This window comes from Pteronotus mesoamericanus, unplaced genomic scaffold (genome assembly GCF_021234165.1).
Source record: "Pteronotus mesoamericanus isolate MK-2021 breed Mesoamerican mustached bat unplaced genomic scaffold, CSHL_Meso_final contig_78, whole genome shotgun sequence".
Taxonomy (NCBI): domain Eukaryota; kingdom Metazoa; phylum Chordata; class Mammalia; order Chiroptera; family Mormoopidae; genus Pteronotus; species Pteronotus mesoamericanus.
Window position 1 is genome coordinate 30,755,157 of NW_026555258.1, and position 117,179 is coordinate 30,872,335.

At 47.2% G+C, this 117,179-nt stretch overlaps 7 protein-coding genes across 10 annotated transcripts; 5 read left to right on the forward strand and 2 right to left on the reverse strand.

The window, feature by feature from the left end:
* The first annotated feature begins 21,954 nt into the window (after nt 1-21,954).
* LOC129079699 (olfactory receptor 13J1) lies at nt 21,955-22,893 on the forward strand. Its single transcript, XM_054584992.1, has one exon. It carries the CDS (start codon nt 21,955-21,957, stop codon nt 22,891-22,893), a length of 939 nt encoding a protein of 312 aa, XP_054440967.1.
* Nucleotides 22,894-29,607: 6,714 nt separating this feature from the next.
* LOC129079132 (olfactory receptor 13C7-like) lies at nt 29,608-30,789 on the forward strand. The gene has a single exon (XM_054584091.1). It carries the CDS (start codon nt 29,608-29,610, stop codon nt 30,787-30,789), a length of 1,182 nt encoding a protein of 393 aa, XP_054440066.1.
* Nucleotides 30,790-34,451: 3,662 nt separating this feature from the next.
* On the reverse strand, nt 34,452-62,026 carry TMEM8B (transmembrane protein 8B). 2 transcript variants are annotated; one of them, XM_054584665.1, is made up of 13 exons: nt 61,486-62,026; nt 56,935-57,124; nt 56,354-56,561; nt 49,710-49,843; nt 49,096-49,364; nt 48,144-48,469; nt 44,786-44,879; nt 44,490-44,613; nt 44,271-44,413; nt 43,879-44,057; nt 37,331-37,477; nt 37,097-37,213; nt 34,452-36,844 (listed from the first exon to the last, which is right to left on the reverse strand). In XM_054584665.1, exons 1-13 carry the CDS (start codon nt 62,024-62,026, stop codon nt 36,479-36,481), a joined length of 2,838 nt encoding a protein of 945 aa, XP_054440640.1. In that variant the 3' UTR covers nt 34,452-36,478. The 2 variants fall into 2 exon arrangements, with proteins under 2 accessions (XP_054440640.1, XP_054440641.1); XM_054584666.1 differs by having other exon boundaries at nt 34,452-36,848.
* Nucleotides 62,027-64,023: 1,997 nt separating this feature from the next.
* On the forward strand, nt 64,024-71,333 carry FAM221B (family with sequence similarity 221 member B). The gene is made up of 8 exons (XM_054584092.1): nt 64,024-64,092; nt 64,576-64,827; nt 65,092-65,527; nt 65,675-65,818; nt 70,196-70,306; nt 70,490-70,687; nt 70,879-70,998; nt 71,152-71,333. Exons 1-8 carry the CDS (start codon nt 64,024-64,026, stop codon nt 71,331-71,333), a joined length of 1,512 nt encoding a protein of 503 aa, XP_054440067.1.
* Nucleotides 71,334-75,653: 4,320 nt separating this feature from the next.
* On the forward strand, nt 75,654-77,793 carry HINT2 (histidine triad nucleotide binding protein 2). Its single transcript, XM_054584993.1, has 5 exons — nt 75,654-75,786; nt 76,974-77,114; nt 77,212-77,316; nt 77,422-77,494; nt 77,609-77,793. Exons 1-5 carry the CDS (start codon nt 75,706-75,708, stop codon nt 77,698-77,700), a joined length of 492 nt encoding a protein of 163 aa, XP_054440968.1. The 5' UTR covers nt 75,654-75,705; the 3' UTR covers nt 77,701-77,793.
* Nucleotides 77,794-78,129: 336 nt separating this feature from the next.
* On the forward strand, nt 78,130-80,883 carry SPAG8 (sperm associated antigen 8). The gene is given in 8 exon segments (XM_054584670.1): nt 78,130-78,544; nt 78,546-78,656; nt 78,765-79,659; nt 79,782-79,956; nt 80,162-80,207; nt 80,292-80,406; nt 80,530-80,592; nt 80,695-80,883. Coding segments are annotated over 8 exon segments (1,695 nt in total). The 5' UTR covers nt 78,130-78,443.
* On the reverse strand, nt 80,432-98,560 carry NPR2 (natriuretic peptide receptor 2). Of its 3 annotated transcripts, XM_054584667.1 has the most exons (22): nt 97,150-98,560; nt 96,121-96,326; nt 90,259-90,372; nt 89,824-89,959; nt 89,487-89,581; nt 89,125-89,257; nt 88,813-88,897; nt 88,196-88,316; nt 87,959-88,033; nt 87,670-87,747; nt 87,339-87,443; nt 87,146-87,217; nt 85,250-85,409; nt 84,907-85,062; nt 84,660-84,828; nt 84,338-84,484; nt 83,786-83,909; nt 83,530-83,598; nt 82,082-82,256; nt 81,912-82,010; nt 81,558-81,649; nt 80,432-81,425 (listed from the first exon to the last, which is right to left on the reverse strand). In XM_054584667.1, the coding sequence occupies exons 1-22, from the start codon at nt 97,814-97,816 to the stop codon at nt 81,360-81,362; spliced, it is 3,144 nt and encodes a 1,047-aa protein (XP_054440642.1). In that variant the 5' UTR covers nt 97,817-98,560; the 3' UTR covers nt 80,432-81,359. The 3 variants fall into 3 exon arrangements, with proteins under 3 accessions (XP_054440642.1, XP_054440644.1, XP_054440643.1); XM_054584669.1 differs by lacking the exon at nt 87,959-88,033; XM_054584668.1 differs by lacking the exon at nt 83,530-83,598.
* Between the last annotated feature and the right edge of the window lie 18,619 nt (nt 98,561-117,179).

Genomic DNA, 117,179 nt, shown 5'->3' on the forward strand with positions numbered 1-117,179 from the left:
AATGCCACTTTATTGGTCTTGCTCTCCACATCAGGTTATGTCAAACAAATTGTCTCCTACTTCAGGAACTCTGTGAGGCACCATGGGCAGATTATTCTCATCCAGGGAGGCCAAACAACTGTCTCTCGGTCCTTGGTCCTGCTGGGTCCTTGGTCCTGCTGGGAACCAAGAGGATTGGGGCATTAGCCCATGACTGCAGGAGGCAGGAAGGAGGCTGCTGAGCTCAGAGAGGCCAGGCGCCCGGGCCCGGGCTCCTGGTTTCCAGTTCAACAGCCTTGACTTGCCATAAACGGCAGGCTCCTTGCTCCCCGTCTCACCCTCCCTGCCCAGCGGCCTGGACATGCTATTCCTGCTTGTGGAGAATTTACAGCGCAGGCAGGGCCTGAGCCATTGCAGACTCCACTCCCCCTGCTAGTCCCAGCTCCCCTCTGTTCATTCATTGGACTCACACACTCCAGGGATGGGCGCCCGCTGTCTCTCTGGTCAGTCCTTTCTGCAGTGGGCTTGTCGGGCTGTTCTCAAAGCTCTTCTTCACACAGGGCCTCCCCAAAGCTGCCCATCTGTCCCCAGCAGCCCTCCCTCCTGCCCTGTCCACTCTGCCCCTTCCTGAATGTGTGCCCATCTCCTTGCCACCTAGAAGAATGTTCCAGCAGCTGGCAAGGCTGCCTCTATGTGGCCTTGGGCCAGCCCCTTCCCTGACCCAGCCTATTTCCTCCTCTGGAGAAGTGTCAAGGCAAGAGGTGACCTCCAGGGACCTTTCCTCTCTGCCCTCGATGGGAGAGTTCTCACAGGGAGGCCTCAAACCTTAATGAACACTTTCTCTGGATGAAAATGCCAAACATTCCTTCAACCAAATTGGGCTCAGGGGACAGAGGGTCTAATGAATCCTGGGGCTTTCGGCTCCCCAGGGGAAGCCACTTGAACTTTTAATAATACTGGAGTGAAAACTTCCTCCTGCCCTTCTTGGGGCCCTGGGAGCCCAACTGCCTTCCCTGAGGGCCTATTAAGAAGGGAAGTCTGCTAGGAGGAGGGGGAGGAACTTTCTCCTTCTTTTCAGTTTCTCCAAGACAACTCCACGCCACACCAGCCACTTGCAGGGCTTCAGTGAGGCCCAACAGTATCACCCGGGCCCCGCCCTCACTGGCTGTTGGAGAAACTGAGGACTTTTCTAAGGTCCCTCAGCTTTGGGGACCACACTATCTGGCAGGCAATCAGGACAGCACTGTTCCTGGAGGGAGAGGGTATCCAGAGCGAGAGTCTGAGATCATCAGCTGGGGACCTTCCACAGAGCTAAGAGGGAAGAGGATGTGTGGATGTGGATGACTTTGGGGAGCAAGGATTAGGGGGGAGCCCCCACTGTTCTCTCTCTCGCTCTCTCTCTCTCTCTCTCTCTCTCTCTCTCTCACACACACACACACACACACACACACACACACAACATTTATTATCTTAGGTGCACGGTCACTCCCCACCTGGACAGAAGATAGGATGCCAGGGTGAATATTTTATTAGATGCTTCAGGCACTCTGGGAAGGGTGCGGAGACTTCAGAAGTGACTGAGACCTGCGTGGAGGCCTGACTGGATGCAGGGCTTGCAGGACTGATGACTTTAGAGGAACCATGGCTGGGGTCCATGGATCCCTTTCCTCGGAAAAGCTGCCCTGGGGTGTCGTTGCTTCTCCCGTAGGGTTGGGTCTAATACACATTCCACAAGCAATCTTCCTAGCTGTAAGGGCCAGAGTTCCAGACCACATGGCTGACGGGTCAGCCTTTTGTAGTTCATATCATTTAGTTTCACGCCCATACTTTTCAGGGTGCACAGACTTATACATATTCTTGCATGTGTGTGTGCACTTGTAAACCAACATTACTCTGTGGGCAAACTCATGCATCATGAAATATGTGCGCACACATTCATGCACACATCACAAGTGCATACAAGCTTCACACAATCTCACAAATTTGCTGCAAGTGGTTCGTGGTTGTTCAGTGTTAACAAGCATTGTTTTTTCTAATTGGTGGCGCCACCTAGTGGTCACACTGTAAATAAATTAGTTTAATATTCTGACCTGTCAAAAGATACAGTACCCTGATTTTTGTTTATACATCATAATTTGAACCCACCCAGTTAACTCCTCTCTGTTCCAAATCCTGGTCCATACTTAAGGAATTTATACAAGATCTAGTGCAGAGGAAACCAGATTGATGGATGTATAGCTCTCCCTTCCCTAAGCATGGCCAACTGGATCTCCCAATCTAGAATACTCAACCATTAACAGCAGGGTTAGTGTTTTTTCTTACTCCATTGCCTGGTGCCAACATGCTTGAAAATTACCTGCATAATCTTTTATAGATCAGTTTCAAATTCCAAACCCAACCAAATATAAATCTAGGTACTTCTCTAAAGTAAGTAAATAGAAAACATTTCTCGACATATGAAAAAGACATGATATTATATCCTTATTACTAGGGTTACTAGAATCTAAAAAACTGAGAATAGCAAATCCCCAATTTTATATTCTAAATAATAATCATATGTGAATTTATTTATACATGAATTTGGGGGAATAAGCACAACAGGACATTTACTTTAGCTTAAAAACTAAATCAGGAAAGACTGCTTTGAGAACCCTCCCCACAACTCTGAAAAAAATAATGAAGAGATTGAGAAAGAGAGAGGAAAGGCTCAGGAAAATAAATATACTTGTATAATAGACATTCCAGAAGTACCGAGCCCAGGGAGAAACAGTCGTTAAGTACATACAGGAACCTTGCTGACCTGAAGAATTAAGTCTTCAGATCAAAGGTGCACTGAGCAGTAGGCAAACCATCTGAAGAGGTTAAGCCAGAGTATTTAGGTATATCAAGGTGAAATTTTAACGTTGAAAAATGTTATATAAAAATAAGTGCTTTCCTTTATACTTTTAATTCATAATTGCCAAAACTTGGAAGCAACCAAAATGTCCTTTGGTAGCTTAATGAATAAATTAAAAAATAAAGTAGATTCAGACAATGGAATATTATTCAGCACTGAAAAGAAATGAGCTACCAAGCCATGAAAAGACACAGAGGAATCTTAAATTCACATTACTAAGTGAAAGAAGCCAATCTGTGAATCCGAAACTGCTCTAAAAATAGAGTTTATTAAAAAAGAAAAAAGATAAAGAAAATAATCTTGCGAATAACAGGAACTGTTTAAACTGTTTCAAAGAATAGAGAAAACTTTATTTTAAAATTTATACAATTTACTTCATAAAATGAGCATAACCCTGATACCAAAGCTGACTGCAATAGCACAAAAACACTAAGTAACAAAACTATAAAATTTCTAGAAATAAATCTAACAAGATTCCTAATAGGGGAAAAAAAAAAAAGACAGCATTTTGCTGAGGTCCGTGCAGGAAGACCTGAATAATTGAAATGACACACCGTGGCTGAATGAGAAGAGCCCATATTGTAAGTCCACACTAAATCTCAGTGAATGTTGATTACATGATTGCCATTCACAGGCACCTATTGAATGAGATATTACGTGTGATAGGAGTAATATTTTGAAAATATTAATGTGCTTCTTCATTTGCCCTTCCAAATACATGAGCTTCTTCCTTGCTGGTCCAGGGCATCAATGGAAGAGAAATTTGAGTATTACAGGAAAAATACAAACAGAGAGAAAAAGTTAATATGCAACCTTTGACATTCAAAAAAATTAATATGCAACCTTTTGCTTGCAAGTCAAGTCATTTTCCTGAGGCGGTTTTCTAAGTTTTTAAGAATTGACTTGAGAGAGAGAGAGAGAGAGAGAGAGAGAAAACATCAGTTTGTTGTTCCACTTACTTATGCATTCTCTGGTTGGTTCTTGTATGTGCCCCGACCAAAGCTGGAACCCGCACTGGGACAACGCTCTAACCAACTGAACTCCTCGGCCAGGGGTTCTCCCCTTTCAACAGACGAAGTCAAGCACCAACCTGAGGACACACCCATGGTGTTCTGCCAGAGTAGAGAAAGCTACCCCATTCCTCATGTGGCTGCCAAGCAGCATAGGTTTGAAGCTCTAAGATGGATGGAGGCCGTGCTATCCAGGGCCAGGGAAAGCCAAAGGGATGATGGAAAGGAGAAGAAAGAGGAACGAAGTGTGAAGCACGTGCAGCAGCCCCTGGGGAACTCCAGAAATAAACGGAGAGGCTGCCGGAGGATGGGGGCAAAGACAAGTAAACTGAGACACTGACGTTATTTGGATGCAAAGTATAGTCTACAAATTCTGGGTATTCATGAAAATGTGACCTCATCTGTGCACACAGGGCCATTAGTGTTGGGAATGTTTGTGTTCCAACCGTGAGCTTATGCACAGACAATAGTCTGGAGAGCTACATGATATAATGTTAACTGTGCTTCTCTCTGAGGGGTTACAAGTGACTGATTTTAATTTGAGAATCCATATTTTTTAAAATTTCATGTTACTTGTATAATAATAATAGAAGCAACAGAAGTTATAGCAGCTTTAGAAAAATATTCAGAGACCATTTTCCAATAGAATAATCCGAATCCTAGCCACGCAGTCCACCTCATTCGCCAAGGATGAGAGCAGCCAGACTCCAGAACGGGAAATTCGATTGGTGTCAGCTTCAAGATGCCAGAAAGTGGCAGAAGTGTGCCAAGTTGGCTGTCCTCAGGGATGTGTGGGAGCTGATTAACCCCAGGTATGACTGTTTTTGCATACCTCCCCTGGACGGCATGCCCGTGGGCTTTTAGACATGCACATGGAGGTAAACACAGTAAACTTTCTTGAGCCTCAGTTTCCCCTGGTGCACAATGAGGGAAAAACTGGAGAAAGATGAAATCAGTGCAGTCTAAGGTTCTTTCCCCTCTGAATTTTCAAGTCTCTGTAATTTTCTGGAACCATCATCTGAAGGTAATTGTGACACTTAGAATTATATTAATTTATTTAACTAACATCTGTTTAACCAGGCCCTGCGGTTAGTGCTGAAGCTGGGGGGGAAAGACACAGTCCTGGCCCTCCAGGCATTTTCACCTAGAACAAGGGCCAGAAATATAAATGATTATAATGTATCAGGTAAATTCTGGGACATGTGTTCACAAGGCGCCAGGAAATTGCAAAGGAAATTGTCATTCATAAGCAATAAACTCCTCTCCCTTTCTTCCCCAGCGTGCTCTTTTAATGCTTGCTGCAATACTCTTTACAAACTTATCTGATTTAAACCTCACAACAACTCTATTATATTTAGAGTACATATGAAGCTTAGAGAGTTGAAGCACTTGCTGTGGGTCACACAGGTCGGAAGCGGCAGAGCTGGAATCAAGCCCAGAGCTGCCTGACCCCAAAGCCTAACCGTAACCCATGGAGACACTGGCTAGACTGAGCGGTGCACTGCACAAGGCCTCACGCCTCCCTTGGAAAGTGGCAGAGAGAAGCCATGTGTCTGAGAATCCACACGTGAGGAGAAGGAGGACATGAGGGGATAATGGAGGGAAAAAAGACAAGAGTCTTTTAAGGACGTTTGCCTTAAAAATTTGAAAACCTCCTGATGAGGCTTTTGTAGAATAATGCCCAAAGAGATAATAGTTTTCTGAGTGGCTTTCCAAACTATCCTCTACCAAGAAAACAAAAAAGTCTTCTTAAAAATAGGCAATAATAATTTTTTTGTAAGAAAAGTCAGTATATTTATGGTTTGGGCAATAATAATTTTTTAAAAAGATAGTTGGATAGGTAAATTGATATGTGTTAATGCAAATCTTTAACAATGGTAGAAACTAGGTTTTACATAGATGGCTATTCATGCTACCATTCTTTTTCAATCTTTCTATGTGTTTGAAAATTCTCACACACACAAACAAAAATGTTGGGGAGTGGGAAGTAAGCAATATTTGCAGGGGGAGTAGGGGAGTAGAGTTTTTAAGTGCGGTCCACGTGGCTGCCGAGCACAGGGAGCGCGGCTAGTCTGAGTGGAGCGGTTCTGTAGATGTGATACAGACTCCAGATTTCAAAACCTTAGCACACAAAAGAATGTAAAGTGCTTCATTAATAATTTTTATTTTATTTATGTTAAAATCATAGTTTTTAAAATATATTTGGTTAAATAAAATATAGAGTTGAGATTAATTTCACCTGTTTCTTTTACCTTTTTCAGTGTGACTATCAGAAAATTTTAAATTACATTCTTGACTTGCCCTGTAGCTCTTCTGGATAGCGCGCTCTGAGGCATCCAGGCCGCCACTGTCTCTGCTCCTTTGCTCAGTCACACCTGCCCTGGACCTAGTCCTGTGCTGAGGAAAGCAGCGATGAGTCAAACAGAGTCACGGCCTCAGAGAGCTGAAGGTCAAGGTCCTGGGGCCAAGCCAAGACAGAGCTGAAAAGATCAGGTGATTTCAGCATCTTGGAAATCTCAGTGACTTTCTTGCTGTGAGTGTTCACTCGGTGCCTTTGCATTAGACTCTAGGATCAGACCTTCCTAGGGAACACTTGGAAATATAAGGGGGTACTTGAGGTTGTCAGGATGAGTGGGGAAGTGGAGTCAGCATTGCACATGCAGAAACCAAGGATGATAAACGTCCCATAGTGCGCAGGATGATCCCACATGAAGAAACACGGCCAAAACACCACAAGTGTGCGTGTTGAGGGACCAAGAAGAAGAAGAAGAAGAAGAAGAAGAAGAAGAAGAAGAATGACACACCTGTTCCTCCCTCTGGGTAAGGACTCTAAGGCTTGTTCTCCAACCCACACGGGGGCAGCACCATTATGTCTCTGGAGGCAAAAACGAGGAGCCTCCAGGGGTACTGAGTCACATAATCCAATTCAGTATCTCCACAAGGGTAGAGGAAATACCCTGGGACAGCAGGGGACACCTGAGGGCTTGGCTCCCAGCAGAAAACCTGCCTGATCATGTGTGAAGACTGCCAATGGTGGTGTCCGGGGAGCCCGGCCGAATTAGCCCACCGGGAGGGAGCCTGTCTTTAGGGCCCAGGGTGCCCGCCTGCAGCCTCAGGCCCTACAAGGAACAGAAACCTGGGGGTGGAGCCCAATAAAAATGAGTCTAGTCCCAGAGGATGGAGCCATGGCAGATGGGGAGTGTGAGTGGGTGTCCCACATGATTCTGGTTCAAGGGCTGGAGGTCCCAAACTCTACAGATCCCAGAAGGCCTTGGTTGAGGGACAGGTGAAGGTATGAAGATTCACAGGGAAGCAAGGGACTTGAATAAACGTTTCTCAGAAAAGCTCTATGAAAAGCCAGTAAGCACATGCAAATACGCTCAATAGCACTAATCACTAGGAAAATGCAAATCAAAACCACAGTGAGATGCCATTTCATACCCATTAGGATGGCTACTATTAAAAAAAAAAAAAAGGCCCAGAAACTAACGTGTTAACAAGAAGATAGAGAAACTGGAACACTTGTGCACTGTTGATAGGAATGCAAAATGGTACAGCTGCTGTGGAAAACAGTATGGAGGTTCCCCAAAAATTAAAAGTAGAATTACTATATGATCTAGTAATTCCATGTGCGAGTATACACCTCCAAAAATTGAAAGCAGAGTCTCAAAGAGGTATTTGCTCACCCATGTTCATGGCAGCATTACTCAAAATAGCTGAAATGTGTCCATCAGCTAATGAACAGATAAGCAACATGTGGAATATACTTACAACAGAACATTATTCAACCTCTAGAAAGAAGGAAATTCTGCAATATGCTACCATATGGATGAAACACAAGGACATTATACTAAGTGAAATAAGCTAGTCATGAAAAGACAAATACTGTATGATTCCACTTATATGAGGTACTTAGTGTAATGAAAATCATAAAGGCAAAAATTGTAACGGTCATTGCGAGGGGCCAGGAGAGAGGTATAGATTTTCAGTTTTACAAGATGAAAAGAGTTATGGGGATGGATGATGGGGATGGTTGCACAACAATATGAAGGTATTTAATACCATGAACTGTATATTAAAAATGTACAATTAATATGGTAAATTTTGTTATATATATTTCACCACAATAACAATACATATTTATAACAAAACAAAGTAAATGGATCAATATACTATGTTTATAGACTGGAAGACTCAATATCAGTTATCTCTAAATTGATCTACAGCTCTAACACAATTCTTATAAAAATTCTGAAGTTTGTTTTGTAGAACTTGTCAAGCTGATTCCAAAATATATATGAAATCACGAAGGCACTCATGTAGGAGAATAACAGGGCAGGAGTGCTCATCTTACCAGACATCAGCAATGTTTCAAATGCATTGTTTTTAAGACAGTGCAATATAGCGGCAGTGATAGGCAAATAGACCTTAATAAAAGACTAAAAAAAGACTCACACATATGAGGAAATCTGATTTATGATAGAGCTGCCATTACAAATCGTTGGGGAAGGGATAGTATTTTCAACCAATCTACTAGCAAAATTATTTATGCATATAGAAAAATTACACTGGGAAAGGAAAGTTTTTTCTGATGTGACTTTTGAGCTGAGATCTGAATGAAGAGTGAGCATGTCAATATCTGGAGTTGGAGGTGGGGGTGCAGGAGTTTCCATATAGAAGAAGCCAAAAGCTCAAATAAGAATGAGTGCGGCTTGCTTGCGGAAGAAGGACTACGTGGTCGGAGGAAGAGAGCGGAGGACGAGTAAGCCAGGAGGGAGGAGGGGGATGATCGCCGCCACTCAGGTGGTCTGGGATATGATATTGGATGGGACCAGCTGGTCGTGGCAAAAGGGGAGAAAAGCAGGCAGATTCAGCATATGATTTGCTAGTGAAGTCAGAGAGACTTGCCAAAGGGGTGACAAGGTTGGTAATGGAAAGAAAAATATGATTACTAGGATTTTAGCTGAAAAAGTAAACGGAGATGTAGGAAAGTTGGAGGGTTAGAGGAGTACATATAGCTTCATTTCAGCCAAGCTACCTTTCAGTGCCTAAAGATATCCAAGTGGGTATAAGATAGGAAGTCTGAAGTTAATATAATTTTTATCCTTGATAGGAAATTTGTTTTTTCTCTCTGGAGGACTTTAGAAATTTTCTTCATTGGAGCTCTGAAATAGACTAGGTGTGGATGGTTTTTGTGTATATTTGTATTCCTTCAATCTGTTTGGTGGGCCCTTTCAATCTGTACAGTAGCAAGTTACTTCAGCCCTGATAAATTTTCTTCTGCCAGTATAGCTAGATGATGCTAGATAGATAGACAATGAATAATTTCCTCCCCTATCTCTCATTCTTCCCATCGGATCCAACTCAAATTCCTATTATTTGAGATGGAAATGATAAAACTATCACTTGATATTTCTTTCCATATATTTACCTTTTAAAAAGATTTCATTTATTTTTAGAGAGAGGAGGATGGAGGGAGAAAGAGAAGGAAAGAAACATCAATATGACAGAGAAACATCGATCAGTTGCCTCTCCCACGTGCTCTCCAGGGACCGAACCCACAATCCAGGCACGTGCTTTGACCGGGAATAGAATCAGCAACCTCTCGTTTTGTGGGATGACACCCAACCAGCCACATGGGTCAGAGCTCTTTCCACATATTTATCTTTTTGCAGTGTCACTGGAAGTATTTCTTAACTTCTCCCTCTGGCTCAATAATCTGCTCTTCAAACGTGTCCATTCATACTCAGCTAATCCACAGAGGCTTTGTGGGTTTTCTGTTTGTTTTTATATCAATAATCGACACAATCTCTAATTGGTTTTTATTTTCATATTAGCCTACTATTTTTCCATGGATGAAAACCTATTTTGTCCCTGTGATGGTATTAAATATCACACTTTTCTCAAAGTCTTCTGCTTACTTTACTGTTTCCTTCAATGTTATCCTCTTTGTTGGGTTTCGTTTCTCTCTTCTCTGGTGCTGTTTGTCCTAATTGGTGGGCGCCTCTTCTGATTGAAGATTCCCTATTGGCCTGTGGATTCCGCTTCCATTTCCTGTCTCTGGGAACGATAATGGAGGGACTAGGGGGGTTACTGGGATGATATCATCTGGGCTTGGCGGCTCCCCGTTCCTCCGGGGGCTTCTCTGAATCTCTGGTTCAAGCGCTGACAATGACAGACTCAGCCCGAGGGCAAGTATCTCTCAGGCTCGCTACCTGAACCTGCCCGCTTGCTGCAGATTCAAGCCCCCTGACCGCTCGTCGGACGGCTGCCTTCTGAACCTTCCTCACGGTCTGTGTAACTGCTGCCTCTGAACTGAGAACACCCCCAAACCATTCCCCTGTTGCAGTCATTCCTTTCTTATTTTGTTTGGTCCTGGTTTCCTCCAACAACCCAATCTCATCTGCTTAACGACTTTTCAAGAATACCTTGTTCAGGGTGGCAACTTCTCTGGTTTTCAGTGCTGTTAAGAATGTATTTTCATTTAAACTTGTATAATACAAGGTCTATCTTCTACAATTTTTCAGGAAGATCTCCAAACAACGGTTGAACTCCCCAGCTCTGCTGGCAGCAAGAATTCCAGACCTTATTTTCTGGACCCAAGTTGGGACATAATTTTCTGATTTTAAGTTTATTGATATGAAAATCCATCCACATTCATTAAAGCGAAAGTGTATTTGAGGGTTTACCCTCACTGAAAATGACAAGAAGATAATTACACAGCTTAGAGAAAAGAACATATCAGTAAATAGAATGCTAGATTCTGAGAGAGTAAGATTCTTTTAACACAGATGTGGTCTCTTTTCTCAAAGTCCCCTAGCAGTGAGAAACTAGTAGAGTCCAAGGTGGCAGGATAGACAGTCACATAACTGGGGCACACAAATGTTGTGTCTACCAAATTCTTCCATCTATCATTCTGCTGCCATAGTGATGTGTCTGGGCCTGAGCCCTAGAGTTCAGGCTTCACGGCTGTTCCAACCCTCCACCCCCATCCCCAAAGGCCGCGAAGGAATGTCCTGACGCCCACCAGGTGGAGCCCAGGAGCTGGAGCCCATCAGCGGGCCCCCGATCAATCCTGCACCTCTGACCAGAATAAAACATCACGAGGAAGAAGTGTCTATCCCAGAAATGCAAGGAAAAGTTCAACATTAGGAAAAAGTATATACTGATGAAAGTCCCTTCGTTAACATATTAGGAAAAAAGAGCTATATGATCAGGATATAGTAAAAGACTTGGATTAATGGAGAGACGAATAATGTTTCGGGATGAGAAAACTTGATTTTATAAAGATGTCAGTTATGCTCCCAAATTTATCCATAAATTAAAGGCAAAATCCCAGGAGAATTTTTATGAAATTTGACAAGCTGATTGCAAACTTTATCTAAAAAAGAAAATGTACAAGGATAGCCAAAAACTTATTGGAAAAAGCTAGTAAGAAGGAATTTGCCCTAGCAGATATCAAGCACTATAAATCTACAGTAATTAAAAAAGCATGGTATGAGAACAGTAAGTGATAATAAAATTTCTTTAGAACATAGCAGTGGGTCTAAATATATGACTCAAAAATATATGAGGAATTAGTATATGATAAAGATAACATTTTCAAATTAGTGAGTGAAGAATTCCTTTACAATAAATTCTGTTGAGGCAAGTAAATAAACTTACCCTACCTCACTCATTCAATAAATAAATAAATTCAGATAAAATAAGAGTAAAATTTTAAAACAAAATTCAATGTATTAGAAGAAAACAAAGAAAGGAAAATGTACTTAAAACCTTGGGAATAGGAAAGAAGGAAGGAAAGAAAGGAGAAACAAAGAAAGAAATTTGACTACCCAAAATAATTAAACTGCTATGTAACAAAAGACACCATAAACAAACAAAAAAGACAAGTGACAAAATGTTTGCCACTATATAATGTGTTCCCACTATATAATAGACAGTATATAAAGAACTCTTAGAAATCAATATTTTTCAAAAGTAGAAAAATGGGCACAAAACATGGAGAGACAATTTAAAAAGGAAATTTGAAATAGCAAAACTGACATATGAAATTTTGTTTTACATTTCTAGTCATCAGAGAAATGCAAAATAAAACAAGATGTTCTCTTTTAAATAAATCATAATGTCAAATTTAAAAGGCTGATAATATCCAGCATCAGACATAATATGGAAAAATGGGTACTATTGTATATTTGGTGGAGATTTTAATTAAGATAAAATTGTCCCCCCTTTTTCTGGGGACAATTTAGTTGCATATTCAAAAATGTAAATCATCATAATTTTGATCCAATAATTTCCTATCTAGATATATGTCCTAGAGAAATATCTGTATGTGTGCCAAAGAGTTGTATAAAACGATATTCTTTGCATGGAAAAAGAAAAACACTGGCTATAATCCAATGTCTATCAGCAGGAAATGGTCAGATTACCTATAGTATATTCATATAATAGTACATTACGTACCACGTTAAGAGAAAAGATAATTATATGGAAATGTCTATAAGACATATTGTAATTTGTTAAAAATAAACCTTACATATTAAGGAAAGACAATGAGGAGTTTTTAAAAACCCAAATTGAGCTTTGAAGGATGAAAAATATGATTTCCGAGATAAAAAATACATTGGATGTTTAAATGCAGCAGGATATCTTGGATTGGCTCCACGAACAGGAAAAGGATATTTGTGAAAAAACTGGTAAAATTTGAATGAAACCTGTAGTTTACTTAATAGCATTGTAACAATGCTAATTTCTTAGTTTTAATAAATGTACTATGTTTATATATGTTCACATTAGGGAAAGCTTATCAAAAGATATTCGGGAAATCTATGTACTACTATCTTAGAACTCTCCTGTCAATATAAAATTATTTCAAAAAATATTTTAAAATATATTGGATAGGATTAATAAAAGATAAGAAACTTCAGAAGAAAATACAGGGTTGGGCAAAAGTAGATTTATAGTAGTGAGTAGGTGAAAGTTTATTCTTGTATTATTATTTATTAACTATTGTTTTATTTTCCATATGAACAATTGTAAATCTACTTTTACTCCAACCTGTATTAGTAAACCTGATGACATATCAATAGGAACTATACAAAATGACAAGTAGCAAAAAAAATGGGAAAAAAAGAAAAGAACATAAATGAGCTCTGGGACAACTTCAAGTGACTACACACACACACACACACACACACACACACACACACACACACCCCTGGAACCTCAGGAAAAGGTGTGGTGGGTAGAAAAATATGTAAAAAAATTATTTAAAATTTTCCAAATTTGATGAAAACTATAAATCCACAGATTCAAGAATCTCAAGAAACCCCAAGCAGAAGAAACATGAAAACAACTAAACCAAAGCACATCATAATCAAATTGCTTAAAACCAATAATAAAAACATATATTAAAAGCAACCAGAGAAAAAGACACATTATGCACATAGGAACAAACTTGGAAATGGAAGCACACTTCTTGTCAGAAATAATGGAAGCCAGAAGACAGCGGTGTGACATCTTTAAAATACAAAAGAAAAAAAAAGACCTGTCAGAATTCTGTATCTGGCAAAACTACCTCTCAAAAGTGAAGGCAAAATAAAAATGTTTTAGAAATGTGGAAGCTGACAGACTTTATCATCAACAGATCAGATCTACAAAAATGTTAAAAGAATTCCTTTGGGTAGAAGATCAATGGTAACAGAAGGAAATCTAGCTATATACAAAGCAATTAAGAGCTCTGGAAATGTTAAATATGTGAATAAATATAAAAGACTTTCTCCTTTCATTTTTAAACTTCTCTTTAAAATAGTTCACTATTTGAAGCAAAAGTAATAATGTATTACAGGATGCACAGGGTGGAGCCAAAGTAGGTTTACAGTTGTTTATATGGAAAATAATGCAACAATTAATAAATAATATTGCATTTTGTATTATTATTAATACTAAACAAGAATAAACTCTGTTTTGCATACTCACAACTTACTTTTGCCCCACCCTGTGTAACATATGTGAAATGAAAATGTATGACAATAGTTTAAAGCCCAGAAGAGGGGAAATGGAGGCACCCTGTTAAAAGGTATATACACTGTAGGTGAAGTGGCATACTATTAATTAAATGCAAAATAAGTTATAGTTACAACAACCACTAAAAATAAAAGGTAACTAGTATGACAATAAAGGAGATAAAATAAAATCATAAAAAATACTCAATCCAAAAATATATAGAAGAAAATTTAAAAGGATAATAGAAAACAAACAACATGGCAGAAGATTTAAGCCCAAACATAACCATAATCATTTTAAATGTAAATGATCTAAACATCCTAATTAAAAGGCAGAGATTGTCAGAGGTAATTTTAAAGACCCAACTCTCTATTAATAGCATATGAAATAGACGTTAGAGAAAAAATATAAACAGATTTAAAGAGGATCACTTGAAAATGACAAAAGGGTCAATTCATCAAGAAAACTTAACAATCCCAAAACCTTATGTATCTAATAACAGAGCATTAAAATACTTGAAGCAAAAACTGACAGGACAGAAAGGAGGAATACACAAATCTGTCACTGTAACCAAAGATTTCATCATCCCTCCCTCAATAATTGAAAAACAAGTAGACAGAAAATGAGAAAGAATATAGAAGATGTCTACTATACTCCCAACTAACTTGACACAATTAACATTGATAGAAAAATTGAGGAGATTCAAGATGGCAGAGGAGTGAGTGGAAGTCACACTGACCTCCTCCCAGGACCAACCTGGAATTACAACTAAATTGTGGAGAAATCACCTGGAACAAACAACTGAACAATAGCGGAGGAGGAGCCTTATAACCTCAGACAGGTGGAAGAATCAGCTTTAGCACAACCTAAATGGTAAGGAGTGCGGTAGAGACTTGAGAAGGTGGGCAGGGCACCCATGGGCCACAGCACCAGAAGGATATTGAAATGGCCATTGGATCCTCCTGAGAAGAGCGGGGTCTAAACCATAAGCAGAGCTCTCCAGTCTACAGCACCAGAGCCCGAAAAGGACACAGAAAGCAACCAGTTGCGAAAAGCAGCAGGGTTGCCCTCTGCCAGAGACGGGGCTAGAGACACAAAGAGCTGTTTAAAGAGCCAACGGATGAATTTTTATTTGCAGCCACTTACCCTGGTCTCTGGCAAAGGCTGGGGCAGAGTGGGCTAGATATGCCTGAGAGACTGCGGAAGGAGGCCTTGGGGAGAGAACTGAAAGAGTAGCTGGCAGGATCCTAGTGCTGACTCCTCCCCCATATGGCAGCAGCCTTCTGGCTCAAGCAGACCACTCCCCTGAGCAGCAGCAGTACAAGAGAACCTAATAACCCTGCCCCTAGGAGGCACTCTGCTCCACCCTGTCATGTCTAAGCCGGCCCTGTTGAGTGTAGAGTGACTATATTAACAGCTGAAGGAGACAGCCACAGGTAGTAGATTCCTGAAGTCTCGAACAGACTGCCTAAGGTCAGACAGGGTCAACATCTGACGTCATCAGAGGCAGATCCAGAAAGAAAAAACAGCGCTCTCCTACCATAGAAGTTCACACCACAAAGTCAGGAAATCAAGATAGATCAATTTAAGAAGCATAAGCAAAAAAGAAGAGTCTCACAAATAATGGGAAGACAAAGAACAGCCCCCAATCAAAAGGGAAAGAGGAATCACTACAAAGAGAACTAAATGAAATAGAGGCAAGTAAACTATAAGATATTGAGTTCCAAGCAATGATTCTAAGGAAGCTCAATGAGCTCAGTGAGCTCAGAGAGAACTACAAAAACTACAGGGAAACTATGAGGAACTTACTGCAAACTATATCAGCATGAAAAAGGACATAGAAACTATCAGCAAGAGGCAAGAGGAAATGAAGAATACAATTTCTGAGTTGAAGAACACAGTAGAAGGAATCGAAAGCAGGCTCGATGAAGCTGAGAACCGAATCAGCGAGCTGGAGGACAAGGTAGAAAAAAGCTCCTAGAAAGAGCAAGAAAATGAAAAAAGACTCAAAAAGAATGAAGAGGCATTTAGGGAAATGCAGGAAAATGTGAAACATAATAACATCCGTATAATAGAGATACCAGAAGGAGAAGAAGAGGAGCAAGGGATAGAGAACTTGTTTGAAAAAATAATGATGGAAAACTTCCCTAATTGGATGAGAGAAAAAGTCACACAACTCCAGGAAGCACAGTGGGTTCCATTCAAGAGGTACCCAATGAGGCCCACTCCAAGACACTCATTAAAATGTCAAATATCAAAGACAAACAGAGAATCCTAAAGCAAGCAAGAGAGAAAGAGGTAGTAACATAAAAGGAAGCCCTGATATGGCTAGCAGCTGACTTCTCAACAGAAACACTGCAAGCCAGAAGGGAATGGCAAGAAATATTCCAAGTAATGAAAAGCAAAGGCCTGCAACCAAAACTGCTCTACCCAGCAAGGCTCTCAGTTAAAATGGAAGGCGAAATAAGGAGTTTCTCATACAAAAGAAGGCTAAAAGAATACATCTCCACCAAACCAGCATTGCAAGATATGCTAAAGGGACTGCTTTAAGAAGATGTAGAAAAAGAGTCTATGAATACCTAGTTCCTTTCACAGTCACCAATACTTGATATTACCAATATTTTTAATACTTATTAATCTGATTGTGACAATGATGTGTTATTTTAATTGTGGCTTTATTATTTGTTGAAACTAAACCTGTTTTTGTAGATTTCTTGCCTATTTCTATTATTTTAAAAAAGCTTTAAATGACTTTTTGGTATTCTTTATCCATTTTTTTTATTAAATGTTTGTAGAATTTTTCCCTAAAAAACAAAACAAAACAAAAAAACCAGACTATTAACCCTGTCTTAGATGTGTTGCAAATACTTTCCTATTCTATTACTTGTCCTTTAACTTTTTATATGTGCATTACTATATAGTCTTAAATGTTTAATATAGTCATATTGTCAATATTTTACTTCATAGCTTCTGGGTTCGAATATTTTACTTCTGGGTATGAAAAATATTATTTTGTATTTCTTCCTAAAACTCCTTAGATTTTACATATTGATTTTTAACTCACCTAAATATTTTTTGTATAATGTGTGGAATAGGGTTCTATATTTGTTTTATTTCAATAGTGGTCCATGAACCTTATTTGTTGAATAAGCCTTATTTTCCCCATTGATTTTAAATATCAATTTAATCATGTATTACATTGTTAGACAGATATATACATTTGTTTCTGCAATGCTCATTTTGTTTCATTGATCCACTTGATTATTTCTGTGCCAGTGTCATGTTTTAATTGCTGAGACCTTATCACGGATTTAAATTTTTTAATATTTTATAATGGATTTTGACATTCAAAAAATAAATAAAATCAATCTGCATTTTAAAATAATCCACCCAATAATAACAGGATACACAACTTTTTTTCAAAGCACAGAGAACATTTACCGAGCAGCAGGGAAGCCTACCAGAGTTTCTCATCCCCTCTACCTCTGAGCAGCAGAGACTAAATGCATGGTCAGTGCAGCAGAGAGATTGGGGGCTCCCTCCCTCCTTCCAGTCCCCTCTCGCAGGGTGGAGGCTCTACCCCAGGCGTAGCATTCAGAGAATACTTGGGCCCCGATCTCATTCACCCTGCTTGTAGGGCACTGGAAGAGGCAAGTTGCATAAATAGCTAAATAAAATCCAACAACAGTAACAAAACCCAAAATAAAATGACCCTATTTGAATAGAAGGCCTGTAAGCCCACAGACTCATGGACTCTGAGAACCAGAAGGAACCCCAGGAGGAACCACACAGGTGACTTTTGAGAGCAGTAAGGAGGAGCCATTTGGAGGTGACAGGCACCCAGTCATCAACTGACCTGAGCACTGACAGAGGGACATATGATTCAAGGGCAGATAAATCCGTGTCCTAGAGTGAAGCCAAGGCCATGCTCTGCCTCACTAAGAGATGCTGAGCCTACTCCGTCACCTCTCAAAGGCAGCTTTCCTGTCCGTACAATGAGGACTGGTCAAGATTGTCTATAGGATTTTCCAATATATTGTCTCTCTTCTTCCAGTTCACTCCTCCATTACACTTTTTTTCCAGATTTCTCATTTTTTGAAGGTCTTTGTGACAGTTGAGCAAAGACTTCTAACTCTCCTGGAAAGCAACTCTGACAATCATTTGTTCACTCACTCACTCATTTATTTTTAAATTTATTCATTGAGAGTTGCTTATGCATTCATTTAATTGTTCATCTATCCATTCATTTATTCATTTGTAAACATTCCGGGGCCAGCACAGTGTGGGGACTGACCTGTGAGGGCAGAACCCTGGCTCTGAGCCACTTCCTCCAACTTTTTCACACCAATTAAGATTTCTAACTAGGCTCTGTATAATTGGGTCTTTGGGACATCATCCCTGAAGCACCCCAAAGTTTCTAAGTCGGGCACATTTCCCCTCTCCCTCTAAATCACCGTGGGGATTGCGCAGTCCCTAGGCATACAAGAAGCTTTGAAAGGTGCCTCTGTCATTTGGCCTGCTCCCTGGGAGGCCGTCATCCGGGATGAAGATGGGAGCTGCCCAGGTCGGGGAGTCCCTGGCTGCCCACGGTAAACTACTGGGGACCCCATTCAGCTTCGAGCCCAATAGAATTCCCTGATTCTACCAAACCTGACACACTTCAGAGAACCCCACTGAAGTCTAAGCACTTTGGCTAATCCCATCAAAGTGTAGAAGTTCCACTTAATTCTACCAAGTTGCAAACAGTTCTCTGAATTCTACAAAAGTCTAGGCACGTTTTCTCAGTTTGGAAAGCTAGGGCAGCATGAAACCCCATGTCCCCCCACCAGGGTTTGGGCCTACTTTTGACTTGTGTTCCCCCAGCTCCAGCCTCAGAAAGTCCCTGGTCTCACACCCTCTGAAACATCTCCCAGGGAGCCAAGGATATGCATCTGGAAGAGCCTGAAGGTAAGTGAAAAAATGGGGATGGGGGAAAGGGTAAGGGCCTAGGCTGGGAGTCAGGGCCCAGGGAATTTCCGGAGCCTTGGCTTCCCCCTCGCACTCACTGTGTCATGCTGGGCAAGCCCCTTCCCCTCTCTGGGCCTCCATTTCCCCGCAGTTAACAAGTGGGTGGCCTTGCTGATCTGTAAGACCCCTCCCAGCTCTGTGGTCTACCGAGGCTAGGAACAGCTCATATTTGGTGGCCTGCTCACTCCCAACTTGTCTTAGCCCCAGGAAGTCATAACAAGACAGGAAGAAGTTGGCTGCGGCTGGGCCGGGAGCTTCAACTTGACCTTCAGAGCCTGGGAGAGGAGAAGAGGACAGTGGCATCCCCCCCGGCTGGCAGGGATGGGCAGCAGGCAGGAAGTCAGAGGGAAGGGGAACAACATCCTAGAGGGGCAAACACAGGGCCATGGGGCTCAAAGGAGAGAGCACTCGCGGTGGCCTGGGATAAAGACAGGCTCCCCCGGGGCAGTGGCACTTGAACTGGTTTTTCAGTGGCCAGGAGAGGAGTGAAGGCAAAATGGACGTTGCGGGCCCTGCAGACAAAGCTTGCTGCCCTGCACAGCCACAGCCTCTCTGCTCCCCTCTTCCTGCAGGCCCCACCCCACCGCTGAAGGAGGGAAGGTAGAGCAAGGAGGCCCAGATCCTGCGCACTCACCCTGGGAAGCAGACAAAACTTTCAGCTGGTTTGGTGACCTGGTCCCTGTCCTGCGGTTCCTTTGTCCTTATGGTTCACCTCAGACAGAGTTTGTTCCCCGCCCTCAGGCTGCTCTAGTGACACTTCCACACCCCTGCCTGGTCTCCGCCTAGGTAAAACTAGTCCTACCAGTCCTCTCATACCCTGGCCACCGGTCCAAGGGTCTGCACGACTGGTTTTTGGGGGATGTGTGTGTTTGAGTGAGTGTATGTGTGTGTGTGCAAGTGAGTGTATGTGTGTGTGTGCATGTAATGCAAATAAGAGAGAGTAAGAATGAGAGTGCCTGCTACATATGCACATACACTCATGTGAATGATTGTGTACACACATGAACAAAGAGTGCATGTATACTCACAGGCACGTGTGTGTACCTGGGTGTCCAACAGGTGCCTATGTGTACACATGGAGGTGGGTGCATATGTGAGGACCCTATGTGGATGTGTTTTCCAACAGATAGCCCACGGCTGCAGATGTTTGCTAGTAACATTAGGGGGTACATTATAATATGTGGACCCATGTAAAGAGGAGGCTGTGGCCTGATCTAGTCACAGGGGCTGCAGGAAAGCACGATACCACCTCTGTACCTCCCCCAAGCCCCCCACAGTGCCTGCTGCTATTGACACTCTGCTAACTGAGGTGCCTCTCCAGGAACCCAGCCTCAGCATTTCCCAGGTGAATCTTGGAGGGAGCTCAAAACCCCTACTCCGCTGACCCTGCAATGTCTCTGTACAAAATCAAGCTGAGTCAAGGCCTTCTCTGTGAAGTCCCAGAGCTAGGTCAGAACTCTCCTTACAGCGGAAGTGGCCCGTTATTGCATGAAGTAAGGCCCAGAGCTCTGGACCTTGCATAAAAGTATGTCTCTGGGAGCCACAAGCTTCCTGTCACTAGAGGCATGCAAACAGAAGCAGGATGAGGTGAGGCATGGAAATTGGAGAGTGTTTCTGTCTGTGAATGTTTTGGATTCAGTGATGTCTGGCATGTGGTAGGAACTCAAACTCAATCACTTCTTGATTCTAGTAAGAATCAACACAGGAGAACTAAAGGAAATAAATTGTCTCATGCAAAGGAATCATTGACAAGAATTGTTGTTCAACCCAAACACAGGCTTGGACAGTGTATCCTTGGCATGGGTTTATTGACACCATGCCTGGTACCCGAAACACTAAGGAAGGATTGAAGCATGCTCCTTAGCTAGTGGGAAGATTGCAGGAAGGACATCAGAGAAATGCATCCATCTAATGCAATAAAGGAACCACCAACATTTGGGGCTTGACAGAAGCAAACATGTGCTCTGTGCATGGGGTAGGTGCCACAGTGTTGGGAGGACCAGGTGCTAGATTCACTTTGCTAGGGACCCACTTTGTGACCTTAGTTTTCCAACCTGCACAATGGGAGATCCAATGAGTTGACCTCTCAGGATACTTATCATGCTGATGCCCTAGGAATTTATGAGGTCAAAGCAGCTCAGGATCAGACCCAGAGAAAATAAGTTTGGGGCTGCACTACAAGGTCCATCAAATTTTAGCTCAAAAGGGCATGATGAAAGCAGGTTCTGAAACAGACCCTGTGGAGGGACAGGTGGACAAGCTCACTGATAGGCTCAGAGGAGAGCAGCCCCTCCAATGCAAGGCGCGAGGCATGCTTCATGCAGGGAGACCAGAACTAACTTGAAGAGACAAGTCAGATTTCTGCAGGCTGAGGGATAAAGAAGGGGGACATTCCTGTAGCCGGAACAGTGTCAAGCAATGGCTCAGAGGCTTCCTTAAATCAGGAGGACCCTTAGAGAACAACTAGCCCAATGGTTTTCAAAGTGTGGTACCTTGTCCAGCAGCCACAGCAGCAGCATCACCCAGACCTACTGAGTCAGAAATGCTGGGAAAAGGGCCCAGTAATGTGTTTTAACAAACTTTCCAGATCATTTTGGTACATATGAGAATCTCTGATCCAGCCCAGTGAATATTTATCAATAGTAGGTTAATGGGGACTCTGTAAAAGGAAGATCCAGGGCCAATTAAGTTTGGGAATTACATGTCCTCCACCGCTTTGGGAAACACTGGCATATTAAAGGCTCTGAGAAGGTCTCCAGTAAAGAGCTTTGTTTACTTTTGATTAATCCAGTGCTGTCTCAGTTGGATTTTTCCATTTGCCTACTAACATTTCCATTAACAGTCTCAGGGAAATGCTGATTTAAGTCATTTTTCAAATTGAGAAATTGCAGCCTAGAGGTACGGGGATTGCCCGAACTCACAGAGAGACGGTGTGGCAGGGCTGGAAAAGGCCCTTGCAGGAGGCCTCACCCCAAAACTGGCTCTGTGGGCTCTAGACATCCCCCATCCTCTTTTCCGCCTTCACATCTATGTGTTTCTCCAGAGCCCTGCAGAATGGAGCTGGTTAATAGGACAGAGGCCTCTGAGTTCGTTCTGGAAGGATTCTCTGGCTACCCAGCCCTAGCGCGCCTGCTCTTCCCTCTGTGCTTGGCCATGTACCTGGTGACTCTGCTGGGGAACACAGCCATCATCGCGGTGAGCGTGTTGGACCCCCGCCTGCACACGCCAATGTACTTCTTCTTGGGCAATCTCTCCATCCTGGACATCTGCTACACGTCCACCTTTGTGCCTCTGATGCTGGTCCACCTCCTGTCAGCCTGGAGAACCATCTCTTTTATTGGCTGTGCAATCCAGATGTGCCTGAGCCTGGCCACAGGCTCCACAGAATGTCTGCTGCTCGCCATCATGGCCTACGACCGCTACCTGGCCATTTGCCGGCCTCTCAGGTACCCGGTGCTCATGAGCCACCGGCTGTGCTTGTTGCTGGCAGGAGCCGCCTGGGTCCTCTGTCTCTTCAAGTCAGTGACTGAGACAGTCATCGCCATGAGGCTGCCCTTCTGTGGCCACCACGTGGTCAGTCACTTCACCTGTGAGATCCTGGCAGTGCTGAAGCTGGCATGCGGTGACACATCCATCAGTGAGGACTTCCTGCTGGTGGGCGCCATCTTGCTGCTGCCTGTGCCCCTGACGTTCATCTGCCTGTCTTACACGCTTATCCTGGCCACCATCCTGAGGGTGCCCTCGGCTGCCGCGCGCCGCAAGGCCTTCTCCACCTGCTCGGCACACCTGGCGGTGGTGCTGCTTTTCTATGGCACTATCATCTTCATGTACATGACACCCAAGAGCAAGGAGGCCCGCGTCTCTGATGAGGTCTTCACAGTCCTCTACGCCGTGGTCACACCCATGCTGAACCCTGTCATCTACAGCCTGAGGAACAAGGAGGTGAAGGAGGCTGCTAGGAAGGTGTGGGGCAGGAGAAGGGCCTCCAAGTGAGTCCTGCAAGTTATGTGCTGGGTGGGCACTGCTTTTGGGGAAGAACCAAGAAGAGCACAGCCTCTCACAGCATCTCCACTCCCTGCCTCCCTCGGGCCTCAGAGACACCGTCTGTATGGTGGGAGCGCGGGTCTTGGCCTCCACGCCGGGAAGCACAGCCCTCCCTTGAGTCCTCAGTTCCTCTCCAGCGCTCTTTCTGCTCCTGTTGGTCAGAAAAGAGGCACAGAGAAGAGAAGTGCCCTGCTGCCCGCACCTCAACCCTCTCAACCGAGCCAGAGTGAAGGCTGCCAGCCAAAACGTTCTGCGGGCCTTTCAGGCCACTACAGGAGATCGGACTTCATCCTGTGGGCACTGGGGGTTTTGAATCACATTTACTTTTAGAAAGGCCACTGATTGTATATCATTCTTCACCCATAAAATTGGCACAGAAATTTTTAAATGTCTATTGTTAATGAAGGTGCTTTGACGTAGGTAATGTCATATACTACTGGTGAGAATATGAATAAATTAATATGAACTTCCTGCAAAGTAAGTTGGAATATGAATCAAGAGACTTAAGAACTTCCAGAACTTGGGCCCAACACCTTCTAAGCCTAAGAAGATAATTAGAGGCACAAAGATTTATGCGCAAGGATATTAATCATGGCATTATTTACAGCAACAAAAAATTGTAAGAATTTCAATGTCCAACCATGAAAGAATGTTTAAATAAATCCTGGTGGAGTCCAATGATAGAATGTAATGAAGCCATTAAAAATCTTATTTTTTGAAGGATATTTAATGATAGGAAATGTTCACAGTGTTAATTGCAAGAGGGTGCTGTTCTAAGAGCAGTGAGAAAATAAGTGGCCATGTGGTTTGTCTTTCTCTGGCTGGTTTATTTCAATTAGCACAATACTCTCCAGATCCATCCACGCTGTCACAAAAGGTAAGATTTTTTTCTTTTTTATGGCTGACTAGTATTCTATTACGTAAATGTACCACAGCTGTTTTTTACCCACTCGTCCACTGATGGGCACTTAGGTTATTTCCAAACCCTGGCTATTGTAAATTATGCTGCTATGAACATAATGATGCATATATTCTTTCAAATTAGTGTTTTGGGTTTGTTTGGATATATTCTCAGAAGTGGAATTACTGGGTCATAAGGCAGTTCCATTTTTAATTTTTTGAGGAAACTCCATATTGTTTTTCCATAGTGGCCGCACCAGTCTGCATTCCTACCAACAATGTGGAATCTAATGAACAAAGTAAACAAACAAAATAGAAACAGACTCATAGATACAGAAAACTGACAGCTGTCAGAGGGGAAAGGGTTGTGAGGCTTGGTGAAAAAGGTGAAGGAATTAAGCAAAAAAACCCCAAAACCAAAAAAACCCCTCGTGGACACAGACAATAGTGTGGTGATTACCAGAGGGAAGTGGGGTAGGGGAGGTAGAGGAGAGTAAAGAGGGGAGAAACCGTGATGGAAGAAGACTTGACTTGAGGTGGTAAACACACAATACAATATAAAGATAATATATTATAGAATTGCACACCTGAAACCTATATGATTTTATTAACTGTTACCCCAATGACTTCAATACAATTTTAAAAAATAAATTGAAAAAAGAAAGAAAGAAAAAGAATGGACACAATCTTGACCTGTGTTCTTGATAAAAATTCCAAAAGCCAAAAGTACAATGGAAAATTTTGCAGCAGCTGCTGCTTTATTTATGGCTCTTTTTTTAGTCCCTAAACTGTGTCAAGTTGGTTTTTTTTTTTTTTTTTTTTTTTTTTGGTAGGGAGAAAATAGAAAAGGAGAGAGAAGGGAAAAGGAAAAGGAACTATAGAAACTCATGCACCTCACTAAATTCCAGACTTAATGGTCCCTCACAAGTGCTTGGGGTCTCAAATCCTATACAATAACTTGCTTTTCTTAAACTTCCATGAATCCAGGTCCTTACAACAATCCTGGAAGGAGACAGCCCATTTACAAACCTATACACCAGGTCTAGGGGAGTCATAGTCCCCAAGCCTCAGAGCCAAGGGGCAGGACTGCAATGAGACCCAGCCTCCGGATTCCTTGTCCAGTGTCTCTGTAGCGCCAGCCCCACCCTAGCCAGGTCCTCTTGGGACGGCACAAGGAACCCGGGGTCTCCAAAGCCCCACAGCTACCAAACTTGCAAATGTGTGTATTTGCAGAGTTTGAACTTTAAATTGGGCAGGGACTGCAAAGTCCCTGAAGGCAGGAGCAGACAAGTTGTCTATGCAGCAGGGTGCCAGGAGGCTGGTCCTCCTGGGCACAGCCCTGGCCCATCCCAGTGCCGTGTGTCACTAATAATAAACTCAGTACTTCCCAGCTCTGCTCTCGGGTCAGCTCACCTGGCAGCCTTCTCCTGCTGCCAGCATGCGCTAGTGCCACTAGGCCAATAGGTAGGAGGGGAGGAGAATCCATAGCATGTTGATTATTCTCATTAAATCTTTTTTAAATATATAGAAACCAGAATTTCTGCTTGGGGAAGAGGACATCATACTAATAATGTCGGCCACCACTTATTGATTCCTTACCATGGGCCAGGCTCTGTGCTAAGAGTTTTGTATCATCTCACTGGACCCTCAAAATAACCCCACAAGGAAGTACTATTCTTATCTCCACATAACAGGTAAGGAAGGTGAGGCTGAAGAAACTGTTATCAAGCGGCAGGTCTGGGGCGTGGGCCCTGGTCAGTCTGACTGCAAAGCCCACAATCACATGCTCTGCTAGACAGCAAGGAGGGAACGAAGCAGGAATCCCAGATCCATGCATGTCAGGGAAGTTGGAACGGAAGCTTTCATCTTGTTGGGTCACTCAGCTTCCTTTTAAAATAATGTGTGAAGCCTAAAATAAGCATTAAATGGTTTATATTAGATTTATCAGCCTATGAAATTGATATGATAGGTACCTTGTAAAGTAATCCTGGGTCTGTTAGACTTCAGGGTTAGAAATTGCTAGAAGGATGAGAGAAAATGTTTTGGAAGCTATAGAGTACCAGAGACCACCGAATAGAATGGTCCCATTTCACAAAAGGAGAAATTTGGCCAAGGTCATAGAGCAGAATGAGAAGAAAGGCAAGAATCAACCCCAGTTCTCTGACTCCCAGTCTCAGTTCATGACATCACCCTGCCTCTCAGAAGGTATAAAACTGGGGAGCGAAATTAGACAGTTATCCTCAGATCCTCCTGTCTCCCTCTGTGAACCCTGGACATGACCGAGTGTGAGACGTTGGCAGATAGATGCAGTGGTTTTCTGGGAGTTTTGTGAAAGCTATCACATCCACATACTCAGCAATATTTCTGGTTCTCCTCCTTCTGGAAACGTAGTGGGCTTACTCAGGCAGGGTTGTGTGTGGAACATGTCGCTTCTGGCTCAGAGCATTTAACCGCTGGTGTGAGGTGCTCTCGTGTGTTCTTCGCAAGCTGTAACAACTGGGGATGTCCCAGATGGTGGAGCCAGGGTCTCTGAGGAGGACCACATGGAGCGGAGCCTCCTGAAAACCTACAATGGAGATGTAGCATGAGAAAGCATGTAGCATGAGAAAGAAAGATGTAGCGTGGTATGTCACGGTAAGTCACTAAAATTATGAGGTTGTATGTTACTGCAGCAAAGCCCAGCCCATCTTAACAGAATCACCAAGGAAACAGCAGCTGCATCCTGGTGTCTCATTCTGTGCTCATGTTGCAGAGTCAAAGCTGTCAGGAACCTGGCAGCATGATGTTCTCTGGACACCGACTTACTTCTTTGGGACCATTAGCCTGTGGCCCCATGGGCTAGTTCTAATTTCCATGTGTGTTATGATCAGACAAATTGTGAGGAAACCCACTGTTCTCCTGATTTCACTCTTCAGAAAGAGCAGCTGTGACTATAGGTAGGAGAGTGGCACCCCCGAAGTTCTTCTGCCAGCAGGCTCAAGGGCTCATCATTCTGCTGGTGAGTATGTATTAGGAGGGGGGAGGTGGTCTCAAGGTAAGACACCTGGGATCAGGATTTTTGGCAGAACAGCGGATCTCAAATGGCGATCACCCACACCTCCTGAGCGGCAGTGATGAACGCCTGTGTTAGTGGCACCCTGTCGTGCACATCAGCCGTCTGGATGGTAAACGCTGTGGAGGCATCCGAGAAGGCTGCACAGAGGGGGTGTGTGTGAGCTGAGCCTTAAAGGATAAGTGGAGGAGAAAGGCCACTCCAGCCTGAAGAGAGAGTACGAGAAGGGTGAGACAGGATTGTGCGGGGTTCGTCCATTGATGAGGGTGTCTGCGGAGGCCAGAACAGGTACTGCAAGAAGGGACGTGGTAGAGGGAGGTGAGGCAGGAGGGCAGGTCAGAGCCTGATCACAAAAGCTCCCAAATGCCTCCTCCATTCCCACTTGGCCTTTCTGTTAGAGACAAAGGTGAGGAAGAGAGATACAGGGTCACATTGCACCTGCTTGAAAACACCTCCACATCCACGCTCAGGGTCCTAATTCGAGGTTCACATAAGTTTTTTTGTAGCGACACACTCAGTGAAAACCAAGTCCTTATCTTTGAATCTGAAATACCGTGGGCACAATCCAAACCACATGAAGTGATAATCTAAGCAAAAAAATATGCTTTCTTTTAACTTCTCTCCAGATTTCAAATTTTAGTTTGTCTTTATATCTCAGACTAGAAAAGAACCTCAGATTTCTAAAGCCCAGAAAGAGGAAGGGATGTGTCCAAGGTCACCGAGAGAGAAGGAGACACAGAGAGAGAACAAGTGTGAACTCTGTTAGTACAGAAGTCTGTCTTTCCTTTATCCCCAGCACCTCGCACTGGGCGTAGGGCATAGTAGGTGCTCAACAAATATCTGTTGAATGAGTGAACAAATGAGCCACCACACTCAGGCAATTCTTTTATCTTTTCACCAAATCTTAGCAAGAGAAACCCTACCTTTAAATGTTTACATGGACAAGATTTAAGGTCAGTTGCTGACGTAGATTAATCACCTGCCCCTATGATCCAGAAACCTCCTCAACGGTCTCCCCGATTCGGGCTAGAGGAGGGGAAACAACTGCAGGCTCTGGGGAGAGAGACGGTCATGACTCACCCTGGAGCTCTTGCTCCAGGGGTGTCAAGCACAGCCAAGCAGGTGCCTTGTGGCTGAGACAAAGCCTTTGATCGGGAGCCTTGGTAATAAAAACTTAGTGCCAGCGGCACACCAGCACCTTCGCATGTATGTTTCATCTAAGCTACACAGCATCCCCATTTTTCAAAAGGAAACTGAGTCTCAGGGAGGTTGAGTGACTTGGTCAATATCACACAGCTAGTTAGTGCTGAGGCTGGATGCGAAGCTAGGTTTTTTGAATGGTGCATTGATTACCTGTAGGACGTCCTGAAAGGAAGGAGGCAGAGCCCTGCTCTCAAGTGTAGGAGAGGAGACAAGTACAGCACACACCACACAAGAAAACAGGGGGATGGCCAAGGGCTAAGGAAACATCAGAAGGGGGCGGGGAACTGCAGGGGGCAGGAGGGAGAAGAAAGGAGAGGTTGGGCGGGGCTCTGAGGAAGGAGAGGGAATGCTCCCCACCCCTAGAAGAAGGGAGGGAGGACATGCCTACAAAAGGGAAATTCTTAGGCAAAGATCTAGTACTGGGAAAAGACAAGGTTTATTCAGGAGGGGGTGGGCCCTTCCATCCCTTCAAATGATAGATGCAGTTAAGGAGGAAGAATGAGGGGGGAAACCCGTCCCTGAAGGATAGACAGGACTCCTGATGCTGTGTCACAGGACTGGCCTCAGAGTCAGCCCAAGGGCGAAGGGGCTGCGGGGAGGGGTGGTTATGTCTTCTGAATGATAAAAGTCACACTCAGCCCCTACTTCTCCTTTAGACCAGAGGTCACCTGGGCCATAAGACAGCTTTCCTGTCTAACAAGATGCTGTGCCTTGGGGACAGTTCAGCTTCCTCCTGCGAATACCTGACACTGGCCTTTCCCAAGGAGGCAGTGAGGCCGGCTCAGAACAGCAATGAAAGCCGCCGGAGAGAAAACTGCAGCCTCTCCCGGCCCCTCCCTGTGTAAAGTTAGTCAATGACTGACAGCACCTCTGCCAGGTTAGGGCCTGGTCTTCCCTCCTTGTGCGACATCAGTACCAATATCATTTATCCTAAAAATCAATACGGAGGTTAAGAAGGAGTCACTTGACTTTCATGACTAGGATTAAATCTTGTAACCAGCAGCTCTACTGGGATATGTATGTTCTTTTAAAAATCAATGGATGGTCTATGATTCCTTAAGGAGCGGTGACCAGAAATCCAGCTTATACATCCTGCGGAGTGGAAATGTTCAACCTTTATGGCCCAAAGGAACACTAGGCGAGCACCATCCATCCCTCTCCTGCCTTGCAGAGCTCATCTCACCCAAGCCAGGGAAGAGGGGGGCCCTGGGGGAGGGTGTGGCATCTTTCTGTCCACTTATTTGTCTTACTGCTGTAACCCCCACACCTAAACTGTACCTAGGGCAGAACAGGCATTCAAAAAATATGCAGCAATGAATGACTCTGAGATGGACATAATTCAGCCATTGGAGTCATAACCTGGAAAAGATGGTTCCTTTCAACAATCAAGAACTCTAAATTTCAAGGGAGTGTGCCAACCATGAACCTACTTTATTGTCTCCTGGGCGCCCCCAGAGGTAACAGCAAAGAACCTAAAGAACTAAAATGTGCCTCATCTGCCCTAAGTTATGTCAGAACTGCAGAGCCGAGAGGGCCAGCTTGCAGGCCGTAAGTCTCAGTCTCTCCTGACACGGATGACGGGACTAAATTCCAGAGCTGGGGCAGCCCGGCCTCAGGGCACACGTTCAGGCGGCTTGGCTCCCAGGCCAGCGGAGCTCTCTCCACCCCCTGTATGGTCCAGAGGGGAAAGGAGGGAGCATGAGCTGGGTGGGGCCAACCAGTCGGCTGTGACAGAGTATGTCCTGCTGGGGCTACAAGGCCACTATAACCTAGAGATGGTCCTGTTTGTGCTTTGCCTGGGCATCTACTCCGTGAATATGCTGGGCAACGGCCTCCTTCTAGGGCTGAACATGCTGGACCCCCGCCTGCAGAGCCCCATGTACTTCTTTCTCAGCAACCTCTCTCTCATGGACATCTGCGGCACGTCCTCCTTCGTGCCTCTCATGCTCGTCAACTTCCTGAAAGCCCAAAGGGTCATCTCCTTCCCTGGCTGTGCCCTGCAGATGTACCTGACCCTGGCGCTAGGCTCCACAGAGTGTCTGCTCTTGCTGGCAATGGCTTATGACCGTTACGTGGCTATCTGCCAGCCGCTTAGGTACCCAGAGCTCATGAGTGGGCAGGTGTGCATGCAGATGGCAGTGCTGAGCTGGGGGACAGGCTTTGCCAACGCACTGCTGCATTCCATTGTCACCTGGAGCCTCCCCTTCTGCGGCCACAATGTCATTAACCACTTCTTCTGTGAGATCTTGGCGGTGCTGAAACTAGCCTGTGGGGACACCTCTCTCAATGCGCTGCTTTTAATCGTGGCCACAGCGGTCCTGTCGCTGGCCCCGTTCCTGCTCATCTGTCTGTCCTACATCTTCATCCTTGCTGCCATCTTCAGGGTGCCCTCTGCTGCCGGCCGGCGCAAAGCCTTCTCCACCTGCTCTGCCCACCTCACAGTAGTAGTGGTTTTCTACGGGACTATCGCCTTCATGTACTTCAAGCCCAAGGCCAAGGACCCTGACTTGGATAAGATTATGGCATTGTTCTATGGGCTTGTGACCCCCTCGCTGAACCCCGTCATCTACAGCCTGAGAAATGCAGAGGTAAAAGCTGCCACCATAGCTCTGTTCGGCGGGGATCTGCTCTCCAGGAAAATGTCCTGCTTTTCCTGCTGCTCTCTAACTGTATCCGGCAGGATAGGCTAGTTTACAGTGTGGTAGTAACTCCAAAATGTCAGTGGCTTAAAACCACAAAGGTTTACTTCTCACCATTGCTACAGGCCCGTCACAGGCTGGCTGGGGGGTCTGCTCCATATCATTGTCCTCGCCCCTCTGGGACTTAGGATAATAGAGCAACTACTGGAACACTGCTGGTCACCATGACAAAAGGAAGAGAGAAGATGACAAGACCTGCACTGACTCTCCAAGCTTCCACTTAGGAGTGGCAGGTTACTTCTACTTACATTTTATTGGCCAATAGGAGGCATATGGCCACAGCGAACGTGGGGGAGGGGAGCAGAGAGTCACACCTACCATGTGCCTAGAAGGAGGGGGAGGACTGAGAAAGTTGTAAATATAACCTAATGATTGTCACACCATCCTACAGAGAGTTGCCTTCCTTTTCTCTGACCATCCATCCTTCCCTGGCTGATGCCAGGTTAATCATCCTGGGAAAGTTCTCATTAGCTCACTTGTGGTGGCTTTGCCCTGGTTCAAACTAGGCGGAACTGTGCCGCTCAGAATGTCCTTCCCCATTTGGCTCTGGGTTAGGGTGGACCACAAGAAAAATCTGCATGAGATTCAGAAAGCAAAACTGAAGCAGCAGCAGACGCCACAGGAGCGCTCACACGCTGTCCCTCTCCTACCCGCCAAGTCCCACCAGGTCCCCTCCTTCAACTGTTCTGCGTCTTGTGCCAAGTGCAGCCCCTTGGCAAAGGGTGCCAGCTTCTCGTGCAGGTCACCAGCGTCACTGAGACTGAAGGCAGTGAGAGCCAGACACGGGCTCCAGCTCGCCCTCCTGGGTGCCAGTGTGTCCTTACCCTGCCCCACCTCATCCTACCGGCCCAGGTACTCACAGCGACCGCAGGTCCAGCACTAGCTGCAGAGGTAACAGCTTTGCATAAACTTCTCTAACTGCTCCCACAATTGCACAGGTCCCTTCGATGGGGGTCTCAAATGTCGGGAAAATTTTAGTTTTAGGTAATAGCTAATAAGCTTAGTGATCAAGGAAGGTAAAAAGCCATTGTTTCAGGGACTGAAGGTATGACCCACGCTGACTCCAGGAGACTGTAAGCAGGTTCATAAGCAGTTGTGCCTCAGAAGGACTGCCAGCCATCAAGGTGGTAGCTGAGCCATTGTACTAAAGGCCATGGCGCAGGACACAGATGAGAGAATGGTGCAGCTCTTATCTGATTAACTTTCCCCTGCGTTCCAGACCCCTTACCTACACTTTTCTTCTCCTTATAAATAGGGTCGGTTTCAAATGGAATTGAAGAGGGTCTGTTAGCGTACCACCCTGCTGTCATCTCAGATCACCAACCATCTGAATAGAGCGCCCATAAAGAGTCAATCCCTGTCTCCGCTTATTGGGTCTGGTAGGTGACAGATAGCACGAATGCCGGCTTTTCCGTTTCGCCTTCTCCATAACAAATCCCTGTATCACTCAGAGTCAAACCCCGATTCATCATTCTTCTCATCAAGAAGCCCCGATGGCTCCCCATTACCACAGCGGTGAGTCCAAATCCTCCAGCTGCGTCCTCGGGCCCTCCAGGACCCAGACCACCCCCTACCACCACCGCGTCTGCAGCCTGATGTTCCTCTAACCCCTTCCCCTGGCCGCCCCTCACTACGTCATATGCACCGCCCACACTGCCATCTCCTGTTCTCTGGTAAGACCAGGACCGTCTCATTCACATACCCTTTCCTGGTGCACTTTGAAAGTGCTCTCTTTCCTTTTGATCCTATAGCACTTTGTTGGAAGCTTTTGCTCGGTGCCTGCCCTGTTCTGCTTTGTATTCATGGTATTTTACCCACTGTGAGCTCTCTGAGGGCAAGATTCAGCCAGATCCGGCTTGTCTCTGTAGCTCGCACAGAGCTTTCCCTATAAAAGATTTAGCGAACTGAATCGTCACTCAGAAGCCCTCACAATGCTGCCATCTGAGGACTGAGCCTTGTGCTGCTGAGCCTTGTGTAGAGAGACACAAGCCAAGGAGACATAGCATCTTTGGCCAAAGCCCTCAGTTCCCAGGAGGCTGCAGTTGTTAGCCTCTTGGGCTCCCCACCTATGGAGACAAGTCAGGAGATAACTATTTGGGGACCAGGAGACCAGGGCTCCAGACCAGGTTCAGCTGCTCCGCCCAGCATGGTCATCTTGCTGGTCCTTCCTCACAGGAACCCCATAGGCACCTCAAACTCAAACTATTCAAAACTGAACTCAGCATTCTGCCCCTCAAAGTTGTGTCACCAGCTCAGGGAAAGGCACCATCACCCACAAGTCACCACACCAAAAACATGGAAGTCATAGACTTTCTCTCATCCCTCACTGCTCCATACATCCAATCAGTCACGAAGTCCTATAGAGTCCATCTCATAACAGCTCTTAAAACAGTCCACCCCTGTCATGGCTGGTGTGGCTCAGTGGACTGAGCATCAGCTTGTGAACCAGGGGGTTGCTGGTTTGATCCCCAGTCAGGACAAATGCCTTGCTTGCAGGCCAGGTCCCCAGATACAGGCGTAGGAGAGGCAACCGCACATCGCTGTTTCTCTCCCTCTCTTTCTCTCTCTCTGCCCCTCTCTCTAAAAATAAATATATAAAATCAAAAAACAAAACAAGAAAAACCACAAATAAACAAAACCAGTCCACTCCTTCCCGTGGATACTACCGTAAACCTTCCCCATCCATCTCTCAAATATTGCAACACTGGTGTCGCTGCAAACTCTCCAAAACCCATCTTTGCACTAGCCGTCGACACCCCAATCCATAAAGACAAGACACCCGTCTGTTCATGCTACTCCTCTGCTTAAATCTCTCCAGTGGCTCCTTTCCCACGGGCTAAAAACCAGACCCCACCTATCCATCCAGCCTCACTACCGGCTGCTTGCCTGCAGCCCTGCTCCACCCACACACTCCCGCAGCCCCGCACACAGAATCACTCCCAGTCCCCCGTAACCGTCTGTCTTTCCTTCCTCTCTGTCTCCCTCTTGCAGTTCCCTCTCATGTCCAAATACTTTTTTTTTTTTTTTTTTTTGAGAGAGAGAGAGTAAAGTTTTTATTCACTCTCCAAGAAAGGAGGGGGGCATGGTGTGGAGAGATATGCCAGCACTGAGGGGTAGGAGCTCTGAGCTTTTATTGGATTATAATTGGATTAAAAGAGGGTGGGGCCTCGGTTGCTGCTGTGTGGCCCCTGGGCTGTTGGGGGTGTTGCAACACGAGGCTGCAGTTTGTTCCAATGTTATCTTCTGCCTGCGGCTGTAGGGAGCGGTTAGTCCTGTTCTGTTCTTGCTTTCTAGTAATTCCCAGTCAAGTTGTTCCAGGGAAAGAAAACAAGTTTTCTTCTATCAGTTGCTGGCTGTGAAGGTGGGCTGTGAGGAGGAGGCTGTCCGCAGAGTCCAGAAATGCAGAGAAGGATTAGAATCCTCTCTCCAAACCTCACAGAGACAGGGTTAGGGGGTTGGCCTGGGTCAAGCTTCTGCTGCCCACTGCTCCCCTATTCGCAAGTCTCAGGAGGCTGGAGGCCAGGGAGAAATAGAGAACGTCCCCATATGAGCCACCAAAATGTTAGTGTGGTCGGTGACGCGGGCTATGAAAGAATTCACAAAGAGAAGAAAGTGTAGAGAGTAAAGTTTTTATTCACTCTCCAAGAAAGGAGAGGGGCATGGTGCGGAGACAGACCAGCCCCAAACACTTCTTGACCGTTAGCTAATATACTGGACACATTGCGTCCCGGGCTGGGCACCGCACTGTGTCCTAGTGCTTTCGTGACTGGAGACCGGGTGGAATGACGGAAATCTCAGGGGAGGGGTGCAACACAGACACTGGTGACCAGAGTGGACACTCTCCCAACATCTCAGCATATGAAAACCCATTCAATCCTCAACACATACTCCCCTTCCAGAAAGCCCCTTCTGACCCCACCCCCCCCAGCTGGGGGGCAGTCTGTCCCAGCCCTGTCTCCTCTTTCAGTGCCATCTGTATTCTGTTGACTCTGCCCTGAATGCCAGCTATTTGGGTTCATGTGTCCTGGTGACCTGACTCTACATCTTTATGCGATGGAATGACATTTCTGATACAGGAACAGATACTTAGCTCACACCTCTCACTCCTTCTCACCACTCACGTGGCCGTACCGCTCTCTGCTCAGTGCCCCCCGGAGGCACCGTGATGGCAGAAACCAGCGGGCAAAAGGATGTCTTCTTGGCTTTTGACCTTCAAATGCCGAGGCCCGAAAGGGAGCATTAAGGCATAGACAAAAGATTTGGGAGAAAACAAAGTAAAAGTAAGGCTTCCCCACCTCCAGATTAACAAAATATTCGCTAAACTAGGGAGCAGGAAAAGAAATGAGGAGGGGACGTAGTGGGAACATTGGCCCAGAGGGGCCCGCAATGAGAGGGGCCCTGATCCCCACTCCCCAGGCCAAGCTCCTGAAGAGGTTTGCAGGATTTAAAAGCGGGAGCAACTCATGCCTTGTTGGTCCAGTAAAACCCAGAGCAGGACCCCAGAGTAAAATGGCTCCAAGGTATGTCTGGGGAGCCAAGGTGTCACAGGTCTTTGCATGTGGCACGGAAGTGGCAGCGAGCCTCGGGACTAAAAGGGGTTATACAGCCAGGACCAAGAAGCCTCCCTGGTCCGGCCTACCCGCACCCCCAGCTGCGGGCCAGGTGGGATGATGGAAATCTCGGGGGGTGGGTGCCACATGGGCTGTGGAGACCAGGAAAAACACACTCCCAAAATCTGTGCATTCCATAAGACCCTTGGAACTTAGCTGTGACTAGTGTGGAAACAGAAGAAATTCCAGATTGATGAAGGATTATATTTCTGGCAGTCAGGCAAAATGGGGCTGAAAATAGAAGCTACGTTCTTGTGATATTTCTTGCGCATCTGACATCTGTACCTGCTAGTCCCATTTCCTGGGACCTCAGCTTCCTTCCCTGTTGGGTGTGAGTTCCATAAGGGAGATCTGTCTCACTGATTTAAATCATCTCAGCGCCTCTCTCTCTCAGCTCCCTATTCCCAGCTGCTACTGCCTGACATGATGGGATCAAAGCCTCAGACAGAGATAGTGGCTCCAGCAGCTCGTTCCAGCTGAGGTCCCCTCACCCTGCTGACCTCCTCGAGGTCCCTCTCTCCCTCCCCTCCCCCACACCCTTGGCAGCAGGAAAAAAAGGCAGCACAGAACCAGCAAATACTTCATCGGAAACACATCAGACTCCACCTGCATCCACTCAAGATTCCAGCCGCCGTCCCAGCCCCATTGCTCTCTCACTCCCCTCCCAGCACAGCCCAGCCAAGGCGCTGCCTCGGGACGTGGGCCTGAGGCCAGAGTTGCTGAGCTGCTGGGAGGATTTGGAAACTCAGTTTCTCCAGGATGCACTCCACTCCCCCGGGAATGATGCCATATCCTCAGGAGGGCTCCATATCTCTGGGAGGGGCTCCCGCCCCGAGGAGGGACTGCCTGGCCCTGAGGGGGCTCTGCTGCCCCGCACGGGCTACAGTCCTGAAGGAACCCACAGATGCAGGCTGACTCCAGGCCCTCAGGAAGGACGCCAGGTCCCTGGAGGAGTTCCCTGTCAAGAAAGACTCCACGTCCTCAGGAAAATACAACTTGTCTCTCATCCCTGGAAAGGCTCCACGCTGCCTGGAAAAACCCAGGAAGGGCTCTCTGCCCCTAGGAAGGGTTCACGCTCCCCAAGGGCCAGGCCCAAAGCTGCTCTCAGCTGGTGCAGATACTGCTGACAGGGGTCCCTCCTGGGCCCACAAGGCCCAGCTCCTCCTGCTCGTTGATGCACAGCTGGTAACCGCAGCCCCGGGCCCGGGCTCCAGAGGGGACCCTGCGGTCAGTCTTGGCACGAGGGGGCAGCAAGAACCCCACACTGCCGGCGATGAGCATATGCCAAATGCTGTGGATGTAGAAGTAGTTGTCTCGGGTCTCCACAAAAGCATAGAGTAGGATGGCACTGCCTGCAATAAGGCTGCCCGGGCACAGGTAGAAGAGCCAGCGGCGCCATGTGGGTGGGTAGCAGTGCCGGCGGCGGACGCTGCGTACTGTCTGGGGGAGGCAGAGAAGTGGGGCTCAGGAATGCGAGGCCTGGGAACCCAAGCCAGAGCCGGTCACTCTCAGGTTTCCCCTGAGAGTGGCTGTGACCTGAAGGAACTTCCTAAGACTAGAATGGGGACCACGGGCAAAACAGTAATGATGACAGGGGCTGAGCCCACCTTAAATTGGGGACTGGGTACCCAGGGCCCTGCACCCAAGTCCTGCTGGGACACCCCACCCACAGTTCTCCACACCCTTACCCAGGCAGTGGCCAAGATTCCCAGGGCGAAGAGGCTGGGTCCAAGCAGGTTCCAGAGTCCATGCCGGTCAAGCTGCAGAGCCATGGACAGCAGCATAGCCCCCAGCAAATACAGCACCTAGAGAGGGGGACCACAAGGGCTGGGCCAGGAGGGAGCGCCCTCGGGGAGAGGCTGGGAATGGGTTTCAAGGAGACTTCAGCTACAGTTGTCCCCCAGGGCCCATTCTGGACTGACCTGCTTGACCATAGGCTGTAAACGAGCCATGGCGATGACAGTGACCCACACGGACATTAAGGAGCCCAGGAAATCACAAAACTGTAGCACATCGTAGTCCATGATGCAGAAAACCACAATGCCTGGCTGGTCGCAGGCATGGTAGAACTGGACAAAGAAAAGACAGGCACTGAGAGAACTGCGGGCAGACGTGCAGAGCTACAAAACGGAAGAAAGAGGCCGCAGGGGTAGCGGTCTGCTGCCACCAGGGAAGCAGAGGTCAGAGGTCAGAGGCTGCAGAGATTTGGGAAATGCCCCACTCTCCACTCCTGAGAAAAACACGGCAGGGAGGCCTGGTCTGCCTCATCAGCTGTTCAGGGACGTGTCTGGCAGCCCTGACCCTCACCCGCACCTTCCTAGTCTTCCTGCTTCTGGAATGTGCTGTGGAGAACACCAGGCCAGGGAGGTCCAGGTCCCTCCAGCGAGGCCAGTCCTTCCCCCTCTCCTCATGTTTGCTGTGGGTCCCATCTATAATCCTCGTTCTTGACCCAGGCTCTGGGGCTGGACTCCGGCCTCTTGGCCGACCCAGACCGCGAGCCTCCCCAGCTTGTCCCAGCCTCTCCTGATAGCTCAGCCTCTGAGTTGGGCTTCACCATCAGGCCCTGCACTAGCTGGTCCTCTTCTTCGCTTCCCACCCAATGTAGACACAGTAGTGAAACCGGCAGTCCCTATGGCCACGGGGAAGAGAGTGGCCCTTCACGCCGTGGGGAAAAACACAGGGATGAGAGCGTCCGCCTCTCCTACACTGCGGGGAACAGAGGAAAGCGTATTGAGGAGACTCCAAGAGGGGTGCAGGGAACACGAGGGGAATTGTATCAAGGTATTCCAGGCTCCTCAATTAAAGAATCAAGGCCTGGTCCCAATCCCTGTGCCTCTGGGGACAATGCATGGCCTCCGACATCCTACGTTCCTGGATTTGTGAAGAGGTTACCCAGGAGTTCCCAGAGTTCTCTTGGCCTTAGAACATTTGCTGGCACTTTTCTCTGAAGTCCTTGTAGAATTTTTATGATTTGAGTATTCACTGATGCCAAACACTAAGAACATGTATGGATGTAAGAATAGCTTTGGTGCAAAGACAACGGGAACAAATATCTCACTGTGGATTTATGAGCCCACCTAAAGGACACATACTGGACAGACCTCTGAGGAAAAACAAACACCACAGCAGGACGCTCACTCCTCCCATCTCTTGACATCATCCCTGCCCCGTGTCAGGCAGAATAGGTTGTTATGGTGACAGAAGCAGGGTTAAGAAGAAAACCAAGAAGCTACAATGGTAGCGAAAAGGTTTTGACCTATATAAAGTTTATCAAAATCTACTCATTAGAGCTGAGCTTGAGGCATGCCAGCAGATTTTAGAGGATCAAAAAGTTAAGATTTCTGTGAATCGGTCTGTTTGATCTCTGGCCCCTGCATGTTACCCCAAGTCCCTTGGAAGCCATGGCTATTGAGAACATCTCTTGATAGGAGAAACAAGTTGGTGTAGTTTCCAGGGTGGGACTGAAATACATCAGGATGAACTGAAGCTGGGGCAGGAAGGCTAAGCGCAATGGCATCCAAAGATGGCTTTTGAAGTGTCTTGATCATTGACACGTTAGGCACTATTTTCAGCCTGGGTCAGTTTCTTCATTATTCTATTAAAAGGCAGCCCTAATCACAACTGAGTTCCAAGGAGCGGTAGCCTCGCCGACCAGAGGGAGACAGGCCTCCGGGCCCTCCAGAGACAAGGCTCTGAGTGTTGGAAAAGGGCAGAGGTATCCAGTCCACAGCTGAGGAAAGAGAGCTGAGCAACATCACAAGTTCTTCACTCACTGGCAGCAATAGGGTCTTTAACTACTGGCAAGAATGGAAATGGGAGAACCTGGTCTCCTGTTTGAATGAGTTAGAGTTGAAAACAAGAGGGTGGGGATGAGGTCAGGAAGAAGAATTCTGGGGGGAAAAGTGTCATATCCGAAACTCATATTACAAACCATGACACCCCAGCCTTAATCAAACAGCATGCCCTTAGGAAAAAGCACGTGGGAAATTGAAGCAGGTTTGTTGTGAAAACTGACCAAATCCAGCCCCATGCAGAGTTGCCCCCAACAAAATGGGGAAACGGATTTGAAAGTTTAGTCTCTAGAGACAAAGGATGAGAAATAAATTGTTAATGTTTCTTTTGAGCCTGTTGAAGAGTTCATCCAGTCATTCAAGTTATAAAATCATCAACTTCAACAGACAAAAGGGAAAGAAAGGGTAAATAATATAAGGGCAGGAAGAAGCTAGGAAGAGTTTCTAAAAAGAAAAAAAAAAAAAAAGGAAAAAGAACACTAAGGGATATTAGTTGGCACTGGGAAATCCTGGGTTTGATTCCTTCAAATGTTAAGCTATGAGACTGAAACTTGTGTACCTATCTTATCTCTTTTCCTTTACATTGGAGGTAAAGAATAGTGACCCTTCAGGAAGAGACTGCCTTGGAATGATCATGTTTTAAGTGAATTTTCTCAGACTTTTGAAAGAACTTATAAGTTTGGGGGCATGGTTCCCTCTTAATAAGTCATTAAATTGAGATAATGAGTTCTTACTAGGTAACTTTTCCTGAGGGCCCACATAGCATTAGAATTAATGTTTGAATATGCCTAAAAGATTTGTTTATTTTTCAATTCTTTTTCTTATATGTGCTGATTAATTGAGAGTTAATTTGGTTCCTAAACAAATCTTTTGGTCTTTTCTTCTCTTTTAGCTATAGGACATTAATTATTTTCTATCTCCAAAACCAGATATAAGTACTACAGGCCACTAAATTATCCCATGATGTTTTATGATTTGGTTTTATTTGAAAGCACTAATTTTACATTTCAGGCTTAACCAAGCACTTACTCCATATGCCTGACTTTCAAGCATAGAGAAGGAAATGCCCGAACATTTCTGGAAGAGGGCCTTGTAATAAATTCTTCAATCTCAGATAAGAGAGGATATATGTCAGCAGAAAAAAAGCAAAACTGGATTGTCTAATACTGAAGACACATCTAAAAGAATAATTTACTGAAGGCTGATCTCAAACTTCTCTTGCCTGAAAAAAGAACGGCAAATAATGGAGAGACTGTCTCTGGAGAGAAAGGGCTTTGGGGAGAAATCATCTCACTAATATTCTAATCACAGAATAATAATGACTTATTATTCTCCAAGTATACCAAAAAGTCAAAGAGATTGAGGCTGTGGAAAATCCACAGGGATAGAGTTAAATTAAAATTGCAGTGCGAGGAAGTTATTATTCCACTAAGAAGTGTGGGCTAATTTTTAGATTAGTATTCCTTTTGTCAATGACAATAAAAGTGGTAAAAATGACACAGAAAAAAATGAAGAATTTAAAAAAGAAATTTAGAGTACAGGCTGGTTTCTATTAATATAATTCTAATCTAATTTGGTAGTTTCCTCAGCTTTGGACACTACTTATGAGGTAATTTTAGAAAATTATCCAGGATTATTTTTCTGTAAAATTTTATAGTTTTACAACATAAGTATATAGGTCATCTAATGCCCCAAAATGGAGTATCCAAGCACTACAGAATGGAAATGCAAATGTATTTAATCCATGCAAAAATTATATTTGTACTCAGGATATAACGGAATTTACTGCTGCTCTCTTAATTTTGTGCTTCCATTTTCTCTTGGAAACAGTCATGGGACTTTGCCAAGGGCCACTGAGAATTACTTGTGATGGCTCGAAGAAGAGAAAAGTAATGAGAAGGCAGGCTTGCCGCCAAGATGTCAGCAATCGGCAAGGGAGGCTGTAAGGCCTCCAGGATATCGGCTCTGTCTGGTCTTTTGGGCTCTGGTTGTGAGGGCCGTGCAGCACAGGGAAGGACAGGTGGCTTGAACTGTATGGGTTAGAGTTGCACACCTTCAAATTTGATTTATTTTCCCTCACAATTTCTTATATTTGGTTTGGTTACATTTTCTGATCTTTTGATTGACTCTCCTTATCTGTTAAGAATTTGATAACTCATCAACTGAGGCCCCGAGTCTCTCTGTGGATGCCAGGACTTCTGAGAAACTGAAGTCAGGCCAGAAACTTATCAGTGAGCACTCACTGCCCTCGCGCAAGGGGAGCAACAGACCTCAGCGATTACAGGGGAGGATCTGGAGTCAGGCTGAGTGAAAATGTTGGTTCTGCCACTCACCTATACCTTAGACAAAGTATTTAAACTTCTCTCATTTGCAAAAAGAGATGATAATAACAGAAGTCCCTGTCTACTATTATAGCGCTATTGCGAGAATCTGATTAGCAGTGTCTGACACACAGCACACATTCAGATGTTCTGTGCTGTTATTATATGAACTGTGTGACTATATACAAAATCAAGTGCTGTGTTTGTGGCTTTTTTGTTTGGTTGTTGTTGTTGTTGTTTTGACATCTTGTATACCTTATATATTTTACATTTTAAATATTTAACGTATTTACATTTTAAACTCCCGAAGAACAAACCTAACGTCTGCTCCTATGTCCTGGTCAACAACTCATGCACTAGTGCCAAGTATAGACTGTCCTGTATTTGAAGACTATAACCTACTATCCGCTACCATGACCTGCAACATGGTCAATCGGTCCTTAAACAAAGACTGCGTAGAAATAGAATAAGTCTAAACTAAGTAAAGAATGGGAAGAGAGGGACAACACGGAAAACCGGAAGACCAGAAGCTCTACATTTTGGCCCATGTGGAAAAGAACAGGAGTTAGAGCGGGACTTCAGGCAACAGCTCAGAACCAGTATCTTTTCCTTAATCTCTTATCACCTTATTTAAGAAAGTGGAAGCTCTGTATGTGGTGCCAGGCACTTTAGGCTCCCACAGTGTACCTACTGGGTGGAAAGTGTTTTATTCTCAGGTTGATTTCCCATTGTATCCAGAAAATGAGGAGTCATCCAGGACTGAACATTCTGGAGCCAATGCCCAGGATGCGTGTGTGAAGTGTGGAACAGACACGCTCTCCCCACATGCCCCAGGTACCAATTATGAATCGCATTAGATCTGCATGCAGCCAAGAGCGGGCTGGTGGAGCAGCTGTTGCTAGAGGATTTGGTGAGCAACAGTATAAGGGCATCTGGCAATAAAGAGGAGAAACAGTGTCTAATATAAAAATAGAATGAGGCACTGTCGGAGCAGGTCTAAAAAGGGGGCCAGTAAAGCAAACCTGGAATGTGCTCCTCTCATCCAGCTTACGGGGCCAAGGTCTGTCTCCCTGGCAAGGACACAGATAAGGCTACTCCTCATCTGTGGATGAACGTCCAGGAGGAACTTACATATGACAGGACCCTTAGTTTCAGGACAGTTGCCCCCACTTCTAAGTGATAAGTAGGATTTTTTAAAATTTGGACATATATTTGCTCTATTAACGTTGAACAAGAGGGGCTATCGGGTTTTTGTGATATCTTTGTTGCTAAGACACGAGGAAAGTCTGAATCCATCTAAGATGTTTGCAGTGCTCATGGGCAGGCACTGTATGTCACAAGACGCCAAGAGCCCAGAGCTGAGATGAAAAGATCTCCAGATGCAGAATCCTGGGTCGGGGTAGGGGGTAGGGGAAGGAGGGGGCCGTCTACATGAAGGCTAAGTCACAAGAGCAGACTCATTCCTCTACCTTTCCTTAGAATATCTGTGACACATGCTTGTAACATGAATTTTTAGGATGATAGAAGAGTGGGAAGACACAGAGATTGTGGAGATTCTGTAATGGGAGGGAAAGGGTTTAAAACTATATTAATCTTCAACAAAATAAGCTCCTTTGGGCTGGGATTTTATATCACATTGCCACTTCCCATGATGCTTCAGAACATAGTTGAATCTGTAAAGTTTCTTAGGATTTTAAGAGCCAGACTGTTCCATAAATTACCCAATTATAGAGATCCTCTCTGCCTTCCAGAAGTTCCCACGATAGTCCAAGGAGGCCATGGCTCCTAAGTGGGGAGATACCTTTTTATGCCATAAGAAAGAACATGCTCACATTGTAGAAATCCCCAGTACGATGAGGAACGCCAGCACAGTACAGCTAGCCCTCGCATCATGAAAGAATGTGTTGAAACTGACAACTGTCCATGCAGCCACACAGGTGAAAGGGTGGATCTCCTGCCCCGTGCAGACCTCTCGCAGTGAAGGCGCAATTCTCTACTGCAGAACAGAGTTACTCGTCCGGTTGAATTGAGGCAAAATTCCCTTCGGCCCTCAGGGTGGACAGGCAGGGTGTGACACAGCGAGAGACCACACATTGTCTGCAGTGGCTGTTGGTATTTTAAGTGACAAACAGGCTTGTTCATTGACCCAAATGTGCCTTACAAAAATGACCACACTGCACGCATGCCATGATATGAAAAGGTGGGGAAGCACGGCTATAGGAGACGCGGTGACCTGGAGACACCTTCCTATTGTAAAGATACAGACATCCCCAAACCAGTGGAGAACAGGGGGGAAATGTAGAACGTCACCCACCGCAGGGAGAGGGACTCAAAGAAGGCACTGACATCACCTCATACCGTGGAAAAGAACATGGTGAATGTGTAGACGGCAGCTTCCAGAACATATCGGCTCCGAATGGCCAGGACCACAGGTGGCAAAAACATGAGGTTGCTCAGGCAGAGCAGGAGAGTAGACAGCAGCTGGAATCCGTAGGTGAGCGCATCCGCACTGTCGGTGCAGCCCCAGCCCCGCCACCCTGTGGGTGGGGAGGGTACAGGGTGGAAGGGTACATACAGAAAGCAGCCAGGGGTTCAGCAGCCGCTTCTGCTGGAAGCCTCCGGAGGCCTCGAGCTAAGCCAGTGCCACTGACAGGAGAGGGTGGTCTCACCCTAGTGCCGCCCTCCCAATCTCTCCTGGCCGCCCCCTCCCGAGAGCCCCTGGAGCTCCCTTGCCAGCCCAGAGCGCTCACCGGCCTTGCACTCGCAGGCCGCGTACAGGTAGTTGTGCGTGCGCAGCAGCTTGCACTGGCCGTAGGGCCCGCAGTCGTCCACACACGGGGACAGGAAGGTGCGCAGCCGCACCTCTGCAGTGGCGTTCCGGCACCGCACAAACCTGTGCACACACTGGCGGTCACCTGGGGCTCGGCCGCTCCCTCCCGCCACGCGTCACACAGCCGCAAGCCACTCACCGAGGCCCCGCGCCGCACAGGGAGCGGAGCGTCAGAAACCAGGTCCCGGTCTGTGGGAATGGGATTCGCAACCTGGCCACTCTGGAGGTGGCACTGACTGAGAGGAGGAAGCCAGCCAGGGACTCTGAGGAGGTAAGTGAGGGGTCAGTGAGAGGAAGGAGGGGTCGGCGTGGGGCCAGGATCTAAAGAACCCCCACCCACCTGCCCCCACCCCAGACTCTAGCCCATTCACCCTCCATAGCATTTCCCATCCATCCCAGCCAGCTTTCTCTCCTCCCTGCATTCCTCATCCTCACCTTTGGAACAGGTCACTGCTGCATCCCCAAGACTCAAGGGCACCTCGTGAGTCAGGCATCCAAACACGGTCACATTTTCCTTGTGCAGGGAGCTCTAGGGAGGGCAGGTATGAAGATGAAGCTGTCCCATCCTCAAGGTCCTACCAACCTTCCCCACTCCAGACTCCTACACCAGTTAACCCCCCGCCCCCCCCCCCCCCGGCCGCCCATAAACTCCTCCAGGCCCTCACGGGACACCACACTCCTGCAGGAGCACGCAACAACACCCATCTCTCCTCCAGTTTTGAAACACAAAATCTCCCACCTCAGGGATCTTTCAAAGTCTGATAAAAACGCAAGGCCCAATTCTGAATCCTTTCCTTGGGCAGAATGTTTACACTGTTCAGGCTAAAGAGAACATCCTCTTTTCCAATCCTATCTAGCTCGTAGCGGGGCGGGGGCGGGCGGGGGCGGGGGGTGCTGTTGCTGGATGTAGAAACCAGTTGTGCATAAAGGTAACTGGAAGGTTTTGATCATCTTCACCCCTTCACCTGAGTCTGAAGACAGGAGGCGTGAAAAGAAATGTACTCTTCCTCAGGTGAAATGATGAGGTACTGAAGAGTGGTAACAGAATGCCTGAGGGATTAAATGTAGCAACTTGGCTGGGATGGAGAGAAATCGGATATCCACAGGACTAAACACGCAGGCTTGTCTACGGGAATAAATGTTAACAGGTTGCCATAAGCTCACCTCATTCAAGAAGGATTTGAGGCAGCTTATTAAATGCATATAACAGGAGAAAATAAATGCAAGAGGGAAACTGAAAAATCAGGATAGGAAAAATAAAGATTGCCCCTATATGTGGGCCATGTATTTGATGCTGACTTCCAAGCAAGCAAAGCAGAGACGGAAACTTGATGAGTGACCAGATTTGTGAGCTCATAAGATAAAAGTTAATCAGAGTCACAGAAGTATAGCATCCAAAGGTGTGGTTCTAAGGTAAGTCCCCTTCAAAGCAGCACTGTGTGCTGTTGTGCATCCTGTCCTCAATGACAAGAGTGAATTTCATACGACTTGCTCATAATTTTCCTCAATGCAAGCGCAGGGCAATATGCCAATGTATTACTCAGTAGAAGTCATTCTGTGGGAGAGCCAAAGATAAGAAATGTTCTCCAGATATACAGTTCTCTAATTCAAATGACCAATTCTTGATCCAAGGGGAAAAAAATCAAAATACTTGGAAAGATGAGAGTAGATGTGCTACCCCGGCCAGTGTGGCTCAGTTGGTTGGAGTGTCGTCTCATAAACCAGGTTTGATTCCTGGTTGGGGCACATGCCTAGGTTGCAGGTTCGGTGTGGTCGGGGTGCCTATGAGAGGCAACCGATCGATGTTTTTCTCTCACATTGATGTTTCTCTCCACCTCTCCCTCCCTTCCTCTCTCCCTAAAATCAATAAGCATGTCCTTGTGTGAGGATAAAAAAAAAGAGTAAATGTGCCAATATACCTTTCGGAATTAATATAACAACTGTCTGAGCTGTGTAGCAAGGGTCACAGCACGCAGATGAGTGGAATGTAAGCAGGTACCCATTAGAGTAAATAGACAAGAATGCAGAGAGGAACAGGGCAAGGAGCTGCAAAGGACTGGGCCTCCCCTCAGATACTGAGGGAGAACAAGTATGAATACAGCTGGTCTCTGATATGGGCTCTGAGGTTTCAGGGTCAAATCAAGACTTCACTGGCATTGCCCAAAGGCATGGCAATAAGCAAACACAAAATACATACAGTATTAATCAGAACAGAGTCAGACAGAATTTGAGTAAGAAAATAAGGAAAATCTTCAGGCTGAAGAATCAGCTCTGTCCTTACCAGCGGGACCACTTGAAAGTTCTGAGCCATGTCCCCTAACAGATCACATCAAGCCACAGACAAAGTCCCAGGTCAGCTCGTAGGAAAATGGTCCTTGCCTCCAGAGCTGGCGGGCAGCAGAATCAAAAGGACCCATGGCTGGGGAATCCTTACTGGGTCAATGCCAACCTGAGACAGTCGCTGATGGCCTGACAGCGGGCTCTGCCCTCAGCTCGGTCTAACTCAACGCTGAGAATAATGGCTAAGAGGACAGAAGGCTGGCTTTTCAAATGCGTAATTACACAAAGTGGCGAAAGCCCAAGACCCAAACCAGTATAATTTGCCAACGCCTCAAAGATTAACATAAATTCTTCCATTTAGATTAAAAGAGTTCACTGCAAAAATATGAGATGGGAGTTGGCAGCAGGTCATACGGACCAGGCTCGGGGCACAAAAATATGTATGCCCACTGGTTTCAATGAGATTAATATAATAGTTAATGGAGAAAAGGACCAAAAGTTTAAGCAGTTGTGTTATGAGAATGGCTTCCTCTATTTTTGTAAAGCTTTTACATGTGATTCTACTGTTTTTATAATTAAAATGTAAATGAATACAATTGTTTTAAAGAAAACAAAAAAGAGGGAAAGGAAAAAGACCCAGAGATCTTAATTCACCCCAGGCCCCAGGTGATCAGTGTGACGCAGCGGCAGAAAGAGGAAACCTCATCTCCGGCTGTGCACACGCCGCCGCCTGACGCCCTGCTCGTACCACCTCAGCTCACTTAGTTCAGAGAGCAGAGGACCAGAAGTTTGACCAGAGGAGAGAGCGGAGGATGTGGAGAGGTCTAAGATATTAATCAGCTTTGAGAAGGCCGAGGGGCATCTGATGGGCTGCCAAAATAGGCTAAGGATGTAAGAAATGCACCGCACCGATACAAGATGTGAATAATAGGGGAAGCTGTGCAGGGAAGAGGGGGAATATGGAAACTCTGTACTTTCCGCTCCGTTTTTCTATAAGCCTAAAACTGCTCTGATAAATCAAGTCTATTAACTTTTGTTTTTTGAAGGACTAAGACAAATTTACCAAAATATAGCTTCTGGGGCAAAACAAAGATCAGTGAGTGGGTAAAAATCCACTCGCAGGTTTTCATGGAATGGCAGGCCTGCCTTTAGTCATCGGAGCTGGCTACACATGGCCTGCGTGGCCTCAGGCGGGGGCGGCTGCCCATCACAGGAGATGTGCAGGAAAAGTGAAACACCTGCCATGGAGAGTGGCCCTTAGCAATAGGAGCTTAGGCTACAAAACTTGGAAAATCTGGACCACTCTGAATTGTCCTGGCTGACCCAGCCTATTTGTAGTAGAGTCAAAACTCAGCTTGTTTTTGACCAGAACTGGGCTGAGGCATGGTCTCTAATCATAAACTTAGGTGAAAGCAACCTGCATAGGCTTCCAGGAGGGGTAAGGACCCCCACACCCATCACCTTCTTTTCAAGTTCCCCCATGGGGGTAACCTCCTTGCTCTCCATAAAGTACCGCATTGAGGTGAAGCTCCAGGCTAAGGACGCCTCCGCTGTCGAGCACTGGCAGCAGCCTCAGGCCAAACACGGCGGGGCGCTCCGGGGGCAGGGCCACGCTGGGGCCAAAGAAGATGTAGAAGTGGACGGAGAAGGTGTCCAGCTCATTGCGCAGAGTTGGACGCACTGGCCAGCAGTGCTCAGGTGGAGATGGGGCCCCGGTCCCCTCCACAGGGGCCCCAAGCGATGGTGGCTCTAGCGGCAGCGGTTGGTTGCCCAGTGACTGGGGCATGTTCATGGCAGCTCCAGGGACCAGGGCACGGGACAGGCTCGGCTTTGGACACTCTGTGAGGCAAAGGCAATCAGAGCTGAGGCCTGCCACCTTCGCTGCCCTGCAGCCCCACCACAAACCAGGTCTGAGCGAGGCAGGATTTAGCAAAGGGTGGGGAGGGGTGACAACTAGAATCAAATGTCCTGGGAGTATGGGGCAGCCAGGTCACAGGATAGGGCCCAGGAACCAGGAACCAGGGCCCAGTTTCCTGTCCTAGTGGTCACAGCTGATAGACTGCCATGTTAGAGGGAATCAAGGTCAAGGTCATCTCCCCTTCCCCAAGGACACTGTTGAAATAAATGACTGACCCTCTCACTGAGTGGCAGGGGCTTTTGCAAGACCAGGGTCCCAGAGGTCCTAGCTGTCCCTGCCCACCCCAGGAAACTGAAAGAGAGATTAAATTAAGGAGAGTGATCAGGTCACTCAGTCAGCCCTGAATGGTGGAAGATGATCTGAAGGCCTTCCGATGACTTGAAAGTCCAAGTGGGGGGCTTCAGGGAGTGTGAAGGAGCCTGGGTAGGGTCAGGGAGAGTCTAGGGACATGGCACAGGGGCACTGGACACAGCCACCATGCCTGCCTCTTCCCAGTCACAGATGTCAGCACAGGCTGGGTGGCTGGAGCAGATGTGGGGCTTCTGACCTTGCAGCCGCACACACAGCTGGAAGCGGATGGTCCTGCCAGGGCCCCGCGATGGTGTCTCCACACGCACGTAGACCCAGCGCCCCCAAGGGGGCAGTGCTAGCTCCAGCTGGCAGACAGAGGCACCTCCACAGGCCACAGAGCTTGAGTTGTGCAGGGGAGGGGCCTTGGGACGTAGGCGCAGTGTCAGGGGGCAGGCGGATGCCCCGCGGCCCCCCACACACACCAGCTGTGCTGAAACCCTGTAAGTGAAGCTGGGCACAAAGACCCTGGGCAGAGGGGAGGTTGGGGGTAAGAAAACACAGGGTATGGAAAGGTGAGAGGGACACCAGAATGAGGGAAATGCCAGGACGAAGGGGTGGGGAGGAGCAACGGGCAAAGGAGAACAGGAGGCCTGTTCAAGTCCTCCCCTCTGTGCTGGGAGAGAGGGAGGCAGGGGTGCACCCCATGCTGGCGCTCTGGGTGGCCCAGCAGTCCGGGTTGACCAGAGGGGGAGCAGGAACAGGCAGGGAGGCTAAGAGGCCAAGAGAATCCTGTTCCCTGTTTGAGGCTGAGGAAGGAAAAGGGAAGGGGCCAGGTTTGGGGCGGGGTGTGGAGGAGGGGGTTCCACTTACTTGTATAGGGCTGAGCGGTTGTGGGAGGTGAGGGTTTGCTCTGAGGGACGGCCAGGCACCAGCACAGCAACGTCCAGTAAACGCCTGACAATGAGCTGTGGCTGAAGGAGGTACTGACACTCATCCTGGAGACCCTGAGACGGAAGCAGGCGTGGTGGGAGGGCAGAGACAGCAGGGGCGCTACTAAAGCAAGGCGAGCGGAGGCAGCTGATGGTGGGGGACAAATCTCCTCTGGCTTCCTGCTCTCAAGGCAGTGACTGAGGTCTCTCTAAGTTCTGGGCCCTTCCTGCCTCATTACCTCTGTCCTCCCTAGGCCTGCAGGACCTGCTGTGATCCCCAGCATTGGCTGAGGTTTGGGATTCAAACCCAGGCCCTTCTGACAACCCTGCCTTGCCCCTCCTCCAATCTAACCCCTCCTCCTAAGCATTCAAACCACCCTGACCCCCTACCAATCCCACAGGAACTTAAACACTGGCTCTCTTTGGGCGTTGGAAATTCCACAGAGGCCCCCAGTCCAAACCTCCTCCCGCTCCTACAATGTGAATCTTTAACTTCCTTAACTCCCCACCTGCTCATCCCAAGTACTTGTCCAGCCTCTGCTTTAAAACCCCCAGGGAAGGGCCACTTATTACCTCCAGACTGTAAACAACTTGAGAACAGGAGTCTGACCTTATTTCATTTTTGTTTCCCCAGACACAGAGCCTAGTGTAAAGTATACACCTCACAGATGAGTTTGCTGAATCAATGAATGAAGAAATGAATCACCCTGACTGGTGTGGCTCAGTGGATTGGGCATCGTCCTGCAAACCGAAAGGTTGTTGGTTCAATTCCCAGTCAGGGCACGTGCCTGGGTTGCAGGCCAGGCCACCAGTTGGGGGCCTGCAAGAGGCAACCGATCAATGGTTTTCTCCCTCTCCTTCTCTGCCCCTTCCCCTCTCTCCAAAAATAAATAAATAAAATATTTTTTTTAAAATGAATCAACCCAGCTGGGGAAGCACTTATCTTTATGAAGCCAAAGCCTGTCTTCTCTCTCTCCTCCCACTGCTCTGTCTCAAGGGACCCACAGATACGTCTGCTCCTTCTGACTAGAGAACAGGCTAGAGAACGGCCACATCTCCCTGAGCTGCTCTCCTGGATCGGATCCCTCACCCTTCTCAGCGGACGCCACCCCAGCCCACGCGGCCTCAGCACTCTTCAGCGAGCACAGACCCACTTATCCCCATTCCGCTTCTGCTGCGTTCGCAGCTATCTAAGCCCTGCGGCTGCAGCAGCTCAGGGAGGAGGGGCAGCTTGATTAGCTTTTTCTATCTTCTGGACAAATGACCTTGTGCTATCCCAATAAGCTAGAGGCCACTTTTCACTTCCGTGAGTCTCTAAACCTTGTTCCATGCTCACACACCCCACTGAGCTCCATGCAATGGAACAAGCCAGCCAAGGCACAGACTTCCAGCAAAGCTCCCCAAGGCTGGAAGGAGGCCGTGACAGATGCCCAGCCAGAAAATCCCATTACCCTCTGCCTGGAATTTTTCTGTGATTTTTTGCATCACTGCATCCCTAATGCCTAGTGCACCATCTGGCAAACACTAGGTGCTAAAAAATATCTGGTGAACTAAAGAATGGATATAAAAAATGTACCTTCAGAGAGCTCCTGAACCCACCTCATTGCTCAGAGACCTCGGTCTCTGATATCCAAAGCAGATGTCCCTCATCTTTGGTGTCAAACTCTAAGGACCAGAATTACTATCACAAGTAATTTCATCAACCTTGCTTCCTATGACAGGAATCACCCACAGTAATCTTGTTGTGAATGATCCCCAAGGGTGGGGGCCCATGCGCAGGCAGTGGCCTGTTTCCTTGTTGACAGTCTGGGGGAAGAAAAACTTTGCTCCACATTTTGCTTGCTAATGGCTTCAATGAAGGATCGGTGGACATGACCTCAATGGTTAAGGTGTGCTCCTTCCTTAAACTGTACAAGATGCACATCAGTACTCCTCCCTCACTGCAGATGGGAGCGTTCATTCAATCAGTGGAGACCAGGGAAGGTGCAGAGATGAAGCAACCTTCGTCCTGCGATGGGGCTAGAGAGGTGACACCGGAACCCAAGTCCTCGGGAAACTGCCAAGGCAGAAGCCAAGTGAGAGTGCAAGGGAGTCAGCATCAGCAGCCATGGGAGGAACAGGGTCCAAGCCAGGAAACTGGAGAAACCACAAGGGCCAAAAGTGAGATGTGGTATGTGAAACAGTCTGAAAGAAGCTGGAACAGAAGGCCTTAGACTGATTCCTAGACTGTCCTAGTACAGGTGGGCTGGGGTTCTTTAGAAAGGCCTGAGCAGAGTAGCCAGTCCCAGGCTCTGGATGGGGCTTGCAGACTGAAGACGCCCGAAAGCACTTGGCCTTCTCCACCAGAATATCCCCATACCCACTACAGCCCCTGGCCCACCATCAATCAGAAGCAGTCAACATGGGAGCAGATGAATGTCAGACAGACTACAGGGGGCAAAAGTGGAAGCAGGGAAACCACTTAAAAGGTTAGTGTAGTGGCCCAGGAGAAAGCAGAGGGTAGGTGTGCTAAGAGTGGAAATAGAGAGAAGTAGATGCATTCGGGGCATGCTTTGGAAGTAGAGTCAACAGGACTTTTCTTTATGAATTGGTTGTAGAGAAATAAGGGGGAAGGGAGAATCAAGTATAACACCCTACATTTGTTACTTGAGCAATTGGTGAACAGCGGTACCATTTACTGAGAAGATGATGACTAGAGGACAAAAAGACTTGGACTGGAAGAAGTGAAATGGGAATGAAGAGATTTTTACATTTGGCTGTGTTTTGATTTGTACAAGCTAAGTTTGAGACATTTCTTAGACATCTAATTGCTGATGTCAAGTAAGCAGTTGATTATAAAGTCTGAGACTCAAAGAAATTAGGACTCACTGAATACACTTGGAAGGCATTACCTTGCAAGTGGTACTTAAAACTACTGTGCTGGAGACACCTAGCAAGAAAATGGAGAATTAAGAAAGGTGTCGTCCCAGGACCAAGCACTGGGGCCCTGCAACATGTTTGATCAAGACAAAGGAGATGCCAGGAAAGGAGGCAGAGGAAGAGTGGGTGGTGGGCAGGAGGAAAACCAGGACAGTTCTGTAGAGTTGCAAGGGCCAAGAGGAGAGTCTTTCAAGAAGAGAGGAGTAATATAAGGGATTTATTAACAGCTAGTTACTAGTTAACTCTGGAGAGGGGAAGTGGGGACTGGAAAGAGGCAAAGGGAAGAGGAAGACTTACTTTTCACTGCCTTTTGTACCTTTTGAATGTTGTTACCAGATGCATATATTACCTAATCAGAACACAAATAAAATAATTTAGGAGGAGGAGGAAGAACAGAATGAGCACCGTTAGCAGATTTTAACCTCTTCAGTTGAGATACTGAGTCACACTTCGTCCTAGTTGGTGGACTCAACCAAATCCTTTCTTCTATACAATCTGCTTCTTTGATTTTGTTATGGTTGTTGTTATTATCTTACCTGCTTTCATTTACTTCGAAATCTTGGATTGGGGAAAGGAAACATTCAAAGAGAACTGTGTCCCAGACATTTGCAGAACTTTCCCCTGATGAGCCACTTCCCCTGTGGGTACCAGGCATTACCCACAGCCCAAAGGCCACCCCTCAGAGCAGACTGGCAGCTGGGCACCGCCAGATGAACCCATGTTCCAACACAGGAAAGCACGGAGATGGAAGGCATGGGTCAAGATGGAAGAGGTTAATAGGAAGAAGAAGGGAAAAGGAAAGGAGGAGAAGTAAGGTCAGTCCTGGACAATATGAGTTTGAGAAGATGGCAGAAGAGCAACAAAAACTCACCAGGCCCCCACTCTGTGCCAGGCTCTGTGCTGGATGCTGGGAATACAGAGGTGAACAACACAGACACCGGGGCCAGCAGAAGTGTGGGACACGAGCTCCGGACAGAGGCCTGGGCCAAATAAGTCACTTCCCTTTTACATCCTCTTAAGTCTCCCTATCACTCTCAGGATAATGTTCCAACTTCTAGACCCTTTGTGATCTGGCCTCTGCTCACCTCTCCACCTCCCTTTCCCCTCCCAACAACTGCTCCACACGGAACCACTCCAGTTCTCTGGCTTTAGCGCATGTTACCCCACCACCTAGAATGCCTTTCCTTGCCTTCTCCACGTCAGGCGCCACTTTCTAACAGTTTCCTAAGACCCCTTCCACCACACTACCAAGCTGAAATGGCCATGTCTCTTTTGTCCTCTTAAAACATCTCCTAACATATATCTTATTTATCTGTGTCTCAAGCACCCAACCCAAGACCTGGGACAAAGCTGGTGCTCAAGGACTAAGGTCTAAAGGGAGGTCTGAACTTACCCCCAAAGCTAAGGAGGGCCCTAGAAACAGCACGGCCTGCTTATTGCCAGGACTCTTCAGTTCCCACCCAAGGGTATCCTTGAATGCACATTACTTCCCGTGTTGGCCAAGCCTCACAGGAAGTCAAGACCTGGACTAAGGAGGAAACAACTTGAGAAGATGGAGCCCTGGAGGAATGTTCTAGACAATCACTCACAGGCTTCAGTCTAAGGAATTAACCAGAGAACTTCAGAATCCTTAGAGGCCCATTTAAGATTCCTAAAGGTAATCAAATTCTCAGAGGGACCACAAAGATGATCTTTCCTTCCCTATCCCCACCTCACCCCATTCCCAGCCTCTGAGCTTCTGGAACAGGCCTGACTGAAAAGCTACATCTCTCATGGTGTCCAGGTCCACTGCCATTCATGTGCAAGGTGTAACTGTGCCCTCTACTCTCTAATCTCGCCACACCCCAGGGAGCGCTGCTGACTAGGACTCCCGCTTGCAGTACCAAGTCTCCCAGGCCCCACTTGTTACAGGTGCAAATAGATATGTCAGCCAAACCTGGTTCTGACTTCTCCTAACCAGGCTTCAGCTCCCATAATACCAGTCGGGCGTAGGCCCCCCAGTTCCTCCTGATCACCCAGAAAAATTTTGGGGTAACTGCGAGAGGACTTCAGAAGGATTTTCCCTGTCAGTCCTCACAAAGACAGTCCAGGATCAGCGTTAGCATCAGGAACAGGCTCTTTGGAATTTGGCCAAAGACCTAAGACATTCCTCCAAACAGAATAATCCAGCGCTGGCTGGTGTGACTCAGTGGATTGAGTGCTGGCCTGTGAACCAAAGGTTTGCTGGTTCGATTCTCAGTCAGGGCACATGCCTGGGTCGCAGGCCGGGTCCTCTAGTTGGGGGCGCACGAGGAGGCAACCACATATTGATGTTTCTCTCCCTTTCTCCCTCCTTTCCCCTCTCCCTAAAAATAAATACATAAACTCTGCTTTTAAAAAAACAATCCTTACTTAGTTCTAAAGGAATCAAGACCTGCCTAGAACTCAGAGCCATTTCCAGGTGAGCTCCCAACATGCCCTCAACCAGAGGACTCCCAGACCTTGACAGAAAGTTCCCTTATGCATCACTCTCAGGAAAAGAGGCCTCTCACTGAGGCCTCCAGACACTACCTCAGCCCTATTTCCCATTCTGGAACCAGCAGTGCCAGTACACTGGTCCCTGTAGGCTTCTCGGCTCCTTCAGCTCCAGTAGGAGGAAGAGAGGTGAGTCTCACACAGTCACAGAGCCTCTGCCCTCAAGGAACTCAGCCTGGAGCCATATGGCCAAATCAAATCTTCCCCTGATTGGGAATTCCTTTCCCCCTCAATTCTCAATGGCCAAACCCTGAGAACTTTCGTGTTCTTCAGCCTCCTGGTCTTTCAATCCTTGCTCTGCTCATGCTCAGTCCTTACCACTGGCCCCCACACACTTGGCCATCTCGCTCTTGACAATGACCAGCTTATTTCCCCCTCCCTTCCCACCAACAGACAGGAGTAAGAAAATTATAGATCCTCTCACTACAAGTAGGAAGTCTGCTCAACACGCGGGAGTGGCAGCAAAACTTTGTGGCGTTCCCTTCCCCTCCTGACCAGAATGAAAAAGCAGTATGACATTTGAACCTACACTTCAGATTTTAACAACCTCTGCTCTATGAAATCAGTGCAGATATTTGGAGGAAAGGGAGGCAACAGTCAGGATGGACACGAGCTACCCAAAGCCTCCTTTTAACAGGAAAGAGTTACCTTGCCCCAGAGTGTTCTCGTATGGTCTTCAGCGGGGTGCAGGGAGCCAAAATCATGCCAGCAGAGGGACGCGTTCTCCCAGATGGACTAACAACTGGGCTGGAGCTTACAAGAGTCTGCAGGGCTATCCTGGGTCTGTGCAGCAGCACATGGCTTGTCCCTAGCTGGCTTCTGATCACCTCGGTCAACCCTTGCACTTTCCATCAGGAAGGGACACTACTCTGCGATGCTGGGGCCTCTGGCCAGCTGCAGACTCTGGGCTTTCCCTTTAGCTTATGTGGACCCACCACGTCCTCCTAAGGCTCCCGGATTGTCTCATACAGATCTCGGGCTATGGCCCACCATGTGACCTGCTGGCTTCTGGCTACGTTCCACCCCAGCCACCCTCATGCTGTTGCCCATCCTGGTACAAGGCTGGTGTTCCAGGTAACCCGTCGGGGAGGGGATTCAGCAGAGATGGGGAAGCAGCTCTGGCCCCTCGTGCCCTAGACAGTATCAACCCACCTTGACGGAGATGTGGCCGTGGGCCTGGGGAAGGTGGGCAGCCAAGAACCAGTCCCCAGGTAAGGGGCTGCTGACGTTAAAGATGCCTGAGGTGCGGTTGGGCAGTGTCCAGCTGAGGGTCAGTGAGAAAACCCCAGGCACAGCCGTGTCCCCTGGGAAGTGTGTGTGCAGGGGATTGATGACAGGGGGTGCCCCGGACCGGAAATACCTGGGGACCAGAATGAGGAGAGGAGGAAAGCAGGCAATGAGGTGGGAGATGGGAAATGGGGAAAAGGAAGGAGAACTGTCACTCACCACCAGCAAGCAAGTAGATTCCCTATACTGACACATACAGCACAGTGGTTCCAGATCCGGGGTCAGCACAGAGCGGGTAAGAGGTCAGCTCAGATACTCACACAAACAGGAGTAAGGAAGTGATCAGGGATCAGAGGTCTTGGCCCTCACTCAGTCATACTTCAATCTCAACAAGGGTCAGGGGTCAGGGTCAGGAGGTCAGTTTAGATACTCAAAAAGTCATACTTTGGTTTGGAAAGTGGTCCGGGGTTAGAAGTGGGGGTCCAGAGGTTAACTCGTACACTCACACAGTCACACTTTGGTCGGGGCAGTGGTCCCCAAAGGATCCCCCCTGCTCCTTGAAGATGATGAGGTTCCACACAGCCAGGAATGTGTCTTCAGGCACGTGGAAGTGGAAGAGTTCGGTGCTGGCAAAGGAGCGGAAAGGACTCAGCTTGCGGGGCGAGCAGGTGGAGTAATCGGTCAGGAAGAGGCCTCCTGGGGAGCAGGTGAAAAGAAAGGAGCAGGAGGGACAGAGGGCACGTCCGTTAAGCAGCAGGCACACCAGTCTTCCTCACCAACAGCACCAACTCAACGAATGCTCTCCTCTGAGCCAGGAACTGGGCCTCCTGCTGCCCTAGCCGTCATCTGCTTTAATCCTTACTATGACCTTGAAAAAAATGACCTGTTTTTATAGATAAGGAAACTGAGGCTTAAAATTAGATCTGCATAAATCCAAGACCTGGACCCTTTAAATGACCCACAGCTACCCCTCACTTAGGAGTCATTGTTCTCCTCTTACCAAGCCTAACGCAACAGAGGCGCGGACAGCCAGCGTTGGAGTGTGTGGGCTGGCGCCCCGGCCACTGCGCAGCCTGGAACTCCACCTGTGGGGCTTGGGAGTCAGCATGGAACTGTGTAACCTCCTTGTTTGTTTTCTTCCCCTTTCTGTTCCCCTGTGGTCAGGAGAAGTTAAAAACCCTCAGAAGCTTCACAAAAGGTGTCTGTACACTGGCTCAGGGCAGGAGTGGGGAGGGGAAAGTGTGGTGAGTCTGCAAGGGGCCTTCTTGGGTGGCAGAGGCAAGGACAGGAGCTGGCAGGCCACCACAAAGGCCCCTGGGCAAGGAGGAAAGGAGAGTCACCAGGCCCTCTAGGATGCAGAATGAGCAGCCAGAGGGCGCTTCCCAGAGGGAGGCCCAGGGAGGGAGTCAACTGGGGACTCGGTGGAATCTCAAACCACTTGGGAATATTCACATTCAGAGCAGGGGGGAGGGAGAGGGTTCATCTCCAAGTGAAATGCCAAGGTACCTGATCATGGCTATTAGGAGCAGAGCCAAGGTGAACAGGAAAGTCCGATGTCAGCAGCTGGCCAGGCAAACCCAAGGGGGCTAGGACTGCTGTAAGAGCAAAAACAACCCAGTAGCTCGGCTGGATAGAAGAGAGTCCCAAATGGCAGGCAACGTTCTGGGGAAGCTGACTGCTCTGGAGACTTAAGACCAGTCCCAGAGAACCCAGAAGCTACCCTCAGGACAGGTGAGAAGGTTAGGAAATCAGCAGCTTGGGGGGTGGAGGTATGGATAGGGAAGACTATGAAACAGAGTTTTCAGCCAAGTTGGAAAGACCCACAGGGCTTAACTAGTCTTACAATCTCCCTCTCTGGAAATGGGAGATACAACTCCAAAAATGAGGTATTTGAAATAACAGAGAAAGAGGCATCTGGGAAAGGGAGGCTGCTGAGGGAGGCAACTCGCGTTAGGGCCGGCCCCACTGAACTGAAGCAACCTCAAGAGTCGCCCTGCAGAGAGGTGGGGGCCGCTGGCCCCAGGTTGGCCTGAGTTCATCTTCAAAGGCCATGGTTACACCCAAGGGCTAGTCTGTGTCCAGTGCAGACCACATGATCAGTCTCAACTGTCAGCAAGGAAGACCTGCCACCTTGCAAGCTGAGCACTGCCCAGGAACCAGAGGCTCACAGAGCAGCATTCAGAGAGCAAGTGGCAATGTATCCAAGAGGAATGAAGGGAAATGAACCAACGGGTGGGGAAGACAGGTTTCCTAGGAGCCCTGGCTATGACAACAGAAGACAGAAAGCCAAGAGCTGAATAGCATAGATACCACTGGTATGAAAAAGCAGAGCTCTGGAGCTGGGGTTGGGGTGTGGGGTGCTTCTCCTCCCCAAAGCCAGTACCAGGATGTGTCATGGAATGAGCCAGTGCTACTGTTAGGAAGAAATCTCGGCCAGGCCCCCAGAGCAGACTCTCAGAGAGCTGCTCGCGTGAAACAATGGACAGACAAGCACACAGAGCCCAGTAACTCAAAGGAACAAGGCACGGCCGGCCGGAGAATGGGAAACTAGTTGAGCCACTCCAGAAGTGGCCAGAGGCTACAGAGGTCCCGGGGCAGGCTGGGAGGAAAAGGGAATGAGCAGCAACTGGTGGGTGGAGGAACCTAGAAGTTCTGCAGACAAACACTTGAGAAAGCATCCGCAGCCTCATTCACGCCAAGCTTTGGTTTGGGGTATCACCAGGGCCAACAGAGCCATGTCCTAGAGGAAGCATGAGCAAGGCCCTGTGCAAGCGCAGGTGAACCTATCCTGGATGCTCCAGTACTTCCTTCCAGATGAAGCTTGGGTGATTTTCCACCACCACCTAAAAATCATACACATACATATACACACACCCACAGAGGCTAAGGCTGACCCTGCTAATGACAGCACTAGGTAGAACAAAAGGTCACTTTGGAATGGCAGGCATGACTGGGTTATGCAAATGCAGTCAGCTGAGCCCAAGGAAAAGACCCAAGGACTGAGGTAGGACCAGGAGACCCAGGAGATACCTTCCATTCCTGAAAAAAGACTGAAGCCAACGGTAAGCATTTATTGAGACCAACTGTGATCCTCTCCTCAGTAAAAAATCTCTCAGCCCCCGCCGGCCACAGAGCACTCCTGCAGGCCAGGCCACAGTTACCGACGCAGTGACTCTTAGCAGCGCTAAGGGTAGCCCTGCATGCAGAAGGGCCTATTCAGCACTCTGTTCTAACTTCATTACAGTTCTCCCCAAACCACCTAAACCTGCTTCTGGCCAGTCGTGTTTTAATCCACATCTTTCAGCTTCCTACAGCTCTGTGGCTGTCAGTTACCTTCCTCCCCTAGCCAGCTCATGCCTGCTCAATGCGCTCATAAACAAAGAAGCCATTACGGCAAAAATGGGAGCCATGAATTGGGCCCAACAGTATAGACACCCTCTGACTCAAAGTGAAAAAATGACCTGCTACTACATCTGCTAAGTGCCCAATTTCCCAGAAGCAGTAATCAACACTGAGTCCTTCTATGGCTCCTTCCTTCAAGGAGTCAGGCTGGGGGGCAAATAGATTACTTATACATGTTATGAGAGGCATCCAACACTGCCTCCAAATAAGGAACTATGCACTGGGAAGGTAACAGTTCAGTGCTCTGTCTCCAGGAGCAGGAAGTGCTGAAGAGAACATGTGTGGGCCACAACATGTACCCTCCCCCTTGTACAATATATAGGTTACTCAGAGAACACATAGGCTCACGCGCACCCCACACAACATACATGCGCCTACACTCACCAACGCACATCCATGTACATGCTGAATATGCCCAGCATTGCCACAGATCCCCCAGGTATACATTCAGACATGTAAGCGTCCAGGTACCAGTGAGACTGGACATCTCTGCAGGAGTGGTGACCTTTGACATGCATTGATCTCCTCAAGCTTGTATACTGAACCAAGTCCCCAGGGCTCCCTGAAACCCAGCCCCCATCCCCAGCTACTTTGCTGTTATTTCCAAAGACTTCCCTCAGGCACATCTCTATCCTATCTAAAGTGCCACCCACTAGAGGTGGCTGAGGGTTGGGGCCATGCAAGACCGCAGTCATCTCCTTAGGATGGGGCCGTCTTTATGGTACATCTATGGGAAGGACCCCCTCTCCTCCTCCCACATTCCTCCCATTAAGAAGTTGGACCTCTCCCCCTCCTGTCCAAGTCACTTCCTTGCTGGACCGTGGCCCTGGGCTGACAGGTGGTAAATGAGGAACAGTCTGTGGATGAAGCCCCCTTGTGGGCAGACCAGGGAGAGGACAGGTTGTGCTTTGGACCTTTTCCCACTTGGGTTTATTTTCCTATTTAGTAGGCACATATTGCAGTGAAAAAGCCATTAGTGTGGGATAGAAATTAGGAAACTTTTTTATAGCTCCAGTACTGCCATTTATAAGCTGCATGACCTTGAGCAAATTGCTCCCCTGCTCAGCCTCAGTTTCCCCATCTGTAAAATGGCCTCTTGAGTTTCAACCCTGCTCTAAAAGTGTCAGGCATAATTCCTAGGCAAATCAAGCTTATTTGGAACAAAACTCATTACAAGAAGAAAACTCATTATAATGGCCCATGTCCATCTGTTTGCTACATGTTCTTTTCAAAACTGCTTTCATAAACCCATTTTAATGCATGTCCAGTATCTCAAAAGTTTAGGCTAGCTCTTTCCAGACCCAGAGGCTGTCAGGTGGGGGACTATGTCTCTCCCATCAAACTATACGAGCAGGCGCAAAGACTTCCTTGAAAAAGCAAGAGTCAAAATGAGGTCAGAATGGACACCAGGAAAGAACACCTTGGAGTCTCTCCCCTAGGTGCTACTAGCCACCTGCTGCCCTCAAGCCCACAGTTACCTCTCTCCTGGCCCTCCCAATTCCTCCCAGATGTGTAAGAACTCTTTCCTCCCGACTTTTCCCTACTTCCTCCCCCATGATTTGGTTACCAAGGTCCCACCTCTACCCAATCCCTCCAGCCCACCCCTCCCTACCAGAACCCCATCCCTGCCTCAGCTTTGCTGCTTCTACACTCACCAGCCCCTGGGCCAAGGACAGAAAACAGCAGCAGCAGCAACAGGGCTGGCGGCAGCCGAAGCCCAGACCTGAGTCGAGGCTGGGAGAGGGGCAGGGTGTGAGAGAGAGGGGTGGGTAGTGGGAGAGACTTGGGTAAACACGGAGATGAGGGCAAAGGCTGAGATAACGGGTGGGGCTGGGCTGGGCACAGGGGTTTCAACGAGGACAGGGGATGGGATGCAAGGAGAGGCTGTGATGGGGGCTGGTGCAAAGGCAGGGTTTGGGTCGGGGGGTTAAGCAAACACTGGGGTTGGTCTCGGGACTGGAGCTGAGCTGGGATTTGTGACAGGGGGTGTAACCAGGGCAGAGGCGGGGGTGGAGGCCAGGACAGGGTCTGGGTTCGGGGATGGACGGGGGGCCTGGGCTGGGACCTGGATGTGGGCATTCGCTGGTACTCAGGCCGGGACTGGGACCGATTTGGAAAGCAGGGTGAGGGAAGGGCCGGGGGCCAAGGCCCGGATCGGGATAATAGGACGAGGGGCCGGGACAAGGGCTGGGCCATGGCCCGGGGCGGGGGCGGGGGCGGGGCCGGACAGGCCAGCGCGGGGCGCTCGCAGAGCTGACCCGCGGCTCCGCTCCCCACCCCCGGGGGGTGGCCTCCGGCGTCCTCGCGGGCCCCGGGCCGGGGTCGGGCCGGCTGAGGCCTAGCGAGGGACCTGGGTAGGAGTTCAGGCCTGGGCGACTCCGGGCTGCGCTGAGCCGGCGATAACCAGGCCCCGCGGCGGCGGTGGCCTGGGCCTGACGTCACATGGCGCCCCGCCCCTCGGTCGGCCCGATTGGTCCCTGCTGGGCTCGGACAGGCTCCGCCCAGCCCCAGATACCTGAACCCCAGCCTTTCCCATCCCAACGACCGAGTCCCGAAGTCCCCCTCAAGTCCTCACAGGCCCCAGTGGCAGTCCCACAGACATTTTATGGGAACCCTACAGACACCCTCACAAACCCAGACACCCACGGACGTCCCCACAGATTTCGGCAAAGCCTACCTAGAGACTCTCAAAGAGATCCCGCAAACCCCTTTAAAAGTGAACCTTTCAGGTTCGTCCGCTCCAGGTCCTATGCAGCCCCCTCAGGAGACCTCACCCACCCGGGAGGTGACCGGACTGATGTTGACACTGAGACTGCTAGGCGTTCCGGTTGCCCTGGTGACGGATCCTTTCTCTTCCGGCCAGAGTTCCAGAGACTTCAGTCAAGTCCCTGCATCGGCCTGGACCCCCTCGTCCCTCCCCCTCCCACCCTCCCCTAAATCTGGCTAGAGCTCCTTTGCGAATTTCCGCAGGTGACCCAGTCTCCTCGCCAAGTCTTAGGCTTGCCGGCAAGGCCTGTCACCACAAAGCGCCCTGCACCCGGGTTTCACTCGCAACCAAGAGCCTTCCCTCTCTCGGGGCTAACACTTCCCAGTCTCAGCTTCAGACAAGATTCTGACTTAAGAACTTGTAAAACCAAGCCAAAGCCCAGAGGTATGTGGTCTCCGATGGCCCCTCCTCCAAGCCTGCATCCCATTTCCCTACTAACACCTTCAGCCTCTTCCCCCAGTCCAAAGCCCCGCCCCCCATACTCTAGTTTTCATCGGTACCCTCCCGTTCTTCCCCCCCCTCCTCTCCTCCTCTCCTCTAATCCTCCACTCTCCACTCCATCCCTTTTTTCTCTTGCCAAAGATCTTCCTCCCCATTATCCTACCTCTCCCCCTACTTCCTGTCCCAAACTAACCCTTTGGAAAGGTTCTGATGAGTTGAAGCGATGTATTTAGTATCTCTGGAGCATGGCGGAGGCAAGAAGGGTGTAGGGAAAGTTAAGGCTGGAATCCTTAGCCACTGTTGCAAATGATGACAGGTCTTGAATATCAGGGCCAAAAAAAAAAAAAAAATGACCTTAATCCTTAGACTGAGTCGAAGAGTATTTTTAAGCAAGGGAATGCCATTGTTAGATTTGCATTTTAGAAAGATTATGATTGGGTCATTAAGGAGGACTCACTTCTTCTGGACATACTTTCAAGATAAATTAGGTAGACCCCACTCTCTACAGCATCCTGGACTTACCCCATCCAGCGTATCTGCGCTGTCATGTTGGTTAACCTGTCTCTTTCCCAGATCCTTTCAGCTGAGTCTAGTGCTTAGCACAGTGTCTCAGTAAAGGTGTAAGATTAGGCCCTTTATAAAAGTGTAAATTACATAAATCAATGAAAGAATAGGTGAGTGGATTAATATGCTGGAGAAGGCAGCAGAGGGACAAGTTATTATACATAATCCAGGTAGAAAATGGTGGGAACTTGAACAAAATTGGAGGGAAAGGAGAGAAGCAATTGGATTTAGGCGATATTTAGAAATAGGAAACACAGTCCTTGGTCCCTATTTGAAGATAAGGGCTGAGGGAAAAAAGAAAACTAGGATAACTCCCAGTGTCCGTGCTGATACCCAGTAGGACATCCATTTAGCCACCTTCAGCAGGCGGGTGGGTATGAGTAGTGAAGTACAGAGGTTTAAAGAAGTCTGAGATGGAATTATGGATTTAGGGGTCATCAGCACCCAGCTGGAAGGAGCTGAAGCCTTGAACATGAATGACATCATCAAGGTGTATGTGGTCCCTAGACAAAACTAGACTGTGATCAGGGCAATGCCATCATGGCACCCTTCTGCACTCTTGGGAACAAATCCCCCACTTTGGCTCGGTATTCCCAGTCACTAGAATTCCTCAGCTTGACCCCCATGGTTCTAAGATATGCCTAGGACCCTGCTCTTGGACTGGCCAAGTTGCTATGTTTAGGCTCCCTCCTGGGGCATGGTCCTCTGCTACCATCTACTGATGGGATTCTGACTGCTTCAGCCTTTCATTCTTTAAGTTCCAGCTTCCTCACAACCCATAGCAGGATGCCACATGAAGTCTAGGCACATCCATGAACCTCCTGGCACCATACCCTATCACAGAACTCAGCTTGTTTCCCCCTTATGTCTCAGGTGCACTGGGGACCTTATCCTAATTCCCCACCTGCCTGTGAAACCTGATTTATAGACCCTCCTATCCCAACCTAAAGCCTGTACCGTATTCTACCACTAGGTGGAAGCAGACGAGGTTACAGAAGAGTCTCATATCACCATGGATGCAGAGGAACACCCTTCTTCAAAGGACTCCTCCCGGGAGGACTCACAGGAGCCCCCTATCCCTGAAGCCCCCTTGAAGCCTTCCATCTCTGAGACCCCTTTAGAATCACTTACCCTTGAAACTCCTTTGGAGCCATCCACTTCCCAGAACCCTTCAGAGACCCATGCCTATGAAACCCCCTTGGAGTCTTCCACCTCTGAGACTCCTGTAGGGCCCCACAGCCCTGACTCTCATGTGATGCCATCCACTTCCCAGAACCCTTTAGAGACCCATGCCTATGAAACCCCCTTAGAGCCTTCCACCTCTGAGACTCCTGTAGGGCCCCACAGCCCTGACGCTCATGTGATGCCATCCACTTCCCAGAACCCTTTAGAGACCCATGCCTATGAAACCCCCTTGGAGCCTTCCACCTCTGAGACTCCTGTAGGGCCCCACAGCCCTGACGCTCATGTGATGCCATCCACTTCCCAGAACCCTTTAGAGCCCCATGCCTATGAAACCCCCTTGGAGCCCTCCATCTCCAAGGCCTCTTTAGAACACTCTATCCCTGACAGCCCGTTGGAGATCCACATCTCTAAGGTCCCAGAGAAACACCTTACTTCTCATATTTCCTCACCAGGCCATGCCTCTAGGTCTTCCTCTGGTGCTCTGAAGGAAGGCCTCCTCTCTGAGTCTTCCTCCAGAGAGGCCTCCTGGACAAGAAAATCCATTCAGATCCCCGAATCTGAGTGCCTTCAAAAGCACTCCCTTTTGGACCCATCAGCCCAGGTCCCGCTGGGCACATCTGCAAATGAAAGGGAAGAAGAAGGAGAGGACAAGGATGAGGTGGATGCCACTGACAGCGCCATTCACACAGCTCAGCCTGGACACCATCTGGGCAAGAAGAAGGAGAAGAAAGGAGTTGGCCGTAAATGCTCCTGCCCCTTCCCCCGTTCTCATCACTGTCTCTCACCTGCCCCAGGAGGAGGGGACTGGGTTACTCTTTGACCTGTCTCTTCTCTTCGCTTTAGGGCCTCTTCACTTCTCCTTGATTACTCAGCCCCTCTCTCCCCAGGTTGCACAGTCAGCCCAGTGGTCCCTGCTCAGCAGGCAGAGCTGGTGAAAGTGCCTAATGCGGTGCTCAGAGAGAAGTTTGGTGCACAGGTGAATAATCTGTTCCAGTGGGAGAAGAATGCAGCCCTGAGTGCCATCCAGACAGGTGAGCCCAGGAAGCCTTTCAGGGGCTTCTGACAGGGCCATCCTCTAATCCATCAGTTTCTGGGTACTTGTCCATTCAACGGAGAGCCCCTTGTGGAAAAGGCAATGCCACCTGCTAAAATCTGGGAGGGAAGCAGGCAGGCCGCCCAAGGTGGATGGCATAGTTGCAGATGAAAAGTGGGGATATTCGTATAAAGCCCAGCTAGGGACTGGTGACTGAACTGAAGTTGTTAAAAAAACACAGGCCAGCCCCACATCTAGGGCTCAGATTGCCTGCACCAAACAGTCCCTAAGGCAGAGGACCTGGACAGTCTCCACGTGACTTGTTGCTCTTACATGGCCAAAGGCCTTGGGCCCCTTGGTGGAACTCCATTAAGAGGCAGTCACCCCTGAATATGAGACACATGATCACTTGGGTGCCCAAAAGCTGTGAGTCTCCACCGAAGAGCAGAGTCGTGTCTTCTAGCCCTCTTGGTTCCAACTCTCAGCCCAAAATTAGTACCAGATTTGTGTTTTTGTAAGATCACTCTGGCAGTAGGACGGTCTTGAGAAAGACAAAAACTGGAGACAGGAAGACTACATTGTAGGGCACTGGTAATAGTCCTGGCAGTCCTATTGGTGGCTTACCCATACCTGTATATAAAGGGTTAGCAGGTGTACTGTATAAACACGTGCCATCGTATGTGTGAACATGTGTACCTATTTAACTGAACTTTATATCTATAGGTGTTACTTCAGTAAGAGGGCCGCCTTGGCCTGCCATGAGGATTCTGGGGTTTCTAGGCTGAATTCAATATATGGCACTGTATTTATTTTGGTTTTTCATACTTCCTCCTTATAATGGGAGAAGAGTTATGTCAAAACTAGATGGGCCTAAGATGTAAAGTCAACCAAGTAATTCTGTGTCCTTATCCCCCTGCATGGCACTCACTTTCCTCACTCCCATGCAGGGACCTTGCCTCTACTCTTCTGGACAAGAAAGTCACAATGATTTCGTTTGTTTCTCAGTCTTATTTCAGTCATTGAAATTGCTTCATTTGGTTATTTTAACATCTTAAGTGACTTTTATTCTTCCTGCCAATGTAGGGTCTGCTCAGTACCCTCATTCTCCTTCTTAGAACCTCTTGTCCCCTCCCCACTCTTCAATGCCACTATATTTCTTGAGATTGGACTTCTTCATTGTCCTGTTTAAACAGGCATTTTTATACTAAAATTTAAGTGTCATTTAAGCCTGAACAAAGATATTTGGGGTTATCTTCTAAAACTGGGGCTCTTCCGTCCCTGGAGAGTCAATAAAGGTGCTCTGTAGAGAAATATCAAATGTAAGCTTTTCTCTTATTCATTCAACATTTGCTGAGCACCAACGATATGCCAGGCTCAGTGCTAGGGATGGAGGTGGTGGTACTGATGGGGTTTCCAAGAAAAAAAAAAACCTCAAATAATTTACACTTTAATAAGAGACACCAATAGTAAAAGTAAAAGAAAAATAATAACTCATTCTAATAATTGTTATAATTGAGCTGAGCCCCGAGTGCTGCATATACAGAGAAAAGGGGCCGGCACTCAATTGTGGGAGCTGGGGGAATATGCCCTGGGAGGGATGACTTCTCAGCTGAAATCTCTAAGATGAGTAAGAAGAGGCGGCCAGGTAAAAGATGGGCTATGTTGAGTTATGGCGGAGCGAGGCACGAGTAGGAAACTGTAAGCAACACAGAATGCCTACTGTGTAGGGTATAGGGCAGAGTAGTGCAGCTCATCTCTGGAAAGGCAGAAGTGCATGGTCATTTCTGTGCCATACTCAAGAGCTGGGATTATATCCTGAGGGCAACTGAGAGTCACTAAAAGATTTTAAATGCAAAAATAACATGAACAGATTTGTGTTTTTGTAAGATCACTCTGGCAGTAGGACGGTCTTGAGAAAGACAAAAACTGGAGACAGGAAGACTACATTGTAGGGCACTGGTAATAGTCCAGGTAAGAAATGAATGAGTGGAGGTGGAAAGAAGTAGACAAACTAAGAAATGCTAAGAAGATAAAACTGACCTTTGGATCATTGGATGTATAGGATAAGGAGGGACAAGCCGGGAATGACATCTAGGTATTGGCTTAAGTAACTGATTGGATAATGGTGCCATTTATTGAGTGTCTAAAACAGAGCAGATGCTTGCTAAGCATGTGTTGGATGAACAGAGGACAAAGGATGAGGGCCAGGTTTTGAAGCAACAATTGGATATAACACATTTAAAGTGCTTGTGGAACATGCACTGGTGAGAGAGCCTAGTAGACAGCTGGCTCTATTGGTCTGAAGCTCAGGAAAGAGGTCTGGGCTGGAGATACCCATCATATAAAAACAGATGTATCTTGTATGGAGATGTTCTAAGCATAAAAAGATGTTAACATGCAATTGTGATTATGCAATCATGGAGTTGACTGTGTTGTACAGAATCAAAATGGCATCCCGGAAAATGTCTTCTCCCTGCCAGTCCTTGTCCATTCATAACAGGAAAGGATTTGGAATCAGGGCAGAGAGTAGAAGACACCATTCTGGAATACACAGCGAGATGTCAACTGTCCCACTTAAAGGGCACTGACACCTGTAACAGAGTCTGAGGTGCGATTTGCCTGTCTCCCTGTTCAAACGTCAGTCTTCTTCTGAAAGCCAGACACTGACTCCTACATCAGTGCTTGGACTTGAGTCTCCCAGGATCTCAGGCTAGACCTTGATCTCTGGACACCGACCCCTGTTCACTTCCACATCTCGCCTTTCATCCAGTTTATCCTGCTACTCTGGATGGAGTTCAGAATTCCTCCAGTAGAATGCTAGTCCCCACCCACCCCCATTGTGACTCTACCTATACTCTGCCCTTTCAACCAAGGCTCCCTGGTATAATGGGGTGTTGGCACTACAGGCTGTCAGCGTCAAGACAGAATCGGCAAAGCCAAAAGCCACATCTGGACAGACTTTAGACCTGAGAGACCATGGGTAATGCAAGAAAACCTAATCTGACAATTAGACACGGAATTGTGGATTCTGGGCACAGTAAAAAACCAGAGGATGTAACTCTTTCATATCCTCCTCAATGGAACTTCAGGGTTATGTCTGGACTACTGAAGGGATTCCCTTCCTTCCTGAAGGAATTTGCTCATTCACTTACTCAGTCAAGCAGCCTGTGTTCTCCGAGCACCTATTTTGTGCCAGGCCCTGTGCTAGGACTAGAGATAGAGAGAGAAAGACAGACCCTTCGTTGGAGGAACTCAGTCTAATAGCAATACAAGTGAACAGTTCATTAACTGTGGTAAGAGTAGCACAAGGAGCCACAGAAGGCAAGGGGAAGGGTCCCCAGACAGAGGAAGTCAGTGACACGTTTTGGTGGAGGTGACTCTTCATTGGAAAAAGAGCCCTACCACATGGGGATTCTTGACTAGAAGTTGAGGCACTCTCAGGTCTCATGAAGGATGGGAAAATCTGAGTGGCAGGTGCTCTCTGGTTCTCCTCCCACATTTACACAGCACCACCACCCTGGTCTCCTGGTGACACTGACTGTAAAGCCAGACATTTTCAGATCCCACTACTAAAAGCAGGTTCTAAAGGGGCCTCTTGCTGGTGCCTGAGTTCTGGGATACTTCTTAGCCTCGTCTTCCTTTCCATGCTTCACAAGCTTATATTTTTTTGGTCTTCACCCTTCCTGATTTCTGGCCTATTTCTTTCTCCTGACCCTTGGAGAGCCCTAGGAAACCCTTCCCAAGGTCATAGAGAGCATTAGTTCAATAATACCAGGAACACCTAAGGGAAATATGAAGGTGCTGACCTGAAGAACTGAGGGAAACCCTCCTTTTGGCTCCAAGCCTGTCCAACCATCTCTTCCTCTTCAGGTCCTTTCAAGAACCATGCTCCTTCTTAGCCAATCTCCACCATCTACCTCAGTCCTGGCCAATTAACTTCTCCTTCCCCCACTCCTTAGACACTTCAAAGAAACCAAGCAAAGTGGGACTCTCTAAGGTAGGGAAGGGAAAAGATGAGAATCCCCACAGTCACAGAGAACTCATTGAGATTCATGTTCATCTTTGAACAAAATTTCATTTATAATCTTCCTGCTCAGAAACTGAAGGCTGTCTCCAGTCATCTCTGCCAGGCTGGCAGAGATGGAGTGGGTCCTAGAGCGGGAAGGAAACTGAGACACTAGTGGAGTGATGAGAAAACCTTGAGGAAAAAAATCGAAAGGGGTAGGGATGAGGACTCATGGGTGGAGATAAATACACCTTGGGGGGAAAGGTGAGAGGCACCCCCCGCCAGCCAGGGGATAAGTGAGGACACCTTGAGGAGCTTAGGCTATTTTTCCTTCTCATTTTTCCTGTTATTCAATCCCACCACACCCAGGTCTCTACATTGGCTGGCGTTGCCCCCATTATCTATGGGACTGTTTCCGGATTGGGGATGAGTCCAAGTGCTTTTGTGGACACTTGTTGAGAGAGCACCAGATCTTATCAGGTAGGGAGAACTGAGCTATCCCCTTCAGCCCCTGGCAGTGAGGAAGGACAACTGTATCCTGTCCTGCGTTGGGATGTATGAGAAAAAGTGTGTGTGTGTCAGTACGGGATAGGGGTTTGGCATGGGAAGGCCAGGCCCTCCCAGGTACTGGTCTAATCCTCCCACCCATCCCCACTCCGACAGACATATCTGTGCCCTGCAATGCGAGCCAGTGCCGCTGCCTCATGTTCTGCTTTATCCCATCATGCCCAGAGGAGGTGGGTCAGTTCTGGCTCAGGAGACGAGCCACCTTTGACCCCAAGGCCTGGAGAGCCCAATGTCGCTGCAAACACAGCCATGAAGACCATGCAGCTACTGGGTCCCATCCCTGCAGGGTGAAAGGTACCTTCGAAAACAAGGGGAGCACAGAGGTGGGCATGGGTGGGGATAGGATGCACATAACTTGAGGATAAGGATACATGAGCTGGTAGAAGAGACTAGGGTTTGTGGTTGGTGAGGAAGAGATGAGAATGTAGTCACTCCATGGGGAAGTTCCAATTCCCTATGCTTTCTTGGTTGTCTCCTTGCCCTAGGCTGTTGCTGCAACTGCTTTGAGTCTAATTTCCTCTGTGCAGCCTGCGATCGGCGCTGGGAAGAACACCAGACTTTCTTTGAGACTGAGCAGACCCGGCGACGAAGAGGGAGGCCTCATGGTGAGGAGGGGGCAACCTGGGACAGGGAGCCATTCCAGAGTCTGTAGTCAGAAAGCCAGGCAGAAAGGCACTCCCATCCTCGACCATCCCAGCCAGGACCACCTCGCCCCCTCACTCTCTGCATCCCATATCTGCATTGGTTTCCACCCCTAGGAGCAGACTATGTGCCTTTTGCAGAGATTCCTACCCTCCAAGAAACCATCATCAGCAACTCTGACTTCGAGGCCCTACAGAAGCAGGGGCCCTCTGGCCATCCCAGCTCCCACCCCAGGCCCCCTGGTTTCCCTGGCCCACACAGCCTCCAACCTGGCCCTACATCTAACCCCCATAACTGACCCTTCCACCTCTGCTCTTCCCTCCTCCAGGGACAGACACTGTCAACACCTGGCACAGGCCTCTGTGAGCCTGGCCCAGATCAGCAATAAAGGGGAAGCCACTGGAACCTGACCTGGCTCTGTATGGGGCAGCTAGAGCCCAGCCTAGGAATAGACATTCAAAGACCTTAGGGTCAGCAATTATTGGGGGTAAAAGAGAGCAACACACAGGAGAGAGGCTGGATCTGGCCATCTGTCTTCACCACACCGTCATTTAACCTGCTAGCCCTGGCATCAGAGGAGAGAGTGGCTTCAAGGAAGCCAAGGAGGGAGGGGGTTTCAAGAAGGACAGAGTGAGCAGTGATGTTAGATGCAGCTGCGTTCTCCAGTAAGGCAAACACTGAGAAGTGTCCATCGGATTTTGTAATTAGAAGGTCTTTGGGGACTTCAGAGAGTGTAGTTTCAGTGGTGCAGTGGAGGCAGAAGGAGTTTCTTTAAGAAACTTGAATGAAAAGAGGAGAGAAGTCAGACAATATCCAGAGGAAAATGTGGAGTTGAGGGAGCAGATTTTAGGAAGGAAAAAGGAAAGAGGCCAGTAGATAAAAAGACCTGGACGGATGCCCAACAGAGAGAGAGAGATGCCTGGTGACACAAGATCCCAGAGATGGAGGGGAGGGGGCGGAGGGGGTTGAGGTCAAGGCGGAGGTGAAGGGATTCACTTTGGACAGCAGGAACAGCACATCCTAAGACGAAGATGAAGAAAGAAAGGATAGGAAGCAGGATCTTGTAAAAGTTCCCCTACGAAGCAGGAGACAAGGTCAGCCGCTGGTGGGGAGGGAGGAAGGATAAGAGTGGAGAGTAGGAGACAGGAAAAGAGAGGTGAAGGTTTCAGAAGGCTAATGTGGGGAATTGGAAAAAACATGGTCAGTGGGTGGCTGAGGATTAAGATACAGTTGGAAGCAGGAATCTAGTTAGAAAAGCAGAGAAGCAAAATATTTAGATTAATTGGTTGTGATGGGAGGGTGTAGGGGAGGATAATACTAATCAGGAAAATGAGGCTAAAGAAGGATTGAAGATGTGGAGGGAGCTGACCATACAAACAGGGAAAGAAAGTGAAGCCAGGAAGCAATTGGCATATTGGAAAAAAGGAACAAAGGAATATAAGCCTCTAATGAGGTCCAATAGCAGATGGAGAGGTGGGGATTGAAGTACAGGAAGCAGTAGTCAAAACCTACAGAGTGTTGCAGCTTTCAGATAAGAGCAGCTGTGAGTGATCACAAAGGCCTGGATTAAAGACGGCTGTGAGCCAACAGCCAAAGTCAGTGAATGTCAAGGAATGTGACTAGAAAGCCCATAGATGATTCTTATGGGAAGTAGTGGGTTCTGACATTAATGGGCTCTGTGATCCTAGGAAAGTCACTTTCCCTTTCTGGGCCTCAGCTTCTGGATCCTTAAAACGAATAATCTCTGTGCTACCTGCTTTTTATGAGAACCCAAAGAAATAACCAGTTTCCAAGAGCTTTGTACTTGCCTACCCCTCCTGTCTGGTTTCCTTTTTCTTCTCAGTTCCCAGCTCTCCTAACTCTTACTCTTCTCTAGAGTAGCTTTAGGGGCTGCTGGTATCCCAGGAGCTTGTCAAAAAAAGATTGATGTCACCAATCCAATGTCAACAGGAGTTCCCCATCTGGGGTGCAATAAAAGGAGAATTTTTATTAAGGTAAACAGTTTGCAAACCAGGAAGACCCAGCCTCTAGTGGAAAAGGAAAGTGTGCTCTGCCAAGACATAGAGGAGGCCCACATTTATAAAGTACCTGCCCCATCCCTGATTGGTCCGTTTTTATGCGAATGAGGAATCCAAATTGGTACAGTCTGATTGGTCCAAATATCATTCTCCTGATTGGTCAGAATTGCTCATTCTGATTGGTCATTATAGAGTTGCTCTGACTGGCCGGTGACGATGCAAATAAAGGATATAGCTGTGCAGTTCCAATTGGACAGGGTAGGTCTCAGCCCATTGGTTGAAAGATGATTCCAAGAACTCCTTTGTAAGAGACTCAGCTGGCAGTTCTGCCTGTGGCTTTCCCCTGAAATGTGGAGTGCATTTCAGAGGAGCCTATCAGCAATGGCTGCTGGATTCTCATGAATTTGAGCCCAGTTAATCACAAGGAGCCCTTCAGCAGGTACCATATTTTGCTGTGTATAATGCACACTTTTTTTACCCCAATTTTTGAGGGAAAAATGAGGATGCACATTATACATGGATAGTGCTAATTCCATATCTATATAAGTGTGTTTAATTCTTTTATTTATGCTTATGCATTAAAAGTGTAACTCGAGAAAGCAATAATGATATTTGTATGCAAAATAATACCCTGGAATAAGATAACTGGTTTTGTTTCTAAATATATAAATAAATAATTGGATTAAAAAATTAATATGAGAGTTTTTTTTCCTAAAAGTTTGGGGCAAAAACGTGGGTGTGCATTATACACAGCAAAATACAGGTATATTCCTTTTTGGGGTTAGTAGGTGCCAACTGAGACCTGCAGCCTCTAGGGCACTGAGAAAAGGCCCATCTACGTTTCCTCATATTTGGAGAGGCTGACTATCTTTCTGAGGGGAGATTTGAAACCTGGACTCCTAGACCTTTTGTGGGAAATCACATGGTCAAATGTCTGCCCCGTGGAGAAGAAAGGACCTTCTAACTGTAATAATATGGTTATATGAAAGAGATTGTTACTATCTCCCGAAGTAAAGAGCTCCTCATTACTGCTTATAAGCAATTAGCACTATGATGACAATTCATGAAAACTAACTCAGTTAATAGTCAACAATAAAGGAATGGTTACTATGATAAACACATTCAAAGAACTATTATGAAGCCCTTATAAAATATATTTACACAGACTATGTAATAATATGAAAAACTGATTGTAAGTGGAAGAATAAAATCTGCAATACATATGTATTATTCTATAAAATGAAATTAAAGGAAACATCAAGTGTTATTCACTACAAATAATTATGTGTCAGGCCATGTGCAAAAAAAAAACTAAACTAAAAATACTGTGGTGAGCATCAGACTAAAACTTACCTGGTATGAGTATATTAGCATTTTGTAATCCCTGTGTTTCTTTTTATTTTTTTAATTCTTTTTATTGATTGATTTGAGAGAGAGAGAAACATCTGTTTGTTATTCTGCTTCTTTATGCTTTCATTGCTTGCTTCTTGCATGTGCTCTGACTGGAACCCTCAACCTTGGCATATTGAGATGACAACCCAGCCAGGGTTTGTGACCCCTTTGTGTTGTATGTCAAAAATATGTATTTCAGCAGAACGATTTATACTTCAGACCTAGCCATGACACATTTCCCTTGTCGTCCTAACTCCACTCACTGAAAATACCAGGCACAGAATTAACCATAACACCCACCTTTTCTACTTAGGAAACAACATATGCTTATTAGTCCTGTGGCCAAGATAGGGCTCACACACCTCCAGCCTGGCCTCTTAGAAAGAAAAATGCAGAAACCATCCTTAAAACTACAGGGTCTTTAATCTTGGAGTGAATATGTAAGCAAGAATATAAACTAAGGAGGAGTTGACCTTAGATCAGTGATGTGCCACATCACTAGATCAACCGGTGTGCCACAAGAATTATTAAAACATTCAATGCCTGACGGTTTAGTCAGGGACGCTGACTTCTTTTCTCTTAGATTGACAAATAAATGAGAAGAGCCAACGCAACAGTAGCCATCTGGTGTGAGTAAATCAAAATTATACCTACTTTCTTGTCAGATTGGCAAAAATAAAATATATGTTTGGGTGTGCCGCAGAATTTGAGTATATTAGTTTATGCGTGCCACGAGATAAAAAGGTGGAAAATCGCTGGCCTGCAATCTTACAGGGTCTAGACGCAGGTGACAGGAGCCCACCCTCTCCTTCCCAGACCTGAGCCCAGCAGTAGGGGCCAGACCTGAGTAGGAGCGCAGCAACCTAACTCTGCCCACTGTGTGTATGAGAGCCAATTAGGTGGAAATCCCACCTCTTGGATTCTTTTTCCTTTCAATGTTGTGAGAAACTATCTTAGCGCAAAACTAGTTAAGAGATCCAATGGAAAGGGGACTTTCACGCTGAAGAGAACACAGGCCAATGGAGTGAAAAAAATCGCCGAGTTGGCAGAAGTCGCCAATCGGACGTAAAGATTCCGCCCCGCCTCTGGGCTAAGGGGCGGCAGGCAGGGCCAGGAACGCAACCCAATGGGATGACAGGACTCCCTCCCCCCGCGACAGGCGGAGCCAATGGCCGCCGCTCACGCGCTCGCCGGCACCCCGACCTCGGGCCAGCCGCCGAGTACTGTCCCAGGTGACCGGTTCCCGCTGCCGAGGGGAAGATGGCGGCGGCCGTGGCGCTGGCCGCCGGGCTGCGCGTGGTGCGCAGGGTTGTGGCGGTCGCGGGACCGCGGGGGGTGCAGGTGAGAAGCGGCCGCGGGGGCGAGGAGGGGACCCTGCGGGCTCCGACGCCCTCCAGGGCCTGGGTCCGCGTTCCTCCCCGGCTCCCTCAGATGCGCGCAGCCCAGCGGCCTCGCGGGGACGGAGCGCAAGGTGCAATTCCGGAGCTGCGCGGTGAGGTTGGACAGGTGGTCGCGGCAACCTCTCCGAAAGCCTGGACGCAGGAAAAGCGAACTGGCGCGGACCGACGTCCTACACAGGCCTGGGCGCTGAGGTCCGGACAGGGTCCATGCAGCGGCTGCCACCTTTTCCTCCACCTGCCAGACCGAACGCCTCCTCCAGGCAGCTCCCTCAGGATCCCCTGCAGAACATGATCTTTCTCATATCGGAGCCAGTCTTATGGCCCCCTTCAGGCCCCTGGCCTTCTGCTTGAGTACTAGTGTTAACCTCCCATCTTCCCCACTTTGCCAGAGCAACTGGAGGGGTCAGATTCAGCCTGTCCTTTTCTCCCACAGTGAGACAGCACTAACTTCAGCCTTTCTTAGGCCCTGGGAAACTGGGAGTTTCCTACCCTCAGGCTCCCGGGGCTGAGTTCACTTAAGTGGACTCTTCCACTGATTCAAGGGACTGGAGTAAAGATTAGAGGTCAAATGTGACACCCAGACACCTTTTGGTGTCAAAAAGCAATTGTATTAAAACCTGAATAAAATAGGTAACATGGCTTAAAGATGAGAAAACAAGTAACAGAAATAAGTAGAAACATTGACAAGGTGAGAGTATATGGAAAGGGCTCCAAGTGGTATTGAGATGACGCAAACCACTTCCTTTATTTTACATTTGCAGCCAAGAGAAAGGATTTATCTAAGGTAAATCACCGGTAAATAGGAACTGGGAACTAAGTTTCCAGGTTCGCACTCTGGATCCTTTCCCTGAACAGTGCTAGATTTCCTAGATAATTTAGAAGAAGAAATCAACTGAAATCCTAAATCCTGCATTGTGGTACTGCCTGTTATCTAACCAGGCTCAGCACTCTCTGGCCCTGCTCTCCGCTGCTGATGCTCTGAAATTGAGGAACTTTTCCTTTGGATGGGAACTACTCATAGATTACTAGAAGGGTGAAGTTAATGACTGTCAAAGCCCATGTACTCTGCCAGTACATGAAAGAGGTATTACCAACTTTCTCCTCCGGGTGTGCCTGACCCACCTTCAGGTCCGAGGAGCTGCAGGTGTGAATGATGGGAATGAAGTGGCCAAGGCCCAGCAGGCAGCTCCTGGGGGAACAGCCCCAACCATCTTCTCCAAGATCCTGGATCGAAGCCTCCCAGCTGACATTCTATATGAGGACCAGCAGGTGGGGTGCCCTTAGGACCCATCCCCATAGGAATTTCACAGATACCATCCAGCCTGTGAAAATAACATAGTGGCCTCTGGCCTGTCGCTGTTCCCAGTGTCTAGTATTCCGTGATGTGGCCCCTCAGGCTCCTGTGCACTTCCTGGTCATTCCCAAGAAGCCTATTCCTCGGATTAGCCAGGCTGAAGAAGAAGACCAGCAGGTGGGACGAATAGGGCCAAAGTTTGGCTGGGGGGAGTCCTGGATTCAGCTAGAGGTTTTGCTCCTTGTAAATAAAGCCACCTGTCTCCCTCCCCTTTCCCTGTAGCTTCTAGGACACCTTCTCCTTGTGGCCAAGAAGACAGCAAAAGCTGAAGGGCTAGGAGATGGATATCGACTTGGTGAGTGGCTTGGCCCTTGAGCCCCTCACTGATGAATTCTCATATCTACTTCTCAATATGATCTTCATTCTTTGGCCTTTCCCATGAGCTTATTAACCCGAAGCTCCATTTCAGTGATCAATGATGGGAAGATGGGAGCACAATCTGTGTATCACCTGCACATTCATGTACTTGGGGGCCGACAGCTGACGTGGCCTCCTGGTTGAACCTACTAACTGACCAAGGACCCCAGACCTGGATGTTTGGATGGGGTAGGGGCAAAGGGACCCTCTGATGCTAATAAACTTGCTTTCCCTCAAGTTTGGATCCCTGTCTTAAATGCATAGATAGATTTACACCACAAATAGAAAAGAAAACTGATTCAAGGATATGATCCCCTTTGAATATGGTTTGAGTGAGAGACACTAATGAGGCCCATACTGTAGTTAAAGGATCACTTGCCTATAGATCTATACTTCATCATGACTAGTGGCCCACCTGTGTCAAGCTTCTAGATAAATTACGGTAGGAATATGCCTGAATGAGTATGAAAGGACTGAATCCCAGGAGTGAGATGTGCTTAGTCCTGGCCTTATCCAGCTGCCAATCCAAGTTATAAGAGGATCTGAAAAGAGGGTGGTCAATGTGAGGGCCTTTTATTGGGGACGAATTAATCACACCTCAAAAAAAGCTGCTACCCTTTGAGCAATACCCAAGTCTCACCATTCATTCTGCCTTTAAGCTGTTGTCTGATAGGTTTTCATCATTAAAATGTTTGAAACGCTCCGCCCACTTTTGAAAATGAGCTAAGGGGAAGCTACTGTTATCACCTACATAAATACACTGAGCTTTTGTCTGATACCACAGCCCTGTGTTTATCTCCAACACAACCACCTTAGAAAGCCTGAAAGAATCATGCTTAGGAATGAAGGGCTAGGCCTCGCGATCAGCGGAACCTTAAAAGCCGGGGATGAGACAGACTGGAGTCCGGACGGGAAAGAGGACTTCCCACACCGCATCAGGTTTAAGACTTCCGCCCCGCAGAGAACCTGACTCCACCCCCACTCTCCACGTCCGCCCAGCTCGAGTCCTGCGCAGTCTCCTGGAGTTATTTGCCGTCTCTATGGCAACCCGGTAGCTGGTGTCCGAAGATGGAGAACTTTGATTCTACCGAGGGATCGCGGTTACGGTGAGAGCCGCGGCTCTGGCTGCAGGCGTTAGGGAACAAGAAGAGTCAGCGGACTTCCTCTCATGACCTTTTGACAACTTTCACGCATTCGCTTTTTTTCAGATCTTTCCAAGTACAGCCCGCCTCTCGAGGACTGGAATCCTCTTCGGAATCGTTTCCTTCTTCGGACGGCGGTCCTAGGTCGGCCCTGGCAGCCGCAAAGGCAGCAGCTGCAGCAGCTGCAGCAGCCGCTACAGCCACTGCAGTCGCCTCCACTGCCAAAGCAGCTGTATTATCTGCAAAGACCCAAGCTCCCTATTCTGAGCGAAGCCTTCTCATGGATCCCTCCTCTGACAGTCCGCTTGGGAAGCCCTGCCCCGGACCCAGCTTTACCCACAAGATAGGCCATGGGAGAATTGGCTTTAAGCCTGTCTATGTTTCCTGTATTGCTCGGGATCCCTGTACTACAAATGACCTGAGCTGTAGCCCTGACCCTGTGACTGGCTCTAGCTCTGGCCCAGTTCCTGCCTCCAGTTCTGGTCCTAGCCATGACTCTGGTTCTAGCCATGGCTCTGGTTCTGGCCATGGCTCTGATCCTGGCCATGGCTCTGGTTCTGGCCATGGCTCTGATCCTGGCCATGGCTCTGATCCTGGCCATGGCTTTGGTCCTGGCCGTGGCTCTGGTCCTGGCCATGGCTCTGGTCAAGGTACCGGTCCTGATTCTGGCCATGGTCCTGGCTGTGACTCTGGGCCTAGTCCAGGTTGTGGCAATGGCCCTAAGCTCAGTCCTGACACTCTTACAAGCTTCAGAAATCCGGGAGCAGACTTGGTCCCTAATGATGCCTCTGGAAATCACTACCAACCCTGGGAGCCCAAAAAACAACCTTGGAAAATTTTGCAAGTCTCAGAACCTGCTGCCCGAGGGCTCTGGAAGCCTGCTGAGGATGAAGGGAAGCATAAGGTTGTCATCAGAACGTTGCCACGGGGCCAGTGCCTTCTCCACAACTGGGAGGAAGAGGTATTAAGGTTTTGACCTACTCCCTTTTCTTAAAGGCCACCCCTAGTTTCCTGGGGGAGGCAGTAGTGTGTGATGTAGGTGGGGACCAGAAAAGATATGATCACTCAACTTGGGGCCCACAGAGAGCCACCAACCACCTGGATCAAGTCCCAAGCATGCAGGATGGCTCCGAGAGCTTCTATTTTCGACACGGACACCAGGGACTGCTAACCCTGCAGCTACAGTCACCCATGCCCCTCAGCACCACCCAGAAAGACTCATACCAGCCCCCAGGAAACCGCTCTCAGCCAATTAGAGGTGTGAAGCATGAGGGAATGGGCCAGAATGAGTCTTAACAGCCAGAGAAAAAAAAGAGAGGAAGGAATTCGTGGTGGGACTATGGATTGTCCAATGGGTGTGAGGGAAAAACCCCATGATTTTCCTTCCTTTTCTCAACTTTGTTTCTTCTGGGCCTGCTTCTTAACCAGATGCCCCCATCTGCCCACTCCTTGCCCTCCCACAGGGAAGCGTGAAGCCATGCTGGAGGTGCTCCTGTGCCACCAGATCTGGTGAGAGGCTGGGTTAAGGGGTAAGGGGATGGGGGAGGACAGAAACCAGGGAAGAATGGCTTTGACGCCCCCATGACTATTTAGTAAAGAGGTGCAGGCAGAGCAGAAACCCACAAGGAAGCACTTTGAGGTGGAGTCTGTGACACACCATGACTACCAAAAGAAGCTGGCGCAGGCAGGGCCTCCTGCCCCAACAAAGGTGAGAACCCATCCCACCCGTCATATTCAGCTGGGCTCTGTGGGGCTGTGGGAAAGCAGCAGATGCAGAGGCTGAGAGAGGAAGCTTTAGGCCAAGAGTTATTTAGTTATTTCTCCCTCACAGCCTCATGACTACCGTAAGGAGCAGCCTGAAACTTTCTGGATACAGAGGGCACCACAGCTACCGGTGGGTGACTAGGTGTTGGGAGGAGTGAGGGAAGAAGGACGGGAAGAGGTTCTGTTCTAGCTCGGCAGAATAGGATCTGTCCTCATTCTGGCATTCCTACAGGGTGTCAGTAACATCAGGACACTGGACACACCATTCCGGAAGAACTGCAGCTTCTCAACACCAGTGCCTTTGTCCCTGGGGGAGCCTTTGCCCTATGAACCTGAGAATTATTGCTACCAATTGGGAGAAATCTCTTCCCTTGGCTGTGAGGGAAGAGGGCAGGGTGGCAGAGGGGATAGAACTGTCTAAGGGCTGAGGAGGGAAGTGAGATGTGGAATATGGAATCTATTTCTGTCTGTACTGGAAAGGTGGGGAGGAAATGAATTCTGTGTGTACTTGCGGAAGGGGCTTCACATAAAGGGTTCTTTGTGATTCTGAGTCTGCTAATTCAGTGATTCCCTGAGTTTCCATGTTCATACCCCCATAACCTTTCCTTGGAGCTGCCCAGACTATGCCATCATGGGTGGTGTTGTTGTTGTTGTTTTATAATTGGCCAAAATATTCTGGTTTAGATACAGATATTTACAGAAGGTGGGAAGAAGGGGACCAGGTCAGAGAGGGGCAGGTATATGTACAAGGCTGAGCTGCAAAGGTCAACAACTTCCATATAAGGGTGATTTCCATCTCATACGATAATGTCCATTTCTGGTGTATGGAGAGATGATAGCGACTGCCTACCCAGGTACCAGCAGCAGGAGATTATCTGACTTGAAAAGGATTGGGGTTTACAGAAGTCCAGCAGGTCCTTTCCGCTCTCCTAGGAGCCAGTAAGTTCGCATCTTTCCTTTTCCCTGGGAGCGGAGGAGTGGATATAATTCAGATTCTTCTATGTTATTCCCTTTATCTCCCTCTCTTCCCCCATGATCTCCATAATCATTTTCCTCCTCCCTTTCCATGACCCCCTTCCCCTGGTCTGCGATCACCTTCATCTCCACATCTCCCCGAAGCTCTAGCTGGAAGCATCCTAGCTCATCCAGGGCATCCTTGGTAGTAGAGGAGACATGGATCTTCAGGGCTGGGGCGGGATGTGGGGGGATGGAGGAAAGAAGAAAAAAGGCAACAGGAGAATTGGTGGTGTCAGACAGAGCTCCACCCAACCACCACCCCTCAGGAGGCTCTCAGTCTTCCCAGTGCCCATGCACCAGAACCTAAATATGTCCAAGGATGGGGCAGTCAGGAACTGTAGTCTCAGAATGAGAGATTTGGAGAAACTCTGAAAAGAAGAAAAGGGCAACACAGATTGAGACTGAAGCTGGGATTGAGGGTTAATGTCTCACCTTGACCATTAGACTCCATTCGGGAAGCAGTGTTCACCGTGTCTCCAAAAAGGCAATAGCGGGGCATCTTCAGGCCAACGACCCCAGCACAGACGGGTCCTATGAGAAGAAACAGATTGGGAGAGCCTGGGAAAGGTGGATACTGGGGCTGGAGTGAGAGTTAGCCTTACCTGTGTGGACCCCAATGCGTAGCCTCAGCTGGTCATGGGGTCGGTGGCGAATGCGGAAGGAAGAAACTGCGTCTAGTAACGCTAGGGCCATACGAGCAATTTCCGGGGCATGGCGTTGACCATTTCGGCCTGGGAGACCAGATACCACCATGTAGGCATCTCCAATCGTCTCTACCTGATTGAGAGGGGGACTAAAATGTCACTTCCATCTGTATCAGTGGGAATGGAAAAGAGCAGAAGGAAACAAGCTGGACACCACTATGAGTCATCCTGACAGCCTGGGAGGCCAGAACATTGGCTAGAAAAATAAGTGCCATGGTCCTGAGAATATGGGGGGAAGGGGAGTCAAGGGAATCTTTAAATCTTCCTGCTCTACCCCAGCACCTGGTGAATACCCAGTGAACGTTCGCTGAATGAATGGGCACCGTTTGCAAAAAGACGTGGACAAATAGGCTCTGCTGTCAGGAAATGGGAAGCAAAAAAACAGGACTGACCTGAAAAGCACAGAGGCTGCAGGAGGTCAAGCAGGCCCAATGAAATGGGCCTCAGACAGGCTGAACTATCAAAGGGAAGAAGGCAGGTGCTTGGTTTTGTTCACTGTACTGAAGCTGTGTAAGAGAATGTCCCTGTTTTTAGGAGCTAGACTCCGAATTGTTTAGGATAAACAGGAACTATGTCTGAAACTTACTCTCAAATGGTTCAGAAAATAATTATGTAGATAATTTTTTAAAGTAAAGCAAACGGGGAAACATATAAAAATTAGTGAATCTGAGTAAAGGGTTTATGGGAGGACTTTGTTACAGTTCTAACAGAGATAATAGAGTAAATCCAAAAGGAAGGAACAAGAACGAATATTAATTATCTATACAATATAAGGCATTTTCCACAATAAATCTATTCCCATATTACCAATAAAATATCTGAGGTGCAGGAAGCGCCTCCAGTTACTTGCTCAAGGCCACACAATGAGTCACAAAGCCAACATTTGAATCGAAATAATTTTTACTCCCAAGCACAATAAAGCCCATCCTGTGCTAACTCAATTGAATTCAACAAAAACCTTTTACAACACAGCTTATCCCTCATCCCCAATAACTCATTCTGTACCCACATCCTGTATGATTCTTCCGTGTTTGGAGGGGAGTGTTTGGAGGGGAACAGAAAAAGAGAAAAGACAGGCTGTTTTTATACCCTCAGGACAATGTAGCAGCTAGGGGCTAAATCTTGTGATGGTTCCGAGCAGGGAAGCCTAAGCACTCACAGGAAATTAGACTGGAATGTCGTTAGAGAGCCAGAGCCTCGTTTGTCTACAAAGGGCACTGCAGCACTAGGAGCTGGAGACGCGGGCGGGGGCGTGGGGGGATGACCATGGAACAGGTAAGGCACGTGGGGTTCAGGGAGACTGGGTTTCAAAGGGGTCTCAGTAGGAGGGTAGGCCCAGCTCTCACCTTGTAGACGTCAAAGTTGTCAATTATGGCATCAAAGCAGGTATACAGGTCATTAAGAAGTGTCACCACCTAATGGATGGGAAAGTTGAGGCCCTGAGACTTGTGTCCAACTTCTAAGAATTCTTAGCCCAAGAGCCATAATGAGATATGGGAACTCCAGAACAAACTAATCTTTCCTATTAGCAAGGATCACTACGCCCCAGGGAAGCTCCCCCACGTCCCTGTCCCACCTCCTAATCTCACCCATCGCTCTCACCTGCATTGGGGTGCTCTCTGCTGACAAAGCTGTGAAGCCAACGATGTCACTGAAGTAGATGGTAACACTGTCAAAGGCCTCAGCTTGGACCGTCTCTCCCCGTTTTAACTGCTCTGCCACTGAACTAGAAAGCAAGGGTGCAGTTGAGCCAAAAGTAAAGAAATGGCTTAGTTCTAACATGAAAACTGAGCCTAATGAAGGAGAAAAGGTGGCTGAGAAGACATTACAGTCTAGCACAAAGTAGGCTGTAGAGGTGATAGGGGATTGGAATGGGCTCCCTGGGGATAGGGGTTAAATGTCTTAAATTGGGATTTTTCTACAGACACTTGCTAGAGCAAAGGCACAGTAGACCAATGTCCTAAGAAGAAGGCAGCACAGCTCATTTGGAGATAGAATGAAAACAGCCTGTGGCCGGAAAGGCTCACTGTGACCAGATGTAACAACGCAGGGTTCTAAGAGCTGGAAGGCGAGTTCTCAGGAGACCGATGGTGAGGTACAATCCAACAGAGCAGATATCAAAGGAAAAGGCAGGAAGGGGGACAAAAGTCTCACTGGGGTAGAATTTGGTAGAGCAGAGCCTCAGCTTTGCGTTTCTCCTCCAGATAGGCCTGTGTGCGTTCCTCCACTAGCTTCTCCAGGTTATTGGCGTACTGCTCCATGCGTAGCAGGAGGTTGTCCAGTATGCTGGTGCCACCTTCCCTGGGCGGGGGCAGCGGGGAGGGAAGGCAGAATATGGTAGCTGCTCCAAGATTCTCAAGACTCCCAGGACTTTCTGCCCAACCGACCCTCCTGGCCCCGACCACCCCCACCTCATCCGCTAAGCCTGATGAGGCTTCTGTCCCTGGGGAGCCCCTGCCCCTCAGCGCCCTCTCACTTGTTAAAGCGGCGAATGAAGGCCTTAATCTGTCCGAAGTCTGGCCGCTCAGCTGGGTCCTGGGCCCAACATCGCTCCATCAGCAAAACTAGTTCTTCATTCAGTTGTGTCCGGTCAATGCTAGGCCGGAAATATGGCCGCTGACCATTTCTGACCTTCTGAACAATCTCTGAAGGTGATAAAGGATTTAGATGAAGAACAGGGCCCCCCATGTAGATGAGGCTGTAGGTAGTAGACTGACTCTTACCTTTGGGGCTGAGGTCCAGGCCCTCCACATAGAAAGGACCACTGCGAAGTGCTATCTCCTGTAAGATGATCCCGAAGCTATAGACATCAGCCTTCTGCATGCCTGCGGTGGGCAAGGGGTTGCCACTGAGCAGTTCTGGAGCAGTCCACAGCTTCTCTGAAAAGAGGGAACAGACTGGCTGAGTCCTCAAAAAGGTTATTCCCAAGACCACATGGGCTCACTCCCATAATGCTCTCCATAGTACTGTCACTCCGTCTCCCTCTCCTGCCCTCCCTAGGTAGAGATCACTAGGACTAGAGGAGCAATATAAAAATGGAGTTGGGAGTTGAGGGGGAGGCCTCACTGGCATAGAGGGCGTGGCTGTCATCAGGTTCTGCAGTTGATCGGAAGCTGGCCAGGCCATAGTCCGTGATTTTGAGCACAAAACGACTATCCACCACACAGTTGGAGGACTTCAGACTCCCATGGGATGCAATAATGCTGTTGTGGAGAAAGGCCATGCCCTGTTGGATATAGAACAAGTCATGGGATTGGATCATTTCTGCCCTAGGATACTCTCCCCTCCCCACTGGCAATGCGATGGGCATTAACTAGCTGTCTAAAGATCATGGGACCATAAACACCGTAAACTAATTGTGGAAGGCCTCCTGGGCACAGTCTCCATGCAAGGAAGCAGGCAGAATAGGAGGGTCATCCCTTCCTTGTACCAAATTCAATCTACTGGTACTCAAGTACCAGGGATAGGAGAAATGCTTAAGAGGAGGGACAAAGGGAACTGTCTCAGTTGTTAGCCTGGATAGGGCTGTCAGTCTTCTGAGTAGTGAAGAGAACAGAATTATAAGGACGAACTCCAAGAATGATATGACTCCCACGGTGGCCTCAAATGCATAGCCACTACTTAGGAAGACATGGCTTGAGACCCAAGTATCAAGAGTACCTAGATGCATCAAGGGAGACTAACTCGTTGTAAACTTCAATGTATACCCATGTGTAGGCAGGCAAGTCAGGATGAAGGAGGAAAGTGATCTGCCAGAGGGGACGCTGGGCCAGAAAATAAGTGTAGAACATAGTAAATTAGAAAACCCTGGATGAAAAAAAAACCCTGGAAGATGGACAACAATAGGAGACAGCTGCCCAGCAAGTGCAGAAGCCTGAAACTTCCGGGCCCCTGAGGCTGAGAAGAGAGAACCTTTGCCTGTGAGGGACTATAAGGCAGGTCCTAAGAAGGCAGAGTGGTGCTTCCCCAAAGGAAACCCTGGGACCCACCCACGTCAGTTCAGGTGGCACCGAAAAAGAATACAGTGTTTTGTATGCTAACCAAAACACCTCTGCCTAAATGTTTAGCTCTGGACGGAAACAATTCCTAACTCTAGTCTCTGTGAACACTTCCTTTTTACTCCTTTCAATATCAACAAAACCTTTGGGAACCTCCAAACTTGTGAATGCAGAAATGATTAGCTTCTGACTTTGTTCCAGATCACTTTGCCATCAAATCGTTGTTCTCTCAAAAGTTATGTTTTTCTTATGTTTATCAGCACACGTCCAGTTGGGCACCACACCAGCTTTTTATCTTTCATTTGATGGCAAGATTTCACACACACACACAAAGGTTTTTTTTAACAACCTCATGAGCATTAAGCAGAAAAATCAAAGCCAGCTTCAAGTGTGGTGCGAATGATACACTAGGTTAGCTTACTGGCTATGGCACTTGCTTCTGAACACCTGTCCAACCCGTGCAAGGTTCAAATTTATACCCTCGCGAACCCATGGACCTCTGGGCCACCTGAAAATAGCTGAAACCTAGTATATCAGAAAATACCAAAGGTTTTGTATACTTTTCCTTAGTTTATCTTAGTTTTACTAGTAAATTTTTTTTATATGTCATTTTTTCTGAACAAAGGAGCAGATACGCCAAATACTGAGTAAATGATGAAAAAAAGAGGTAGATATTTTTGGAGACCCCATTCATCTTTTCCTTGCCCAAGGATTTTAATATAAGCTCTTGGAAGGTAAAAAAAAAAAAAATAATGCAGATAGATTTGAGATATCTCTACAAAGACATTCCTCCCAATTAAAGCCCCAGACCTTTTGCTCACCCATTATTACCCAAAAACAAGACTAGGGGATATGGAGAGTATGGGATTTTTAGAGGACTAGAAGGAAAAATCATGAGCAAAGATAGAAAGGTGGAAGAATTATAAAATGGATGAACTCTTAAAGAGGCATAGAGAAGACTCACCTTAACAAGGTCGTTAATGAGTGAATAACGAAACATCCAGTCCAAGTTGATGCTGTCATTTTCCAGAATATCCTGGCAAGTGACATGAAATAGAGTATGTGACTATCCTAGCCCCACTAGCTATCACCTGCATAGAGTCAATGTAACTTTGGGCCTATCTCCCTCACACCTGCAATCTCCACTCATCCCTCACCTGTAAACTCCCACGAGTACAATATTCAGTGACGATGCAAATGTTGGGAGGGTCTATGCAAGCACCAATGAAGCGAGTGAGATGGTTGAACTGAACATCTCTCATCTAGGAAAAAAAATGAGAAGTAGAAGGGAATTAAAAGAGCTATAAATTAGAGAAATCTACCACAATATGAGAGGACCTTTCTCTTAATTGGACCTGCAACTTCAAGTCATTTTATAAATGAACCCATTGTCCTCCTAGCCAATTTCACTGTTCCACACTGCCCCCCGCCCCGCCGCTTCCCCATCCCTGTTTACCCCTTGTCCTCAACCTGTACACCTTTACGTACATGTTTGAGTTCAAACAGAACCTGCCGGGTCAGCTCAATACGCTTTTTATTCACATGTTTGATGGCAACAACATTTCCCTGATAGTGGGAGTAAAAGAGGAAAAGGAAAAATTAATATCGGAAGGAGTTTCTGGGTGCTAGGAATACTGCAGAACTGCAGGAGCCTCTAGGAGCTCAGCTGGGCACAGAGAGGAGGGTTATGTGGGGCAGAGGTTCATGGGAAGAGGTGACAGATGGGGATGAGACAGGATGAAATGGTGGGGACCAGAACAAGCGGATGACTGTTCACCTTGAAGTGACCGGTGTTGGCAAAGATCTGGTATTTCCCATGGGCTGTCATAAGCGAGCCGTAACTGGATCCCCGCTGGGGCCAAGGGCAACATGGAGGCGGAAGGATGAAAGGAACATTAGATGGCGGTGGTAGCGCAGGGGCTATCATTACAGGCCAATGTGCTGGGAAAGGTCCAGGGTAAGAAAGGACAGGAACTCAAAGGAAAGCAGAGGGACAGCTGAGACAAGGGCTCACCAGCGACAGTGTGAGGCGACTGCCTGCGCCTTTGTGATATCGCTCTGAATTGCCAAACTGCAGCTCCTCCCAGCGAATGCGCCACAGCATGCTAGCCAGCTCCTTCTCCAGCATCAGTTTTCTGTAAGGACTGCACACCTCAGTTGACTGGCAAGCCCAGTCCCACCACCCCATAAACCAGCAGCGGGGTTGCAGGGGCTTCCCTGCAGCTCCTGAAGCAGCAATTTTTACACCCAAGACACAGGACTGAGAGAGAAGGTTGCACTGTCGACATATCCGACACGTGTCCTGTGCTCATTTAGAAACACAGAGGCCAAAGGCAGAAGTTTTTCTTAAAATGGCAGCATGCATGGAAAATTCACCTTTGCCCTTGAAAGACCCCGCTCACGATCAATAGTTAGTATACGCAGTCTCGAACCAAAAGTGGAAAGACAACACCGAAGCTAAAAAGACAACTAAAGCAAAAGACTAGAGAGGAGGACATTAGGTCTAAGAGACAACCACCAAACTAAGAGGCCTACCCCCACCCCACGCTATAGGGACCACCTGGCCTGAGCCAGAAGGCTGTGTGGCAATGGGGAGGGAGGACGCAGGTCAGCGGAAAGCCCAGAACTCACCGGAAAATGAGAAAGCTGGAAACACCAAACATGATGAAGGTGATTCCTGTGCCCAGAGCCACAATTGCCAGAGTTGAAAGTGGAGCTAAAGGGGAGAGTGGGACCCTGAGAAAGACTGTGTGTGCAGCTGTAAGGATGGGAAGGGTGACGCCCAGGGTGCAGGGAGCAGACAGGTTTCTTGAGGGAAAGAAGTAGGGAGGGAGAATAGAAGTAGAGGTAAAAGTGGGGCTAAGGCGGGGAGTCAGTGAGGGGAGGGAGAAGAATGGAAAGTAAAGGGAGGAAGGATTGCTCCCAGTCCCTGCACACACCCACTTTTATCACAGGACGGGTCGTCCAAGTCAAAGGCACAGGGGGGATTGTCCAAGGGGGGCACCCCTTTCACCCAGGGGATAGGCCGTCCTGTCCACCAAATCTGCTTCTCGGCTCCTGAGTAGTGGGCTGCAGGCTGTGAGGAAGGAGAGAACTGGGCCCACGGGCCTGCTCCCCGCAGCCTCCTCCCCTGGGCCCGTTACTGGACTGCTTTTCTCCCCAACCTCCTACCCTCCCCACCAGGATGCAGCTTCGGCAGAGAAAAGAAGTGCCTGCCTCTAGTACCTTTGATTTCACCCCCACTGGACCCTGGAAAGCTAAGCTGGCAGGGCCCACGCTCTCCTCCTTGTCTCCTCCCCCATCACCTGAAAATCCCCAGAATCCAGGTCTCCCATGGCCCACAGGACAAAATCAGTCTCCCGGTCATTGTTCTTGTCCATAACAACCAGTCCAGTTACACCTAAGGTGGAAAAGTGTAGCCCTTACTTTGAGACCTACCCTAGGCCCCTCTCCCCTCTCCACAGTCCCTCCAATTACCTCAGGGTCCGTCTCTGACCCCATTTTTAATATGTGCCCACCTCTGCCAGGTTCTCTGACCCCTACTAACCCCCCTCCCTGCCCCAGTATCTGTATTTTCTCCTGCCCACTTCACTCCTGAGCCTGATGGCAGCCCTCAAGCCTCCATCTGACCCTCTTTATTACCCTGATATCTCCGTCCCTGCATTTTTTCCACAATTCGAAGTCCATCCTCCCGGGTGCCTCCTTCCTGTATCGTCTCATTCAGGACTTCAGCGTACAGCAGGATCCCATCATAGAAGCAGCCAGCGATGAGGTTCATCTGGGGGTGGTAAGTTCAGCGGTGCTCTCCGAACGTCTGCCGGGCTTCCCTCCCCAGCCCCCTTTTCCATCCTTGGCTTCTCCTACCGTTTCTCTCTTGTGCTTTGCTTTCTTCCCTCCTCTCATTTCTAAGGTGCCATCCCTACCTCACGGGACACTAGGGCAGAAGGAAAATCCTGGACGGAAGTGGACAGCCCCCAAAGTAGGGCTGACGACACAGCCACGGCTTAATGCTGACTTAGGGAGATGAGTCTTCCCTCAGAGTCTGGCCTGATTCTCAGGAGAGAGAGATCTACTTACCAGGGAGGGGGCCAGCTCGACACCAAACTCTTCCCGGGCTTTTATCAGCAGACGATTCTGGAATTCCTGATACTCAGGATTTGGGGGTTCTCGGTATGTGATGACCAATACCGTCTGTACCACCAGCACATGGGGAGAAATGAACAGGACATTCAAGATGGGCATTAGGGGAAGAGAGGAAGCAGGTTAGGGAAACTTGGTGAAATACACATGATATAAACTATACATGGATGAGTCTGAAGGGTAAGAGGATACTCAGTTCTATGTTGTGTGCCTGTGTGGGGGTACATGTGGTGTGTGTTTAATACATCTGGGGAGAGGGAGTGGCACGCCCCCAGAGAAAGGTATAGAGGATTGTTCTGGGACAGTGGAGCCTGGGAAGCAGACGAAGCCAACTCCGTCCCCGAAACCCAGCCCCTACCTGAAGCCCCTGCGGCCACCCAGGCCTCCCTGCAGGGCTGCCACAGCACTTGCAGCATGTCTGTCCCATCCTTTCTGGGCACCACTGATCAACAGCTCCTCTCTGAGGTGTTAATTAATGTTATCAGTAATATGTTTACATTCCCATTTGGGACATTCAGAAACAGTGTCTCCACCCAGTGAATCAAAGAGATTTCAGGTCCTATGACAACTGGGGGAAATACTTTGAGACAGTGATTCCATCTGTGAAAAACCGTGAGCCCATTCATTTAACGTGCATGAAACACCTACCCCAAGCAGCACAGTCCTGCGTACTGACATGGCCCCACACGTCACTAGGTAATAGACATGTGTCACAGAGAAAACACAGCCACACGCCTACACACATTTCATAGATAAGCTAATGACACATTTGGTCTCAGCCACGCACACATCTCACTGGCCACAAGTCAGGGTGTCTCTGTCTCTCACCGGGGTGGCTGCCTGGCTCCCTCTGGCCTCACACCTTTCCCCTTTCTTAGCTGCTGGACACACCGGCCTCCACCTCCACCCCAGACTTGCACAATCACTGAGACCAGCCTCTGCCTTGAACAGGAAACTGGCTCCACCAACTTCAGGGAAAGACAGATCAATATATATTGAAATGTGACTTTGTGAAAGGACAGATTTAAATCTAGTCATTTCTGTTTTGTTCATTCCTGTCACAGGAAGCACATACAGACCACAGAGATACTAGGTATGTCACATATAACCTGTTATATATAAATCCATTATAGGTAGGAAATAATGAAGTCAATTTCTTTTTTTTTTTTCTTTTTCTGTTTTACAGCTTCTGTTGTTCATCAGGACTACGTTATCTTCCCCTGGCTTATTACAGAAACTTTTTATTTATTCATTTTTTTAGAGGGAGGGGAAGGGAGAAAGAGAGGGAGAGAAACATCAATGTGCACACGGGAGAAACATTGATTGGTTGCCTTTCACATGCCTCCAACTGGGGACCTGACCCACGACCCAGGCATGTGCCCGGAATGGGAATTGACCCATCAACCTTTTGAGTCACAGGTCAGCATTCAATCCACTGAGCCACACCAGCCAGGGCTGAAGTCAATTCCTAATGTTCATTCATTATATTAGACAGGAGTTTGCTTTATGATGTAATTACTCTTACTGGAGCATTTGGATGCTTGATCACACACTTCTAATACTCTCCTGCTCTTGGGCAAAATTAAAAAAGAGAAGGGGACTGAGGATGGGGTTGGAAGAGTTCTTTCATTAACACCTGTCCCAAGAATAAAAGAAAAATAGAAGGGTAAGATATTGACAAATGATGTAAAAAGCCAGTAAAAGAGCTAGAAAAGATCAGGTTGAACACATTTATGATTCTATATAAAGGCTGGTGATAGGTTTTTAATGCTTTTAAACACTTAGCAAACTTAGAGAGGTTTGTTTGTTCACTAGGTTAGCAGTTCTCAACTTTTTGGTCTCATGACCTCTTTACACTACTAAAAATTATTGAGGACCCCAGAGCTTTTGTGTATTTGTATTATATCTATAATTTTTAAAATACTAGAAGTTAAAACTGACAAAAGTTTTAACACACACACACACACACACACACACACACACACACACACTTCCCATAGCTGCCAGAGTAATGACATCATCGCATGTCACGTAGCTTCTGGAAAACTCCACTGTACAATCATGAAAGAATGACAGTGACAGAGGCAAATAACATCTTAGTATAATTTTTAAAATAGTTTTGACTTCATGGTTCCTTAAAAGGATTTCAGGGGCCCCCAGGATCCCAAGACCACACTTTGAAAACTGCTATGCTAGACTGTTTTGCTGTGGTTACTGGGAGAGAGGGGTGGGGAGAGAGAGAGAAGGAGAGGAGGGAGGGAGGGAGGGAGGAAGGAAGGAAGGAAAGAAGGAAGGAAGGAAGAGAGGGAGGGAGGGAGGGAGGGACCTCCAAAGAGTTTCTGTGTTTGTATGGAGGTTAAAGAGAAGGTGAAGGTAAGTAAGTGCGTCTCATTTCACAGTGGACCCCAGGTGAAAAAAACAAGCGAAGTCTGCCAAATATGGCTCAAGTAGTGGGTGAAAGCCAAGAGTGCACCTAGGAATTGTGCAGGGGCACCGGCACGAGGCCTGCCTCTGCCTGCGACCTCCTCCAGCAGCCACAGTGGGCCCTGTCAACTGTGGCCTAAAAAGACAAAGAAGAGTCTCCCAAGGGGGTTCAGCCTTACACACAGCCCTTGCTTTACTGCTTGTTCCATCCTAGCTGCTGGTGTCCCCTGTATGTAGCCCAATATCATGCCAGTCACCTAGGTTGTGACCTCTGCCTGGGTTTCTGACCCTGCAGTCCTCCACTGCTCAGCCTAGGCCTGTGGATTCTTCGAGGCTGGTCATTTGCATATTTAGTTCCCCTGCATCTGCTTATTCTTCCCTTTCCTGGTTGATCATCTTGGCATACAGTACCTGCCAGCTCTGCACCTGTGTAGACGAATTCCTAGCCCTCTCCCTACTCTCCCCAACATACACCTCAATTCAACAAGTATGTGCTCGGCACACGGACTACAAAAATGAGCATGACCCCTGCCCTCAAGCACCCTATCCAGCACGGGCTGGAGCCTTTCCTGGGGGGTGTGACCCTCCTGGAAAAGCTTTGCGCATCTGTATCAAGGACTCTCACCTCTACTGCCACGTTTTTCAGACTGGCCTGGCTTTGGACCCCCGTGGGCCAGGTATCTCTGGGGTAGGGCACTCTGCTGTTTAATCCTTGGCTGGAGCTATCCATCCAACTTCCCTCAGCCCTGCCCTGCTTCAGCTTTGGAAAAGGACACCTTATCACCCCCTCATCCCACCCCATCCCACCGCACCCCAAAGCCTTGGTTTTCCCTTTAGCATGTTCTTGACTGCCTGTTTCCCCTTCTGTTGTGCTACAGCAAACTCTTCCTCTTTGTTTTTCTGCCTGAATAATGAGTAGGAGAACTGAGGATTAATTTATATAACAGATTGTTAGCTGACTAGATCCCTCCTCCCCTACTTTAAGTGCTGGAGACCCTTGGCTGGTAGAAATTCTCACACAAGAAACAGAGGTGTTCTTTTCACAGAAAAAATACATTGCAAAAGCTATGGAAACCTCCCATCCGGGAGGATCACAGGAGCCTTCCTTGACCACACTAGCTAACATACAACCCCCTTGTAATTTTCTTCTCATACCAGTTTATTCTCTCTCTCTTTTTTTCCTTAACTAACACATCACAATTTATTCTATATTTGTATTTATTTGCTTAATGTCTGTCTACCCTACTAAATATAAGCTCCAAAAAAGCAGGGACTACATCGGTTATGTTCTCCACTGTATACCAGTACCTAGCATAGTGACTGAGACACAGTAGGTGCTCAACAAACACTAATAGAATAAGTCAGTCTTCAAATGAATCGAACACTGAATAATGTGTAACTTCTATAGTAGACAGGGTTAAGCACAAAAGTAGGAAACTCAGTCTAATCTGGGGATTCAGGGGTTGTTTCCTAGAAGGGAAGATAATCAGTCTGAGTCCTGAAGAATACACAAGCATTATTCAGATGAACAAAGGTGAGAAAGTTATTTTAGTCAAAAGTTATGAAATAAACAAAACCTGTCCTGCCACTGCCTGTGCTCAAGTGTGACAGTCACATACTCATACTCAGGCATGCAAACAGGTAATGTCATTCATGGTGAGGCGTACACTAGGCAGTCACAATCACACATATAAACCTTACTCATTGGAGAAGATGGCCACCTAAGTCCAGCCCTTATACACATCTACTTAAAGTGAAAGAATCTCCAGGTTGAAAGGATCTTAAGGTTATCCCATACACCAGCTTACATCCTTTTTGGGAAAAGGAGGACTATGGATAAATAATTAAGAAATGCTTACGTGCGTTAAGTTAGTGAAAAACTTGTGGAAGAATCATAGAACAATCCATAGGTATGATCTTGAGTAGCAGAGATTTGGGGGAAGGAAAGGAAGAGTATTCCAGACAAAAGAATCAGAGAGTACCCTGGCCAGTGTGGCTCAGTGGATTGAGTGCCGCCCTGTGAACTGAAAGGTTGCTGGTTTGATTCCCAGTCAGGGCACATGCCTGGGTTGGGGGCCAGGTCAATGTATCTCTCGCACACTGATGTTTCTCTTTCTCCCTCCCTTCCCCTCTTTCTAAAAATAAATAAATAAAATCTTTTTTTTTTTTTAAAGAATCAAAGACACAAAGATGGGGAGATGGGGTGGGGAGGAGTAAGGGTATGGATGCCCAAGGGTCAGGGGCTAGAGTACTTGGTATGAAGGGCATTAGGAGGTAAGACTGAAAAAGTAGGTTGAGGACAGACTGTAGAAGGTCTTAAATGAAATAATGAATTGGAACTTAATTCTATAGGAAATAAGTCACTGAAAGTTTTGATAAGAGTGAAATGAACAGAGTCATGTCAATTCTCCCCATAAACTGTTTCTCAAATCCACTTCTTTCCATTCCTGCTGTTATCACCCTAGTTCAAGGTCATATCGTCACACTCCATTCTAACCTACTACAAGTGATTTCACTGCGTCTGGCCTCCTCTTCTTCCAATCCAACCTGAACTCTGTCACTATATTTCTCTTTACAAAAAAATATCAAGGACCCCACCTTTAGGTCCAAGTGCCTCAGTCTTAGATTCATTTTTTTACTTGATTATACCTTAATTTGATTATATCTTAGCAACATTACTCCCTGTATCTACTTCAGGTGAACCCTTCTTCCCTGTCAGGCCAGTATCTTCTTGGTCCCCCAAACATGCCCATCCCAATATTCTTCTCTTTGCTCGGGCTGCCTGGATCCTCACTCACGCCCTGACCAGGAATGTGACATCTATCTTTACAGACACAAAAGAGCCTCACTCCTTTATAAAAGTCATCCCTAACCTCAGCCACACTGAGTCTCCCTCCTCTGAACCACTCAAGTTCTTTTTTTTTTTTAATCTTTATTGTATTTTTTTCCCATTACCATTTAGTCCCCTCTAAAGTTCTTGGTGTCTGTCCCAAGGACACATGAGCATATCCTTTCTCACACTTGTATCTAATTGTATTACATCATTCCTCACTTCTCCAGAAAGGGTGGAAGCCCTAGTACTGGCTGGGAGCAGATATTTTCCTGAACCTCTCTTCCCCACACTATAGTCGACTACTGGTGCTTAGAAAACTCAGTGTTCTGGGATCTTGAGAGGCTGCCTTGGCAGACACAATGAGAAGGAGTCACAAAGGTGGGGAAGTAAGAATGATACTAAACTAGAAAAGCCTCTGTTCACTCCGGCAGATCACAATTCCTGCCCTGTTCCTGGGGTTTCGGTGGGGTCTTGAGAGAGACAGAGAATCTCCAAAGAAGTTCCACTTCCCCCACCTCCTTCAAGTCTGATTTAAATGATACCTGAAAGGCCTCTCTGAGGGCCTGGGCCTGGTCCCAGGTGCGATTGTCCTGCCAGGGCCGACCTGTAGAGCGCGTGGGGCCTGTACCGAGACTCTCTCCAAAGACATCCAGGTAAAAGAAGACATAATCCCCATTGGTCAGGTTCTCCCTCTGGGCCTGAAGCAGGATCTCATGCAGCATCTCCAGAGGGCCGCAGATATATACAACTGGGAGCAGGTATACAACAGAGGGGCACCCTGAGAACATATCCAGGTCCCCAAACAGCCCCCTCTCTGAAACCACCTGCATTTCCTTTTGCAAGGAAGAGGGTGCCCTGACCTATTAACCACACAACAGATGCTCCCCGTCCTTCCCCCTGAGGTCTGTCATAAGTGCCCTGGGGCTGTATGGACCATCTGGCAGAGGTCAGAGACCGACTGCAGCCCCCAGAGGAAGGGAGCTTTCAGACTGAAGCCCCTCCTCTTCTCAGACCCCTGCCTGCTGTTCCTGTCCAGCCCTCCTCACTCAACTCTGCCCTGCCTCTCCTTAGGCTCGAAGGCAATGGCTGCTCAGAATTTCTCCATGTGAGCTTTACCTGTTCCCTCCCAGCGCAATCTGCTGAACCCCCAAACCTGTTTATAAAGTCATCACTATTTTAGTGATTTATCACAGACCCACACTATAAGGGGTCTTGGTAGCCCAGACTGAGAAGTCTCTGCTCATACACTTTGAAGTGGCCGTCAATGACATTCATTACTCTAGGGCACTCACATTGCTCCCCAAATTCTGTTTCCCCCCAAGGCCCACTCTCCCTTGACACAAGCTCCACCCCCATGCTTTCTTATTCCTTGTTTACATCTGCCTATGACGTGGGCAAGCTCCCCTAATGTAATGCCTTAGCCCTCGCACAAGGCTAAGCTCTGTCCACATGTGCTTCTTGATCCCAACCACCACAGACGGCTCCTCATCTACGGTTTCCATCTACGTGCTGAGCTCCAATAATACAGCGACCCTCCTCCCCTGACCCTACAATAGTCGGGCCACACTCACTGCGCCCGTTGGACCGGATGAAGTGGGTGGCCTGCTCAGGGCCCCCTGGCTCACGGGCATACACGTGGTGCTGCACACTGAGGTTGCTGCCCTGCAGGGCCTCAAAGACGCCCTCGATGGTGAAGTAGTGAGGCCGGTCATCTGTGCGAGCATCCAGATACAGCAAGGCAGCACGGGTAGTCCAATTGAAGTGACCATGTAATGTCACTACGAACTCACCCAGCTTGGGAGCAGAAGGGCCAGTGCGTACCAGGGTACGATAATGCTCATTCTTAGCCGCAAAACCAGAGGCTACAGCACCCGCAGTCAGCAAGGGAAGGCGCCAATGTGAGGCAAAGCGGGCCACAGAGGCAGCAGGGTACACGCAACCAGGGCCCAACAGAAGGTCAGGGTCATGGTACAGCTTGAGGTCCACAGCCCCGAGTGGTGCCAGGTACTCAGAGCAGGCGCCATTTAGTTCGGAGCTGACAAACTGCAAGTTCACGGGCAGTGCCTTGCCCAGCGCCTCCACAGCTAGTGCCACAGCAGGACCCACCCGTGGCCAGGCCCAGGCATAGCTCAGGTTGTGTTCTGGCAGCACCACCGCCAGCGTCAGGTTCCGTGCCAGGGGAGGACGCACCCCACCTGCCAGGGCTGCCACCAACAGCAGGAGTGATGGCAGTGCCATGGGGAGAAAGCAGCAGCCGCACCACCCCCAGAACCTGGGGCCACTCTGGCCTACCCTGGAGGCACACGCAGCACCCAGCCTGGAACCTGGGGAAGATGGCCAGGAAGAGAAGTGTGGATAAGCTAGACAGGCAGGGATCGAAAGTGGTGGGGTGGGAGAGGAGGAGATGGAGGAAGGCCCAGAGGGTGGGCAAAGGAGTGGGTCTGCCTGCCTAGGACAGAAACCGAGGACTAAGAGCAGGGTGGCAGGAGGAAGGAGGGACCGAGGGGGCTGCGACTGGGATGGGGACAGTGAGAGGTGAAGTAGGTTTGATGGATCTAAAGTTAGGAAGGAAAGGGGTATCGGAGGCTGGGATGGGGTGGGGGTTGGGGGACAGGCTGGTACAAAGAAAAGGCCTGGGGGGACCTCACAGCTGAAGGGGCTAGGAGGGCACAGAGCGGCGAAAAGGAGGACCAAGGGGGTAAGGTGGGAAGGGGTCCGCACCGCGGAAGGACTGGGACCATGGGCAGGCGCGAGCGAAGCAAGGCCTGGGGCCGGAGGGGAGGGGAAGGCAGGGGTAAATCTCCCTGTGAAGGCTTCTCCTGAAGCTCCAGCTTGGACTAACGGGCCCAGGGCGCTGGTCCCATCCGGAGCTGCGGCGGCCCCACCCGTGTCCCAGCTCCTCTCCGCTCCGCTCCTCCTGGGCCCGGGCGGCTGGCGCTGCCGGGCGCTTCCTCCCGCCCCCCGCCTGGGCCCCCGGGCGCGCCGCTCGTCCAGGTCAGGTCGCCGCGGCCCGGCCCGTCTCCGCTCGCTGCGCCGGCGGCGGCGGCGGCCGAGTGTGACTCCGCGGGCAGGCCGCCCGCGCCCGCCCCGCCCCCGCCCTCCCCGCCCCCCTCCCCGCGGCCCTTCCTCCTCCCCCCCCTCCGGCCCCACCCTCCGGCGCCTGCTGTCTCCCCGCCTTCGCCCCCCCAACGCGGCGCCCAGGGACCTCCCAGGTCTCAAGCCCACCCGGTGACAACTCGGGGGCTCCGCACAAGGCCGCTCAGGCTGGCGAGGTCTCCGGGCGTCCCTTCACCGGAAGGGCCTACCCCTGTCTCCCCCACGCCCCGGGGCTGTCTCCCCATCTCACACGCTCCTCTCAGCCCGGAGCCTCCCCTCCCACCCCCCACGGATCCCTCTCCTGGTAGGGTCCCCTCTATTCACTCTGCGGAGTCCTTCAAACCCTCCAGTCTCCAGGAAGCAGTCAGAAACCCCCAAGTATTTGGAATCTCCGCTAGTCCTCCGCCTAGCAAACCATAACACCTTCTCATTGCCAGGAACCTCGCCCTCCTTCACCAGTAAGAAGCGCCGGCTTGCTGGAAGACGGGCCCCTCCAGGACCAAAGGACGCTCACGATCGATTTTTCCTGAGCCCTTACAATTCCCAGGGGTCTCCTCCTTTCTTAGGACTCAAGGCTCCCATCTCCTTCTTCCTGCCCCCGGGTCCCCTGCGTGCTCTCCCCGGTCCTCCGAGGCCCACCACAGCCACCGGCGTCCACCACACCATCTGCTGCAGGGCCGGCGCCCCGAGCAGCCCCTGGCCTCCTTTGTCTCCCACGCAGCACGCGCTAGCACCTGATAAAGCTCCTGGGCTAACTAAGCGGAACACTCCCCCCAACAACAGAAGTCCATTGTATCCCCCGTGGGTTCCAGCCCCCTCCCAAGCTTCCAATCTAGAAGGCTCCCCCCAGATACCCCATATCTGGAGGGCTGATCTGATTCTGAGGAACAGCTTGTCAGGAATGATATTATGGTTGCCGGGAGAGACTGCTATGGGACCTTGGGGAGTTTCTCTCAGTTGTCATAAAGGAGATGCACATAAAACCATTCTCCACGCTGCGAAGAGCCACAATTAGTATCCGTCTTCAAACCGCTTCTCCAGAAATCACAGCGCCAAGAAGCTGAGAAAGTGGGAGGGGCGGGGGGTGCTGGGAGAGAGGAGGGGGCGTTGTTTCTCTGAGATGAAAGCGACACCTAGTGGTTGCGGGGGGAAATTTAAGGACAAAGCTATTTTATTCTCAGGTGCGATGTTTCTTTATTGAATACTGGCTGCATCACACAAGCTATAAGGGTGAATTTTTTTTTTTTTAAGCCGAATGATATAGGCCTTACCTTTGAGGAGCACATACGTGGATCCTCGAGGCTCCGAGGCCAAAGGCAAGCCCCCCAACAACTGTCTCTTGCCCCAAGCCCAGTAGAAATGGAAGTTAAGACAGCTCCTTTTTTAACAAGGAGAGATAGTAACTCCAGTTCCAGTTCCCAACACTGGTAGTGAAAAGGAATTTCGTTTTATCTGAGCAAAGAAAAGAAGGATAGAATAGTCAAAAAAGATGACGGGAAACCTGAAAAAAGATATGACTCTACCTTTAGACCAAGTCAACTAGATATTTTTAAGCAACTACACACAGCTTAATGAGAGAAGCAAATCCAAAATGACACAATCTGTGCCAGAATCAGACTTTCAGGACTAGGAGGAATCTCATAAATATATTGTTCAATTCCCTCATTTAATGATAATTGAAACTGAGTCCTAGAGGGGGAAGTCACATAACTTCCTCCCTCAACCCTACTTGACTTTTAATTGCAGAGCAGAGAGTAGAACCAGGTTTGCTGGTCTCCAAGGTGGGCATCTATACAGATTCTGCTGACTCATGGAGCTCACCATATGAAGCTATGCTTAGAGGGTAATCGGCATCAAAGACCCAGATGAGTCTCTCTGGAACACCTGCAGACCCAAATGAGGACCAGTGGCCACTGTTGCCCAGACTCCCAAACAAGTTCAAGTGCGTGATAAGTCATTTCAAGCATCTTCCCTCTCCCCCTTCCTTCTAGCTGGCCACTAATACTAGAAAGTGGAGAAGGGCAGAGAAATAAAAGTTAATCACTTAATGTGTGAAAAGCAGTGAAAGGTTTTTGTTTTGTTTTTCATCGTTGGGGGGGTTGAATATGTAAGATAAATGAGAACATCAGTTACCTATAAATTCCAGTTATCAAAGCGCTCACTGCTTTCACTGATGTGGACAGTAAGACTTTGGCTATATATGGTGACTCCACTGCAACGCATGCAAAGCCTGGGAAATCTAAAGATCCTGCTGGACCCAGTGAGGATCCAACTTTTTCCTCTGTAGGGTTCATAGTGCCTGCCTCTCAGACACCATCTATAATTTCTTCTGGGAAAGGACCAGTCCAAGCAACTCATTTCTGATCCAGAACTAAACTGTGGAGCATCAGATCAGTTAGTTGCTAGAAGCTGCTGTGGTTTCCATGCTTCCCTGCTCCTTAGTAGCAAGAAATCCCGACCTCAGTCACACTTAGGTCAAATGAACCTCAAGGCCCTTGCTCAGTCCTAGAACCACCATAGGATTTGGGCACATGCTGATCCGCATGACAAGCCTTGATGCCACAAACTGACTCCCAGTTCTGCACTGAGCAGTTCTATAACTTACCTGACTGTGCAGCTAACTCTGGACCCTTGGGTTTGCTATACGCCAGGCCATACCTCCAGGTCTGTAACATTCCAGAGAAGCAAAACACCTTCCAGCCTTCTCTCTGCTTAACTAACCCGACTTGCAGAACAAGGCTTTGATTATATGTGATTGTCTCCTGCACACAAGATAGACAGGTCCAAGAGAACTTGACAACAGAGGGCAGAGAACAGACATGGAAAATAAGATTAAATGAGGCCAGAAGAAATACATTTCAAATGCAGCATTTCAATAAGGGAGAAGAGGAAGCAGTGTAAAAAGAGAAACAGTGAAATGTGTTGAAGACAAAGAAAGACTTTACTAAAATTCTGCATTATTTCTTTTAGCCCCAGCGATGGCCAAATAGAATCCTAAAAATAGGTCAAACCTCCATCACTGTTCATGTGGCCCACTCCCCCCAACCAACTTCCCTCTTTCCATATAGCAATGCACAGACTGGTTCTATACCTTAGGTCCAGTTCACCTTCTCACAATATATAGCCTTAAAGAGCTGCTGTTATTGTTTAAAGGGTCAAGTATCTTTACTTTGAATTGACACATTGCTTTCTTTTGTGAGTTAAAGTTTTTCAATTTAAAATATATTCAAATCAGATCTCATGTTCTAACTTATCTGTCTAGATATGGATTCTAAAAGTAAAACTGGTACCATACTCTAAGGGCCAGAAATATAAGTTTTGTGAGAAGACAGTCCAGGAGAGTAGTTTTTCTATGGAAAATTCTTCATAGAGAACCTGTGATTCCTAAGAGGGAATTTCAGAATTCTCAGGAGAATTTATCTTCAAGATGATTCAGGCTCCAGGCAAACGTATTTTTTGCCCATCTTCTCCATCCAAGGTTGGACTAGCACCTCTATGAGTGTCCAGAAAGGTCCCAGTGCCTTCCATGGCTCTTCCTCATGTAACCTGTTTCCCCAGGTATACATACTGCTTCCCTATGTTGCTTTTACCACCCTGCACCATTATTACCAACCTCAGTAATTACTTACCACCCCTGAGGGGCATCTGATAGCACAAAGTCTCAAATATAATATTCTCTGCTACAGTTCCTTCTCCACGCCACTTAAAATTCTACTGTCTTCACAAAATCTTTCACTGAGAAGAAGTGGCAGGTGTTCCCTCACCTTTTAAGTCCTGCTCAATTTACAAATATCTCTCATAAAAAGAAGCAAAGGAAGCATGATCACAGCAGAAATGCGTTCATCACTATTCCATTCTGCTCTGCTTCAGATTTTCTAGAGAAGCCAAAGACTGGAAGAGGAGGAGAAATCTGAAGCAAGATTTGACAAACCTGTACTCTTTTGCGTGGCTGCAATATGTCAATGCAAACAAAAAGAGGTAGTTAGCTGTGGCAGACCGACTGAAAGCAGAAAGACCAGTTAAGAGGCTCCCAGAGAAATCTAACCATGAAATGCTAGGCGCCTCGCCTAGGATGATAGACTAGTAATGGAGAGAGAGAAACAAATGTGAGATAACTTGCAGAGAGAAACAACAGGATTTGGTGGCAGTCTACTGGATCTAGTGGATAAAGAGGAAAGACCACTCAAAGACAAGGGTCAGAGAGGCAAAGGCCGGGCAGAGCGTGTAAATGTGAGAAGCAGCTGGGTGAAGGGTTGCAAACCGTAAGCCCCTGCCCCGTCTTAGGTGGATGCTGCCACTCTGGGATGGAGCCCAGAGTTGCCATTGCTCACATTTTTTTCCTTTGGACTGTTTCAACAGCCTCTGTGACAAATCTCCAGGCCTCCACTCTCACTCCCTCCAATTCACCCTCCACAACGTGTTCAGATGTCAAAGTGACCTTTTGAGACAAAAACCTAATTATGTCACTTCCCTGCTGAAAATCCTTAAATGGTTCCCCGTGAAAACTGTGTTTTTCAAACTGTTATTTTTAGCAGCAAAACCCTTCCTTCAAACAAAAGTCGAAGCATAAAACAGAAAAGAAGCCCAGCTGTAGCAGCTGAGGTAGCCATGGTGGGCCCAGAAACCGGGGCTCCCTGCCCTTAGTGCCTGCTGAGCCCCTGGAGCTCTGGGTGGTACCCTTCAAACAGGGGGAGCACAGAAGGATTCTCCAAGGGGCGTGTCTGCACACTTTCGAGAGAATTCACTTCCAGATACTCATCTTCCATATGTTCTCTTCCCCAAAAATGGATCTGCCCAAGAATGAGCCTGTGCTCCCACAGTCCTTCTCCCTCTTTACACAAGAAAGAAAGGGGCCTGTGCCTATGCCAGATCTTATCATGGTGAACTATTTGACCATGTCAACAGACCATGTCATGCAGAGTGTGAAAACTGCAAGCACCCCAAGCAAAGGGATACATTAACAAAGATGTCGGTGTAGGGAAACTTAAAGAACAATCAAGGTGCCTTAAACTAATGGAGCTTCCTGCCTTTTCCTACCATGTACATACTTCTGGTAAGGGTAAAACTTGGCATCGGAAATCAGGTGGTTAGCCCATGCTGGGATTCTCTACAATCAGCACAGTCAAAGGAGAATATATTAGTGACACATTTTCTTTTAAAAGTAACTGGAGTGCCCTAAAATAATTGAATTGTACTGTGTATAAACTATACTTCAATAACCTGATTTAAACAACAACAAAAAAATGTAGCTGGAAAGTTTTCCAGCCACCAAAAAATTCAAATACACCAAATAAAGACCATAGATAAAAAGTTAAGTAACTTATTTTGTATTCGATGTGCTTTATTCAATAAGATTTTAGTCTACTTTAGCAAATCATCATGAAATATATATTATGATTACCATCAGTCCTCAGCTTATTTCAACTTACAATGTGATTAATATTTTCTATCTCTTATTAACCATTCATAAATTTAAATTTGTGATAATAATGTAAGATTTCAACTTAAAACTATATGAGAAGGTTGTCATTACTTTAAGAAGTTCATGAGCAAAAAAGTTTTGAGCTGTGTGGCTCAAAATAACGTTTTGAAAATCAATGGCCACATGTTGACTCAAGCCTATCAGACCTAAGTTTCCCTCCTTCTAAAAAATATTTTAAATAACAGCACCTTTATTGATTTAAAATAAAAATTCATAGACAACATGACCTATCTATACACATAATTACAAAACACCAAAAGTGTCCTAGCTGTAATATAAAAAAGGAATAAAAGACAATAATTTACAATAATAATAAGTATTTCAATATGTAAATGGTTGGACAGAAAACTTAAGCACTCAGATATTTGTATCTAACTGTAAAAAAATAAGTAAGCTAGGGTTTAAGAAAAGTAACATCAGAAGCCATTACATTAAAAAAAAAAAAAAGCTAAATTAAACACTAGTGTTAGGATAAGTAATATCCTAATGATAAGTCCCTTATCACCTAAGGCCTTCCACCCCTCTTTTTATAACCTTTAATACATTGTTTTTAAAGTAAGCAGTTACTTTCTATCTACCCCACTGGTTGTGTATTCCGGGAAGGAAAGAATTCTATTATGTTTAATCTTTGTACCTCAACACTGGCAATACATTTTAGAGTCAAATAAATGTTTTCTCCATGAATAAACAAGAGTACAGATGAATGGATTTGCTCTATAGGGAAAGGAATATTTCCTCTGAGACTGCAAGGAAAGATGGGACAATGGATTCAAGGATGAATTTAGCGATAAGTTGAACCTATCTGTTGAGCACAGAACTGAGTTGAGTATAAAGGTGACTTCCCACGCTATCACAGCCTTCTTCATCTATGCCACGACAAATGTCTCCTTCCCACCATCACAACAACATGAACAGATTCCAAAACTCTCTGCTCCCTTTTGGTTATGTGAAAACTCAGTCCAGCCCAATTGGTTTAAAACTCCAATCTCAGTGCCAATGTAGAACTCGCCTCCCCCTGTCTTCCAGCCCAAGCTTGAGCCATGGCTTAAGGAACCTGAAGTGGGAGGAGAATATGGTCCCTTCTATGGCTTCTCCAATTCCTTTTCTAGTTCCTTAGAATGTTCTCTAAGAGGGTTCTAGCTCTTCAGGGCTTGGGCGTCAGGAGGAAAACAGAGAAAAGAGATCACTGTCTCCTCAGTTAACAGGGTAGTTATTGCAAACCAATGCTGGCTGTGGACAACAGGCCCATCCAGCCTGTTTTCTGGCAAACATCAAAATGCCAGATCTCTTATGGGGCACTTGTGTGTGTTCTTTACAAAGTCCAGTGAGGCCTCTCCACTGAGTTGCACCTTAATGTAGGCAACCCTGCTCCAAGTCATGTCTTTTAACCCATCTACCTTCAGTCCGGCAGACAGCCTCTTGGATGTGCCACCAGCAAGATGGCGCAAGTCCAGCTATCTTTCTCATCTAATTTCCTTTCCTCTTCTTAGACAATGCAGAGCTGACCAAGTCCACTGTCCAAACACACAGTCTAACCAGGGGATGAGAAATCAGTCTCTCTTTCATGTGGACTCTCTTAGATACCCTCTTGTCTGGCTTGGGGTTGGGGAGGGGAAAGTGCTCCCTGCTGGGTTCCTGACTCCCTCCCTTGAGTCATCTTATATCTTAGATAGACTGGGAATGAGGTGGGTTGATGAGGGACGAGTGGAGTTAGTGGTTGGAGGTATCAGGGCCAATTCTGCTGCCTCTTTGCAATCCCTGGAGAGAGTATTTGACACTAATTATTAATAATTCTATCTAGAATGTGTGGTAATTAGTACTTCCTTGTCCCCATTTTTGAATCCCAGTAATCAATTCTGGGAAAACAGGAAAAAATTAACTCAATATCTTTTACAATATACTGAAGTGAAGGAAAGATTATGTAAAATAAGGAGCTCAACTGCATTTCCACATGAAGAGGCAAGGTCACCTTCTGAGTGAGAGAAAGAACCCGGAGCTGAAGTTTCAGGCAGCACAAAGAAAGAAGGCAGAGGCAGACTTGGGATGAAAGCCATGGACAATTTCTTTCCAATAAAAGAGGGCACAAATGCATATACAATTTTTTTGCATATCATTTCAGGGCTGATTATTAAGACACATACATGCATATATATTTTGATGAGAGCCAGGCTCCAAAAACAACAGGTACGCTATGCTTGACTGCAAAGACTCCATGTAAATAGATGAGTCAGTCATTGTCCTCACACACCTGCTAGGTCCCTAAGAGAGAACAATGGAGTGGTAATGTGATGCCAGCCTCTTCCACCAAAGGACAGCTGAGAACATCTCCCATCAACTATTGAGAGTAAATGAACTGCCTAACAAACAGGGCAGAGAAGAACTCAGTTCTCCAAGTCCCTGCTCAATTCAGTCAATGAGAGGCACTGGCAGAAGACTGGAAGTCAGAAGGAAGCCAGAAGCCAGATTATTTCTTCCGCTTCTCCCTCTGCTTTAGCCAACATCTCCCACAGAAGCGAGGTGTCCCCTGTGGCTTCAGCTCCCCTAAGGTAGGCCCTCCAGAATTCCAGCTTCTAACTTATCCTGGCTTCTTTCAGCCTGGGAGTGACAGAAAATTCCTGCTGTTGCTAATCTCTGGATTGCCTCTCCTTCCCTTTGAATGGCTTCCCAGCTCTTTCTTCATTTTCATAGTAATTCTCTGAATAAAGTTCCTTATGGCTTAAATACTTAGAGTGATTTATGGTCTTCCGGGCTGGACTCTAAATGTGGCAGGGAAACCAAAAATGAATTAATTTACCGATATTGAGAGCAAAAGCCCTGATTCCAAAATTGCTACATTCAAAGTTCACTGCTGTTGATGTAAGTCCAGACTGAGTTATACAGAGGGGTGAATTGATTTTCCTCTTCTCCCAAAAGAACACGAGAAAAAGAATTTGGGCAAAAGACAGAGAAAGGAGCATTATGGACTTTCAAGTTCCCCCAGGATAATAAGGGGAGGGCACTGCTGACAAGGATAAGGACACGGGCATGATTGTTATTTACAATTTAGGATGGGGCAGAGAGGAGCCTTAATCTGCACAGGGACAGATTAAGGCCTTAGGAAACCCAAAACACTGAAAGGTTATGGTACCCTCCCCCCACTCCCCCCCCAAAATAAATAAAATAAAATCAATCCTTTACACATACAATGCATGTGTAAAGAAGTACAATAAATTCAGATTTTTCCATAGTAACTACTTTCAAGTTTAAAATATATATCAAAATCTTCTCCTCCAAATCTGTTCGGTGGCCTTGTTTTGCCAGTGCCGTAAGCACACACTTCGTGTGCCCATTGCGTCGTCCAGTAACAGGCCTGCGCTGCCTGCCCTCTCCGGGGCTCTGGTGGCCAGCATCTCAGGGACCGTGCATGTGCTTCTCTGAGGGTGTGGGCTGCTGGAGGCTAAGTCTCCTGCGGACCCAGGGGTGATGAGAAGGGATTCTTAAATTCGCACGGTCCCAGAGGGAGCTGTAGGCTTTAGAAGGGAAGGCGAGCTGGTGCGCCAACCCCAGGAGACCTTCCTGGAAGAGCAAGGGGATGCGCAGGGTTCACCTGCTGGTGGTGCAGTACGCAATGGCTGCGTCTCCAAGGGCTTTTCCATGTGTGGAAAAGGCAAGTACACCATCTATCGAAACCACCGCTGACCATCATGTTCTTTGAACCAATTGTGGGGACGGAGAGAACAAGACAAGCTGTTGCAGAGAGAGGAAATGACCAAGATGAGGCAAATAACAAGGACACTAGCCTCTTCTACAAATGCCTGGCTGTGTACAAATTATGAAAGATGGAACCAAACAGGGAACAGGCCGAAAGCCCAGACATGGTGCCTTGAATGGGACAGGGAGTTATGAATCTTAGTTTACACACACAGACACACACCCACTGGATTGGACCAAATATGATTGAAAGGTACAGTATCACCGGGGGAAAATATCAGTTCTAAAAGCAAAAGTTAAAATTTCTGCACTTCCAACTCTGGCTGTGCAATCTGTATCAATTACATATTTATGGTTTTAGCTGATGCCAGAGGTTGATAATTCCTAGATCTCCAATTTTACTTGCCTTTATATGGTTCCTGCTGCCGTGAATACCTTCACTCCCATACGCTATATTGTATATTCAAATCCTAACCATTCTTCAAGGCCTGGTTCCAATGCTGCCTTCCTTCTGTTAGAGAATTGTCTTTCGCCTGAACCCTTACGGTGCTTTATCTGCATCTCCTCAGTGAAGGCTTTCACTTCCTGCCTGTATTAGGGTAATATGGGTGCTTCTCATCCCTCCTGCCAGGCAGTAAGCTACTTAAAAACAGAAGACATGTTTTATTCATCTTTGGATCCCCTTAGCACCTACAGTATTTGTTGATGGAAAGAACACTATCTTTCAGAGTCTTGATGATTACTCCCAGAATGATAAATTTGAAAACTCCTTCTAAAGTCTACTTTTGAAGCTGCCCTCAATCAGTCTGAGAGTCACACAGAAAATCAATCTCACTAATAACTATTACTAGTATTTCTTTTGTGCCTATGCTAACTACTGTGCCATGAGTGTTGCATCTAATATGTTATTTAATCTGCCTAACAACTCTCTATAGTCTCCACTTGGTAAAGATGCTGAGACCTAGAGAAGTCAACCAAAACTACTGCCCCAAACTACCCACTTTCTAAGTGACAGAACAGGGATATGACCACTTCAGAGTCACATCTACATTCAGTTAAAAACAGTAGCACTCAGATGATCATTCACTTCATTAAGCCAATTTAGAATAATTTTTAGCTTTTTTGATAAAATTTATCTTCAAAGAGTCATTATTTACCACATATGTATACATATATAATTTTAAAGTGGCTATAAAATAAAAATGAAGAACTATTTTTTACCTATAAAAATGTTTTAGAAATAATAATACCTAATGTTAGCAACTGTGCAGGAAAATAACATTCTCATATACTGCTAGTGAAGTGCAATCTGGTACAACTTTAGAAAGCAACTTGGCAATCTCCATCAAAAGCTTTTAAAATATTTTCATTAAATATTTTATGAATATTTAAATATTTATTTAAATACAAATGAAAAACAGTTTCATTAAAAATAGACACACACACAGAGCAGAAGAAACCTAAAATGACATAAATAAAAAATGTTGGGAATGGCTCTCTTTGGGGATAGTATGGGTTAGAATTTTATATTTAACAGTATCTTCAATGATTATGTGTTACTTTTGTAATAAAAAATATGAGGATGTTTTCTCTTTTAAAAGGTATCACAAGCAAGTTTTGAAAGTATTTTTTCACCATTGGTACACTTTACTCCTCAGGACATTACAGGTCAGTCTCCAGCAGAGCGGGTCAGGTCTGTTTCTGCAGCAAGTGTGCACCTTGGAAATCGTGAGGCTGTGTCTCTCTCGGGAAGGGTTGAGGGGGACTGAGTGACTGAAGGTGAGGGTTATGGCATGACTCACAGACACAGACATCAGGGTGGTGATGGCCAGAGGAAAGGGTGGAGGCGAGGGCTGGGTGGAGGTGGGCAAAGGGGTGGGGGTGGAAATGGGGATGTCCGTAATAGTGTAAATAATAAAGTTTTTTTTTAACTCAAAAATAAAAAATAAATAAAGGATACGGGTGAAAGGATACCAAAAGATTTTTTATGTCATTGAAATAGATGTGTAGTTTCCATGTAACAAATATACCAGTAAAAAGTGATGTAGTTTTTATATATAAATTACCAGTATAATTGTTTACAAAGACATATTGCTTCAAATACTTTATACTTCTTTTATATAATCCTATAGTATGCAACTCATCAATAGTTGTCGAATAGAATTAAATGGTCTAGCGTAAAATTTTTATAAACAGTCTAGATGAGGAAGAACACAGCAAAGTTCCTAGTTTACAGATAACAGTAAGTTCCTCCATTATACCTCAGTCATATTTGATGCCGTTGACTACCCATTATCTTCATCTTAAAGCTCTTACCCTGGCTTCTGTCACAGCTCATTCTCCTAGTCATCCTTCCAGCTCGCTGTCCAGCGATCTCTTGCCCCAGCCGAGACCCTCCTCCTCCTCTGAACTGCAGGCGTCCCACCCCGTGCTGTAGTCTTCAGCTCCCTGCATTGTTCTCTCCATACTCACTTCCCTGGTGAGTTCATCCACAGTCACGGCGTCACCTCTCCCCTCAATGGAGACCATCTAATCTCAGAAACATGACCTTATTTCACTGGGTGTGGGCATGAGTGCAGCCATTGCTCCATATATAAGGTGTTTTGATATTGCACAATGACAATGATTAGAATATCATAGCACAGCTCACAAGAGGAAAGATTGCTTGGAGGGTGGAGGAAGAGTTGTTGGCATCAATGGCAGTGACCTCCTTCCCCCTCCCCAAAAAGTAAACCAAATCAAAACACATAAATAGAAAAAAGGCAACAAAGCATGTGTTTAAAATGCTCAGGTTAAGGGTGTCATCCCTTGTTTGGTGATGGAAGAGCCTAAGTAAATGAAATACCAAATTAGCCCACAGAAGACTTTTTTCAAAGGTCCTAGATTCTATGCACATTTATAAAACTCACTTATACAAAGTATATATTTATATTAATCACATCTTTTCTTATTTTTCAGGTGCTCAGTCCTAGTCAGCAAATCACATTATTCTGTGGATTCAGATTTAAGACAAATCTTCAACTACCTCCCTCCCTTTCCAATCAGATTTCTACCTTTAAGCTTTTCCTATATAAGAATTGCAAGACACCACTAGGCTTGTAGATTCATTATTTATACTCAGGGTATGTTAATCATATGTCCTGAAATAAGCTAAGGGCTACAGGCATCCCTTGCACCCAGTACCCAGAACATAAAGGTTACAGACTTTTGGAATAAGAAGACAGCAATTTTTATCTAATTTCTGACTAATCCTGGGAGGAAAAAAAAAAAAGCATATGGTAGAAGGGTCCACAGACTATCACTGAAAAGGTACACATGAGGAGAAATAAAAGGTAAGTGCTGGCAGGAATAGCAGACCATAAGAATCTGTCCTCACAGGTTTGAGAAGGTCAGGTGGAGTGGATGTGTTTCAACCACATTGTTCTTCCTTGGCAATGGGGCAGCCATGTTGGCACACTGGTGGTGCTGAGGCAGGTCCACGTGGGTAAGCAGTGCCCCTGCTGCTGAGCGCACTGAGGTACCTGCTCCGCGAGGCCACATGCTTCTGGCATCCATCCCAACTTACTCAGATGGGCCCAATCAGCCACTTTTGTAAACAGAGACACAGGCTTACAGTCCTGGCTTACCTTGTCAAAGGTGATAGAAGCTAACTGGGTACCTCTACTCACTTCTTCTACATCTTCCCAGTTGGTGACACCACATCTTTCAGAAGTCCCCACACCAGTTTAACATAGTCTGATTTTATCATGCAAACAATTTTTGCCCTGATGGGTGTGGCTCGGTTGTTTGAGTGTCATCTTGCAAACTGTAGTGTTGCAGGTTCAATTTCCAGTCAGGGCACATGCCTGGGTTGCAGATTCAGTCCCCAGTTGGGGGTACATATGAAAGGCAACCGATTGATGTTTCTCTCCCTCTCTTTCTCTCTCCCTTCTTCACTCTTTAGAATCAATAAAAGATTACACACACACACACACAGATTCTTCAAGGCACTGCTCAGATGCTCTTGAATAAAAATTGCTTGGTCTCCAAAACAGAGACAGACCCATAGATGGAGAGCAGACGACAGGTAGTTGGCAAGTCGAGGAGGTGAGGGGCGGAGGGATTGAGCAAAAATGAAAAAGGGCTCATGGACATGGACAACAGTGTGGTGATTGCTGGGGTGAGGCAGGTATAAGGGGACTAAATGGTAATGGAGATAAATACAATAAAGATTAAATCAAAAAATAAAATTATAACAAATGGTAAAAAAAAAAAATTGCTTGGTCTCGCAGATAGCTACCTCTCCCCTGCTTCTCTACCTGAGATGAATCTGCATGTACAAGGGGAAGGCGATTTTGCAGCAGCAGGAAAGAGTTGGACTTGAGCAAGTGGTCCTCTGGCTTCCTAGATGTCCAGGGCAATGTTTCTTGCCCTGTTTGCTGCTTACCCTGCAAGCAATTGTGGCCCAACTCTGTAGCTGGTTTAACTCTAGGATCCCTCTCTGCCTAAAAATAGCCTGAGTGGCGCCCTCTGGCAGAATACAGTGTACTGTCTTCCCCTGGAGTTATTTTTCTGAGTCTGGTTGAGACGCCTATCACACCCGTCCCATGCCTGTGTAGTGGGCACAGATGCAACAGAAGCCCTTCATATAGCCTCTGCACCAAGGGCTTCCCTGTTGCATGTGGCAAATGCCCCACATCTTGACCTCCAGGGTCAGACATTTCCAAGAAGTCTCACTGATGCCTCTCTCAAAATATCCTCCATTTAATGTTTACATTTCTTTTTGCATTATCTAGTTCCAGTCTTGCCAGACTCTGCCGCGCTCAGAAAGAATCATCAGCCGTGATCGATTAGTAATGTCTGCTGGGGACAGATGATAGGGGAGCCACACCATGAATAATTCTTTCTCCCTCAAATCCATCAATCCGAATTAATCTGCCCTCTTTATTTGTATCTACCAAAATCCTATTCATCTTTCGGAATTAGTTCAAGTTTTATTTCTTTTATAAAGATCAACCTAGGCTATAGTGATCTTCCCTGCTCTGAACTAACAGGATTTATCTGTTTATTTAATATTAGTACTTGCTTATACATATTCATAGTAAGTAGCACTTATAACTGATACTTGAAGTGGCTTGAAGAATGGTGGTATCAGTAACACAAAGTATGACTGGTTTTAAGGAATATGTGAATGGTCAGTTATAGGAGATACCAGAAAAGAGATCTAGGTTTCTGAAGATACTTATCAGTGAAGTCTTTTGGCAAAAGGATATTAAAAATGGGGCTGAGACAAAAGCAGACTGTTTTTGCTCAGCCACAGAAGAGAGCCTAAGTCTGGTCACTATACCTTAATAGGTACAGGAGCATGAGCCCCCTGATTTTCCGTCCTTACTGTGATACTACTCCCTGTATTGCATTATAGCTGCCGGTGTGCAGCCTAAGATGCCCTTTTCTCAACAAATCAGTGACCCTTTGTGGAAAAAGTTTCTTCCTGCTTTACCATACAGGCAGATTAAGTAGATTGCCAAAGAACTGAAATTCCTCCTTTAATTGAGGAATCACAGCTTGAGGCAATAACATTTTCTTAACTTCTCCAGGCCACCTCTCCTAACAAAATGTACACTCCATGGAGCAAGAACAGTCTAGTATTTCCATCACTGTACCTCCAGCACCAGATTCAATAGGTGACTGGTATATATTTTACTAATGAAGAGTTAATACTTAATAAATAGATGAAGACAATGCACAGAAAAGGTTATTTCTATTCTACAACGTCTGATTTTGAGAGAGGTAATCTTCATTTCAGATTCTCCTTTTTCTACTGAATCTGTTGTGTAGTAAGGACAAAGTTAAGAAAGTGATCAAAATGAATTATACTCATAAACATAAAAAGATTTAAACATAGCCCTGGCTGGTGCAGCTCAGTGGATTGAGTGCCAGCCTGCTAACCAAAGGGTCACTGGTTCAATTCCCAGTCAGGGCACATGCCTGGGTTGCAGACCTGGTCCTCAGTAGGGGGCACGTGAGAGGCAACCACACATTAATATTTCTCTCCCTCTCTTTCTCCCTCCTTTCCCCTCTGTCTAAAAATAAATAAATAAAATCTTTTTAAAAATAAAACTCTTTTAAAAAAGGTAATTTAAGTCTCTTTTTGTTATCAATGGTGGCTGGCCAACAAATCATTACAGAGGTTAATCAGTCCATCAGTAGTACAGGATCATCCTTCTTCGGAAACATACCAGAGGAATGGATTCTCTGTCCAGTGGAAATGGAGATCAGGGAATCTGTTTACCAATTCACAGAAGTTACAGAGTGAATTAGCACACTCTCTCGCAATTAACCCAAGTTAATTTTTTAAAAATCAGGCCCTAAATTATAATGAGTTTGTAATGCTGGAGTTCCAAACCGGGGAGCTGCTTCAGTGTTTGTGATATTTAGAAAAAAACCACCTGAAGGACAAGCAGATGGGGACGTGCCGTTTATTACTCACATGACAGGGGAGTGCATGGATGGCGGCGGGTTGGTGTGAGAGAGACCGCACCTCCTCCAGTCTGAGGCTCAGGATAAGGGGTCCCAGACAAAGGCAGCGCAGGCCCAGGTTGCACAAACCCACATTTGGTCCGGAGCTACCTTACACCAGTGTGTTGATGCAGAAGGAGAAGGTCAAGAAGCAGTCACAGGACAGGAAGTCACTCCCAAAAGGGGACAGGAAGGGAATGACAATCCATTTCCAAAACAATACATTGTTTTGGCCAGGGACGCCCTGATCAGCCCTCAGTCATGGGAGGGAGAAGGGCCATATCCACTGACCCCACAGAGTTGAAGAGAACTATTTTTATCAGAAAGCTAATACTCCAAAAGTGAAAAATTCCCACTGTGAGAAAACAGAACACTTCTAGTACATACTCTGGTCAGAGCCTGGCCTTCCAAAGAGGGCAAAAAATCACCTGGCATGTGTACTGGCAGATACACATGAATGCACGCAAGTGTGCACGTGCACGCGCACACACGCCTGATGGCAGAAATGCTCCCTGGCCACGGCCCCGGTGGCATAGGGGAAGAAAGGCTCCACCATCAAGGAACAGGTTGTTAGAACAGCCAGATGTTTTCATCAGGTTTTTATTTGTGTAACTCAACTTAGAAAAGTTTGTTATGATCAATTTTAAACCTGCCAGGCACTGAAAAAGCCTTCTGTGTAAGCACAGGAAGGGGAGAAAGTAAAGTAGAAGCTGGTGACTGCCCTCTGCCCGCCTGCCCTACCTTACACTTCTCTCCTCCATCTCCAGTAAGTGTTAAAATCACACTAGAGAGCTTGGGTTGGACCAAAAGTGAAGAAAGGCCTAGAATGAAGCTATAGATAAGAAGTGGGGGAGAAAGGCAATGAGTTCAATGGACGTTTGCCATTTGTAGCTTCCAGCAGCTGTGCCTCCTTCTAAGAGTACTCTGCTGTCCTCTGTCAGGCAACTGACTCTCCCACTCTGGGTACAACCTGAGTCTAATCAAATGTTTGCCGTCCCCTTGACAGAAACGAAGGAGTTTCCCTCAGGGCTCCTTCCCCCAGATCCTTTCTTCCTATATCCAGATACAGCCATCTATGGCACTGGGCTTAAGCTTAACCAATCAAATGATCTCCTGGGAGTCAGCTGCTTCAGCTGAGTGACTGAAGAGGCAAAGAAACGGTTTGCAGGGGAGCCAGGCAAGACAGTTGGGCAGTTCCTTCTCTGTCAGTTCCAATCCTGGTTCCTTAGGTTTCCCTTCCATCCTGTGAGGCTCTCCTAAGTGGAGAAATAAATATTTTAAGTCCTTCTTCCCTTTCTCCCCTATCCTCTTTCTTTTCTCAATCTCCCTCATCAGAGTGAATATCTGTTACCAATTTGGTGTGTTTTCTTCCACACAGTTTCTACACATGTCATTCTTGTTTCAAAAGTGCACAGATGGCTCTCGCTGGTGTGGCTCAGTGGATTGAGCGCCGGCCTGTGCATCAAAGGGTTGCCAGTCTGATTCCCAGTCAGGGCACATGCCTGGGTTGCAGGCCAGGTCCCCAGTAGAGGGTATGAGAGAGGCAATACACATTGATGCTTCTCTCCTTCCCTTTCTCCTTCCCTTCCCCTCGCTAAAGATAAATAAATAAAATATTTAAAAAGATTTTTTTAAATGCATGTATGTATACTACAAATAGGATATTAAACATATTGTTATGCAGCTTCTTTTCATAAGATGTGATTTTCTATTTCTTTTGTATCTTCTTATCATCCCTGATTAAAACTGTACACACAAAAAATCCTGCCAAAGTTGGAGTCTAGGCGTAGGGTGGGACTCAGTTAATCTCATCATTACAGAGCCCATTAGAGGGCCCTATAATATAAAATGGATTTGGACTCAAGCTCAGCTGAACAATAAAGATCTTAAAGAATGTTAACAATGTGTCAGGCCGAAAAGTTCTTTAAGGCAATACAAGAAGGTTCTTAAACAGAGAAATCTCATGATGAAGACAATGTTTCATGAAGAATAACATGGCAACAGTGTATATGATCTATACCAGAAGGAGGAGAGGTTGGATAGCAGGGAGACTAGTTCAGCAGCTAACAGGGAATAGGAGAGCTGGCTACAGTCATGGCCAGTGAAATGGAGAGAAACTTTACTGAATTATAAGAAGGTAGACGAGCAGAGTGGAAAAAACCAAATGATTGTAATTAGAAAAGCTTGATTTGAATTGCAACTCTGAAATTTATTAGCTATTTGATGTTTTGGCAAGGCTCTTCCCTGCTCCATATCTCAGTTTGCCTGTCAATAAAATGAAGAACTTGGATTATCTGGGCCTCTAAGATTATTTTTCAGAAAAACACTTTTTCCTGAAAAAAAAATTTTAAAAACAAGATTGTTATGGATGAAGCATGGCTAATGGGCTCAGAGCACCAGCACTCCTTAGTTTCACCTCGCAGCCGCCGGGCATTCCTGAGGAATCTCCAGAGGACTAGGGAGCATTTGAGAAACTTCTAAAGACTCTGCTACCAACTCTAATATTCAGTGACTCAAGGGGGTAAAATTGGCAGAGGTGCCTAGGAAAATAGCAATGACTTTAATAGTTGCCACAAAATCATATAATAGAAAGGATGAATTGACTTCCAATAAATTTGCCTGCTTCTTATAGGCCAAACCCAAATTAATGTCCAAAATCTCATCAAAACCTTGTGCAAATGGTAATTTAACCTCTATATAAACAACTCCGCTACAAATAGCTCATTGCCCAACAATCTAACTCATTCCAGTTTGAGGTCCTCTAACTATTCAAACACTCTTCCTTATTAAGCCAAAATCTGTCCCCTCTTACTGTCACCTGAAAAAAAGGTCCAT

Bases quoted from the DNA above. Each gene is read 5' to 3' on its own strand.
- LOC129079132 (XM_054584091.1), top strand. From the start codon at position 29,608: ATGTCAGAACTGCAGAGCCGAGAGGGCCAGCTTGCAGGCCGTAAGTCT.
- HINT2 (XM_054584993.1), top strand. From the start codon at position 75,706: ATGGCGGCGGCCGTGGCGCTGGCCGCCGGGCTGCGCGTGGTGCGCAGG. The intron at 77,115-77,211 runs GTGGGGTGCCCT...CGCTGTTCCCAG, and splicing joins TTCTATATGAGGACCAGCAG to TGTCTAGTATTCCGTGATGT. The intron at 77,317-77,421 runs GTGGGACGAATA...CTTTCCCTGTAG, and splicing joins CTGAAGAAGAAGACCAGCAG to CTTCTAGGACACCTTCTCCT.
- FAM221B (XM_054584092.1), top strand. From the start codon at position 64,024: ATGGATTTAGGGGTCATCAGCACCCAGCTGGAAGGAGCTGAAGCCTTG. The intron at 64,093-64,575 runs GTGTATGTGGTC...TTCTACCACTAG, and splicing joins ACATGAATGACATCATCAAG to GTGGAAGCAGACGAGGTTAC. The intron at 70,688-70,878 runs GTACCTTCGAAA...TCCTTGCCCTAG, and splicing joins CCATCCCTGCAGGGTGAAAG to GCTGTTGCTGCAACTGCTTT.
- TMEM8B (XM_054584665.1), bottom strand. From the start codon at position 62,026: ATGGCCCAGCCCTTGTCCCGGCCCCTCGTCCTATTATCCCGATCCGGG. The intron at 56,562-56,934 runs GTGAGTGTACGA...TCTGGTCCCCAG, and splicing joins CCCGACCAAAGTGTGACTGT to GTATTTCCGGTCCGGGGCAC. The intron at 37,478-43,878 runs GTATGAGGTGAT...TTCTTTGTCCAG, and splicing joins TCACCATGTTCTTTTCCACG to TTCTACCATGCCTGCGACCA.
- NPR2 (XM_054584667.1), bottom strand. From the start codon at position 97,816: ATGGCACTGCCATCACTCCTGCTGTTGGTGGCAGCCCTGGCAGGTGGG. The intron at 90,373-96,120 runs GTATCATTTAAA...CTGGTGGTACAG, and splicing joins CCCTCAGAGAGGCCTTTCAG to ACGGTATTGGTCATCACATA. The intron at 82,257-83,529 runs GTGAGAGCTGGG...CCTCTCAATCAG, and splicing joins ACAACTTTGACGTCTACAAG to GTAGAGACGATTGGAGATGC.
- LOC129079699 (XM_054584992.1), top strand. From the start codon at position 21,955: ATGGAGCTGGTTAATAGGACAGAGGCCTCTGAGTTCGTTCTGGAAGGA.